General features: G+C 32.9%; 3 protein-coding genes across 4 annotated transcripts; 2 read left to right on the top strand and 1 right to left on the bottom strand.

Moving 5' to 3' along the window:
• Positions 1-15,585: 15,585 nt before the first annotated feature.
• Positions 15,586-46,037, top strand: LOC124359113 (ras GTPase-activating protein-binding protein 1). 2 transcript variants are annotated; one of them, XM_046811568.1, is made up of 12 exons: positions 15,586-15,807; positions 24,252-24,416; positions 28,463-28,646; positions 29,199-29,315; positions 29,571-29,672; positions 30,946-31,113; positions 31,420-31,552; positions 34,767-34,879; positions 38,722-38,893; positions 39,524-39,651; positions 42,041-42,187; positions 45,054-46,037. In XM_046811568.1, the coding sequence occupies exons 2-12, from the start codon at positions 24,319-24,321 to the stop codon at positions 45,267-45,269; spliced, it is 1,578 nt and encodes a 525-aa protein (XP_046667524.1). In that variant the 5' UTR covers positions 15,586-15,807; positions 24,252-24,318; the 3' UTR covers positions 45,270-46,037. The 2 variants fall into 2 exon arrangements, with proteins under 2 accessions (XP_046667524.1, XP_046667523.1); XM_046811567.1 differs by having other exon boundaries at positions 15,587-15,807; positions 30,943-31,113.
• A 21,320-nt stretch (positions 46,038-67,357) lies between these two features.
• Positions 67,358-104,380, top strand: LOC124359112 (SPARC-like). Its single transcript, XM_046811566.1, has 8 exons — positions 67,358-67,485; positions 84,634-84,724; positions 89,489-89,696; positions 95,017-95,132; positions 96,432-96,578; positions 101,433-101,635; positions 102,554-102,701; positions 104,095-104,380. Exons 2-8 carry the CDS (start codon positions 84,647-84,649, stop codon positions 104,146-104,148), a joined length of 954 nt encoding a protein of 317 aa, XP_046667522.1. The 5' UTR covers positions 67,358-67,485; positions 84,634-84,646; the 3' UTR covers positions 104,149-104,380.
• A 12,870-nt stretch (positions 104,381-117,250) lies between these two features.
• On the bottom strand, positions 117,251-139,245 carry LOC124359111 (zinc transporter ZIP13 homolog). The gene is made up of 4 exons (XM_046811565.1): positions 138,980-139,245; positions 133,732-133,860; positions 123,674-123,821; positions 117,251-121,330 (listed from the first exon to the last, which is right to left on the bottom strand). The coding sequence occupies exons 1-4, from the start codon at positions 139,220-139,222 to the stop codon at positions 121,152-121,154; spliced, it is 699 nt and encodes a 232-aa protein (XP_046667521.1). The 5' UTR covers positions 139,223-139,245; the 3' UTR covers positions 117,251-121,151.
• Positions 139,246-144,179: the final 4,934 nt, after the last annotated feature.

Raw genomic sequence — 144,179 nt, 5'->3', positions numbered from 1 at the left:
AAAATAATAATATGCTCTTGTGGAAAAATATTGCTGAAATTATGGACATGAATAAACAGAAAGATTCCTTTCCTATTGTCTGGATGGCAAAATTAATATTGAGACAAATGATATAAATAATGTAGCTAACACTAACACATTAAATGAATACTATTCAGGGTAGGTGCCAACTTGGCCAGTGCTGTGCCTCCTGTGACTGAATTAGTTATGAATGACAGGACTACCAGGCGGATTCTTACTTCCAGCTGGAGCTGATATCCGAGGATCTCCTTGCTTGTGTTGTGCAAAACCTTAGGGGCGGGTCTGCTCCAGGAGAAGATGGAATCCCGGCTACTCTAATCAAATTAAATTAAAAATGCATTATAGCTTCCACTTCTACACCATAGTTTATCACAGGGAATTTTCTTAGCATCTTTTAAAATTGGTAAAGTAATCCCAATCTTTAAAGGAAGGCCCAAAAAATCGATGTGTTAGCTTCAGGCCAATAACTTAACTAGTGTTTTATCTAAATTATTGGAGAAGTGTGTTAGAATTCAACTTGAAAAATATTTAAACATCAATAATAATATTCTCGTACAAAATCAATTCGGCTTCAGAAAAGATGAGAATTTGACTAACGATTTATATTTGCTAACCAAAGTGTTCATGACACGATTAGTCGTAAAAAAACACCATTATTGATTTTTATAGATTTAGATAAAGCTCTTGATACAGTTGATAGACAATTATTACTTCAAAAATTAAAATATATTGGAATACAACGGAACTCTTGGAGATGGTTCAAAAGTTATTTGTCCCATCGGTATAAAGTAGTTTCTGTTTTGGCCATACAAGCTTTCCTCAAAAAATTGAGTATGGGGTTTTGCACTACTAGTCCTACACTGATAACATTTTCAAAATAGTTATTCTTATGCAAGTACTCTTGGATCCTTGCTGTTCTTAATTTTTATTAACAATCTAGGAAGATGGACTTTGTGTAAAGGACAGATATTTCTTTTTGCGGACGATACCGCTTTGTTGTTTGAGGGTAAAAGCTGGGAGGAAGTGAGGGATGTGGCTGAGTGCAGTCTACTTAAGTGTCAAGCACTGGTTTGATCAATGTCGGCTCATTTAATATAGCCAAAACTAAATGTATGCCAATCTATACGAGCTGACGGCGATCCTTTTGTTTTTAAGCTAAGGTTGCATACATGTGGTGGCCAGGATGGATGCGTTTTTTGTGATATTGATAGGGTGAGTGAGTATAAATACTTGGGTTTAGTTTTTGATAATCTTCAGTATGGAGTAGCTGTTTTAAAAATAACCTTGCTCCCTTAGGAGTCATCCAAAAATCTATTATAAAAGTAGCTCTGAAGTGAAATCTTATTTATCCAACAAATTTATTATTTGAAGAATTTAAAGTTTTTAACGTCTCGCAATTATATATTCGAACATTAGTTTTGTACATTTTTCAACATCGAGATTCAATTTTCACTCATAGTAACCATTAAGTCTTCAAATTTTATTCCTGACATAAGTTATATTCCTTTCAAATTTTAGATTTTTTAATAACTAAATTTACTCAGGTATTCCATGCTCTGGCCTTGTAGTTTATTTTAGAAGTTAGATCTTTTTTTCATTAATACTTCATTCTAATACTAATTCATTCACTTAAATTGATTTAAGATTTTTGAGTGTTATTGGTAGTGCAGACTGATGTGGTGTGTGCTACTTTATAGCCATGCCTTGTATAGTTCCGAACAACAAATGACAGGCATAATCAGCAATGTCCCCTCTACCACAAACCACCTGCCTTATTGTAGAATACCCAACATTAATTATGATGAACTAGTTTCCCCACACACAGGCTGATTGCCATGTGGGGATAATTTCCTATAAAGATATTTTTTTATGTATTTTATTTACTCTACATAAATTTTGGAAATCAATCAATTGGTATAGACACAAGATTGAGAATGATTCATGCAAGTGAGGAAAGCAGTGGCAGCAATAGTCTGAGCAGTACAATAGTTAGTGGTTGGTAATTCTTGTCTGGAACACTGCTGATTTGACGTTCATAACATTGTAGCTGACAAATATGTGATCCTCCAGATAAGCCATGCTGTGTAGTTATTCGTTTGCCTACACTACTAGTCCTGCACTGATAAAATTTTCAAAATAGTTATTCTTATGCAAGTCAATAATTATATCCAATAAAAATGCACATCACTTTCTTAGGTACGTTGGTATAACATTCTTGCAAGTCCATTAAAAATTCTGCAATATTACTGTCAAAAGTCCTATATAATTGTTGAAGATTGAATTGTTTGTTGCTGTATGTTTAGTATTTGGTTTATAAAAAATAGTTCCTCTAAATTTATTTGTCTAGAAGTAAATTACAGACACATTTTCATCGGTTTTTGCCGTTTAAGAGTGATATGGCTGTGAATAATCTTCAAATGGTCTTCTCAGCCATCTTTAAAATGCTTAAACTATTCAAAAATGCATGCCTGTGATAAACGCTCACTGCCTTACTCTTCTTTCAGTTAGTCATAATTTTCAAAGTTTAAAGTGAAATAATTTACATTAATTCGTTGCTCTTATACTAACCATTTTATCCGGCAAAAAAACCCACACTAGTGCCAACATAGACTCTGACTAAATGGCATTTACAGAAGGGGCATAATGAGGTTCACACTAAACAGCTATTGATTAATGGCGGTTGACACCTTGATCCATAACAGCATCATAACTATTATTTTATAGCCATGCCTTGTAGTTCCGAACAACAATTGACAGGCATATTCAGCAATGTCCCCTCTACTACAAACCACCTGTTCTTTATTGTGGGTTCTTTACCCTTCATTAATTAGAAAATGCCTCATTTTTACAGATTATATAAAATTAAAATTTTTATCTGGTTATTAATACTGTAAAACCCATAACTTGAGTGAAATTTTGAAATGTGATTGTAATAATAAACTTCATAGTACATTGCATTGAATTTGATATTTAATGTACATAAAAAACCATTATATTATTTAAAATATGTGACATTTAGTGAGATATATTATTAGTATTGCACTACTGGGAAAGTTGGCCATGCAAACACCTTTAATTAATGTCAAAGCAAAAAAGTATTTTATTACCTTAGTATGATTAACTGTTGACAGGCTGTATACATTTTATTACAAAATTAATTGTCCCCAAAACCACTTGATAATATTGCTATTCTTAACTAGAACATTTATGAAATATAGTTAAATATATGATTAAATACAAATAAAATTGACCATTTATGTATTTTGTGGCAACAGGATGTAGTACAATTGTACACATGTTTGAAATGTATAACTGTTTAATAAAAAAACCAAGTTTTTATAAGATATTATACTACATAAGAGTTGGAACATAAATGTACATTTTAGTATGTTACTTTAGCTTAACTAAAAAAGAATCTGAATAAGGAGCATATATAAATATACATTTTACCTTAGTGGTAATCTATATATACAGGGTGTTCACTAAAGGTGTCACAAACTTCTGTGGGTGATCATTTTCTTGTTTAGCCACTAGCCGCCAAGTTGTTATTTTTATAAAGAAACCTTTAAAACTAGTTAAGCTAATGAAACCAAATTTGGCACATAGGTTTGAATAGATAAGGGGGAAATTAAGAACGTAATTGTGTTATTTTCTTTTATATTTACAAATGAGTGTTGAAAATTTTAAAAATCAAAACAAAACCAGTATAGTTGTGTGTACCAACCATTACAGAGCAGTTTCATTACAATTCCATATTTGTAACTGTTATTTTTATTTAACAAAATCCGTCAATGCATAACTTTTGTCTTTTGCTAGGCATATTAAATCAGTTTTAAAAAGTTTACCCAAGGTATCAAATATTTAAAAAAATTACAGCAAATCCAATAGTACGTTTTTTAATGTAATCCAATTACAGCAAAAAACAACTGATACCTTTCAACTGTGACATGTTTGATACTCCTGGCTTGTGCAAGCATATCTTTAAATTGATCGTGCTCACTTTGTGTTGATGGATTTTGTTGAAAAAAGTACCACTGGATTTATAATAAAATTGCTCGAATAGTTTGTGTGTAGTAAATATTTTATAACTATACTGGTTATTTGACGTTTAAATAGACATTTTGTGAATATTACAGAAGACAATACAATTATTTGTTTACATTTTTCACTTATCTATTCAAAAATATATGCCAAACTTAGTTTCGTTAGCTTGACTATTTTTAGAGATATTAATTTTTTTAAATACAAAGTAGCTGATAAATTACACATTTATCGACCAATGTTTATAGGACAGTTTTTGCTTGGAGTGATGAATACTATCACCTACAGAAGTTTTGTGATGCAATTTTTTGAACATCATGTATATATATATATATATATATATATATATATATATATATATATTTTAATAAGTATAATAAAAATAACTAATTATATCTGCATTTTTTGTTATAAAATTTTAACACTTTTTGTAAAACAAGATTTCTATGGTAAATTTAAAACAAGCAAAATGGGGAATACATTTCTAATGCTATAATGTAATGTAGCATGTATATATATATATATATATATATATATATATATATATATATATATATATATATATATAAACAAAAGAATAACATTTGCAATAGCCTGTATATCTAATGACGGCAGTCTTGGCAGTCAAACTTGTCCAGGTCATCCATTTCCAACAGTCAGCATCATCACCCTCCTCACCCTCCAGATCAACATCTTGCCATTAAAGTAGCAAGCAAAGTGTATTCTCTTCTCACAGACCAATCTGAGTGCGCGTCCAAATAGCGCCTTGTTGAAGCTCATCAGATGTTCCTTGATATACACTCGGCTCAACTGAAGAGATGTCCCTGGCGTCGAGATCCTCTTAGTCTGGCAGCCGCCAGCTGATTCCTTGATGCTTCACGAAAAAAACTGAGGGATAACAGGTGGATGCACATGTTTCTTGAGGAAGAGTGGCAGGCGGTGTGCTATGGAGGTATCCTCCTTGAATGGAACCTGGATGGCGGTAGAGGCCTAATGCTGACAGTTGTAGATGTTCCTGCTGTGCTTCACAGGTAACCCCATGATCTCTAGGTTGGCAGCTTGTGAGTACTTGTTAGCATCACATTACTAATTAGGTCTTTTTCATGCTATACATGTAGTAAAGGAGTTGAGTAAACCAAATTAAAAATTGTACACACATATTCTATAAAAAGAATGAAATAGTGTCAAATTACTATCAGAATAAATTAAAACTACAGACGCTGTATTTTAGATGAGTTTAGCTCTTATTACACCATCTGAAATCTTACAAACTTGACTCCTGGAATGTAGTATTAAAAGAATATAAAACATGTTTCCGAGGAAGACTCCTAATCATCTCTGCATTGTTCAACATCAGCAATATGTAGAGCATATACAATGTCTGTCTGGTTTACTCAGTAGCCATCCAGTGTAATCTAAATCAACATAATAAAAAATCAACATTTGTATAGAGGCAACCCTTCCCACTATAGGTTATGTAAAGTTGTTCCAGTCGGGGTTGGATTTACATATATATGCCCTGGCTATAGTTCAGGGTGGCAGTAAACCTTTCAGTAGTTTGGTACAGCTTCCATTGTATTTGTATCCAATTATAAATTCATTGTATTGTATTTGTATCCAAGTTTCATGTATTTAAATTAAATTTTCAAAGCTGGATGTTGAAGGATGCAGCACAGTTAAATTTATTTCATTTAAACCTTGGTTTTACAACGTAATTAATGAAAGGCAATTAATCTTGTCTACATATAAATAAAACAATACAACGGAGTATCGAAGGGCCCAACAAGACGTAAGGAAGTCTAATGTAACACAGTAACCTCGTTACATACAGAGACGTAGCTAGAAAACAACGAGGGTGGATTAAACATCCGGGAGGTTAAAAAGAGCCCAAATCGCAAAATTTAGAAATTTGTTTACAAGTGAGTTCTCAAGCTAATTCTACTTTTTTTATTTTCTTAGTCTCAAATTTGATTGTAAGCATTCATGCATGCAAACATTTAATCTTATAAAAATATTCGAGACTTGTGTTCTTTTCATAGTAGTTAAATAATGATCTTTAGAGTCTCCAAAATACAAAACCTACCATTAAGTTAAGTTTTTTAATCGATCTTTTGTATTAAAATGTAAACCAATAAAATTGTTTTGTAACATTATATTTGGTTCATTGCATTTTCAAACTGCCTTAATCAAATAAATATAATTTGTAGGTTACATTACTATTAGTTAGAAATTATTCGATAATTGCCATGATCAGGTCAGCATTATAATAATCGTGTACGCCAGACGACACATGACACGTATCAGGCTTGGTTGAAGTTGCATGCACAAATTGAAGTCTATAGCTTATTTTTCATTCCCGATATATCCAACAAACAGACAGAGAAATTTATTGCTATAAGTTAAAACTTGATCTTAATAATTTGAGGTTATTAAAATAGTAATACTTCAATATTAATATAATAAATAAATATTGAAACTTTAGTAATAAACTTAATTATAAACATTAATGTAGTATACGCTCTATATAATCTCTATGTTTTGCAGATATATTCGGATTTAAAACGACTCATTAATTCGTAATAGATAATAGAAATCAGAACCGTTCCGAATTGAGGTCGCTATCAGCCTCATGTTCAGGGTTCGTCTGAACTACTTGCTTCTGACCAGTCGAATTTTCGGGATTTATCGGTATTGCTCGGCTCTCCGCAGTGTACGATTACCACATCCAGGTGTCCCATGAGGAGCTCGTGTGTGACGTGACGTCGCCGCACTCTTCCATTCCAGCCTTGCTATCACTCTGCATGTGCATGGCGTTCGCTATATCGAATCATCTGACTGATTCGGCTTAGTCGGTCTCGTTCACTGATGCGATATGGTCAGTGCAGAGTTACTGAGCCTGCCCGCTAGAGCGTGTTATACCGGTTATCGTGTTAATAGAACAATATTAATATTAACGAATGACCGGGTGAACAAATGGATCCGTTTGCAAAAAAGTGAACGAATAGAGGAAGAAACATCGTATCGTATAGTGAATGTATAGATATAGATATATAATACATAATAGATAAACAATACATGTATTGTTTCAGGGATCTAGTAAATGTAAATATATCTATTAAAACTTCAAAAAAATGTATTGTAAGTTATCAGATACATTGGTAAATGTTTTAAATGTTAATATTTCTGGACCGTGGACTTGGTTGATTGATATGCCTTTGATTTATCATAAGTAAGGTTGTTATCTTACAAATATTTTAAAGAAATTACTAAAAATTAAACTTACAAATAGCTTGTTTGAAAATAATTTATTTTTATAAATAAATACATATTGTAGACATCTAACCGATTGAGTTCCCACTACTTTTCATAATACCCAGGTTTCCTACTCCCTCTGTCGAGTTATACGATTACGGTTTTATTCTTAATCAGTTAGCAGTGAACGAAAGGAACGACTGAACGATTTTGTGGACCTAATGTAATCTAACGCTTAGAATCTATAGTGTTAGTTAGTTCCATATGATAAGCTATTTTTTATGGATAAGGGCCTTAAATGAACTGAATTCTAATATTATGAGTGTTAACAATTCTTAAAATTAATATATCTGATACTGGAAAAAATATCAAATTTGTTCAGTTGGCAGAAAAAGTGAACGAATTGTTCGAGGTGAACGGGTCTTTTGAAACACTCTGATCTGGATCACTTGTTTACCTGGCTGACCCGTTCTAATTGAACAGGTGAAGATCGAACGACACATCTCTACTGGCCACTCCTATTGCGTGGCTAACCTCACAACAAAATGAATACTCCCTGTGTAGTCTAAGACTACCTGAGTCTGTTCAATTAATATTTTACGCTTAGATTGAGGCACTTGTATAGGCCTACACACAAAAATAAAATATAGTTATAGGACAGGTAAGTAGCTGCAGTGTAAACAAAAATGTGCGAACGAGACACGATCCACACAGCTCATAAACATAAACAAGAAGATGTTGGTCCCACTCCCCACACACCTCCCTCCAAACCAGGGCTTAGGGGGACCCTCCTACGCGGTGCTGCTCAGATATTTGCTTCTGCGCAGGTTTCTTTGCGAGCAGTTTATCTATAACATCCATTGGAGCAGAACATCACATTAATTTCATTACATCTTGTCTTGTTGCTTATATTGAACTTGCTTTGCAATATAAGCAAAGTTTGCTGCTGAAAACAGTAATTAGCTACCATACATGGAATATCGAAAAGCGTTTTTTATAAGTTATAATAAAAGTTGTGATCTGCATGATCCATAATAGTAAAGTAAAGATGTCTTATTTTACCAGGCGAAGATAGGGCTAAGAAGCCCTCTCTAACACTTAACCTGGGGACCATCGGCTTAAAGGTGACTTCCGAACCACCACAAAAATGCTTAGTTAGTCGAAGCATTATTAAAATTATATATTATGATTCTGCCTTTGAATTGGCATGGTAGGGGTCAGCCGAATTTAAACATGTAATATTCCGTCTGCCTAAAACGGGACGCTCATCAACTTTGTTCTTAAGCTGGTGTCAAAATCGACGAGTAAGAAATCGTTAGCGTCGGTGCATTGCATTTGCTGTCTGCATGATGTGATGAAGTTTTGATCTGCATAACTTCAGCCCAATATCTGTCCATTTATTCTTATTCGTATATTTCTTACAGCTGACATTGTAACAGAGCTGGACGTTGCTCAATTTCCACAATAAACTTATATGTATTGGTTGCAATATTTTGTGAATAAACTACAATTAAAAAGGTGTTTTACCTCGTAGTTCAATCCAAAATTGCGTTGTGCGCCAACGTTCTGCTAGAATTCGGCTTGTATACAGTCAAATACAGAGAATTTCATGTCGGCGAATTTACGCGTCACTTAGCGTGAATTCCGCCTCTCAGTTTGTTAATGCACATGTTGGCATAGAGATTTTTTATCGTATAGTATAAACCGTAAGGTAATAGAGGTCCTTATAGCCAAGCTGATTAGCCTGCCGTTGACTTTCGTTCGCGGTCTTTCTATCCGTATAGTATTTATATTTATTGGCCTTATAACCGAGCACGTAAGTGAGGGTGTCAGTTTCTTTAGACCAAGTTTTTATCAAACCATGTCAACGTTTAGTTCCAACGCTAATATCTTACATTCGATCAAAAACGCTTGACACAAGGGGATTTAAACAAAATGCTTTACTATTTAAGGAGGCATTTAGATGAAGGATTCAACTTCTTTCCTGTTGCCTTTATGGGAGAAAATACAACACTAAACATTTTGGTAGATCCAGGAAAATTTTGTGAACGAAGTCAAGCAATTAATACTTGAGGTTTAAAGTTACGTAACACTGCGTCGAGCCCCCCCCCCCTCGTAACGGTGCGTAAAGTAGCCGAAAACCGCCCTTTCTCATGTGGCGTTACGTAATTTATGGACACACAAACACATAAAGAGTGTGTGTGTGCGTGTTTTATTATCCCATTCGTTAATTTTTACAGGTTATTGTTTTCCTAATACTAACTACTGATAATACTACAATTTATTGATGATCTTCGTCATATTATTTAATTTAAAAGTTTTTTCATATTACATGGCATAACACATAATGTACTTCACTCTTACTAACTGAAAAATTCGAGGCGACAAAAATCTCAGGCCTATTTGGTCCGTGGATTAATGGCTCTATCCCAAATTGCAATTTTATAGCTATAGTTAATTACAACTGCATCTGGTCAATAGTAATTTCTTGAATATTTTCTGTACCTTAACGACCGCCAATGACATTCGTCTCCACATTATTAATAATATGATTAATTCCCTCTGTTGTTGCAGTTTTGATTTTACTGATGTTATCGACATATATTAATTCATATCTTCAACCAGGACGAGGCTCATATGCATTATCAAACTCGTACTTTGGCGAAAAAAATTATGTTTCAATTTACATAGGTAACTTATTCCGTTTAACATCCCACTTCATTTTAACCTAATAATGTATAACTAAACTTTTTGGGGTGTATCGCGATCAGGACTACAAGGATTTCAGAGGTAACAGATATGTATTTTTATCTTCCCTGAGGTGGCCGGTTCCCACATTAAAACATGGCAGTAACTAGATTTTCCAAGTTCTTTTCTTCTTCTTTAATTTTTAAAACCCTGACCTATCTGCAAATCTTATATGTTTTTTGCAGTCTGGTACACCTATAAACACACTATACTTTGAATAAAATAGCATTGTATGTGCTCATTACCAACGTAAAAACACAGAAAAATATAATTCAAACGTGTTGGCGTGTGACGGGTTTCTTCTAAATCGAGGCATTACTCTAAGGTCTGTAAGTCAAGACTAAAGAAAAGCAACATTAAAACTTCAATGCTTTTACAACTAGTTGAAATGTTGTTGTTGCTATTACACCAGCTTCTCATTCATGATTAAAATACGCTGCCGTTAAAGTAACCATTGACAAATACGAAGCGGAGGCATTAATAGATACTGGCAGCTCCATAAAGTTTTTTAAGCGATTCGTTTCTCAGAGTAACATCAGAGTTTTCCCAGGATCTGGTACGGTTTCAACGGTATCTTCTTCACTTAGTTCTCAAATTGATGGTTATACTGTATTGTAAATGTAAAACTCTTTGAGCATTCAGACACAAAACTTGCAGTATTAAAATATTTTTTTGCTGATGTAATTTTTTTGTTCTCTTAGGACAAGAAGCTTATATAAATTGCACTTATTCCTGTAAGAACCTTTGCGCTGCTTCCGGAGTGACAGGATATTCAGGATGAGTAAGGTTAGGGAGTAGGGGCCGCCTCCTATCGAGATCCATGTGGAAAATTTAGGGCACTATTTCAAAGTCATGTCTCCCCGGAAGAAGGGAAGGCCAGCTCTGAACCAGCCTCTCCAGTCAAAGTTTCAGAGGGTGGCACAGCCTTGTTGAGGCTAGCAAGAACCTCTGAGGTTAGGGAACGAACTCCACCATGTCCAACAGTCATCTCCCACAGTAGACAGACCTATCGAATTGCCCATGAACCCCAGAATCTCGACATTTGCGGTTGTGAGTGACACATCGGTTTTTGCTGTGCTCAGTAATGGTTCAACTGGAAGGTATAAACCAGCCAGAAGTGATCCCTGCTGGGTAGTGCTGATGTCATAGTGGGTCATGATTTACTGAAACATCATTCCCAAAGTCAACTAAAATTTGATGGAAGCAAATATCCACTTATTTTCAGTTCTCTACCTCATGCTCGAGTTGAACCTCCTGCTTTATTCAGCAACCTAACTTAAAATGAACTACCGATTGCTACTAATTCTCGTAGACATTCAGTAAATGATAACACATTTATTCGGAAAAGTTACACATTAAGTTGAAAAATTATTAACACATGAAGTAAATAAGAAATTCGATCACTATGCCAAGCTCAAACTCTTGTTACTAGTATTGCAAATCATAAAAGACGACTGATGATACACTATTCTCAAACTATCAACCGCTTTACTCTCTTAGATGCTTATCCTCTACCTAGCATAGAGGATATCGTGTCTCAAGACGAAATATTCTGTTTTGAGTACCCTCGATTTATCTAATACTTATCATACAATTCCCATACGAGATGATTAAAAGAAATACACTCCTTTTGTAGCTGGTGGTTGACTTTATCAATTTACCAGAATTCCATGTGGTGTAACAAATTTGTATATTTGGGTGACATTACAATGTGTTACAAAGATCAACATGAACATGATATTAACCTAAACAAGTTCCTTGCGGCTCACAATAAATTTGGACTCACCATAAAATAAATAATAAGAAAAGCACCTATTTTCTCCAGCCAATAAAACTATTAGGCTATGAGATAAATAACAGAACAATTAGACCTGATCACTACAAACTTAAACCAGTACAAAATCTACAACTGCCTACAGATGCTGCTTCGTTACGAATAAAATTGTCGCATTGTTCTAAATGAATATCGCACTATTCAGACAAAGTTCGAAGTTTAATACAAACGAAAACATTTCCAGTTTTATCTCATGCTGCCTTGGACTTCGAAAACTTGAAACAAGAAATAATTAATTCAGCTATTTCTGCTATAGATGAAAGTATTTTGTTTGATGTTCAATCAAATGCATATGAGAATTCCATTGCTGCTAGCTTCTCACATAATGGACGTCCAGTAGCATTTTCTCAAGGACTTTGAGGTGAACTCTGCAGTAGAAAAAGAAGCTTACGCTTAAGCTTTGAAAAACTGGTGACACTCTGATTCGTCGTCACTTGCGACTCATCACTGATCAGAAAGCTGTATCATTCGTGTTTCACAATATGCACACTATAAAATAAAAAATGAGAATATATTTAGACGACGCTTAGAGCTTGCTTGTTATAAATACGACATTGTTTACAGACCTGATTAACAAAATGAGATAGCTGACACACTGTCCAGAGTTTGCGGACCAACTTGGCAACAACAAACTTTTTCACTCCATGCTCTACTTTGTCTTCCTGGGATTACTAGGATGACCTACTGGGTAAGAAATCGAAATATGCCTTATTCTTTGGAGGAAATAAAGAAGATGACTATTAAATGTCCCATCTAAGCAGAAATAACCCTCGATTTTATAGACTCCAAGAAACAGTCTTAATAAAATCAACTACTCCACTTGTAAGGTCTGAATGTAGATTTTATTTTTGCCAACAAAATCCGAAAATAAATATTTACATACTGATGAATTCTCGCGTGTTCCTTTGCTTATCCATGCCTCGACATAACGTCAAGCACAGTAAGAAAAGTTATGTTACCTGTTTTATTTATTTGGACTACCCTGTTATATTCATATTGACAGAGCTCTTATTTAATTTCAAAAGATATTAAAAACTTAACTCCAAAGGCATAGCGACAAGTAGAGCTACACCATATACTCCTCAAAGGTAGTGGCCAAATAGAACATAACAACGGCATAATTTGGAAGGCTATTGTATTGTTGCTAAAAAGTCGCAATTTAAGAATACACTAATGAAATTATGTCTTAAATGATTCCTTACATTCTATTAGGTCTTTAATTTGCACTGCTACAAATGTGACACCGCATGAACGAATGCTTAGTCATTCCAGTAAAGCTTCAAACTGCCAATATTTATTAATCTGGCTACTTTATTCTGAAAAAGTGTTCTTGCACAGAAATTTAATTACAGAGCAAGTACGATCCGCTAGGTCGAATTAATAATGTAAATCCCAATTATGCAACTATCCGTCACGAAGATGAGAAAACAGTTATCCAGAAACAGCTACCTCCGAAAGAAGACATTGCCGCTGTACTCTCAAAAGATAACACAGATCAATCTGTTTTGGTAGTGGACCAACCGAATAGTAATATGTCTGAAGAATCATAAATATCAAATCGAGATATATCTTTGATGGATTTGACAAGTAGTTCTCCGCTAGATGTAATAATCTTGTACCACATACTCATTCATATAAACCAAATAATCCATACGCTGTGCTACAAAACATTGATTCCCCTCAACCAATTAAACAAATTCATAACTTTGATTACCCGCCTACGAACTACAAGAAATATACACCTTTTAACCCTTTGGGTGCCAAGGGCCGATATTATCGGCTCACTATATTTAACCAAAGCGTGCCGAGAGCCGATATTTTCGGCCCATTACGTTTAACCGAAGTGTGCCCGCGGGCCGATATTTTCGGCTTTGAGATTATATTATTTTTTTAAATCATATAGTAAGCGAATCTTCATAACAGATATATCAAACGAAAGGGGAAGAGTTACTTAACAAATTGATGTATAATTTGTTATAGTATAAGGTCCAGGACAGTATGTGTCAAGTGCACCCGGGGTTGCCACCTTGACTGTCTCCCCCGCCACGAGTGTAAATAGACTGAACGTTTATGTAACAATGTATATATTTTATATAGAGACATTTCTTTGCATAGTTTTTTATAGACTTAGTAACATTTTTCAATAGGCCTATGCTATAGACTATAGGCACTAAAAAATAGTGAGTGATTGAAGATTGGACTTTTTCTGCCTTTCAATAACTGAGGGTGAGTAAAAGCAAATAATATAAAAAAATAGGCTATTTGTCATGCTTTTATTTTTTGTGAGCATGCATTAGGGTCCTAACCAATGTTTTTCAACCATCTCAATGCTAGTTTAATAAATATAGTTTTGTTTAGAAAAGTCCTTACAATAACATGCCCTTACATTACATTGTCAATATTTTAGCATTTTAGTCCAAATGTAAAGTTTTATTAAAAATCTTATAACACTTTTATTTCTCAATATTTCTTTCTAAAATTTTCTATATTGGTTCATAATTATACATACTAATGTAAAATGTAACATATGTTTACCTGGGGTATTTCATTACAGATATTTTGATGTGCCTGTGAATAATGTCTGATTAATCTTGAAATTACTATACATTGGGTCACAGCTTTACAGTCAGGACATCCAATTATAATATAACCAATAATTTGGGAATAATTCATTCTATTACTCTCTGGAAGAAGAATCAAGTATGCACACTTCGAAAACGCTCCTACCACAAGTCCCTATACTCATATATATATTCATAATATGTTTTCAACGTTTCAACACACTTGCAGGTCATTTGAACTCTTTATACCCATTATACTCATCTTATGTCACTATCGAGATACGCTTATAATAACCCCTAAAATTGTTCAAAAAATTGTTGCGCCTATCATGTGGTTCCTTTATATGGCTACATCAGACAGTGGTCTTGATGTTCTAGTTTTTCAGTTAATGTCCTTGGTGAGTTACAAACATGCTCCAGTTTAGTCTGCACGATTTAATTTACGATATTAATAACAACACAGTTGATCGTTACTCATGACTAGCCCATGCAAACATTCCCTGCACAACGATATACTCACAGCGCACATATTCATTATATTGTCTTACCGTCAGTTATAATTGACCAACGCATTGAAATATTTATTGCTATTCTTATTTAAAATTGTATTAAAGTTGGTAATTTAGTTGTATAATTTTCCATTTCCCTGTATGTTCAACGGTTAGTTACGTGTTACTGTAGTTGCTATTATTCTGATATTCCAATAATTATAATAGTATTACAATTTTCATTGAAAAGTGTTTGCTGTTACACGGCTAAGCAATACATGGGAGGCAAAATAAAATTGATTCGCCCCTAGAAAAGAAGAAAGTGTGAATCGATAAGCTTCTTGATTACGGAATTTAATATTGTTAATTTATGTAAAAATTTATTAGGCCCCGTGCTAGTAAGTAGGCTACTATTTTGTTTATTATAATTACAATTAAAGAACTATTATTCTTTCATAAAGTTACATTGAAGTAATATATTGCTTTATATACAACCTTTAACGATAGTTATGTTTCAAAGGTGTTATTTTGGTGGCATTGTACGGAAATGGTTCACAAAATTTAGAACATGGACTCACTCTCTAACCCATGACCGACTTAGGAATTGGAGTTTCCGTTCCTAGTTGCGCAGATGGGTGCGCAAATTTTTACATTTTCATCAGATGATCTGTGTGCTTCTGTTCTGTGCTGCTTGCTGTTGTCTGGACTCTTGCTATAGTTGCCATAGCTGTACCAGTTTTGAATTCTTGTACGGGTTATACTCTTTGTGATCGTTCTTAATTAAAGGTTACTGAAATTACAACTTAATATCGTGAGAGAATACTAGTTATACTCGTTTTAAGTGCTGCTGTTTCTCCTCAGGGTAAGTGTTTGAAACGAATTTACTAACACGTTGTGTTCTCCATCCCTAACAACCCCAAGGGATATATGGCTCTCGTAATTACAGTAGCCGAATTGTGAATAAAATCAACAAATTCCACACTTTTGTGCGAAAGTAGTGATTTATATTCGTAATATTAGATTAGAATTATTCCTAAAAAATAAAATTGTGAAATTAACACTACAAATGAGTAACTCGCCGGGTGTAATGTCATAGAAATACTCCTTGGGGTGTTCCATTCAAGCAAGGGTGTACTGGTTAGCCTACCTCAGATTATTTCACACAACAATTTCAATGCAATGTAATAATCTTGCTTACATTTTAGCATGAATTTAGTTATTTTAAACATAATGGTTAGCCCTCAAAGTTAACAAAAAATTACTCAGCCTATCATTAATTTATTGTTGCTTTACAATCTGGATCTACAATGGATAGGATTGACCTGCTGCTGTCATAATTAACTAGGTAGACTGGTTTTGAATATGATTACAAGAATTTTCAACTCTTAAGTAAACATTTCAATATAAAACTAGACATTTTGAAATGTGTGTAGCACAATTGAGTAGCTCATTCCTATCTAGCCTAAATTAATATAGTCCATACCCTAAGTTAATTTGTGCTGTTTGCGGTAAATTATTAATATTAATTTTATATAAATGTTACCAAATGTGAGCAGTCTCTATCTTGTCTTCAGTTGTTTTTAGATAGATCTTGAGTAAGATTTGTTTATTTAACTCAGTTAAGTTATTTTTGTACTATAGTTTTTAGATTGATTGATAAGAGATTTCGGTATTTATTTACAATACCGTGACCATGAAAAATGGACTTTTTTTCATGGGTTGGGCATTTATAGCCAAGTGTTATTATCACAGGTGCATATAAACTGGGGGGAAAGTATATCATTGTATTATATTGATGCCTTTCGGGCATTATTGCATTAAAGATGGAAAATAACCGACAAAATTTTGTCGAACAACACTTGAAGGGTTAAGGATCAGGGGCATCACGTGATCTGGGATTCGACTTTTGCAAGCTCGAGTTAATTTTTTTTCTAAAAGAGCAAGCAGTGCGCAGCACTGCGCAGCGGGCAGGCATCGTTGACAGGATTAACGTCATCATTTCAGTAAAATTGCCAGAGGTACTGTCAAAAAACAGAGTTTTCAGAGGATTTCAAAAAATCGTAACTCCTTTGATTTTCGTTGCCGACGAATTTTTTCTTCACTATTGTTTTCAGGAAAAATTGTAGTTTTCAGGAAAAAAAAATGAACATACCTTTCCATGGTCACGATTTTGTAAATTGATACCGAGATTTCAAATCTAATGTGTTGATACATGTCATATTAACATTTGTAGGATAGGTTCTGACAGGAGTATTTAATTTGACTTACACTTGATTTACAGGGTTTAGGCTAAGTGTTTTATCCTTACAACCATTTTATGGGTTTGCTGTTTATGGCATTTTCTGACGAATCTTTAGATGTCAGAAAACATATATCCTTATTTATCCACCATTTGAATTTTGGAATAGCAGGGTATATTTTAATGTATTCTTATTTATTATTATTTTTAGAAATTAGAAACAAAAATTTATAATAGACTAGGTATGTAGTCTACATAAATAACATTTGTCATATTGCAGTGTTTTAGGCTGCAGTATAATAAATATAAAACACTCGAGTGATTGATAATCTGGAATCATCAATTAGAATTATTTAAATACTATCAGAAATGTTCATCCTGTAATTAATAAACTACGGTGCTCAAAGTTAGTATGGGTAGACTTTAATAAGCGACCTACACTTGTTATTAGATTGCTATTATCGGATGGTTCGATTATTTTATGTGCAGGATAATTCGATATTACAATTTATTTAACTTAGCATATGATTTCAACTTATTAGTTATATTAATTTTAATGTAAATTAACAACAAGAAGTATAACTAATATTTTGAGACTTTGAAAATGGCGATGAATATGAGGAAAATGTGCAAGAATTTCTCACAAGTAACGAGATTTGTTTAAGTAGCTTTGACATGTGGGTTTGGCTTCTGGTAACACTTAGGGAGAATTCTTTCCTCCATTTCACAAAAGCGGTTACCTATTGATATCAAGCTGGGCAAGTTATAAATATTGTATAAGGTTTCTTTGATCTGTAAGTCTAAGCCATAGTTGTTTTGTTGTTTTGTAATGTGTATGTAAAATTTATGCATTTAAAATTGTAATTCTTCTTCTTACAGTAATTTATTTTAACTCTTATTGTGTACGATTTTAACATACATCGAAGTTGTATAATATATCGAATTGTTTGATAATAGCAATTGAATAATGAGTGTAGGCTGCTCATTAAAGTCTTCCCGTTAGTATGAACAAAGTTGTATTATTTTCTATAATCAAAAATACATATATTTATTTGACATTTAAAAATATAGCTTCACTGTAATACAATCTTAAAAGGGTACTTTGGAAATTATACCGACCACACCCAAACATGAATCGTTATTTGACATTTTGCTTCTACTGATTACTAGATTAGCGTGGAACTATATTTCGTCAATATAAAACAAGAATTGTCTTATCGCAAACCCCCTCCCCATCCTCAGACAGAGGTCAAAGTCGAGCGGTCTAGTTGATAACGTGATTGCAGAGTCTCGCCGCCCGGTCAGCTGGTGCGTCGCTTTGTTGTACTTCCGTGTTTTAACCCTACATTTCTCCAAACACAAAAATTCAACAAAAACAAACATTACAAAACAAAAACTAAACTCTTTATTGAAAAAAAAAACACTCAAAACTAGTTTTTATTCTTGATCACACTCCGCCACCCAAAATGTGAGTGCCTCCGGCCAGCACCTTCCGCGCTGATGTTAACAAAAGAAAAACATCCCTCGAGATAGTCCCTATCAATAAAATATCAAATTCTAGAGGGGCTGATCAGAAATATAAATTAAATTGTAATGGAAAGGCAATTATGTACCGTGCAAAAAACTTAAATAATCATGTAATGCCACGCGCGGCCTGCTGTAATCGGGATGGATTCTCGAGAAAGATAAGATAACAGCGACAACAATACCTGGAAATGCTTGTAATTAAATAGTTGTTTTTTCGTTCTATCATGTTTGTTTCTATAAATTTATATTTTTGTGTTCTTCATACTGGTGTGGTCTGTATAATCCCAAAATACCCCTAAAAAGTCTATAATGTAATGCAGTTTGAAATTAGCGTTTCAAAGTAATTGACACTAAACCATGGTATTTGAGTAATGGCTGCTAGAGACTGGAAATACACTTGTTTTTCAATACCTATTACAGAATATTGTGTTGAGTTATTAAGTTCTTGTAACTTGTTACTGTGATAGCTTGTTAGTTTACAAAAAGGCTGCAGTATAATAAGCGGCCACTAATACAATCATATTATGACTATTGAATGATTCAAATCATTGATATTCATGACCATCCAAAGGCCTGAAAGCAAAATTTCTGACCAAATAATGTAATAGATATTTCAAAGAACAATATGGTTTTGTTAGTTTTCAAGGTTAGAAATTAATGTGGAAATAGCCTATTAATATAATTTACAAATTGAAGTATAATATAATTAACATAACTTCAACAAAACAATAACATTTACTTACCTTAAATGCATTTTCAAGGATAAACATTATTGTTTATGATACAAAGTGGACACATATGTCACTGTTCTTCTCCAAATTAGTCAATTACGCATGATTTTAATTTTAAATTTATTTCCAAACATGATTTTACTTTGCATTAGTTTTGAGTGATAATGTCGAACTGAATTAGGTGTTTTGCTTTTAAAATCTTATTATAGTGAAGCTATACTTTTATATGTAAAATAAATGTAAATGTTTCAGAATTCATAAAATAACTAAACTTTATTTAAACGAAGTTTGGGCAGCTTAGTACTTACGATTACTTTAGACAATCTGAAGGTATCCCTGCAGGTACACATTCATTAATTTAAAAGTCATAGTTTGTTTGATTTCAACTAAAATAGTACATGATTTTTCATCATATTCACGATACCAAATTTAAATGTTCAAAAAAAGTCTTCTCAAGATCATTTTTAGATTTGTGTTTGTCCTTAGTTTTCTTGCAGTGAAATAATACTTGACCTTTAATAATAGTTTTCATCTCGTCAATACAAACAGGACAATTCGGATTTAAAGGAGCCAGGTCATTATCTAGTAACAATTTAAAACATTGCTCAGTGTTCATAAAAAAATTTTGAGCCAATATCTGTATATTCACCAACATTGTTCTTTTCGTCACTAGCTTTCTCCTACAAAAACGAAATAACAGTAGTTGGTAATGACGTTACTAGCAACAGCTGGTAATGACGCCACTAGTCTTGATAAAGAAAGCTGGCAATGATTAATTATGAATATCTATAGGTCAAAATGTCATATTCGATAGTATCGATATTTGAAGTTGATAAACATAATCTGATTGTGTTGGTGGCTGCTTATTATATTGTAGCTTACAAAAATTTAACTAACCACAATGTAACATAAAGTGATAAACTAATAACTTTATAGGAAGTGGTTAATACCAGTTTGACTGTACTAGACAATTATGGGTACTACTACAAAATCCTTAACTATTATTTGTTATTAGGCTATACATACGTACGCCTAATATTATAAATATATAAAGTTAAAGATAACCTTAAGAAGCACTCACGTGATCTGAGTTTGAATTTGGGTACTATATTGATGAATGGTCTTATTTCATAAGTGTGGGTCTTTTCTGATGTCAGTTCACGTAAGATTTAGGACATGATCTAAGATCGGGAAAGTACTGATCGGAAATGATCTGCCTATCAGTGCTGACTTCGGTGGTGCCTTTGGCAGTGTTAGTACGCGATATGAGTAGTTTTTAGTGCTGACTTCGGTGGTGCCTTTAGCAGTGTTAGTACGCGATATGAGTAGTTTTAGATTAGGTTGACATAAATATGTTATTAGTAATATCAAAATTAAAGAGTTAACCTGTACAAGTGTTCTCGTGATCTAAGTTTGAATTTGGGTACTATCTTGAACGTTTTTTTTTTTTTTTGTCAGAAGTAGTGCCAAGGCGCCACCGAAGCACGCACTAATGGGCACAGGCATTTCCAATGGGTACTTTCCAGACTTCAGATTAAGTTCCAGATCTTCCAGCTTTTCTGACATAGATCACATTGAACATTTGAATTTTGGAAAATTGAGCGCCTGTTGGGTTCTCACGCTGTTTACTGAGACCCAATGAATGAAAAGAATGGCTTCTGCTCTTGCTTTTCTCACATAATCCCCGAGTCTAAACGTTAGTCAAGGTCAAGGCAAAGCAGACAATTTCAACCCTCAAGGTTATGGTGACCATGTTTTGGGATAGACATGAAAAATTGTGAGTTGACTTTACAGGGATATGAATAAAGCTGCCTACTGCGCTACCTTGACTAAACTTCGATGTGCAATGTAGAATAAGCGACATGGCCTTTTGTCGCCTGGAGTATTGTTGCAAGACAATACCAGACCCCATACTGCGAAAAAAAAACTCAAACTCCAATCAAGAAATTTGGATGGGAACAGATGAACCACCCACTGTATAGTCAGTCCTTAGTCAGATTTTATTTTGGAAAATCCCTCGTATTAGAAGCTATGTATTTTAGGACACCACTCTATAAGTGTGAATTATCTCTAGGATCACTTAAGGAAATGCTAATAAGACATTGGCACTATTGTTCTATTTTGTTAGGCAGGCCTACACAACAAAATGCAATATTGATACTGTTATCTCTGTTTATTCTTGATGTGTCATTGAGTTAGTGACTGATTATATTTACCAACATGCAATGTTGTCTTTTGTTTTCTCTTAGCTTATTTCATGTAGTAAATGCTTTATCTAGTATCTAGTAAACACTGATGGTGAACTAACTAAACATTGGCTTGCTTATTATATCTTTGGACTGAACCACAATAAATACAATGTTGTGAGAACACATTTGAAGTTTGAAAGTTTCTTGCTTGAAGAAAAAACAAAATAATATTAATCTCTAAATTTTTATACAGTTACAGTGTATGTAAATAATAGGACTCAAATCTAATTCAGCTATCCATTTGTTTTATTTTGTTGTATTATTTGTTTTCTATCACCTAGCATTATGCCATTGTAATATTAACCTTCTTGATGTGTAACTGTAATTATTATATAATTTATATAGGTTCTTGACTTGTAAAACACTATTATATATAGTGTAAAACACTGATTATGTTTTAATTGTTTTAATGTCAGATCGGATCCAAAAGCTGGTGCCATGGATAAAAAAATTTTCATAGTGACTATGTAGAGAAGTTGCTCCTTGGATGAGCGAGTACCTGCTTGATAGCTGGAACTAATTCGTTGCACCCTCCTGTTTTTGATAGGTTTTAATATTTTAGTCTATCTTTTTTATTTATTTGTATTAATTATCTGTTGGCATATTTTATAGGTTTGTTATAAGTGCAGATTAATATACAAAATGTATTTTAGCTTTAGTTAGGATAGTTTATATTTTTGTGTTTGACGATGCACCTGTATTGTGTACCTTGTACCCATATAATAAGTAATGTGCAAATAAAGAATGACTAATGAATAAGTGAATAAATGTTCATAATTTAGTTTGTGATACAATTTAAGTTCATACATAAAGTTTTCCGTGATCCTTTTTTAAAACTATTCTTACTTTAAAAAGTTAGCCTTGTAAAAATGCCTACAAGATTATAGAAGATGCCTCCTCGTCATTCTTTATTAATATATATTATAAATCATGTACATTAGTTTTAATAAATATTCAATCACTAATAATACTTGCTATGCCGGGACTCTGACCCGGATGAGTCACTTGCTGGATAAAGTATGCTTCCTTTAGACCACAAAGTCCTTTTTACAATTCAATTATTATGTATTGGACTGTTTCTGTTACATGTGTGTTTAAATAACCTAACTAACAAAAACCAAATTCCTGTCAAACAACTTTTAACATTCATGAATGAATAACAAAAAGTACATGTTTCACCGGGATTCGAACCCAGATATACTTGTTGCTGGGTGAGCATGCTACTACCATTATACCTGAGAGCCCTTACTTTTTATGATTCAATCATTTTGTATTGTTTCTGTCACAATTGAAATTATATAAGCTAAAACTCTTAACACTTTGTACCCTGAGCCCGAGTATAAGTCGGGCCGCGTCGGCAGCGCCTGCTACTGGCGCCTGAGTATAGCTCGGGTCGTGTTATTTAATTCTATTATTTAGCTCAGTCATCTTATTTTTGGATTAAAACATTTTGATTATGTTCATTGGTTGTCTAAGTTCGTATTTGTTGGTTTTGAGATCCCTGGGTCACGTTTTAGTAATGAAATACGTATATTTTTCGTCTTACTACTAGCGAGTCTAGACAGCTGATCGTAGGCGCCGCGACTGATCGTCTGTACTGTCAGTTTGCTTTGTAGTGTTTCAAGTTGTGTGTTTTCGTGAGTCTTAGTGATGTCTTACTAAGTTTTCTACAAATCTTGCTGACAAATACTGAAGCAGATATTATTATAATGTATTCTAAATGTGAATTTAACTGTTTGTAAATAATCAGAACTTTTAAGTTTCTTACTGAATGAAGTAAAGGCAAATTCAAGCAATGTAAGGTTATCCGTGTGTTTTGTTTCGTATTTACACTCGCTTTGTTCTTTCTTCTCGACTTTCCGTTGATTTTTTTTTATATTCTTTACATATTATTTTCTAGTTTAAATAATATGGGCGATGAAATCAAAAGTGATGCAATTCGCGATCTTTTGTTTGACTCCAAGTCGGAAAGTGACGATGATTTTGATACACACCTGGGACCAAATATTGATTTTATGAACGATATAAACGAAAATATGTGAGATCCTGTATTTGATTCAGGCCATTGTGCTTTAAAAATTACCACACTAAGGCGAACTACCTGAACTAACAAGCTATGTAGCAAAAACTTTTTTTGTATTTTTTACATAACATTCAATATTATGTAATAATTTTATTTTGAAAATAAAACTATATATTTGTATACATTAAAAAAAGTATGTATCTCTATCTTTAAAAAGATATATAGTATGAGTTTATAACATAATTACTGTAATAACAGAATTTTTTAAAAGCATCATAAAACCCCCAGGGAGCCACGACGAAACATGTATTAAGGGCCCAGGGTACAAAGTGTTAACTTTGTGTTTATTGTTACTAAATTATGAACTTCACATCACTCACACATGTATACCAACATACATGATAATATTTTCAAACAAATTTCTTTTTTCTCTGTACATAAAACTTGCATGTACATAAAACCAATATGTATTTTTATTTCAGAATAAATAATATATTACTAGTAAAACTTATTCATGTCATAATTAATTTGTTACAGTTATCACTTTTTAATGAAACACTAAATTGGTGGGACAAAGTTGAAGAGGCGTTTCCTAGAGGCTGAAATGGTCATGGATGTTACTCCAACCCCCCAGTGTGTGGGAAGAGAGTTTGTGCGACAGTATTACACGTTGCTCAACAAGGCGCCCACTCATGTGCACAGGTTAGTGTTTCATGTCCACCCAGTGTTTTAAGAGTTTTTATAATAGTATTATGTGGTGTTCAGGAAGGTGTCAATTTATGTGCAACTTGCTCAGTTTGGTGGTTTGTCTTCTGATAAACAGGTTTCGGCTGTGATAAACTAACAAAACCACCATTCAATGAATGGATTGGCAGACAGGGCACTATTGAATGGCCTCCAAGATCTCCAGATATTACGCCCATGGACTTTTTCAGTCTGGGGTTTTCTCAAAAATGAGGTTTATTCTGTCAAGATTCGTGACGTTGATCATTTGAAGGAACGTATAGAATCAGAATTTGAAAACCTACAGTCCCTGAACATTTGCGAATGGATTTGTAATTCAATGTTGAAAAGATGCAATGTTTGTATAGAACAACCACTTTGTTGCGTTTTGTATGGAAGCCACTTTGAGCACCTATTGTAGGTTAGATACTCTTTAAAATAATTAATAATAATTACATTAATAATACTGTACTTTGTACAAAATAAAGTATTTGTACTTTTCTGGTAACTTTGTATTTTCATTTCTGACAACTGACTTATGGGCCACCCTGTATTTATTGGTTTCCCAGTTGTGTGCTCTAAGGCACCCTTTTAGTGCCAGAGATAAAATCAAATCTATGTTAACCCTAGAAGTGTGGAACCAGCATGTTTTATGTCAGTTGTAATTTATGTGTGTTGTGCGGAACCAGCATATTGTATGTCGGTTCAGTTTTTAATTAAAAATAATTATTTATCTTCAAACAATCACCATGTTTTTGGTATCATTGAAATTGTGAGATTCCACTCTACAATTTCTATATAAACTTTTATTTTCTAACTTCAATATTACGGTCGTGGTGAAATGTTTTCTGAAGAAGTCATCATTTGAGTTGAATTTCACGGGTGGCCGGGTCAAAGAAATACGTCATTTTAAACCAATCACAGCAAGTTACGTATTGCCTGCAAACAGTGCTGCCATATGTCAATAGACGCGGAATGAAATATTCTTTCTTCCAGTACAAACAGAAAGTCATTAGAACGAATAGTTGATTTACTATGAATATTCTAAAAAGGGACAATTCTAAAGTTGTAAACCAGCATATTTTATGCTGGTTAGTATAATAACATTCACACAGTTATTTATTGTCAATAAAGAAAATAAAAAAAACGGTGTAAAGTGAAAGAAACTATCTACCGGTACAATCTTTCAACGGTAAATTTAGTTCAGTAGGTTTCCGGCAGTGCGTAACGAAAGAGATGAATCACGGCATCGCATCAAGACCAACCCAACCCATCCCTGTCGGCCATTGTTGACCATTTTATTTCACCACGAGCTTATTTTTTTTACCGATTTTCATAATTTAGATCTCTATTTTTTCAGGTTGAAATACTCAACTGCATAAATGCATATGAAATGACAACAACATTATAAAACAATGTTATTTTGAACTATAATATCTATTGTTTATATATTGTCAAAAATTTTATAATGCAAGGTTTTACAATATTTGACGCACAACAATTATTTTTTTACTCAATTTCAAAAATTATTGAGTATATTTCTTTCAAACATTATGTGCTAACATAATATAACAAGTAAAAAAATTTAAAAAAGGTTTTCATATTTTTTTTACATTGCAAACCAGATTATTTTTTATGAGTAAATTCTTCAACGTGCGACTGTTAACAAAAAATGTCATAACTCAGTTCCTTCTCAAAGTATTTGAACATATCTTATATTTTATTTTAGCTAAACAAACATACGTACCAAGGGTATATTCAAAAATTACATAAACATAAAGTATAAGTGAACATTTTTAGCTTGTTTCTGAATTTTGTTACAAAATATTTTCATTTTTCAAAACATTTTTTGTTTGTAAGCTTATAATAAAATAATAGTTTATATTTTTGTTGTTTACTTTTAGTGTTTTCAAATAGCATGTATAATTTAAAATAGAAAACTGTGTTTCATATAAATATATAGTCACATTTGGAGGTAACAAAAATGAAAAGCCCAAACCCTTGTACATTTTTGTAAATTTTCGCGTGAGTAAAAAACAAATGGCAAAATTACAATTTTTGTTTAATAGAAATTTTTAATATATTTCCTAATTTGGCATAGAATTCTCTACATTTTATACATTTAACATTTTGACCTTACTGTAATATTTCAATACCTTACAGAGGTCCAAACTTGAAATTTTCATATCAAAATTTTTGCAATTTCTCATTATTTTCATGAAAATATATACTAAACCAAAGAATATCAAAAGATTTATTCCTATTTCAAATAGTAAAACTTCTGAGAAGAAAAACGATATATAACAATATATGTTTTCTTGATATTAAGTATTTTTTACGATTTTTTTAAAAAACCCTTGCAACACGTCAAAAATGGACTGACGTTTTATCTTTGGTAACATGGACACACTTCTAGGGTTAAAAAGGGCCAAATTATTTTTTGTGTGACTATGCGAAAAGTGTCAGAGTGTTTTGGATGAAAATCCAAGGGTTTAGTTAAAAATGTACATAAGATATATTTTTAATCATAAAAACTCTTTTTTACTTCTTTTTAAAAGTAAATGGTTTTTTTACGTATCAGAAACTATTTAACATTTAAACTTTTATATAATTTTTAAAATTAAAAAAATCACCATAAACAGCAACATTTCCACAGAAACAAAATAAAAATCAAGTTAGAGGTGAATAATAACTATTATAACAAAATTTTATTTTGAAATTTTAATACTTTCATGATAAAGTAAATTTTAAAACATCCCACAATCATGTGTAATAATTTAAATTGTACCTTAAAAAAATTGTTATAAATAGTTAATTGCTAGAGATTATTTTTACTAAAATACAAGATTTCAGAAAAAAAATCACTTAAAATTTTTTTTATCACTAAAAGCTCTTTTTAAATTTGTTTGAAAGGTAAATGAATTGTACACCAGAAAATATATAAAAATAAGATGTTTATATAATAAAAAAAATAAAAATCACTTTAGACAGTGACTTTTCTACAGAAACAAAATAAAAATCCAGTTTTATTTATTTTAAAATTGTAATACTTTTATAATAAAGAGCATTTAAAAACACCCTAAAATTATGTGTAATAACCTATTAATGTACAATAAACACAATTATTATAATTATTCAAGCGCTAGAGGTTTGTTTTGCTGAAAAGCTCAGGGTTTTGAAAAATATTCAGTTAAAGTTTATTTTTTTTACCATAAAAAGCTTTTTTTAAAATTCTTTTAGAAACTTTAATGTTTTAATCATAAAAGCCATTTAAAACAATGCAAAATCATGTGTAATGTAACAATAATTACTAAAACGAAACTCAAAACAAACATAACTTTATTCAGAAAACTTTCAAACGAGCTCTACAACACTGTCATCATGGACACTCGGAAGTGACTGTCATTACTTTTTTTTAATTAATTTTAATATCTAATATAACTTAGAAACATTGTAAATTAATAAAAACGCTCCTTTACTAGTCACGACACTGTGATCGCGATCCAACTGAGAAAGTGTTGTATTTTAGTTAGTTGTTTATGGCACCTAGCAGTATTAAAAAGTAGAAACAATAGTTGAAATGATTAGTTAAGTTAATGTATTGGCCTTTGGTATGATAGTTAAGTTAATGTATTGGCCTTTGGTATGATATCAGCCAGTATGGGATAAGTTATAGAGGTACTACAAATAAATAGAAATCGTCTCGTTCCGAGACTCCGGCACTCTTCGCGTAGGAACGTATCGTCTCGGAGCGAGACTCTGCACTTAACCGTGTTTTTACATCGTCTCGTAGCGAGATCCCTAGCAGTCAAAAAGAAAAGGACAAATTATAACCTAATTTAAACCTACTTATATTGCATAATAAGTAATAAATAGGGACAGAGTGGTCTGCGATTAATACCAAAGTACCAACATTTTAATATTTCTAAAATGTATGAAAATTTGACAGATTAATGAGCATATTTTCTTATCCAAATATAAATATATTCCAAAATTTTGGTATTTGAAAATAATTATTGTTTCAGATTTTACAACAACAACTCATCATTTGTTCATGGGGGTTTGGAAGCTTTCAATCGAGAGGGGAAACCTGCAGTTGGCCAAAAGCAGATTCATCAGTGTATCCAACAACTCAATTTCCGAGACTGTCATGCCAAGATCACCCAGGTGGACTCGCAGGCCACTCTTGGCAATGGGGTTGTAGTCCAGGTTTGTAAATATTTTAATGTAAATCAACTTGTAACTGATATTCATGGCTATGAGACAAGAAATAGGCAACATTTTGTCACAAAAAGATGTGTCTACGCTAGCCCTCATAAAAGCTTTGTACATCAATGTGTTCAGCTATTCTATGTATTACCTAAAGTGAAGTCATATGCATGCCTCCTTTGACAAATTTAAAACAAATTATGGTTGCTGAGAAATGCTTGTATATTGTCAGTGTGTACTGTGATATATAGACAAATTTTTAGCCTAATCATGTGACATCACTCTTGTATATTTTATAAATTTTAAGTTAATTTTACACCTTGCTTTATAATGTATAATTTTATATTAGGCCTAGGCCTATACAATAACAACCACTGTTTAGACAATGCCATGCAATGTATTGTAAAATAACAATAAACTCTTTATTAATAAATTGATTTTCAAAATAGTTTATGTAAATCCATGTTGAAATCCACATCATCCATCTTGGCAATATGATAAGTAGTTTGGCTGTCACATAAGTTCTGGATTTAACTGATGGGCTTGTTCAAGGTTACTGGAGAATTGAGTAATGGAGGACAACCCATGCGTCGCTTCACCCAAACCTTTGTTTTGGGTGCACAATCGCCCAAACAATATTATGTACACAACGACATCTTCCGCTACCAGGTAGGTGACTGCAGAGTATTAGTAATCTATGAATACTGTAAGTAAAGCACTCCTGATAACTAAATTTTAAAATGAAGCCATTAAATTTAACTAAAGGTTGGAAGATATTTCTAGGAAGTTTTAAAAAGTCAAGTCTTACACACTCCTAATCTAAAATTAGTATATAGGTAGGTTATTTTAATTATTTAAATTAATCTAATAATATAACTTTATTTCTAATGAATATAAGAGTCAGGCGGGTTTTATTGTTCACAGGATTTGGTGTTTGGGGACGAAGAGGCAGACGCAGAGTCCCACCATTACGAGGCAGATGATGAAGAGTCGGAGCATCCGCCTCAACCAGAGATCTTGCAAGTGGTAAATATAACTTACTTTGTCTGACATCAGTTCCATATTCTTTACATTTTAACCAAACAAAGCCTTATTATAAGGTTTATTTTAAAATAATAAAAATCTAACTTTATAGTAATTAGCAACAGAGCTCTTCATTTATGCATTATAAAAGATTTATATTATTAAAATGTCATGGTTATTGCTCACTTTTAAAAAGAATTTATCTGGATCTGTGGGTTATCAGGATCTGTTTTACAGATTAGGACTCCTAATTTGGATTTTCTATTATCGGACTCCTAGTTATTGCTAAATACTGAAAAATCAAAAATGTTGTGCCCTTAAATTTGAAGTAAATACTTTTGAAAGTAATCCATTTCTTTTAGTGAATGAATGTTAAATTTTCTTTTACTGGCAATAGCTAACTTTTAGTTTAAAAGTTAATCTGTAAAAGTAAGCACTTTCCAGCTAAAATTTTAAGGGGTATTGTTATGTGAAAATCGTTAATTTTGTTTGTCTCTAAATGTACATCAAATAAGTGTGTATTAATTATCAGTTTTTTCTTGTACCTTAAAAATTAAAAGTAAAGTACTTATGTTTTATATGAGGTTTAATATAACAGATATTTCTTTAAACTATTAAAATACTATTACAAAAGCATACTACATTGTGTACCATTGCTCTATGTTAGCATTTGTGCTACATTTGCGCAGAAGTGTAATGCATTTATATGCATTTAAATTTAAGTTTTGTATTATTAAGTTTTAAATATGTAAACTTCCTACTACACAAGTTAGAATCCTCAAAATAATTGTGGGTTGACTGTTGTTCAAAACTATTAAAAGCTCTGAGTGCATGACAATTTTTTACAAAGTTAATAGAACAATATTATATATTGGTGGGAAACTAAGCTCAACTTTTACAAGATAGGGTAGGAAATCAGAATAGAAGAGAGTATTTGTTGCTTTGTATAATAGGCATAATGTTTACATTTGATTGTTTTTTAGAATAAAATTAGAAAAAAAAAAACTCCTTATATCTGGAATGATGAAGGTGGTGTATTTAAGTAATTGTAATTGTATTATTAATATTTTATTTTAATCATTATTTGTATTTGAATTTTATAATAAATTATTCAATACAGTACAATAATTTTATTCTATGGATGTTTAACAATATTATTTAAAAGCAAAATGTTTAAAATTATTTACTGTACGCAGTTTATGACTGCATATAAAATTTGGTGTTATTGGATGTATTTAAATAATATATAAAGAGACTTGTTGTAAATGTTCAGCAGGCAGTAGAGCAGCAAGCTCAGTTCTACGTGAGTGCTCCTCAAATACCAGCTGTGAACGGGACTCCCCATGTAGAGGAGCCTCAGGTTCCTGCCCAGCCTCTGCCACAGGCCCCGCCACCTCCTGCCCCCACCACCCCTACTTTCGATATCATCTCTCAACCGCATGTGGTCAGTGTTCACTGTTATCTGTTACAAAGTATTTAATATGTTCATTCCCAGGTGGCAGTTGAACAACATAGAGTTATAAACATCGTACAAAGGTATTAGCAATACTGAATATAATTTTCTGCAAAACAAACTTAAAAATGGTTTTTTAATCTAAGTAACACGTAGTTATATATATATTGATCATAGCAACCATTCATTAGGCGCAAGAGCATTTTACTGATGGCAGAGAATAAGTAGGTTTACTATGTTTTAAGAAGACTATGACAGACAACAGCATGTTTCTCTAATGTATGATTATATTGACAGGCCTGTGGATATCAGAGTGAGGAATGTGAGCCAGAGCCAGAGGAGGAATTTGTGTCCGAGGAGGTGCCAGAGGACAAACCGGTTGATGACTACAACACAGTTACGGAGCAGGATCAGCCAGCTACAGATAATAGTATGTTTAAATTGTGGAATTACATCTAAAATTTAAATCACTGTTGGCCAAAATAATTTATTTTAGGTGATCACCAATCTACCTCTTAAGAGGATGGTCTGCAATGATTCAACAAAAAACTCGTACATTATGATGTACACACACACACAATGTGTATTTGGTAAAATATTTTCATAAAACTTTTTATATTAAATTAGATATTATTTAGATTCTTAATAAAGTGTAAAAGTTGGCAATAAAACTAGATAATTAAGGAAAATGTGTTTTATAAAACAAAGGTATTAATTTTCCAATGGGTACATGATAAAATTATCAAGACTTATCCTTACAGTGATTAGATAACCTCCTAGTCATTTTTGACATTTTTTATTATGTGGTTGGTCTTGTGTGTCAGATATTTTTTAGCATTAACAATTAAAAATAACAATTTATTAATAACATTTTATTTCAGTCTTGGAAAGAAAATTTTTTCTACGACTTTACAAAAATGGCCGAAAACATGTTAATACAAATTTTCAAAAGTCAGTATCTGAAAAGGATTTAAATTTAAAAATAAGTGAAAAGTTTATAAAATGTTCTTTATTAATAAGAATATTCCATGACAAAATCATGGCTGAGGACTCAACTACATTTTGAGTTCCAGACCTGTGAATTTCAGTAAAAATGCTACCTTTTTTTATTACACTTGTGAAATGCTAAATTTGAAACTATAGGCTTTAAAATGATCAACTGACAAACTTGATGCTTTTAAATCACGAAATTAACAATACACTTTTAATTACTTCTTTTTAATAATAATGGACAGTACTAATAGTACCGATGGTACATTTCTTGATCTTAACCTACCCATACGTGTTATGTATTACACTGGCATAAGTGTACTCACATTAATGTTTTTCTCTATATTAATGTGTTAAACTTTACTTATAACTACTTGCCAGCTCTAATTTTGATTAAGGAATTGAACAAACATGATAATTCATTACATAGTTTATCAGTTATGTTGTTTGTTCTTCCAGACATTGTTGTGAGTTCCAATAGTCATTTTTCGTACTGCTTTCTTTACAGGTACCTAAGCAGTATACATTTTTTACAGTTGAAAAACAGTTTTTGGTCCAGAAGGATGAAAGAAATGCACAGGAAAATGCTGCATTATTATCTTTTCAAACCACCACTTCTCATCATATATACAGGCAACAAAGTCATTATTTTGTGAAAGATGACACATTTTTAAATAACATTGAAGTCTGATAATCATAAAAGCTTGAGCCTTTGGAAATAACAAAATACCTTATTTGATTGTTATGTGAGGGAACATACAAGGAGTGATCAAAAGAAATGTTGCATATCGATGCAGTTGACAGCGTATTCTTTTGACTCAACAGTAGCACAGCTGTTGTTTCAGATCTCCCATAACGTCAGTGAATCAAAAATGTTAAGTGAAACAAAGTTAACCTCGAAAGGTTAGTTTTGTGGATTTTGGCTATTCATTTTATCTTGTTTAATGAAAATGAATGCGAAAGAAGAGCAACATGTTTGTGTGAAGTTATTTGTGAAACTGAATAAAACGTTTTCTGAAACAAGATGCTTTTGGTGAAGAATGTTTAAGCCGATCATGTTGTCATCAGTGGTACAAGAGGTTTAAAGATGGCTGAACATCCACAGAAGATGATGCTCGTTCCAGATGTCCTTCAAAATCAATCAAGTTTATTGTTCAAGCGTTCAGGTTTCTTAGGAACTTCTTGAAATGGTAAATGATGATAAGAGCTTCTTGAAACATGTCATGAGTTGCTTGTGTTGCTAAATTAATACCAATGAAAACTTTGTATTTCACCCTACACTGTGAATGTAAAGTTTTCTGCAAAATCACCGATCACTAAACAGTAGTTATCCTCCAAGTTTTCTTTAGTTTCCTTGAAATGTTAAGCTTGAACTTTTGATATAACATTTCTGTATTATCAACAAGAGAATGCAGAAACTCCTGACTGGACATTACTTGTGTTATGACTTGAGCTCTAATGGGTTTGCACCCACTGCTGGAAAACTACTTCATCAGGCATAGTGTCAATTTCATTTTGTAAGACATCAAGCAGGGTATCTGGTCCAGGACATTCTGAATAGGTGTGAAGCATACATGTTTCATTTTCAATATCACATACCATGAAAGCTGTGGGGTCTTTATAATTTGTATTAAGTTTTGCTCTTCTATCTATCCTAAGCTTTGTGTTTTGGTGATGTTTGCAAACACATACACTATGTGTTACTAATGAATCCGGAAGAACGCACAACTTTGGTCCTAAAGCGCAATACATAGAGCGGACAATTTTGTGATCTGGATATTTCTGTTTAAATGAGCTAAAGAGTTTGTTGAGTGAGAACCTTTTCTGTTTCTGCACCTTGACATTGTCAATTATAGTTAAAACGCATTCCTTTTTACCAAGGCATAAGTGTATATTTTCATCATTATTGTAAAACTTAACATAGTTAATAATAGCTTCACTTATTTTGTTGCACTGTCTTTTTGAAAGATGTGTTAAGATACCCTGATCATTTACCAGTTGCCTAGCTTAACCTTACCGAACACACCAGAATGCTCAAATATATTTTTAAGTCATTATAGAGATTCTTCAAAATTTCTTTTTGACTATTGTGCTTGTAATTTCATCAGTTTTTTTTTTGCTAAGCTGATAGTTGTTGTTTTGTATTAATCTTTGTTATTTTACATAAAGGAGAAAATTCCAAAGTTTCAAAAATGGATGCCACTTGATGCAACATTCTTCTCACTCACTAATTCAAAAGGGCCAGGAAGAAATTCAGAATCATTCTCACCATTATTTGTATAATCTTTGGGAAGTTTTTCTTCAAATACTTTTGATGCTCAAGTTGGACATTGAGCCTGTCCAGTAATTCGTTTAATATCCTCATTTTTACTCTTGAAAAGGTGTTCAATTAGTAATTTACGCAAGTAATTTTTAATTGGCCTTTTATGATGAACAAATTTTGTCATAATGAATAGTCTCAATAAATGATATGTATAATTAGTACATACATTCTTGAAGTTCTTGTCTTATTGGAAATTATATATTACTTTAAACAAACTCTCCAATAATATCGGACTCATTGAGTACGAAAGGCCTCACAATAATAAAAACTTAATATTATTGGAGAGTTTGTTTAAAATAAATAATTAGTACATGTTATTGTTTTGTTGCAGTTTTATCTAATGAGCCCAAAACTTACGCTTCCACTCTGGTCAAGTCTACTGGCGGCGGATCATCAAACTTCAATACCAGTCCGAATGCACCTTCCAAGTCTCCACCTTCACCAGTAATTATTATTTGTTTTGTCTGTCTAAGATGTTATCCCTAGAACTTGTTACGGAATTTCTCATATTGGCACAGTGTTTTAAACATATTTGTAGAGGTTTAAAAAAACATTTTATTTTACCCTGAACCAGTGCTCTAAATTTAATTCTAGAAGTGGTTGATTGTACCTAGTCGATCCATTCTCACTCACATGTGGTAGTCGATCTGATATGCGCTTGTTACATTTGTATAGTGCACACGTCAACACAATCAACTTGATTCGTATACCACTGCATTGAGGTAGAGTAGCTGATTTGTCTTATCACATGACAATGACAACTTGAAACATATTTGCTAAAAAGTGTGCAACCAGTTCGCCGTTTTATGACGTTGTCTTTTACGTTTGGTGATATAGCCTGTTACTTGACCAAGGCCATAACACTGGCTTAACATGAAGACAGTATTTGATTATTACTAGTTTATTATTAGTATTATTAGTGTTTTATAAGTTCCTTATACATTTATACAAAATTTTTATAAGTAAATTCGTGACGTGATATTGAAAAATCTGTGATTAGTGAATTAGTGTAAATCAATTCCATTGTGCAGTGTTGTGTAAATTTAGTTAACTATAAAATGAAAAATACTTTTTCGTTCGTAATTTAGTTTTATTATTCATAGCTAGATTTAATTTTTTTATATCTTACCCAAACACGAGCAATAATTACTTTGATCGGTCTTCTAATAGCAGAGTCAGGCTCTGATGATCCTGTGACTGACTAGAACGATTCTGGGCAGGAAGCATCTAATAGGAGGTCGAAGGACCTATCAAAAAGTCTGACGGATGCTAAGCTTGGTACATGGGACTAGGTACTACAGGAAGGTTCAGGTCCTTGTTGGCTACAAAGAGAAACCTAGGTATCCTGTCTACCTGATTTCTTCTGTTAGTCATGCTGAAAAAAAGTTATTATTAGACTTTGAAAATCTCCAGTGAAGAAACCTGTCATCATCCTTACCTATAATAATAAGTTTATGGTGTGAGGGGGATTTGACTGTAAAGATAAGTCCTTGTATCACTGTCCTGCACAAGCCCAATCAGGAGAAATGGTCAAAAGGAAAGAGTCACTTTTGGGTCATCAATAGGTTCAGAACATTACAGCATATAACACATATAGCAGCTTCTAGATCAGATACAGCATTGTGTGTTAATATTGTATAGTGTGTAAAATAAGACTCAGTGAAAGTGCAACCTCTTTGTTTCTGCAATTTGACAACACTGGACTCATGAAATTAAATCTCTCTGTGGTTGTATGGGCCAGCATAAACACCGGGCCGGCAGGCTCTATTGTGATGTCAAGAACGATAGCTGAGAATCTGAACTGTGCTAGTTTGCAAAGCATTGTGGGGACCCGCAATCGCGTTCTCTTACTTATCTAGTTCCACATTTATTGCTCAATATATGTACAAACTGTATATAATTTTGATCTACATTATTGAGAGAATAAAGTGATACCAATTATGTACAATTATTACCAATCAACTAATTAGTAATGACAAAAACAGAGTTAGTTTATTAAATACATTTATTTTCATATGTTGTGTTGCTGACATTTTTTAGTTTGTTTCTTATCTTTTTTAAACTATGTAATATGTCTTTAACACTCAGTATAATTTTTTATCAGTATGTTGCAAAACTAGACACTAACTTTTTTAATGAAATCAAATGAGATATTTCACACTGAAAACATGTAGTTAATTGTTAATTGCAGCAGCGCAATGAACAAAATGATCTTCGCAAAATACTTAATTTTTATTACGTTCAAAATTGGCCTGATGAATAGAATAGAATAGATCTAACTTATATTTGCCTTAAATCATTATTTATTGGAAATCTTCATACTGACTTTAGTTTTGTTCCATCATAATTAACCCTTTGAGTGCCACGGGTATTTTCCGAAGGCATATGCATAAAGTGCCACGCTGTTTTTCGCATATTTGTAAGCTTTTGGGGAAAAAGCGGTTGTAAAATAACTATCCAAACAGATTTCTATCATTTTGTTGTTGTTTTTTTTCTTATTAAATGCAGAATGTGATACATATCGTTACAAATAAAATTTGATTTATAGAAATATAAAAATTTCAGTATTTATAAAAAAAGTTTTTTACTTTTGTATAAAAAGTTAAGTTTCGACATAATTTGTGTGTATACGGTATTTTTAAGATTTTTTTTTCTTTATACCATGATAAAGGCCATATGATTCTAAATAAAACCCATGTGTAATATCTTATTCTAGAACTTTAAAAACATGGCATTATATGTATTAACAAAATGCTGCCCGGTACGACATTTTATAAACTGTACTTAATTTGTCAGAGTTTAGAAATTACTTAGTAATGATGTAGTTTTCCCAATAAATTTAATAAAACATTAATATAACACAAATAAATATGATTAGTAAATTTAGAAACAAATACTTGCTAACATATTTACATAAAACTTTACATTTACTAAACAATAACCCTAATAATATTTACACTGAAAATTCACGTTTTTCGCTTGAACACAACTCAAATCATACATTAGTTTTGTAAAGAAATACAGTAAAATATTCATAAGTTAATATTTTATTTTGTATTTACTCAAATGCTTGGTTATCGGCACATAAACAACAAGAAATGCCGTTACGCAACACGGTACTCGTCCGCTACGTCGCGTGACTAGAAGACAGAATCATCGTACAGGTACTTATCACAGCCCATTATTTTTGGACGAGTTTTCCTTATCAGAGATCAAAATAAACTTCGTTATACGTTCCTTCTTCCATAATGAATCTTAAAATACTCGATGAGTCATACTTCCTATCTCCAATTGTCTCCAAATAGACACACGAATGACCTGACATTTTCGAATAATGAAACGTTGTTCTTATAGTTTTTGATTTAATTGATTGTCGTAATAACTTGTAAATTCCAAAATAGGTTAAATAAAGTCAGTTGTTTTTAATACTGTAATTTATTTTGTCCCCGATAAGGAAAACTCGTCCAAAAATAGTGGCTTCTTGATAAGTACCCAAACAACATACGTTTCACAGATAAAATAGTAGAGAAACAACATAAAACTCGTATTTATTGATAGTTTGGATCCTATTGAATACAGCCGTCTGATTATTTGGCCAAAATAATCTTGTACTATATAAAATATTATCGAAATACGAAACGTCAAAATTGGCGACGCTGGCACTTTTTGCACTTTTCGTACCGTCAAAATTAGCGACGCTGTGGCACTCAAAGGGTTAAAAATGCAGCCTGGAATACAACACTTTTGCGGAATATTTGTATTTACTTATCAGTACGGCACTGTAAAATAATATAATTGCTTCCATGTTACACAAATAATTGCCATTAGTTTACTCATTCAGTCACTAATGAAACAACTTACTGTACTATCAAAGCAAGTGGACAGTTGTGTTGTTATTTGTGAATACAAGCAAGCGCAGTGCAGATGCCTGTGTGACGAAGTTAGTCACCGTTCGTGACGTAGCAGTGGTGGTGTGGAAACAGTTTGCCAGCCAGGAGTTAACACAAGCCCCGGGTTGACAAAGCACCAAGTGGTGTGAAATAACATATTAAATTTATCTGCGTTTTTATTTTAATGTTTTATGTTACTAAGAAGAAGAATAATCGTCTCATCTGGTAAAGGTTTGGTATGACAACTTCCTACCCTATCAAAATGCTCATGTTAAAACCTGAGATAGTTCATTTTTTGTTAGTTATATATTCTACTAACTTAGTTATTTTTGTGCAGCCGCCATCAGTTCATTTTTTGTTAGTTATATGTTCTACTAACTTAGTTATTTTTTGCAGCCGCCATCCATGACAAGGCTAGAGAATCGCAACAACGAGATAAATACAACAGGAGGACGGGGTGGCATTAGATCACAGCGGGGCATTCCCAACATGAGAGGCATGGGACGGGGGGGAGACATGAACCGGCCTCCTATGTCCAGGCCGCCTGTCGAGGATAACAGGGACTATGGTGAGTACAGTCAGTGATAACAGTTGTGTCATTTCAATTTTCACTTTTTGTGTAATTGAAGCATATGTATTTCACACAATATTATTAATTACAAAGTGGAATAGTTTTTCTAATGATGATCAGTTTTACAAAAGTGATCGCTCGACTATGTAGTACTAGAGCATGCAATAGCATAGCATATTATTGCAAGGTTTCAACATTTACTACTGGCACCCCACTTGGTGTAAAATAGCTGTTTAATTTATAAAACAGTAAAGGATGATATAAATATATTGAATTTCAAGAAAAATTAATTTAAATCATCATCTAATTAAATACCTTATAGAAAGAAAATCTTAGCCTATTGTCTATTTTCATATTGTATTCCTGAAAGGCTATGAATGCAATTTACATTAAAGTTTTAAAGGAAAATTAATTAAATTAACAAATTAACACTGTTTAATTTAATTTTTATGACTTAAATACAGTATATAATGTAAATTAGCAACAACAGTTCATTCCATAAACTCCACTTTTAACTTAAAAAAAAAGGTTTATATACTATATGATATTTGTGCACTACCTAGTAGGTTGTGTTCAAACAGATAAAGTTATTAAATTAGAATGTGATTATATTGGACATTATTACAGGATACAGAGACGACCAAGGGCTCGATGGAGAACGCAGGAGACCCATCAACACCCAGGCTCAGTACCCTGATGATCATCAGCTGTTTCTTGGCAACCTTCCCCTCAACGCCTCCGAAAATGATCTCAGGGTACTAAAATTGATCAATATTTCTTTGTTTGTATTTAACTTGTGAATATATTAATTTAATATTTTAGTATTATGATAAAAAATGTACAGTAACTTTTTAAATTCTTATATTGAACCAGCGTGTTTATTATCTATTTTTTATATGAACCATCTAAGTCTGTCTTATTTTTTATGAAGAATTATTCAGTTGTTTTTATAGTTCGCAAACTGACAACTACTTGACACTTAACTATACACAAAACTGTAAATAAATTATTCAATTGAAAACATGCTTACACCTGAGGAATATACATATGTGTTGAATACGTTTCTTACATATACACAGAATTTGAAAAACTAGAGCGAATAAATTCTGAAAGGTGAGCCAATACATTGCTGCATTAACTACACAAGCAATAAAACTGCTCTTATAGTCAACGAAAAAATAAAGGGTCTTTAGTTTTTGCAGAATCATGAGAACCTCATAAATCTAGTTCTGTCATTTCCTTAATGATATTTATGTATTGACTGTAATCATTTCAGTTTAAAAACGCCTATTTAGAAACAGCTGTAACATTAGGAGATAATTGTGAGCTCTTCATATAGTTTTTGTGGATTTATGCATTCATGTGATTATAGTTTAAATGTGATTCATAGACAGGAATATTTTATAGCAAGAGAAAAATTATTTCTTTGAGGGAGAGTAGTTGTTTATTTTTTTTAACTACTTTGATTAATCAACTGTTTAAACTAAAAATGTCGGATTAGGATAATTAATTATCAAAATAAAGTTTAATTTAACAGTATCTGCAGAAGTATAAACATATTTCAAGGGTCTTACAAGACTTAGAAAACTACATTTAAACTGTAGGAAAGTCTAAATATCTAAAATTATAAATCAAATACTAACTCCAACTTTTATATAATTTTTATGATTTAACTTGGGACAGTTTTACCTATTAAGGAAGTGTTTATTGAGACCTCTGCAGGGTCAGTAGCAGTAATTCAATTGGGTAAAATGTAAGACTGGTTAATAGCTTCTAAAACAAAATCCATAAAAAATAGAGCAACAAGTTTTTTTACCACTGTCTTATAGTCAAATCTTAATTTCATATACTAAATACTATATTATTTGTAATAAAATTATTAATTTTTCAAATTGATTAGTATTGTAAATATTAATATAAATTTTTAAAATTTCTGAAACATCCTAATTATTGTTTTATTTTTCATTCTAACTAAATCTAATATATTTGATCAAAAAATGACAATTTTTTACATAAATAACAATTTTCATGCATATATCTTAAATAATTTTAAAAATAAAGTAAAGGAAAATATTAATGGTTGTATGATTTCACTGGACGGGAAATATTAACATCTTCCACACTTCCATCACTATTATTGACATCAGAATTGCATTTGTAATTATGTCTAATAACAAAGCACCAACAGAATACCACATTTTTTACAACCATTCTGATATCAATATATCACAACTAAACAAAAACAAGCATCTCACCTAACCTTGCATTTAGCTGACCAATGGAAACAATGACAAAATGTTCCAACAAACAGGTGTTCAATTCAGTGCTTCCATTAACGAAACAAAGTGAAATGTATCATCTTATTAGTAAAGAAACCAGTATAGACCATATCAACGATACCTAGCAGATATATTCAGAGAACTGAACAGCCCATAACAATAAAGAATGGCTAAACATAATTGGCCAGGATACAATTTACGTGCATTTAGAATTTTTTTAAATCTAATTTTTGTCAATGTTTTAGTTTTATTTTCTGTTTCTTGGAAGAAGAAATAGTAATATATGTTTTAAAAAAACTCTGTTGTGGCGGCCGCGTTACACAACTAGGTGAGCAGTATGCTTAGCCATGTAAGATATGTTTTACCCATTTGCCGCATTGTGCATCGTAAGATTTTAGTGTGTTCTCTTCATTGATTTAATATGCTTTTTATTGCCACCAGATATTAAAATTGTTATAAGTTAAAAATTAATTAATCTATTTTTTTAAATTTGCTAAGCAGTTAGGGATTTACACAACTGGAACAACTTGTTGACGGACATGCAGTAATTCTTGTGTCCTCCCAAATTAACTAAAAGATTGGTGGTTGGGAATTTCAATATCTTGGTTATTATTTCCTAATAAAAAGTATAAAATAAGTAATAGAATGCTTTGTTTTAATTAAACAATATTATATTGAGCGTCAGAGTTAACATTGATTGTAACATGTTTAATACACTGAAAATTGATCACAGGCTAGTCCTGGGTTAAAAGAATGGTACATTTCTTGATCTATACATTTATTAATACAGAAGATCTATATAGTTTCGTATATTTGATCAGTTAACAATAGACTATGTTAAGAATAATTTTCACTGTCTGTGTAGGAGGTTTTCAAGGAATTTGGCAACATCGTGGACTTGAGGATAATGAGCAAATCCAACGTGAAGGGTCAGAACGGCAACAAGGTTCCCAATTATGGCTTCATCATCTTTGACAGTGTGCAGACAGTCCAGCATGTTCTCAACTCTAGGGTACATAAATATTATTATGACATTTTTATAGTTTGTAGGATAAATTGAATACCAAAAATCCTTAGCTTTGTAATTTGTAAGTTAAATGTATGTGTGCTTCAAGCTGAAATACGGCACACCAAAAGGTCCTCACTGGATGGTAACAGTAAAGCAAAACATCTTTTTGTACTGCTAATCTGGAGTATTAAATAAGGAAATGTAGCTTCTAAAATGTTAACTTATTGTGCATAACATTTTCTTTCATCATCGAGACTTGCCCGTTTAGAAATGAAGCTCTATGTAAAATTCAAAGTCTATATAGGTCAGGTTGTTTTGAGATATGCAGACAAACAGAGAAAATATTGTTTTTAGTCTCTCAAGTGATAGGCTTGCTCAAGTTACGCTCAGGCAAAAATGATGAATAAAAATGCTTCAAGCCAAAAGTTAATATTTTTGCAGAGAAAAAATATATTTCTTCTCTAGTACTTCAAGCACTACTGTTTCAAAACCATTATTAAAGTTTAAAATGTCTGAAAGTCATTCTAACATGGCCAGTTTCAATGAACATGTTGCATCTGTAGAAGTGATATGAACTCTTCTAGTTGTTAATGGAAAAACATCACTGTATTCTTGTCATTAACAATCTGCTAAATTAAACATTAATCAGACTCTTATGGGAAAGCCTCCTTGGGGTGTAAATCTACAGAGTATCCACAAGGTACATTTCTGGGCAGTGCATCCGCTTTATCATTTACTGGATTGTTTTATTGAAAGGCATAAGTCTTAAATCAAGATAGAACATTTCTGAATGTTGGTATTTACAGGTTGCATATAGTTAAGAGGGCTAAAGGTATGTTGTAAATATGAATTTGAAGCAAATACATGAAAGACTCACCATAGAAACTTACATTTAAGTGTCTCAATGCTACTAATGAATTGTTGATTATCTGTTAACCCTTTGCACTCGAGAGTAAACTTTTTGGTCACTACCAAAAACTCGGGCCTCTATTGAACAAGTACTGGCGAAAACCTCGGAGCCCTTTTTATCAATTTTGTAAAGGTTTTGTTAAAAAGTTGTAACTTTTTTATTTTAGCAAATAGAGTTATAATTTTGGTTTTGTTCTATTTCTCATAAAATCCTATATTGTAAAAAAATATATATTTGTAATTACCTTATTTTTAATACCTTTTTTCACTTATAAAAAAAGATATTTTTGCAAAAATTTTTATAAAAGTTAACTTTTAGCTGTTATAACTGAAAAAAAATTGCATTGGCATTATATAAACTATTATTATTTCTAGATTCCTTACATAATTGTAAACGTACACATACAATTTCATAAACTTACCTCTATAAACAAATATGTTGTAGGCCACCAGTATGAAGAACACAAAAATATAAATTTATAGAAACAAACATGATAGAACGAAAAAAACAACTCTTTAATTAGAAAATTACAAACTTATACAACGATTATCAATGGGGTCAGATACCGTTATATGCCCCCAACGCTTAAACCTTTTTCAATGAACTTAGAACGTTATAAAACGATGTAGTTGAGTAACAGAACTAACATTCCATCAATCAACAAGCATTTCCAGGTATTGTGATCGATATTGTTGTCGCTGTTATCTTATCTTTCTCGAGAATCCCGAATACGGCAGGCCGCACGGCATCACATGATTATTTAAGTTTTTTGCACGGTACATAATTGCCTTTCCATTACAATTCAATTTATATTTCTGATCAGCCCCTCTAGAATTTGATATTTTACTGATAGGTACTATCTCAAGGGATGTTTTTCTTTCGTTGACATCAGCGCGCTGTTAGCCGGAGGCACTCGCATTTTGGGTGGCGGAGTGTGATCAAGAATAAAAACAACAAGTTTTGTGTGTTTTTTTCAATAAAGAGTTTAGTTTTTGTTGAATTTTTGATTTTTGTGTTTGGAGAAATGTAGGGGTAAAACACGGAAGTACAACAAAGCGACGCACCAGCTGAACGGGCGGCGAGACTCTGCAATCACGTTATCTACTAGACCGCTCGACTTTTACCTCTGTCTGATGATGGGGAGGGGTTTGCGATAAGACAATTCCTGTTTTATATTGACAAAATATTGTTCTACGCTAATCTAGTAATCAGTAGAAGCAAAATGTTAAATAACGATTAATGTCTGGGTGTGATCGGTACAATCCCAAAGTACCGTAATACCTCCATCACTTTCACTTTTGGCATTGTCAGATGATTCCGAATCTGATGTGTTACAGACAAAAATATCACTCAGATAGTCAACATAACCTTATTGACTGAAATAACTTATCAGACTAAACAAAACAATGAAGAGATCAGCTGTTGAAGTTGGGATCAAATCAGCTGACGAAAAAAGGTGAAGTTGACAAACCTCTACAACACAATGTAAAACTGCAAAATCACCGCCATAGAGTGATTTACTACGTTTTTACATCCAACAACTATCCAGCTTGCGTATATCGCAAATTTACCGCATTTGGATAATTTATAAAGCCAGTATAAAGGATTTACCAAACGTCCGACATTTTGGACGTCCGAGGTTTTGGCCAAAACAACGATGTCCGATATTTCGGACATCGGGGAGTGCAAAGGGTTAATACCAATGACTTATAATTTACATTGAATGTGAATTCTGTACCAAATTTTAAAATTTGGGATAGAGGAGGCTGGGTGTTTCTTTATACATTATAATAGAAAGTAGCAAGTTAATATTTCCAGAATAATTTTTAATTTAATACACATGCAACACATTTTTATTGTAATGTAAGTTTAAAAAAAACATGTGAGTCAGGAAAAATCATTACAAAATTCACATTTTTTTAGTTTAATTAAGACTAATATGTTATGTGCATGTTATAGCCAATCTTCTTCCCTGGCGACATGGCAGTTAAACTCAATGTGGAGGAGAAGAAGACGAAGCCCAGGACGGACAGTGGGGGCCGTGGCGGTGCCAGGTCTGCTCCCATGGGTATGCGGGGCTCTCTGTCTCGTGGAGGTCAGCGTGGAGGCTTCGCTCGAGGTGGTGGTGGTTTACGGCCGGGAGCAGGATTCTCGCAGCGTGGTGCTCCCCGCTAACCCACATCATCCTTCATCTTCAGCTTAGTTTTGAAAATTTCTAAAGAATTTTCATTCAGTGCACGGCGGAAGAGCATCGTTCGTCAGAGTGTATTGACCTCGCTAGAGTTACCTTTTTACTAACGTTGATCCGTAAGACACCACGTTTTATCACTGTGTTTCTTTTTCTATTGTTTTACAATTATGTGTTGGAACTGTGAAATAATCACTAAGTGAGTCGTTTTGGCAGTGTAGGCGCTTCAACTCTGGACATGTACAGTGAACGATCAGCTGTGCCGATATCAACTATGGTTTGTTAGTTATTTAAAAATAACTTAAAGTATACTTTAGTACCTGGCTGACAGTCTTCTGAGTGATCCGTGGGTTTCGTTCTGAGCTCAAATATCTGTACTTGAGACTCTTAACTTGTTCAGTTTTTATGTGCCAAAGAAGAAACCTCAAGATGAAAAAGATCCATCGCTGTTCATTTTGCTGATGAATAGTTATCGGAAACATCAGTATATACAGTTTAACATGTAAAGACAATTAATTAATTATTGCGAACACGTTAAGCAAACTTTGGTTAATCTGTGATTGGTTTGTATATTTGTAACTTAATGGTGCAGCCGAAAATCATGTGTAGATTGTTAGTGTCAAACGTCTATTTTCTTTCCTTTTTTTTATTCTCTTTAGTTTTCTATATCAGTTTATATTATTATATTGTTTTCATCACTAGAATTTTCCTGTTGTATTTGTATTAACGAAAAAAATACACTTCGATTGAATGTGTGTGTCTATTTTTCTTTGTTACATCAACATATACTAATATATCATTTGTTAATATAGTTACACTACTTGAACTTGAGTAAGAAAGAATTCTGAATACAGTTGAGAGTATAACAAAAATGTTGAAAAATTTCTCTATAAAGAATGTTTTTGAATCTGTTCATTACCAGGATTGAAAGTTTTGCATAAGAATGATGAAATTTATTAACCATTGGGCATTTGTCCTATTACATAAACCTTGTCAATAATAAAATTACAGTTAAATAAATTTGAAATATATATTTCTCAGTAATAGTATCATATAAAAGCTGAAAAGCACTGTGTTCTGTTATAATCCTTAAATGATTAAAACGTTTAATGTTACTTGAACTTTTGGCAATTGAGATATCAATACAATACATCGATACAATCACTAAACTCATGTTCAAATCTATGTTCAAGGGAGACAAAAATGCATTGTTGTATGTATGTGGTTGCTTGTAAAAAACATTCTTACCTGCTTTAATATTGGTCCTTGGAACAAGAGACAACAAAAGAATGTTTTAAAATGTCATACCATCAATTATTGGTTGATTAAATTACAATAAGAACCACCAGAGTGCAGTTGGCGGTGGCCAATAGAATAGACAGGCCCGCACGACGTTGCCATACAACTGCCGCCTGGCATGTCATGGCTCGCTGTGGCTGTCAGACCGTTGTCTCAGTTGTACTGTACAAACTTCAAACTAACATTAACACTGAACATAATAATCTAATAAGTATAAAAATAAGGGCTCTACAAAAACTTATTAAACATTCTACAACAGTTTGCTTTATTATATTTTAATTGCTTTTATAGTTTTTAAAATACTGGTTTCTACCGTTACGATACAACAGTATTTTCAGATTAGACTATGAAGGTATATATTATAAACATTTGAAAATGACTGTGAAACATTGTATTTTTAAAACTTTATGCTGTGTCACTTAAATTGTACACTAAATATGTTCCTTGATTGTAAGAAACAATTCAAAATTATAATAACATTTTTAAATAATCATATTTTTCACTGAGTAGTTATTATGATTGTAAAACAAAATACGTTAAAGAGCATAAATGGCATTAATAGTCTTGCCTTTACACTTTTAAATATTTATTCGGTCTCGGGAGGCAATGCCGTAGGAAAAACCTCTGAATCTTTTTACTTTCTGCTTTACTGCTACTCATGTCAGAATTGTCTGCTAATGGTCTACAATATTTGTGCGGACATATTCCTTTTCAAAATCAGCTTGCTGCAAGCTGAAATCTGGATTGCTAATTTTTCTGTAGTTACTTTGTGTAGAAAAGTTTCTCAACGTTGTTTATTTTAAATGTCAAGTGCTACCTCTCTTTACTTGAGCCTATACCAGTTCAATGGGATTGTTCTAGCAGTGATAAGGAGGGAGCCTGGCAAATGTATTTCCATTTTCATTGATTAAAACGTTGAATTCATAAGTTTTGAGTTGAGTTTTATAAGTGAGAATCCTTTATTTTGCTTCCAAAACGCATGGTAATTTTTCAAACCATTTACTAAGAGTCGGTGTTCATTTCAAAGTGTGTTTTTTATTAACCCATTTTACATTGAGGTAAGATACGGGCCTACAATCACCAGGCTCTCTAAGCTATTGCATAGTTTTCAAAAGCTTTAAACGAGTCGCTACAATATTATTTCAGTCCAATAAAAACTTTCTACAATCATTAGTTTTCTTGTACCTAAAACCAACATACCTTAATAAATCATATGTGTTAAAGTTGGTGATCCATCGTAATCAAGTTTTTGTTTGAGATCCTGTGTGATTCTTTTTGATGCAGGAAATTATCCTCTGTGGTAGTATGAAAGAAGTGTCATCTTGTTACTTTTTGATTTCCGACCTCTTTGTTTTCCTGGCGTTTAAAACTTGATTTCTAATGTGAAGGTCCATCTTCTTCGGACAGCGTAGCTTCTTTATTTATTTTATTAATTTACTTACACTGCAGTTTTCCATTTTGTTTAGTTTCTTGGAAGTTTTTTTTTTAAGTTTTCAACATTGTAGATAATACGTCTTTCTCCACTATGTTGTGCTTTTCGACTACCGATCTAACGTCCGGATGGCTGTGCACTTGAACAAACATTATCAGACTCCATTTTATCCAAATAAAAAAATCACAATATCAAGTATATTACAATTTATTTACACTTCACACAAAATAATCGGTAAACTTATAATGGCTTCCAATACATTTAATAAACATGAAAACTCTCATTTATAGTAAAATACAGCATAAAATAATATACGCATACCAGAAATCAATAAAATACAGTAACATTCTACTGCTACCGGCTTAACGACAATGGGCACTGACGTCAGGGTTTAAACTTCATCGGATGTTATAGAAAATGATTACTTTTGAATTGTAGAAGAAAGTGCATTTATATCATTAAAATACTTAAGCTCCTTGATATTCTCAACTGTTGCCAGTTTAAATATTTAAATCACCCAGGTGTGAAAATAATTTTAGATAATAAATTAAGACCATTCATAACCAGGTACGAAATATGCTACCAAATGCTTGTGAATTTATGAGAACTAAAGTTTGTAACAAAACCGGTACGACAATAATTCCCGCCGTTATTTACTTACGTTAAGTACATTTTTGAAAATGAAAGTAGATCTCAGACGTGCTTGATAACTTTCTTACCAAATTGAATATTCATTGAACATATGATTCAACTTGGTAAACATGTAATGCCATATTATAAATCATAAGATACTTATATTATCTATTAAATACGGGAAATTAATGTAAGTACTCAGGCAGCTTGCGGTTGCAACGGGGAAAACAAGTTTTGGAATGCTTCTCAGTCCTCATTGGCTGCTTCAAGGTTGGGCCAAATAGGCTCTTCCCTCAACTACACTCACTGGTGGTTTCTTGTACAGGTAATTTATTTTGTGCATCAGGGATAGAAGATTCCTTATTTTGAACAAAAGTAAAAAGAAAAGTTATCAATTAACTGAATTTTAAAAGTTTTGGTTCATCAGGTCTGCAATTTATACCTGGATAATTATTATTATAAGCGTTAATTTACTAAATCTGACAAGAAATCCTATTCAATATTGCCTGATGTTCTTCATTAGTGTGTAAAAAGAAATGAAATGCCTACCAGTCTTCATGAAACAAATTTTCTACAATGAAAAGTAATAATGAAGGATGGGTAGTTTCCGATAATCGATACATCAATACTTAGCAATATCGACAATTCTTGATACCTGCCTCATGTCACTAGTTTCTGATACCAATATTTTCAAATTATTTTACCAAATAAAAACAAACAGAAGCCCCTTTAAATACATTTGATTAAAAGACTAAGTGATGTGTTGAAGCTTGGATATCATATTTACCTTATCCTCAGAAAAGCATGTGGACTAATTGCTTCTCTCAAAAAGTAGCTGAAATAATTAATCATGGAAATTGCTCAATAAAGAATAAAATAATCCATGAAGATAGTTTATCTTGCTCTTTCCACTTGAACGTTGCTGCTTTGGTTGTATCTTGGGAATTTTTTATTTTAATACATCTTTATGATAGTATGCTGTAGTTATGCCAAAGCTGTTTTTTAACCTTAATTGAAAAAAGGTAGTTTTTCAGCTGTGAAGATACATTGTTGCACATTTTTGTTTGTTTTTATAAACCATGTGCTGTGTAAAAATGTTCTTAGATCTCAGAATAATCAATGTATTATTCCTCAACTCAACACGTTTACAACATGTATCCCATCAGGTACATGCAATTTTTCACAACTACTTACGTGTATCCAGTCAGGTACACACCGGGTTTCTTTAAGTCTGTCATGCGCCTGATGAGGTACATGTTGCTATGTATTTCCTTATTGCGTTTTTATTGTTTGCCTGTCTTGGTGGTTTGTACATTTTATCCCAGGCTTAAATAAATACCTGAAACTATTATAAACCATGTTGGACGCTCGATTGCTTAGTTTTAAAGTAAATTAATTTTTTAGATACACCTTGGGGTACACGGGGAAACATTGAAAAATATGTTTAAATAATTTTTTTACAAAAGTGGGAAACCTAATACTGTTCTTGTTATACTTGGGTGTTTGACATAAAAAACCAATTGTTTTTTTGCCAATATTATTGAAAAATTTGACAGCAAGAAATATCCAGAAATAAGCCGTCGTCGTGAACGTGGTGAAAATAATTTTCGTACCAATTTGTGCAGTTTTTATGACCCTGAAGATGTTTATGAAATTAAATATTTTTGAATAAGTTGGATCAAGTATTTTTGTGTTGTTTTCTCAGTAAGTTGTGCTCAATATAATGCTTCACCGGAATATCTAACGAAAACGTGTTAGTTCAAATAATTTCATAACAATATTTTATTTAAAACCATGCATGTTTGCTAGGAATAAAAAGAGATTAGCAATTCAGGAAATGTTTATATTTTAAGACCAAAATCTTGTTTTCTGTCTTCTAGTAATGTGTTACAAAAATAGCAGTATATATGTCTTCACCTGAAAAAAATAAGGCATATATTTGTATTATGGTGGCTGTATACCATAATTGGGTGGTTTGGACAACTATCCTGGCTGTACTGGTATGTGGCGTAACTCGGTTCAACCTTTTAGGGAGTTCAATGTTAGAACTCTGAATCTTTTTGTTTGATATATGCATGTTGCACAATATTCTGCACACCTTACATGTGTCAACAAAAAACCAATTAAGCTGTAAAACTTCAAAAAACAAATTTATTATTTAAAAAATTAAACTTTCACTACTCTGTAAAACCGATCCAGATAAATGAAGTTCTGTACTATTGAATAATCTAATTGTCTAATTAAAAAAGTTATGTATTACTTATTAACAAGGTAATGGAAACGGAATAATTTTTATATAAATTTTCGTAAGACTAACAAATTGGAAATTAGAAAGCATATTTTATATGTTGCAAAATTATATTCTTTAAAACTGTAACATGCTATATTCTATACAACATTTCTGAACTCTATTTTGAGAGTTAGAGAAATTTTTAAAGGTGTTAATGTTACAAAAACTACATTTACAATAGCATATATTTTTTTCTTTTTAATGTTCATGCTATTACATGGTAATATATCATAGCATAACAATAGCCATTTTGTCACTACTCATGATTATTTTTCTTTATAATCTGTTCTAATGTTCATGACAGAGTGATGAGTGGACATTTTCTTACCAATTTTTGTAGAAGTACGTTTCTTTTAACCTATCACTCATTCACTGCCTTGGATAGACAAGATAATGTATTGAGCACTCGCTAATTGATAATTTATTGACGGCAGTTTTATTTAATTTATTAAAAGTCGTTTTGGAAAGACCAAACAAATTTTAAAAGTTTATTTTATTTTTTTTAATGGCTGATTATCTGACACCGTTGGTTTCAATCAACCTCAGCCGGCTGACTAGTCAGACATTAGCTTTCTTTGAGTTTTAAAAATGTACTATTAAATTAAAATTATTTTAAAAGTATTAAAATTAAACAAAAGAACATGTACTATATATATATATATAAAAGTGTGTATTAACACAAGAAAAAATAACACGAATAAACGTATAAGACTATATTTTTGGACATTTTATAACCAGTTATTTAATGAATTGTCTTCAATGTTATATTTTGGTAATAATCAAGCCGTGTCATATTTTGTGAAACTGTATTTTATTTTTGAATTTACTGCAGAAACACTTGTTTCTGCAGTACAATCTATGGTCTGAGTAAACAAACACTGTACTGGTTGACGTTCTTTCTGCTTTGTTATTAAAGTGGTGTAGTTTGAATTTTACAAACATGGCAGAGCCTTCTAATGAGAACTTTGACTACAAAGAAGTTAGACTAGATATTGATTTGGGGATGGATGAAATAATGGGAGAGGAGCTTGTTGATAGGGAAATAGGTAATGAGAAGTTAGATAATGGTTGATGTACAGGACCTAGATATGTTAAAGGAGATGGAAAAGAAAAGGTTGGTCAGGGAGATAGGCCTAGGCTAGAGAATATAGTTAGGATGGTAGTAGGAAGAGGTTTAGGTAGGAAAAGGAATAGGTTTGACAGCAGTTCAAAATGAAGTAGACCTAAGGAATCGTGGGAATGAAAAAATGAGGACAATGTCCCACAAAATATCCTATGATTTACATTGATGAGTCTAATTTAAATCCTAGAAAGCTAGGGATAAATCTGACTCCACTTGAATGTTCTTCAGGACTCCTAAATGAAGGTTTCTTTCATATGGTACTGACTGAAACCATCAATGAGGTGCAATGCGTATGCGTTACAGGTTACTTTTACAATACAGATACTCTACACGTTTACCGCCATTCCTGGTGCAAAGTACTCGACTCGTTTAGCAGTAACAGTAACTGGAACATTTTAGGATTACCGTACTCTAACTTATGATTTTACATAAGTACAAGTACATTTTGCACTCGGTTACTGAAAGTACAGAGTAGAGGGAGAAGGCACAAGAAATAGTAAGAACTATCCTCACTTTCATAGTTGCTGCGTGATGGCAAAAAATTTCGTTTTGTAATTAATTGAATTATATGAGCAATGTAGTGTATTTCGTAAATTAAAATACTTACAAAGTTTGAATTTATATATTTGATTCCAATTGATTTAAAAGTTCCAATATAAATGTTATTTTTAGTCTAAAATAAACTAATAAGGGATTGATTTCTGAAATCAAATGCTCTTAGGGAGGACCAAACCCTTTCCCCCTCCCCCCTTGTCGGTGCGCTCCTATTGGAGCAAGTAAGAAAGCCCTTTGTTCTAATGTATTGGAGCACAAGATAATTAGCAGAGACGGAAATATCAGAATTAATTACCTACACTAGATTCAAACAAGTGTTCCGATACATACACTTCTCAGATGATTTGCTCACAAATCTTATTGACAAACTCAGAAAACAAGGAAGACCTGTGTTGTCTTATTCGGAACCAAAATTTATGCTTACATAAAATATGGATAGAAATGAGGCCACTAATGAAAGTCTTGTAAAATTAAGAGCCATACTTTACTATATTTTGGAAGAGTTTTACCAAATCCTTGTGCTTTTTGCTTGTATACTTGGAATTGTCAGGAGAATACTAATATTGCGTTTTACATAAATCTACGTTAAATAGAAAAAATAAGATGAATTAATTAAATAAAATTTTCTACGTAAATAATAGTTTCTATAAAACGTAAAGAAAATATTAAACGTAATAATAGCTAGGTTTAAATCACAAATTAAGACCAAAGCCAAAACAGGAATTATATTAAAATTTTGCTCGTTAATTTCTACATATAAAACTGTTTACTAACAATAACTTCCATGTTATATCAATAACAACGAGAAAAATACTGGTTTTGGGCACTTGTCAACCAAACTACAACTTTGGACATTCATAACTTGGAAACTTATGATTTGATAATGATTAAATGTTTATACAATATATATGCAAGAGTACTGTAATTGGGTATGTAGTGTTTTAGAATCTTAGAATAGTATGTGAATAAAGTTGTTATCAAAATACCATCTTGACTGGGTGATCCTCAAAATTTAGTGTTCGTCACGCCATGGAGCACTTAGTCATTGAACATCTAATTTTGTAAACCACTAATAATAAAAAATAAGTTAAAATAGATAATTTCCAATAAGACAAGAGCTTCAAGAATGTAAGTTAAAATTTTTAACACAGATTAAATTTAGCACGTTTTGTTAATTTACTGCAACTGGCAACTGCTTGTTTTAACATGCAAATCGTCACACTGCCCAGGTCGGTGTTACCTCGCAGTAAAAACGAATGACAACAAACTATTGCAGTCCAGAACTGCTCAGAGTTTGGCAACATATACTTACTACTGTGACAACTGATCATATCTGGAGTACTCCATAGATACTTACTTTTTTGTACTTAGGTACTCGCCATCCTAAGAGTACAAGTCATTGCAAACTGAACGTATGTGGTACAGGTTACTTTTACAATACAGATACTCTACAAGTTTACCACCCTTCCTGGTGCAAAGTACTCGACTTGTTTAGCAGTAACAGTAACTGGAACATTTTAGGAGTACTCTAACTTATGATTTTACATAAGTACAAGTACATTTTGCACTTGGTTACTGAAAGTACAGAGTAGAGGGAGAAGGCACAAGAAATAGTAAAAACTATTCTCACTTTCATAGTTGCTGCGTGATGGCAAAACATTTCGTTTTGTAATTAATTGAATTATATGAGCAGTGTAGTGTATTTCGTAAATTAAAATACTTACAAAGTTTGAATTTATATATTTGATTCTAACTGATTTCAAAGTTCCAACATAAATGTTATTTTTGGTCTAAAATAAACTAATATGGGATTGATTTCTGAAATCAAATGCTCTTAGGGGGGACCAAACCCTTTCCCCCTCCCCCTCCGTCGGTGCGCTCCTGCCAACATCTGATTTTACATTGTCTATCACAGTATTTGTACCTGGATGAAGCAGCTTTCACATATGATAAACTAAAGTGATATTCTGAAGTATCCATAAACAGTAAAAAACTGAGTAAGGTAAAAATTTTACCTGACCGTGGATACGGTTGACTTACAGTCCAATGTATCTGACAAGTCATCCAAGTTCATCGACCATACATGTTGCCATGCCAACTACGTTGATAGGCTAAAATTGAACCAGTAAGAGCTAAATTTGTGGCTTCCATCTTGGTCATCGCTTTCTGGAAAGCAAAGACGTTTGCACTTCTGCGCCAGCAAATCAATTGGGATGACTCCTGATTATGGATGGCTGCCTTTGATATTATTGTGTAGTACGCACTTGCAATGCAAAGTGCTCTCTGGCATTGCACCACAAACACGTGAACCCAGCACACACACACTCATTGCATTTGCCCAAGGATTTTATTGCCTTTGACAATTTTACATTGAATAGGCAGAGTCAACTCAGTTTTATAATTGACACACACTTAATTGATTTTAAACATTGAAAAAAAGTCAGTAGTTATTACAGTAGAATGAGAATTTGTGTTTAGAGGAGGGACTGAGAATAATCTCTTAAAAACTACTCTAATCCATTTAACCTGACAGAGTAGCTTAACCTTCAGCCCCTTTCTTTAGGGGAGGGGAACTTTAACCCTCTCTAGTGATGCTAAATATCAACCTATTTGATATCTATAATTGCATTAAATTTGAACTTGCATTAAGTGGAACCATGCACTCCAGTTCCATTGCAGCTCTTGAAGTTCCATTGCATGGGTTGTCTCTCCTTCACTTGTTGGTAAATGTCAAGGTAGCCCCTGGCTGTTGAACTTGCATCAAAAATGTTTGGCTGAAGTCAGAAGGAAAAAAAGTATGATGACGAATCATGGAAACCTGAGACAAGTGATGCACTAAAAGATTCATACATGCTATTGGAGCAAGTAAGAAAGCCCTTTGTTCTAATGTATTGGAGCACAAGATAATTAGCAGAGACGGAAATATCAGAATTAATTACCTACACTAGATTCAAACAAGTGTTCCGATACATACACTTCTCAGATGATTTGCTCACAAATCTTATTGACAAACTCAGAAAACAAGGAAGACCTGTGTTGTCTTATTCGGAACCAAAATTTATGCTTACATAAAATATGGATAGAAATGAGGCCACTAATGAAAGTCTTGTAAAATTAAGAGCCATACTTTACTATATTTTGGAAGAGTTTTACCAAATCCTTGTGCTTTTTGCTTGTATACTTGGAATTGTCAGGAGAATACTAATATTGCGTTTTACATAAATCTACGTTAAATAGAAAAAATAAGATGAATTAATTAAATAAAATTTTCTACGTAAATAATAGTTTCTATAAAACGTAAAGAAAATATTAAACGTAATAATAGCTAGGTTTAAATCACAAATTAAGACCAAAGCCAAAACAGGAATTATATTAAAATTTTGCTCGTTAATATCTACATATAAAACTGTTTACTAACAATAACTTCCATGTTATATCAATAACAACGAGAAAAGTACTGATTTTGGGCACTTGTCAACCAAACTACAACTTTGGACATTCATAACTTGGAAACTTATGATTTGATAATGATTAAATGTTTATACAATATATATGCAAGAGTACTGTAATTGGGTATGTAGTGTTTTAGAATCTTAGAATAGTACGTGAATAAAGTTGTTATCAAAATACCATCTTGACTGGGTGATCCTCAAAATTTAGTGTTCGTCACGCCATGGAGCACTTAGTCATTGAACATCTAATTTTGTAAACCGCTAATAATAAATAAGTTAAAATAAGTCATAATAAGTTACAATTTTTAACACAGATTAAATTTAGCACATTTTGTTAATTTACTGCAATTGGCAACTGCTTGTTTTAACATGCAAATCGTCACACTGCCCAGGTCGGTGTTACCTCGCAGTAAAAACGAATGACAACAAACTATTGCAGTCCAGAACTGCTCAGAGTTTGGCAACATATACTTACTACTGTGACAACTGATCATATCTGGAGTACTCCATAGATACTTACTTTTTTGTACTTAGGTACTCGCCATCCTAAGAGTACAAGTCATTGCAAACTGAACGTATGTGGTACAGGTTACTTTTACAATACAGATACTCTACACGTTTACCGCCATTCCTGGTGCAAAGTACTCGACTCGTTTAGCAGTAACAGTAACTGGAACATTTTAGGAGTACCGTACTCTAACTTATGATTTTACATAAGTACAAGTACATTTTGCACTCGGTTACTGAAAGTACAGAGTAGAGGGAGAAGGCACAAGAAATAGTAAGAACTATCCTCACTTTCATAGTTGCTGCGTGATGGCAAAAAATTTCGTTTTGTAATTAATTGAATTATATGAGCAATGTAGTGTATTTCGTAAATTAAAATACTTACAAAGTTTGAATTTATATATTTGATTCTAATTGATTTAAAAGTTCCAATATAAATGTTATTTTTAGTCTAAAATAAACTAATAAGGGATTGATTTCTGAAATCAAATGCTCTTAGGGAGGACCAAACCCTTTCCCCCTCCCCCCTTGTTGGTGCGCTCCTGCCAACATCTGATTTTACATTGTCTATCACAGTATTTGTACCTGGATGAAGCAGCTTTCACATATGATAACTAAAGTGATATTCTGAAGTATCCATAACCAGTCAAAAACTGAGTAAGGTAAAAATTTTACCTGACCGTGGATACGGTTGACTTACAGTCCAATGTATCTGACAAGTCATCCAAGTTCATCGACCATACATGTTGCCATGCCAACTACGTTGATAGGCTAACATTGAACCAGTAAGAGCTAAATTTGTGGCTTCCATCTTGGTCATCTCTTTCTGGAAAGCAAAGACGTTTGCACTTCTGCACCAGCAAATCAATTGGGATGACTCCTGATTATGGATGGCTGCCTTTGATATTATTGTGTAGTACGCACTTGCAATGCAAAGTGCTCTCTGGCATTGCACCACAAACACGTGAACCCAGCACACACACACACTCATTGCATTTGCCCAAGGATTTTATTGCCTTTGACAATTTTACATTGAATAGGCAGAGTCAACTCAGTTTTCTAATTGACACACACTATATTGATTTTAAACATTGAAAAAAGTCAATAGTTATTACAACAGAATGAGAATTTGTGTTTAGAGGAGGGACTGAGAATAATCTCTTAAAAACCACTCTAATCCATTTAACCTGACAGAGTAGCTTAACCTTCAGCCTCTTTTTTAGGGGAGGGGAACTTTAACCCTCTCTAGTGATGCTAAATATCAACCTATTTGATATCTATAATTGCATTAAATTTGAACTTGCATTAAGTGGAACCATGCACTCCAGTTCCATTGCAGCTCTTGAAGTTCCATTGCATGGGTTGTCTCTCCTTCACTTGTTGGTGAATGTCAAGGTAGCCCCTGGCTGTAAGACTGTTTCAAAGGATAAAACCAAGGAAACAAAAATTACAATAATTTACATACGTTATCTTGCTTGGGTATGTGAAAAATGTTTTAAATCAGTCATCCCAGTTGGTTAAGGTTAGCAAAAACTAATATTGAGTTCTAGACCCAGAACTTTTTTAAGGGCTTGGTTTGTCAATAGTTGTCAAATACTATCACAGAATGGGCGGCTATAAAAACTTACTTCTAGCTGGTTTATACCTACCAGTTGAACCCACACTGGGCATAGCAAAAACCGATGTGTCACTTAAATCTGGACAACCTTATGGATGTCCAGAAGTGGCACATCACTAACCGCAAATGTCGAGTTCAAGGGTGGTCCAAGTGTAGTTCGATAGGTCTAGTTTACTGTGGGAGACGGCTGTTGTATTTGGTGGAGTTCATTCCCTAAGGGATAAAGGTTCTTCCTAGCCTAGACACACCGGTGTACCACCCCCTGCCTGCTTTGACTGAAGAGACTGGTTCAGAGCTGGCTTCCCCTTTCGAGTGGACATGACTTTAGATTAGTGCCCTAAATTCTCCCTCATGGATCTCGACAGGAGGCGGCCATCTCCCCTTATCCATCCACAATATCCTGTAACTCTCGAAGCAGCGCAAAGGTCCTTATAGGACTAGGTGCATCTAAACTTCTTGTTCTAAGAGAAAACAAAGTTTGAGGTTAACATACTAAAAACATTGGGACCTTTAGCTCCCATGGACTCTTTTGGATTTATTAAAAGCCTCAAGATAACCTGGAATGTCTGTATTATAGGGATATGTCATACAACACCTGGGAGGATTGTGAGTCAGTTGATATTGATCAAATCTTTTTAAATAATTTCCTCATCTCCAACACATTTCCTCAAAAGCTTCTTCCCTTCTTGGTTTTGTCCTCTGCTCTACTAAAGAACTCAGATCTCCCCATACCCTTGTTATTCTTTATAAAACCATAGTTCGTCCTTTGCTGGAGTACTTTTGTTTTGTTTGGTCACCTTATCAAGCCTTTCACATTGAAATGCTCAACAGAGTGCAAGTCCGCTTCATCAGAACTCTGGGAACAAGGCTTGGGTATGAATACATGGAGACCCCAATCCACACCATTGAGGAACTGTTCAACATCCAACCACTCTTTATGCTGCGGCCTGCGGGCTTATCAAGACCTCAACTTTCTGCGAGGGCTGGTCAACGGCGATATAGACTGTCCTGATCTGCTGGGAGCTGTGACTTTCACTGTGCCGAGAGGGACTCGCTCGAAGTCAGTTTTCAGTAGGCGTTTCCAGCCAACTAATTATACTCAAAACCACGGCATATCTAGACTCCTGAGGACTGGCGAAGCGGCTTCTTCTTCTGTCAATTTCTTCGGGAATTCTTCTTTCAGGACGGATGCTATTGGTTTCCTGAGAGACTGGAAGTGATGTGTGGTGCATGAGCTACGTAGTATCTGTTTTACAATTAATTCCTATATGTTAAAATACCTTGATATTGTTTTGTTTGTATACTTATTATCTATTGTTGGTTTCATTCGGATCTACTTGTAATACTGTATTTGTAAAATTGGTGTTGTACCGTTGAAATAAATAAATAATGTTTGATTTTGTTTATGGCGTTATTCATGTAACTAGTAACCATCAACATCATTGATCTTCAAATTTTTCTGGAAGTGGTGAGATATAACAACATGATGTCTGCTGAATAATTAATTAGTGATGCAGTAAATCTCTGCAGATTCAACTTCTCTTATTTGAAAACTTGGTGAATTCAAGTTTCAGCTTTGACACATAACTTAGTCATGATGTTGAAATAAAAAAATACTAATCAATACCATTGCAAGAAACCAATTTTTGTAACAGAATTTGTCTTATATCTAAAATGGTACCTAGTGTTATTTTATGCTATGACTGTTTGATTGAAATAAATTATTAAACTCGTTAACAGTTCACTTGTGAAATATTAATTTTTATGAATAGGATCGAGACTGAACACAACTAAATCATTAAATGATCTGTAATATGATACTAAAGAGGAATCAGACTTCTCACTGAGTTTCTTTCTTCAGGGTATTTGATGTTTTAAGTATTTATTTATTACAGATTGAAGACAAACAAAATATTGTGACTTTATAGACGTATTTTAAGCACATCTATTGATTTTATTTGTTATTTTGTAATAAAATACTTTGAATGTAGTGGCACCAGGATGGAGTAAAAAGTGTAATAATACTGAGAATTGTTGATACTAAAAGCATTTTAAGTATTCAGTGTCGGAATCGACCCATGCCTAATACATTTTTACTCTTATGTTGTGTTTGGACTCATTTTATAGAGATAAAAATGATTTCAACTCTTAAAAAACGAATAAAAATAGTTTATGTATGCCATGGTATTGGTTGATAACTCATGATAGCCAAGTAGTAGGGTTGGGACAAACAGCTACTGAGTTAGTGAGAGCAGTGATTAAAAGTCTATGATTTGTCAGGGGCCATGGTTCTACAGAGTATAATTCATAACATCCTGTAATCCTGTCTGTATTGGATGCGAGGATCCAACAGCATCTCACCATCTCTCTACCTTGAAAATTGAAATTAATCAGTTGTGAAAGAATTATCACCTCCTGCTGCCAAAACTAAATTGTAAAGCTTGATAACAGTCTGAAGAAGCCTATTAAGTTGTATTGGAATGAAATAACAAAAATACTTTAAATTCAAGCTCGAAGGATGTCCCAGTGTGAGTGTCTAGTGTGTCAAAGTAAAATGGTTTTTATTAAGTAAAGCAGAAAACGGCTTCATAAAAAACAAAGTTAAAATGGAAAATATCTTAGTCAGAATGGACAACTTTATACAAGCCATTGCCTAAAACTGAAGAAAAGTTGCTTAAAAAAAGTTAAAACCATTGTGCATGGAGTGAATCAATTTTCTCTGTTCTTTATGACTAAGACCTTAATATTCACCTTAATAGATCACAAGCCACTTGTGTCTTTACATTTTATTGAAAGATAGAAATAACTGCTGTAATGACAGTAAGATTACTGAGATTAATTATTTAGCCTTAGATATAGTATATCTGTGTAGCAGCTGATTAAAGTTATTTCAGATGAGTTGACAGCATTTCAGTAAAGTTGGATCTCACCAAGCTGTACCAAGACCGAAGGAGACGGTTTACAAAGACAATGGATTAAAAGAAACATAGTTCTTTAACACGTATATTGCATTTTAATGAAAATGTGTTTGAATGGAATATAATACTACAAATTGAACATACAGTATAGAGAAAATAATTGAGGGCAAAAGTTCTGAAAAAGTAATTGTTGGCAAAAAAATAAATATATTTATTCATTAAAAGGATTTTGAACACATTTCTACAGTCCTTTCAGTGTAAGAATGCAATCATAGAAGACACATAACTTACTCAGTCCAAGTGATTTCAGTTCGAGTAGCTGAGGAATCCAACTTGTCTTGTCAACACTGTTGAATACGCCTGTTATAATATGGCATTGTTGTTCCTTCACAGCTGATCTAAATCAACTTTTGTCTCGTTATCAAGATGTTCAAAACCAACATCTGAGAATAATCTCTTAAAAAACACTCTAATCCATTTAACCTGACAGAGAAGCTTTACGTTCAGTCTCTTTCTTTAGGGGAGGGGAAACTAAAATACTTATTGTTATTGCATCTCTTAGTCACATCTCTTAGTCACTTAAATCAACATCTTCGTCTTGGATTTGTTGTTCATCACATTTATCTCTATTTTTTTGTAAGCATTTACTAAAGCTAGATAGAGCCACATATAAGGTTAAATTGTGTATTTAAAAATTAAGGTGTGCTCTGATAAATTCTAAAATAAATAACCTGAAAACTACAGTCTGATCTTTTTACTACAGCCGCACCCCATCTATTGAACATGAGGTTGCCTACCATTACGCATGCATCATAGGGCGCAAGTATTGGGACAAAAGCTAAAGATAGTGTATTGAGTTCAAAACCTGACAGAATGTCTACTCGGTCATGTTGCACAAAATATGACGAGTGCACCTGCGGTCAGCTTTGTTATAAAAAAATCGTCCGAATGGGACTCGTGAAGAGTGTGCCGAGGTGTGTCCATAGTCAGCTACTATTGATGAGGGTGAATGAAGGTGTTTCTGCAGGGAAGAACAGTAGGATCTTCCTGACACTAAAAAGCACCTGATCATACTTATACAACTCACAGCTGTGCCCATACTGTGCTATTGTTATTTTGCTATTTGTTCTGAGCATTAAATTGTTCTTGAGAACAATAAAATTATTAATAACTTACTATTATTATATTACTATACTACTAATATTGCTAGTAAATCAGCTGTATCATTTGTGTTGTAACAAATTGAAAAGTTTGTCGAAATATTTAATTACTTTTAACATTGCCGCTAATCCCAAAAACTCAAAACTGAATGGAAATGATATATCAACAGTACCATAAGTCCTCATGCAGTTATCAAAATCAAGGGTGGTACCCTTCTTAATAAAAGCAATTATGATATAATATGATGGAGCCCTATGATATTGTTCAAACGTAAGTGAACATATTGATGAGTTTGCCTTATTGCCCCAAGCAAGAAATTATATACATACTCGTATGTAGGTCTCGGGAACCTAATTTGGTCAAAAAGTGTCTACTTCTGACTGCTTTAATTCAATTTCTCTCTATTTGGTGCAACAGTTGAATATTCCTTGTTGAACTGCTCAAGAAAAAAAACATATTTAAGTCTCTGTAACATACTTCGGTCTAAAAGTGTCAACTTCAGGCTTTTGTAATCTACTTTCAGTCTAATATATTTCCAGTGCTCTGGTTGAGTTTGCACTGGTGTCTCGGAAAATGTATATACATACGTAAGTCTATATGTGTCTGACAATGGTCAAATACATCTGCTTTTGGTATGAGGGGAGAAATCCTTACTAAGTTATCAAAATATTCGTTTATAACAGGACTTGCATGATAGAAGTATTGTGTTACTGACTGTAGGCTGGGAAAGAATGGTTCGTTGAGGTCTAGTGTTCATTCCTGTCTTTCTCCGCCACTGTAAAATTGCCATATCACAATATAAAGGAAACCAACCAGTTTCTAGTACCTTATGGCCAAACATTCATAGCTTTGTACATTAACGTAGGTTTTATACCAATACCTACCAATACCTAATAAAAAGTATTTCCAATCAAATTATTTAAATTCGTCACTGGTGCAATCTGGGATAAGGTAGATAATAACTTTGTCTAAACTAATGTTACAGCCTTTTTGACAAACTTCAGATGAAAGTGTTAAACTGTTTAGTGTGAGTTAAATTTGAATGATTATTCCATAAATAATTATCATTATTTTCTCGAATTCAAAAATACCCCTAATCCTTTTCCAACATTTCTTATTATACAACTTAGTAAAATATTCTCTTCATCGGACGTAAACGAATATTTAAAAAAGAATTACCCGAATTGGTCCGGACGTTAGTGAGATTAGCGCTTAGTAAGTCTTATTACATAAAGGCAAGTTCCACAAGCAGTCTTACTGTATGTATAAATTCTCTTTTCATTAACTCTTTAATTCAATGGCGACAATAGTACGTACATAAAACACTGGACAATGTATTATTTTTATTTATATACCTCAATTTAAAATTAAATTGCAAATGACACAACGTTTAATCCAAAAGTCTGTGATCAATTCAACAATTTTTTACAATTTAAGGACGCATGTCGATTTTTTTTTTCAAATAAATCATGCAGTTACCCGATTAAACTTTGAACCTTGTTTCAGTAGCATTTAACTATCACCATTTTATTAACAAAGGGGAATACGAAACTTATATGCTTGCTGGAAGTTGTGACGCCATCGCTGCAGTCAGTAGTCTGTTTAAATCAGCTGATCTCATCATTGGGGTCAACAAACAGCTGACCGTCCTGTCCATTTGCCATTAGGATTGATTTAACACTATTGCCGATTAGACGTTAGTTTATTTCTAAATATTTCAGACCGATATTAAAATAAATCATCCCAGTTGACCTAGAACATCATATACAGTTACCGTTTTGTGTATTTAATGCGAAATGTGAAAAAGCCCGATACAACAAACTTATTTTCCTTTACATGAATCAAATGATCATTTACTATTTTCGACCTATAGATTAATTCTCTTAAGAGAAAATTAAGCTTTATGGAACTCTACAATAACATTCCCAGTCAGAGGTCGTGAGACCAAATGTTACGCATTTCTCACTCTCAGATAGATGATATCAACCAATTTAGTGCGTGGTCAGAAAAATCTACTATCAGCAACTTACTAACACGTTGTTTGTGTTGTATGATGGAACAAATCGAAAAATGTTATTACGTTTTGCTTACGACCTCAGACTTGTTTTTCGGACAGTTTATACAGGTGCCCGGGCCTTCAGGAAGCCCGAGGCGGGCACATACAGAGTGTTCACTTGAAAACTTTAAACTCTTATTAAAAGATGTATAGCCCAAGTATCAAAATTCTGTAAACGGAAGTGTATAGTACTAATTGGGGGAACAAAAAACAATATTTTCAAAACGGGGGTGGTCACTCCCATTACCCCCCGAACCCAAAGTCAAAATTTTGAAATGAAAACTAATACCTTGTGACACCTAAAATTGAAGCCCATAAAAAATCTGTACTTTGGTTCAAACAAAATTGAAATCTGCCAAGCCGTTTGGTGTCAGTAGCCAATAATGTAATTTCTTACAAACAATGATTAGTCTACAAACTACTGTACTTCTGCTAATAACAACAAAATTACTCACTTAATACTGTCGTAAATCCTTTGTAAACTTCAAATAAATTTTTCAAATTCTTGCCTAAACTTTCTAAAAGTTTCTCTGGTTAAGCGTCTGCACTCAGCAGTGATCCTGTTTTTCAAGTCTTGGACACCAGTGGGATGTGTTTAAAAAACTACCGATTTCAAGTGACCCCACAAAAAAGGTCTAACGGTGTTAAGTCTGGAGACCTTGTCGGTTACTCAACTGATCCTCTTCTACCGATCCAGTGATCCAGGTAGTGTGCATCTAGACATATGTTTTATTGGTGGTGGAATATGATGGGGCCCTGCCGAAACTGAGTACGGCCCTGCTTACAGTCCATTGCAAGTCTAACATGTATCATTCACTTTGAGGTTAAGTTTTCTACAAGTGGGCCAACAAGCGTAGTAGTTTAAATAAATTAAATTATTGTCAACTTGAGATGGTTTGAATTTCAGAGTCACTTTAAATTTTTATATAATGACGTTTATTTTACTTTCGTAGTCAACTTTAACTTGACGACTAGTATTACTTTCTATCCCAACCCTACTTATTTATCTTTCCTCGAGAAATTTCACTTTTCAAAAATGAGGTTGATATTTCTAAACCATGTTCATAAACATTTTGTGCTTTCCAAGGTCTACCGTATCACAGTTTTCTCACTTTTTTACAGACAATAAAGTATTCTTCCAAGGTACTTATGGCTTTCTCAAGAATCCCTGTTGCAAACTGCCAAAGGGCATGAAGAAAATAGAAAATGTAAAGGCAACCTCTTCTATGATGTGACTATCAGTGTCCAAACCATAAAAAGCACAAAGAGCCAGTGGCGTACCCAGGATTTGAATTTAGAGGCCCAAACACATAAAACCATATTTAATCTATAATGGGAGTGTATATTCATACACTCACTGTACATTAATTAACCAAGCAAGCAATTAAAAAGCGATTAAAATCATGTTTAATTTAATTATTATGTATTTCGAACGTGTATTTAGGACAAAACGAAAACTGTTCTAAACGTATAATTGAATAATATGGAGTTGGAATCATGACTCGCAAATCGTCGCGCAAGCCCAACTGCACACACAGATCGCTCGAACCGATCATAACAGGTACAGATGGAATAAACACGCAAATCTACCACTCCTAAATAAATATTTGTTTATGTTGGTATTTTAAAACAAAAAATCATGAAAAGCGCAATTTAAAGTTTTTAGTAGGTTCTAAACATTAGCAAAGTCCATTTTTAGAAGGTTTTATAATTTTTCTCCTACTGCCTTCGCCGAATACGAAGGTTCAAGACATTATTTTTGACACGAATCCTTCACAACGTAGTCGGACAGGGCCGCTTCTAGGGATGGTGGCGCCCGGGGCAAGCGCAACCTCGCCCCCATCAACATAAACATCTTATAAAACGAATGATAACGTAATCATTTCTACATGTAGTCATATTATAAAAGTATAATACTTAATAAGGGGCATATTTTTATCGCAGTTGCATATTATAATTTTAAGTAAACGTAGGTTGTATTATCACGCTTCCTGCTTCAATCAAAACCTCAGCGCCCCCTCCTTGAGCTTACAACCACGATGCTCGGGGCAGCAAGGGCAAGCCCCGGGCGCTCTCCCTGGTCAAACGGCCCTGAGTCAGAACCTTGCAAAATGATCAAGAATTTCGTTTACGTGGCGACAAATCTGGATCATTTTATTTTTGAATGCATCCGATAAAACTGACGCCACCATAATTAAATACTTTTTTGCGTTGTATCCTTGATGGAAGTGGTACGGTTTTAGTGTAAAAGACATTTTTATTACTTGCACAAAATAAATTTAATTTCAAAAGCGCTTTTGCCGGTTAGGGTACATTGAACTTACACTCACACGGAATTGGTAGGGTTTATTTAAATTTATTTTGTGGAAATAACAAAAATATCTTTTACTTACAAAAAAATTTAAAATCTTTGACTATCATTTGCGTAAAGCGACAAATCTGGGACCTTTTTTATGCGAATCCAACAAACCAGTAGACTATATAAAACAACCAACTTTACCGGTATCTGAGAGCGACAGTATCCGGACACGTCGCTGTCTTTCCATTTCCCTCTAGCTTGTAGATGATGTGGGCAGAATGTTTATCGACTAATCAGAGAACGATACTGTTGCTGAAATATTAAGAGACGTACTAGAAACCGTTTCAGCTGAGACGAAGAAATAATTATTTACAAAGTGTTAAAAATGAAATTGGATTACTCACACGCCAGCGTCCACTTCTGTGTGGACACCTGCAGTTTGTGAAAATACAGCTTCCTGGCATTACTTATCATCATGCCATTTGTGATTAGCCTATTTGTTCTAATTGGCATAAAAAAGCACTTGCACTCTTCTTTAATTTTATATTTATTATTATTATTTGGTGGACAAACATATTTAAACCGCTGTTTAGGCTCAGTCCTGGAATTTAGAGGCTCAAGCCCGAATCTGAGAATAACAAATGGATTATATACAGGTGAATGAACTTCAGAATGGGACCAAAACTCAGAAATGGTGCGGCAGACGCGGCACGGCGCGGCGGCGTGTTTGTTGGGAGAAAAGACGGGAAGTGAGAGTGGGGGAGGCCAAACAATCGCTAGGCTCTGTTCTCCTCACACAGACTCCTTCACTCTAGGCTACCAGCTCCAGTCTCTCTCCAGGCGCGGGGCTGTCAGCTGAGGTGAGTAGTACAACGTCTATGTGTGTGTGTGTGTGTGTGTGTGTGTGTGTGTGTGTGTGGTACGCGTGCGTGTGGGTGTGGCACTCCTCTGTTCTTTTGTTCATCTGGATCTGCCCCGACTGCCTTTACACTACTGAGATTCATTTAATTAAAATTCACTTTTCAGAAATGAGCCGCAACCTTCTCATCGTATACCAATTGCACGTCAATTATCGAGTGGTTCATTTTAACCGCGGTATGTGAAGATGTGCTAGCGCACCAGCCGTACGTCGATCCTAGTCTTTTTTGACTAGGCCGCTTTAAAAAACGCGTTTGTGCGCTGTATCGAAAGTTCATTGTAAAGCAATAATCATAATTTATGTTGTAATTGTTAAACAAATTATCAACTAATTCATCTATAATGTAGTAAAACGCAAATTGTGTCATCTTGCCTGTAAAGCTTTGGCTGCATAGCCTACAATTTTCAAGTCTTGTATGATGTCGAAACTAAGTCTAAGATCAGTAGTTTAGTGGTAATATATTTATTTATCACATTTTATATCGTCTTTACATTTGTTAAGTTAAATGTGTTACGATACAGGCTCTCTCCTTATGAGTGGAAACTTTTTTATTGATAGCCTACTGACGTAAATAAAACTGACCTGACTTCAAATTGATAAAACGTCTATCGTCGAAAAATTCTGCAAAATAAAACCCAAAACTAAGAAACTACGTTGGAACTAGAGCGAGTTTAGTAAATACTAGCGGTAATATTATTTTTGAAAAGGTTACTGTCAAAATTCATAATTTTAATTAATTAATAATATAACTCACAAATGCGTGGCTTGTGTTTATATTTTGAGTTGACATTTTAAGGATTGTAAACTCGTATAATCACAGAATGTCTTAAAAGTGAAGGATCATCCATAGGAAGTATGCTTCGTTTAGAAACTACAGTAGACATTCTTTGGAATTAATGTCTCCAGGACTACAATTTGTAATGATAACTAAAATTATATTTTAGAGTTTCTAAACATATTTATCAACATAGTCTTCATACGACAATAAAAAATAGTGGTCGAATGATAATTTTAAACACTGCGATCAAAATAGTCAATTACGTGTTTGTAGACGGGAGTCCTAGGTGTCAAAGGAGGCAACTCAAACAAGGGTTCCTTTACTGAAAGGGATATTTGCTTTTTGTTCAGGAGTATTACATGACAAATTCAAAAGCAGAATTTAGTTTAATAAAAAGCATTAAAAAATATATTACAAAAGGAGTTTTATTAATAAAGTAATATTATGCATTCAGAACCCTTATCCATCATACTTATTTTTGAAGATATACGTTTGTGGAATACTTGTAAGATCTCACTAGCCTAGTGTATATTTTGAGTTTTTGATAAACTTTATGTAATGCAATTAATGAATATTTCAGTTTTTAATTATGCTAAAACTCTAAATTAACCTAATTTGATTCTGATTAGCCCATAATTAATTTTTGTTTTTAATTTTATATGTGATCAATTTATATAGTTTAAAAGTCTATCGAATAATGTATTTTTTGTTAGAAAATCTTTGTCATTTAATAGTACATTAGGATGAAATAGGTCAAAAAAGTGTCAAAATTATTCCTAATGTACTATTAAATGACAAACATTTAGACACCAAGGTAGTTAAAAAGATCTGACAATTCACTTTTAATTATTTATTTACTTCATTTACCTTAACCTACAAGTACGGTACCTGATGATGAATTCATTGAATTCGAAATGTACACTGTACAATAAAAATATATAAAAAATATTAAAAGGTTTATTATTTGTGTATTATGTTTTCTTATCGCTATTCTTGCCATATTGAGACTTATGCCCAGATTAAACATGCAAACTATTCACGTGCCTCCCCCTCAGAAGAACCCATAAAAAGTGTCCATTTGATGCATTGTTAAGAGCTCTTTGCGGTGAAATATGTTTATGGCTGTTTTTATTCGTATTAATTATTATTTAATTGTTATACCAGTGAATTTGAATTAAAATGCTATTAGAACACTTTTTACAAGTTTTATGAAACTGTACAGGTTTTGAGTAATTTAAATTTAAACATTTTAAAGGGCCGTCATTTTTAAACAGAATATAGGGAAAAAAGTCGTAACTCTTGTAGGTTAGGGATGCTTGAAATACAAAATTTGAATTAAATCTGCTAAGCCGTTGTAGATTATAAATTATTTAATGAAAAAGGAGAAAAATGCATAACTGGTGAAAGGAGCATTTTACGATATAACTTTATAAAACAAATATTTTTTATTGTTCGTCATACAAAAATGTTAAGGAACATTTGAGAAATGAAGAGACCCTAAGTGTAAAATCCTACAAAGCAGATAACGTGTTACATGTATAAATTTGGTACATTGTTCCCAGGCCAGATTGCGAGGTTTGGTTGGTGTGGTGGTATATGTCTGTCTATAAGTGAACCTGAAGTGTTACTTATCATTTATAGTGTACCCACGTCATCACAATTGAAGGAGTGAATGCAACACAGTGGATTGCTTTTGTAGTTAATCATTTGCTGCATAACAATGAATTATTGAATATAAATAGGCAGTATGGGTTGTTATATTTAAAATAACAGTGCAGTATTTTTATTTTAGTAGAAATCATTGTGGTGCCGTTATTCAATAAGGATGTGAATTATTCCAAGCACATTACCTTTTTTCACTTAGACATGAATTTGATAAACCTCTCAATGTACTCAGTTCCAAAAGGACTTTGGTATTGCTGATGGATATTCAGGATGGGTAAGGTTGGGGGAGGGGCCCTCCATTAGAAATTCCACGAGGAGGGATGGCGGACGCTATACCTCAGTTATGTCACCTCGGAAGAAAGGGAGGCCAGCTCTGTCCAGCCTCTCCAGTCAGAGCGGGCAGGGAATAGCACTCCCTCACGTCCAGGCTAATAACAGCCTATTGCCCACAGTAGACTGCCCTATTGTTGCACGCTTCCATCTAGGTATAATAAATGGGCACATCTGTTTTTTCTGTACTTAGTGCAGGTTCAACTGGAAAGTTTGTTAACCATATTATATAATCCATCTACAAGTCAACCCTCCTGGGGAGTACAGCACATCTTAGTCTCCTAGTCATACAACACGCAATTCAGTTTGAAATAGGCATTGCTTATAGATTATTTTGTATTATCGAGTCATATTACATTAATACTATTATTACAAAGTGTTTATAAATGTAACATCAACGTTATAGTTGTACAATATGATTGGCTTACTTGTTAAACACAAAAATATTCAATGGTCTATTGTTTATTATTTAATTTATATTATTGTTGTTTTATTCCACATTAAAATATTATAAAGAAGGTAGGAGTACGCCATACCACGTGTAGCGTAACAGGCTTTGCTGGAGTTCAATGCAACATTTCAAGTATGTAGCTCAAGTCATTATTGACAAATAGAACGATGGAAATATTTTACATCTCCTGACACACAACAGAGAAATTGTGTCAGCTTATACGGAATGATTTACGCTCAGCTAAATTCCATGGTTGGCCATGCACAATCATATAACTCATTGGCGTAGACTATATAAAGGAATGAAGTTCCATGAAAAATTTCAAATTAACAGATGACATCTTTCTCGAGACATCCAGCCATATAATACATTCACATTTTTGATCGCCAAATTCTGTTTCAAGTCAGTGTTTAAACAATAAAAGTCTGTACACCAAGTCACTATAAAATGATGCTTGTATTAGATAGTAAGACTAAATGTGTCACTCAAATCAGCCTTACTTATTATATCTTGTGAGGGTACTGAGTTTCTTTACCAATCGATTTATTCTCGGATTTTATAGTTATCATGATTACCCATAAAACGCTCAGTACAATCCCATGGAGTGACAAGGATCATGATCATGTACTCAGTGTTCGTCGTTTAGAAATGAAGCTTCATGCACAATTTCAATAGCTCAGTTCGTTTTTGAGATATCATAAGGGCAGACAAACAGAAACAAATATTTTTCTACTCCTTTGAACAGCCCTCGCTAACGCTCAGACACTGAATGAATTTTATGACCACAGTTGCATTATAATTAGGTAAGGGCAGATCAATGGCAGTCTCATCTATCTTGTTATTCTCATTAGCTACAATTGTCTTACAACTTGTATTGTCTATTTTTAAAACAAAAATGGGGCTTAAATATAAAATTTTAGTTTTTATCACGAAAAACTCAATTTTAGATGTAATTTTTTTATATTGCAGATGACATCCCTGCCTTTATTGTACCTTGTGGTTATATCAGATAGACCAGTAGAGATTACAGAGATCACCCCCTTAATAATATTCTGAATACGTTTTTATAATTAATTACGATAAATTAACAGTAATTTGTTTTACTCATTGATAAAACATAAGTATGTTTTTTCTTGTAAATATTCCCACACAATGAATAAAATAAAAACTAATATTTTGTCTGAGTTAAAAATGTAATTGGTTTTTGTCCAAATATGGTCATTCTCTAGATGTTGATGTTTTTCATCATTCATAAATATAACATGTGTTATATGTATCCTATCCGTCACACTGTGTAGACAATACACAATACATTAATTTCTTATGATTACTTACAGTTTAAAATGTTGCAGTATTTAACAAATAGTTAAATTTATGAAATACAGTCTATATGTATTGAATGACACGACAAAAATATCAAGAAATACGGTTTTCTCATTCGTTAATTATTAGTTATTTACAAGATACCCTAAATGATTCGAACCGATTCATTAATCAAAACCTAATTTTAAATTTAATCCTGATAAAAAAGTGTGGGTTCTATTCAACGGCAGGTCCAAAGGTTGGAGGTTATCTTGGAGTCTGTCACGTGACTGCCGCAGCTCAACCGACTGTGTTATTTAGGCCACGAATATAGCAATTATTGTCTTAACGCGAAATTACTATAACGTTAGATATTTATCAGTTTCTCTTTGTTGTTGCCTTTAATTGCAGGGAAAACTCGTTTCAAGAACTGCAGAGCATATGTGTCAAGAATTTAATTAAGTTCTGTTTCCCAGTGTTTTGCATATTAAAACTCAGCATATTTAGCGATTTGAAGTATTTTTACGACTAAAATAGTATAAGTGATTGCATAACAAAATACAGAGAAGGTATAGAGGAAGTCTATTTTATTCTATTGAATAATCCAAATCAAAGAGAGCAACGGAACAATATATGTTTCGTATTCATATTTATCTTTATTTCAATCATTTCCTTTTCTATTATATGGTATATATTTTATACATTCTACGAGCATGAAGACGGGTTTTACCAAAATATAGTGCCAGTTGGTTTACGGAAAAGTTTTTTGTACAGTTATTTACAAATAATATATTTTTATTTATTAATATTTTACTGCGACTGTAAAGTGAAAAAAACTCGTCTCATGTGTATTTTGCTCACAGACTCCGTGCTGGTGAAAAATGTAAAAACGTAAAAAGAAATGCTGATGGTGTTCTTCACTGCTTTTTTTATTTTATAAATGCGCTACAGGTAAAAATACGTCTGGAAGGATAGTTATCACGCCTCGCCTAACCCAGGGAACGGATTCACATGAGAACCAGGGATAATGGAGGATTTAAATTTGAGATTGGAAAATAATACGCTAGTAAGACGGGATATAGCAGTATTTTTAATCACACGTATTATACGTTTGTTAGTATGTATCATATGTAACAGAGCACACAATGCTGTAGTAAATGTGTTAGCGTTATTAGTCTATATCCACTTACGTAATGCAATTTTAGGCAGGCCTTCGAAAGAACAGTGTTAAAAGACAAGCTGTGAATGTCATATTTAGTGACTTTATTGACAAACTTTTGCGAGATCCCTCGTTTTCTTATATATTTTAATTTATTTAAACTAACAATATTACTTTATGAGTTTTGTGTTACGCGTAAAGTGTTTTCTTTCTTAACGAAGCACGTTGGCAAATCTATTGACTGGCCAAGCTTAATAATAGGTATCTGGTTATTAAACAAATATCGTTCCAAGGAATGAAGAGAGGAGTATAATGAGAAAAATAAAGAAGCCGAATGAACTGGAGCACGTAATACGAGTGTTAATGATCAAAGAGGTCGGAGTTGGTATGGTAGTATGAGATTTGTAGATACATATACTGAAAGGCAGCTAAAATTGTGATTTAGGACAGGAATGTCTACATGAGGACAATGGGGTCTTTTCTAATATTATGTCCCCGCATAAACTCGTCTTATCTTATCAGTGATAAACGCGCGCCGCTTGATCTGGGCTTGGACTTTGCAAGCTCGAGTTAATTCTTTTTCTTAAAGAGCAAGCAGCGCGAAGCGCTGCGCAGCGGGCAAGCATCGCGTGATCTAACCCATTCTGAAAATTTTGTTGATCCTACAACAGGAGCACACACACAGAGAATCGAATCGCTCTGGGCGTCGGCAAGACGGCGTAATAGGAACGAATGCGGTACAAGTCGCAACTTGCTAGACTCATACTTGTGTGAGTTTCTGTGGAAACATCGCCACCAAAACACAGATTTGTTCGAACAAATCCTGGAGGACATTAAAGCGTTCTGCCCACCAGAATAGTATATTATTTTAAACATCTTTCATTACTAATTTGTGTTTTTTCGTACAAATTAATAAACTCGTTTTTCAATTGTTTTTGCAAATTATTGTCAAAAACCTAGCTTAACCTAACCTCAATTACCTTTAGAAATTACATTTGTAGCTCTAGTAACGTAATCTAACTTATAGAAATTAAAATAGAGAATGCGGAGACATACTAGAAAAGACCCGGACAATGATCACTGGGTAGAAATCAGAATGGCTATGAGTACAGCCGGCTCTTAATTTCGAGTTCAACGTATTGGATTATTTTCACATTCAACCCGTGTTCTTGATTTTTCAAACGTTAAAACTGTATTACTAGAGAGAAAATTGGAAGAGACTTTATTCAAAATTGGAATATTTATTACCTGTTTCACATGTCAATTTGTTTAACACAATTAAATGTTAACAGATAGATACGTTATCACAATATAATGCCAATATAGATTTTAAGTGAGTTGAATATACTTACAAACTTGTAGCCAACTTTTAGCATTTATGGCAGTATAGAATCAGTATGGCAGTTGACGATAATTTCAAAGGAAACTGTTAGCGGGTGATCGTGATGTTGGATTATACGGACTTGGTGCAAAATATTTTCTCGTCTACAGTTCGCTGTCATCCATCTTTGTCTTCCCAATATAAACATAATTAGTTTATATTTTATTAAATCTTGTCCCTTTCTAAGCGCCATCTCGCAATTTCGTAAACATTTGGAGGTACCGTTCTAGCTCCAAAATGAGAAGAGATTTTATCGATGAAACATATGCATCAGAATTTTTCTGAAAATGGTAAAAACTTTTGCAATAAAGACTTAAACGATATTCTTCCTAAACATTTTTGCTGATTTCGAGAAATTACCGTTGCCTTTGTTATAGAAAGTTGTCAATGAAATCACAGTAAAATTGTTCATACATTTTTTATATTTGAAATGAATGATCAAAGCAGCAAAGTGGGATAACTACCTACAATACCTAGCTTGAGCGTGGGCGAGGTACTGTAGGCGGTTTATGGGTTGATGGGGGGGGGGGGGGGTGCTGAGGCTGCACCTAGTTCCTCGCCTCGCCTGTTCTGTACGTGATGTCAGCTGTATTTTTGTCGAGAACACTTGCTGCTGATAAGCGAACTGTGACTGTACACTGTACAGGCTTGCGTACTTCCTCTATGTCTGTGTAGGAAGTGTGCTTTTACTACTCTCGTTTATGTAGTCTATGTAGGAGCTAAACCTATATAGTATATTCTAAAGAAAACAATGAGATAAATAATGTACCAAATATTGTTACAACTATACAATACTGAGATATGACTATCGAACTAATGTTAATTTGTAGCGAAATTTACCAGTTTCACTTTGTATTATGTCAGTGCCACAAAATGCCAGAAAGGTGTTGTATGTATTCTCCGAACAGAATAAACATGGCGGCGCATTATGTACGTTATCAAACTAAATAAATCAAAATTTGCTATCAGAAGTAAAAAAATTAATAAAAAAGATCAATGGTAGAATTAAAGATGAATCAACGACGTTGGAAGATTTGGCACGTGATCTGAGGTAGGGAAAGTACTGATCAGAAATGGTCGGAAGGACCCGGTGGCGCCTTCTCAGTGCTTATGGTAAAAGAAGAAAACATCCCTCGAGATAATACCCAAATTCAAGCCCAGGTTACGTGAGCGCTCGTAAAGGTGTGTTCGGAATTTAATGTCCTTCTGGGGATCTACAATCAAGGGTATTATACAAAAGTACCAAACAAACATAGTAATCATATTGGGTAGAAATTTATTAATGTATGTACTGTTGATAACAACAACTTGATTAACAAATTTGAGTAATAACATGATTATAAATAAATTAAAAACTGATATTCAATGTAGTACAAGTAGCAAAGCCTGTGTTGTGTGATAAATCGTGTAGAGTTAAAGGCTAGTGCAGTGCAGATCTCGTCTGTAATTGGCACAAGCAGTAGGCGATCAGCTGAGATGGAAGCGGATGTCCTGCGATATCAGAGGATGGCGAGTGGGCCTACTGATAGCAACAGCTGCACGCGCCGCAGCCGTCTATCTTGTAGCCCGAATACGTTGCGAATTTACGTGGTATCACAACAAAGCGCCAAAATCGTAAAATTATGAAACAACTTTCCTCTCAGTTACAGTAGGTCGGGCTAATAAGAAATAAACAAATACATCGTCTGTCTGTGCGCCCACATGGCTTTTAGACCCCATTTTTGAGAACGGATTGGGATCCTTTATAATAATCATTCAGGCCATCAGGACACTATCATAAAATTGCAATCCATCCCAGTAACATCGGCTAGTTTTTTTCTAATTGGACTGACTCTTTTGAAATTATAGACTGCTTAAAATATTAACTCGTAAAAATGTAGATATTTCGAAAGAAATTTAGCTAGTAATGGTAAAAAATCACTTTTCAAGTCAAAGTCTGAATTTCAGTTTTAAATTATAATTTAAATCTATGGAAAGGTCAATAGATACCATATATGCACACAGTGCATATAGCTCATTTGATGCTTTTACGACAATATTTTCCGTAGTAAAAAATAACTTGCAAAACAAAAGACGCGTACAGATAGGTAAAACTGATTGTAGATTAGTTGTATAATTTTTAACGGCATATTAGTTTAGTTACTTTTACTACAGTTTTTAACTCGCAAAAATGTACGTCAAATAGAAATATGGGTATAAATGTTTAAAATTAACCTGATGGGGCAACAATACCTGTGGTTTTCTCTCATCAAAATAATGAAAAAGAAGAACATTCATTTAATAAACAGATATTGCATTTTCTGTCTTATTTTTCTTATGTGTTGAATTAATTAAGCATTTTCTGTTTGTTTATTATTAGCCTATTTTACATTATCCTCTTCGGAATTAAATTCTCTAAAAGTTTTGGTTCAAAAGTTTGCATGTTGATCATCCATTCAATGAAGTTAATGTACTTAAAATCTAAACAAAGCACGTTTTTGAGACAGAATTTTGCATATTTATAAATCAGAAATGGGTGGTCTTACAGGTCTGGGGCGTATTTTATTAAATTTTTCAGTTCTATCTACATAGAATCTAATAAATTTAACAACTATCTTTACGCTATAAAACATCAGTTTCGCTTTATTTCTGTCCTCTCCTAAAAAATCGGGCGAAATCTTTCGCTAGCACTATCTCGCTAACAAACCGTTTCCGGACATGAGCCGTGAGCCTTTTTCTTTATTTTGATGAGAGAAAACCATCTAAGAAGTTTGTCGGCTTACTTGTGGGACAACAGTATAGGAGATCTCACCTCGGTATGTATTAAGCAGCATCTCTATATATATAATGTAGCAGTATTATACTGTGGATTAAACAGTTTTCACTCATTATCAAAACTGACATATTATGTCTGTAGTGTATTCCAGCTATTATGACTAAAGACAATTAATACGAGGTGGTAGTTAGGACATAGGTAGATAAGGTGTTCTATACCTATTATGTTCCAGTAGCATAATATGGGTTTAACTGTTGTCATTCACTATTGTAATGTATACTTTGTGACATTGCTTATGGCAAATAGGCGAAAGTGTGTGCTAGTTGTTTCTTAGTACTCATTTAATTTTAAAATCTTATTATTAAATAACTGACGTTTGATCTATGAAAAATTTAAATTCAAGTAGGTCTGTCACAAAAATAATACTGCAAGAACCATTACAAATCAAACAAGAATTTCATTTTACACAAATTCAGTTATATTTTAGTCATAAATATAAACTTAAAGATAAAAAAAATACAATAACAAGGCCATAATGAATAAAAATTGAGAACTGGTGGACTCCGAAAAAGGTCTCTTTAAGAAAACAATAAACCCCTGCGGTGATGTTAGGCGATGTTTCATGAAATAAATTAATGTCCGTTTTCTTTTAACCCTCCAACTGTTGTTTATCAAAATTTTGATGAACACAACCCATTGATGATTGTTGTTCATCAAAATTTTGATGAACAAACATTCCCTTCCATAATCACTCATTACAGTATATTCCGGCAACGTATCGATTCGATTCATGCACCATTGGATTCGGAAAAAAAGCCTAAGGAATACTATAGTTTTATTCCTCTGCACTATTCGAGTAGATAATATGGACTCATTATCATATCACCATCAACATTTCAGTTGACAGTGCTTGGTAGGAGCAGTTGTGCTCCTATAATATAAATTTATTGCTATGGTTGAGATTTCACCCGGCCTCTTCGTCTATTTCTGAGCCAACCGCATCACGCCACCAATTAGGTCCAATAACTGTACAGTCTAGTCTGGCATCGCCGCTCTTCACTCAGCCAACTTGAGATATGATACACTTTCATTGCTCTCTGTTTTTCTCGCTCCCATTAGTCATCGTTTCAGTGGGCACTTGAGCAGCCGCCTCTCCTCGCCGCCATCTGCATACCGGGCGACCTTCAGGCTTTTGCTCGTATCGGCACCACTGAAGGCTCAATGAACTAAACCCGAAGCCGACATTGAATTTTTTTATAGTGTAGGTCTCTAACAAGGAGGTTTATAATGGCAGGGGAAAGGGCTTCTTCCGAAATATAACAAAATGAAGATCTTCTCAAGACTTCTTAACTATGCTCAGTGTTGAGTTTCCTAAAAATCCAAAACGGGCTCAATCTGTCTTTGCCATGCATTTGCATTTTTTTCTTTTTTCTTAACAATATTTTATTTATTTACAATCTGTTCAATTTGAGAAGAACAATAAGTAAATATTGTATACAGAAACAACATTGACAATTGAAATTGAGTTAGATGTTAACCGCTGTTAATACTAACATAATTAATTCAAGAACCTAAAAGCTAGATCCAGGATGGCAGTTCGGTGGAGTTTGTACACATTTTAAGAATTATCAAGTAGATTTACCGCAAATTGGTTTGGATGATCTAATCTTGAAAGATAAATGCGCCTGAATTTGGTAATTTCTTCTTTGACTGTTGGGATGTTGAAATCTTGATGTAGCGTTTTATTGGATACATACCATGGCGCTTTTACAATTTTGATTGATACCGTTGTAGTATCTATGCATTTGCAACGTGATTCTAAAAGTAGCTTAAGCTAATGAACGTAATGTCAAGGCTTGAGAATCCAGATGTCAGCGTTGTTGGTTGTTTTTTGTCGACTGGGTGTGAAAATCATCATTGAGATGGCAGTGGCATTGCTGACGCAATCGTGCTGTCACCGCTCCGCCTGGAAGAAAAGCACTGCCACAGCCATCTTATCCATGTCGATGACCTAACCCCAGATGGTGGCATTTCTTCTTATGCACATTCTTGATTGTACTGTACACTTCTTAGAAATTAATGGGACCTTGATAAACACTGTTGTCAGCCATTGCTCGCATACTTATGATAGTCACTGCTGTGAATGTAATGCACTTCTAATTCAGTATTACAATATCTTTTTTAATTTGTTCCACGAATTTCTGATTATAGTAAATAATTAATTCATAACAAGAGTTACTATATTGATAATACTAATACGAAATTACTTTGAACTTCATTAGTAGACTTGTGTATGTTGAGAATGGAAGATCTCTTGCAAAAATTGAATAGTAGGAACATGGACGTTCCATTCTCATTTTTACAGCGTTTGGATAGCTCCAGCCTTATTATATTATAGACATACCTCAGTTAAAATGACAGTTTGTGAGCGTACCTTTACAAAAGCCTCCATAAATAGTAAATAAATGTTCTTGGTGATACTCCAATTCATATACTAGAACCAGTTGAGCAATTTGAGGCTGAGACTTGGTTACAGCATTATATATTTCCACTGCCTTTATAAATATCATGGGCAGTACTAGAAATATCTGATATGTCTGATAGATGATCGGTCTAAAATGGCAATTACTTATGTGGACTTGTCAATCAACCAGTACAATCAGACCAACACAAGTGGTTCAGATCTCTGGACACTTCTATTTTAGACTAGTGATGGGAGAATTGAATAGTATTCGAATACAACCCGGGTATTCACATATTAATATACCTCAAAATGAATTTGAATACTTTTGAAATCAATACAATGTCTCTGGAAGAATCGATTTCAAACCTACAGTATTCATTCGTTTGGACTAATAGTATTCAAATAAAATATTCAAGAGCTGTATTCGTATTCAAACACATATACATATATAGGAGATTCATAATTTCGAATAAGTAATTAAACATTTTCAAACTTGACAAAACGTACAATTGTACAAATATTCAATTAATAAATACATTTGTAAACAATAAAGAAAAAAAAAGAATGTTTATTCCATGTTGTTGTGTACAAACAAAATATGATTGAGGTTTTTAGCTTCAGTCTATTTCTGTGATCATTGGTGACAAAACCGGTAGTAGAAAAAATCTTTCAGGCAGGACTGAAGTAGCAAGTAAACATTTTTTTACGATTCTTTTAAGCATTTGTTTCTCCTATCGCTCTATTCTAGACATCTGTGGATACTGGTTACAGTATTATTAAGATGATGCAATTGATATTCATTGGGTTTTTTAGTAACAATCCTGTAAAATAACTTCTATGAAGTCAGAGAAAATAGAAAACCACTTTTCGGTTACTCCATGAGAAATTATAGATGTTAAAGTAAAACATTTCAGTAATTTAATAACCGGGCTTATGTAACAGTGGTTGGAGGTTAAAAATGTGTATTTTGTATAGTATACACAAGAGTTACAAATCCAGGGATTTACACATGTTTTTTTAAACACATATAGACCTACCTAGCATCCACAGTGATTATTGATTTATGACATAAGAAAATTCTACTTCTTTTAAGTAAATGTAAGTTAAGAAAATTACTTGTTTTTTTTTTCTAAATAAAACACAACTTATAGAAATCAATTTTATTTGAAGTACGGTATATGTAAACATGTTATCCTCCAGTCTCTTCTTTTGTATACACAGTGTAAAATGTTCATATCATTATCTTAACCTTCATTTTTCTGTGGGACTGGTTAAGATGTCTGTAAATACTACTTTATGCCTACAACTCTTCATGGAATAATCAACATATTTTTCTGTTTTCCGATTAAAACAAATATACAAGTACAGTGGAGTCCCGCTAATCCGAACACGTGTAATCCGAACGTCGGTTAATCCGAACAGGTCCAGGAGGAATTATTTATAACGATAATGAACAGTTATAGGAACTAATTACATAAAAAATGAAAATGGGTGCATCATTTCGTACATAAACAAAGAAAACTTTAATTAAATAGACATACAGTATTTTATTAAGACAAATTGTGTACGGTACAGTACATAAATAATGAAGTTAAATACAGTACCAAATTGAAACTTATAGGTTAAGTATGAGTTAAATTACTGTATTAAGAAGTGAAATCAAACAAAAATTGGACGTACAGTACTGATATTAATATTGAGTACTATATTAATTGTCAAAAGACATAAATTCAGTTATTGTCTTCTGTCGCATTAAAGAGACTCTATTGGATGACGCGTAGTTTCGTACAACTATTGAACGCGTGGACCCGTACAATATCCAGTAAGCTCACATTGCTTAACAATAGAACTCTCACACTAAATACGGTAAATGTGCTTAGTATTCGCAAACACGTTGTTTTGTCAAGAAATACAATGCAACAGTCAGAAAACATGTTTTAATAAACAATGTTGATAATTCTATAACAAAATAGACCCATTCTCAAGTTTAAAACCGTATTTTTCTGTAATTCTGGCTAATCCGAACAATCACATAATCCGAATAGGGCTCGGTCCCAATTAGGTCGGATTAACGGGACTCTACTGTATATCTTAAGGGGGGTCTGTTCGCCTATCTCCGTAATGTTAATTATATGTAATTTTTATAGAGTTGTGTTGAACCTACACTGAAATGTTTTATTTTATTTTATTAATCATGTAATACTCTAGTCACTGACACAAGGATTTTTGTTTATTTTGTATTTTAACTTTTCTACAAAGTTTTTAAAAAACTTGTGTTAAATTTCAAGTTTTTAATTCAGAAATTTAATTTTTATAAGCCCAAAAATTAAAATTTTACAAAATCCTTGTGTTAGTGACTATTAAATACTAAAACAAACACACAGTGAAAATTTCATAAAGATATCTTTAACAGGTCCTGAGAAAACTTACATCAAAGTTAGAAAATACAAATTTTGGGAAAACGCGATTGAAAAAATCGTTGTACTAACCTACAGTGAACTTGGTAACATCAGTAGCTGCCAGTGCTGTAGGCTGGTTTGTCTGCTTCATCCTGCTCAAATTGGTCCTCTAACTTTCTTTTCTTCAATGCCTTAGCCTTCCTGATTTTCTTCTCAAGCTCATTTGCAGCTAATTCGGCTTTCTTGAGTCGCTTATTCTCAAGGCTTTTCATTGCAGCAACCAAATTTTTACCAGGAGAAAGTTTAAGCTCATCCATTATTTGTACTCTACTTATCAGGCCATTATTAAATGTGCTTATAGCTAAATAAGTCCCATATTTTAGCACTGGTAGGCTAACAAAAACCCTTTTTGGTATTACAGACCAAATCACATTGTTCAATGATTCGTTTGGGTTTTGTGTTTTGCCCTTCACACATTTTTGCAAAAGCTCAGGATCAGCCAAATCCCTAAATATTGGCTTGATAGTAAGCATAACAGCTTTTGGCAAATGAACATAACATAACAATAAGGAAACAAGAATAGTAGTAGTATGTATGAATATGATTAAAGCGGTGGGCCACCAGCGGGGCTGCCTCTTTCACCATAAATTGGTTGCAATGCTTTCGAAAAACTTTCTTTTCAATAACTTCTAATAAAGATAGAAAGAAAATAAGCACATCTTTGAAAAGGTGAGGTTCTGAAGAATATAAAACTAAAAAAAAACCAAAAAACTCAAAAAAATGAAATTTTTGGTACGGACCCCCCTTAAAGCACTGTGACTAAATGATTTTCTAAAGTCAAAACCCGATTGCAACATTTTGGAGTAATGAACCTTTTCAATGGATCAGTCAATCACAGATGTAAAAAGGGCATCCACACTCATTTTAAACACCATTTATCTCATATTCACTCATGACTATGACCTATTTTTTAAAAACCAACAATATTTTTTCCATTAAATGGTTACTGGATGTACTTATATAATGTACAAACATATACAACGTGTTTGAAAAGTCTGGGTACGGCTTATTATTTTACAAACCATAGCAGATAACATCTATAAACTTTGCACAGTGTCATATGGCTATGTAAACTATTTTTCCTTGCTATTACCATAACAAGCCAAACATGCGCTGCCATTTCTGACTGGATCGTCGTATTCTGATGCGGTAGGCGGCGTTTCACTCTACTAACCAATGGTTTCACTGATTATTATTTATAAAAAGTAACAAAAATATTTAATTCAAAATTAAGTGGTAAGTTGACTATTTCACCAACAAAGAACATTAATAGAACTTAACTATTGATATTAGTTTTGACAAATTCATTTTAGTTTTATTTATTGTGTTATAAATAATTTATGAAATAATTTGCTAATTAAAAAAAGTCAGTGAAAACACATCGGTTAGTAGAGTGAAACACCGCCTACCACATCAGAATACGACGATCCAGTCAGAAATGGCAGCGCATAATGTACTTCACAATGTGTACCTAAAACAACCCGCCATTTCTGATTGGATTAACCTTTTGAGATGCGGTTTGTGGCATTCAACTCTACTAAGTGAGCTCTTTCAAATGAGGTATCACTCGACCCATGCTTTAATTTAAGATTTCCATGTTTTCCTCTGTGGGCCGTCCCCCCATGGTTGGCTTGTCATGGTAATAGCAAGGAAAAATAGTTTACATAGCCATATGACACTGTGCAAAGTTTATAGTTGTTATCTGCTATGGTTTGTAAAATATTAAGCCGTACCCAGACTTTTCAAACACCTTGTATGTGTGTACAAACTTTTACAAAGTTAACTTAATTTTTATTTTATGACTTTTAAGATGTTGTAAAAGTAATTTTGAAATATATTAAAGTGTTTAATAATCTGATTTAACATGTTTGTAATGTATAATATTATGTCATGACATTTTTTTCTTTTAAATTCAAATATTACTTGAATATTACAGTCAGTCCCTTCTAACACTAATTTCATCCAAATACTCTCATAGGTAAACTCTCATTTTACTTACCTTTTTCATTTTTTTAAAGGTTAATGTAAACTTGGTTTTGTTTTATTTTTACTGTATTTATTTTTGCTACAATTTTGTTTGGTTTCAAATTAAAACTAACTATTTTATGGTGCCTTGGTCTCACACACAGACTTGTACCCATGTGGGAATAGTTCTCAAATAATAAAACAAGTAATACAAGTTTATTTGACACAATATATTTTAAAGAACAGAAAAATATTTATTTAATTTCATTGTATTATTTAAACAAGAAAGAATAATTTTTAATGTAACTTTTGTAAATTTTATTGAGAATTGATTTGATTTATTAGAAATAATTATCTACAGTTAAAAATACTTGTTTCAGGTTAGCTGACAAGATGAGGGCTTCTTGTCTTGCAGTATGTCTTCTAGTCTTAGTTTTAGTTGTTGGTGATTCGTTTGGGGAGCACAAATTCGTAAGTAAACAAAACAAATTACAGTGTTTTATATGTGTGTGTGTGTGTGTGTTTATTCTTATGAGTGAAGAACTTCCTACAAAAAATTGATTCAAGGTCTCACACAACTGTTATGAAATTAGGTCAAAACTACAATGCGTTCCGATTAAAAATGTTATACGAATTATGAATACAATATTTACAAGGAAAATCTTGTGTCCTCTGGGATCTTACCAGATGCCTTCCTACTTTCTTGCTTGCACCTCCAGCTTGTTATTAACACTGGCTGGTTTATCAACAGTCAAATTTTCAAGAATGTTTTAACATTACTTACACTAATTAATTTTGCATATTATGGACATATCTCAGGATATAGTTTCTAGAAGTAGTTTGTTTTGCTGGGACATTAATGTATGATTTTTTATATATGTTATGAAATCTCCCCAAAAGAAGCAACCTTCATCTTAGTAAATCTATTTTTCACAATCTCTTATATTTTCGTATGTTGGTTTGTCGTTATTTTGTTATATAAACTTATTATAGTTTGTGAATTTTCCTGCTAAAATAATTGTTAGAATATTGTTGATTTATATAAAGCTTAAAAAATTCTGAAACATGAAAGAGACAAAGACATATTATCATGAAACACATTAAGTGTGGGTTACAAATTATGTACCGGTATTGAATATTATAATAACATGATTTAAATTTGTAAAATTTGCACATTCGGTATGTCGGTTTTCAAACCTCACTATACAATTAGCAATCAAACCAAATACATTTCAAGTAAACTATGTTTTTACTATTATAAAATATTTGTAATGTCAATAGTGCATATTTTCTCTAAAATTTTTTACACTCACTTGTAATACAGAAGATGAGAGCCAATTCTCACTTTATAGGCTCACAACCTAGTTTTTCATGAAATTGATAGAGAAATCTTCTCCAAGAGACAAATTGATCATCAGTCTCGCAGTTTTGGTGGGTTTGAAATAAGAGTATGTCCAATAGAGTTAAAAATATCAAACTATAATTTTATTCACAGTTAATTTTTATACGTAGCTTGATACCTACTCTTAAAACCAAGTGCCAGACACTTAAATAAAATTTCTTTCGCTTTCAATAGACAACATATAGATACCAAAAGCTGCCATTTTCAATAAAATGTCGGTTTTTATGTAGTTAGTTGAAACTGTGTTAAATTTTATTTATGTGCCTGATGGTTGTGTGTTACACTATAAAAAATTATCTGTAAAAAATAAGCAGTTTTTAATCTCTGATGCATCAAACTTATCACGTACAATTAATTTAGGGATTATCTTTTTTTCAATTATGAAAAGCTTATTTGCATCAACTGAATTGCCCAAAAATTTGATACAATATATAAAATAGGAATATACTTACATATGCTGTTAGCATTGTTATTATATCTACTTTTAAAGACAGAAAACGTATATCATATAATATGCTTTACTAGCTTATTTGATAATGAATGAACATGGTGTCTCCAGGTGAGACTCCAGTCAATGTAACCTCCTTATAAAGTTGTACTGTAGATTGTGTTATTTTGAATATTGCATTAAGGAATGAGAAGCTAGGTATAGGGCTATTGCTATAATTAGGGTGAAAAATGACTGTCTGAGATTTTCCAATGCTTAGTAAAAGACTGTTGAACCAATTATTAATTTGTAAGAAATCCTGAGAAATAATTGTGAGTTTATCATGATTAGTAATGAGAGCAGTAGTATCATTAGCTTATATAGTTGTATAGAGTTTTTTATGTTTGTCAATAAATCATTGATGTAAAAAAAAAAGAAAAAAAAAGTGGTCAGTGGTCACAAGGTACAACCATGGGATAGTCCTAAACTAATTGTTCCATATTTCTTAGATGGGATCCAACTCTCAAGAGTCACATTTTGTCTGATATCAATAAGATATGATTCTAATTATCTCAAAGACTATAACGCTGCAATAGTTTAATTCATATTTGTTGTTATTAGTATATGTTGGACACACTTGTATGTCTTTGAAAGGTCACAGAACACACTAGCAGTGAATTATGACTCATCAAAAATGTTTGCCACTCTAGAGACCATCTCATGAGGGTGTCTCTTCCTTTTCTAAATCCAAATTGCAAAGGATGTTAACATTCAAACTCCTTAAGATGACTGGAATATTTTTTGAGAACCACAGCTCCCAACACTTTATAGCACAAAGAATAGTTAACAAGTTGGTTTGCAACATCTTTAAAACATTTTGGTTTTACTTGTATTTAAGAGTTTGTTGTAAAATACCAGTTTTAAAGGAAGAATCAATTCAATGAGGTAAAGGCTTCTTAAAAAAACTGGAACATTCTCTCAGAAGAAATACAGGTATTTCATCCCAGCCCAAAAATTTTGATGTTTCAGCTGCTTTAGTGTCTCAAAAAACATTTACGTCAATCACAATACTAAAAGTCGTTATTAGGCCTTATCTGCTTTTGAAGAAAGAAAATTGTGCAATATCAAAAGACAGTATATTTTTACTAGATACGTCCAGGAAAAGAGGTTAAATGCAACAGGAGTAACTTTTATTACTATTTAATTGATGATTTATTTGTTGCAGTTATGGCCCATAAATTTGTTCACTCTGTAGAATGCTTTAAAAAAAAAAATACTGGTGTATGTAATATGAAAAGTACTGGTGATGAATTGTTATCATCAAGGTTAATATTTAAAATGTCAGAAGAATTGTCTCCTGTACTTCTTAATCTATTTAATAAAAGTATTAGTTCAGGATGCTTTCCGGATGTGCTTAAGATTGCTACAGTAATACCTATATTTAAAAAAGGAGACAGGCTTTTTCGTAGAAAATTATCGTCCAATTTCTTTACTTCCAGTTTTGTCAAAAATTATTAGAAAAATTAGTTAAAGTTAGACTCATAAAGTTTTTTAGAAATAAATAAATTTTTTTCTAAAGTTCAATTTGGTTTTAGAGAGGGACTCAGTACAGAGCTGGCTTTGCAGCATTTTTTGAAAGATATATATAATTGGTTTGAATAATATTTCTTGTAACAAAGTGGCTGGTTTTATTTTTAGATTGTAAGTAAAAGCCTTTGATACCGTTAATCATGGGTTGCTGCTAAATAAATTGGAATCTGCTGGTATTCGAGGTGTCCCTTTGAATTGGTTTAAGACATACCTAACTGGTCGACAGCAATTCGTCAAAATAAACAGTAGCACCAGCTGCTTGGAAAGTCTACATTTTGGAGTCCCCCAGGGATCAGTTCTTGGGCCTATTTTGTTTTTAATCTTTGTTAATGACTTTTACTCTGGAAATTTCAATGGTAAGGTGACAGCATTTGCTGATGACACAGCATTTTCCTATAGTGCGTCAACAGTTGATGAATTATATTCAAGGATGCAGGATGACCTAAATAAAAATATCTATATGGTTTGCTTGTAATAAATTATCCTTGAATGTATCAAAAACATTATATATGATTTTTTTCTTTGTCCCAATCCGGCAACTTTGGCACAGCCTTAAGAATACATTCAATAAATTGCAGCAAGGATCTGTGTGTGATTGTGGCGTAATTAATAAATGTAGTCAGATTAAGTATCTGGGTTTGACTCTAGATGAAAAACTTATCGTGGAAACCTCATATAGGTTCTCTGAAAAAGTCTCTACGGTCATCACTTAGGGCATTTTTTCATTTGAAATCAGTTTTGTCCTCCCTCAGTTATGAGACTGGCTTATTTTTCATTGATTAATTCTAGGCTGGAGTATGGATTGTCATTATGGGGTAGTTCATATGTTTCAAATTTATCTAGTCTAAATAGTCCTTCAGAAAAAAATTTATAAGATTGATATGTAATTCTAATATATTAGAGAACATTCGTTTCCGCTTTTTGTTAGAAATTTTATTTTTACCATTAAGATATTTATATGTTTTTAAAGTTTTTAGTAATTTTTTTCATACTAAGTGGTAAACAGTGGGACCTGTTTATTGACAACTCTGGTTATTCTACTAGACTCAGTAATCAACAGTATTTGCGATTGCCTAAACCAAACTGTTCTTTGTTTCAAAAATGTTTTGTGTTTTTAAGTTATAAGTTTTTTAAATTTTAATTCCAAGTGAAATTAAAATTAATAGATTCTATATTTATTTTAAAAAGAGGCTGAAGGTTTGGTTATTGAGTAGAAGTGTTAAAGATATTGAAAATTTATATTTAGTTGTTCAGTAAAAATATTTTTGTGTTCTTATTTTATAAATTGTAAATGTATGTTTTTATATTGAAGGTGAGTTGGATTTCTCTAATTAATGTGTGTTAATTTGATGGTTAAGAGTAATTTTAGTTTGTTTATTATTATTTGTTGTATTTTCATATTGTTATTATAGAACTTAAATTAAATTAAGAAGCTGATGATGGCTCCCACCCAAGTGCAAGATTATTTTCTTTTTGGGTTGGTATATTATTTCTCTGTAATCTGTATATATGTTGTATACTGTATTTACATGTATTTAAAAAAAGAGAAAAAATAAACGCATTTATTATTATTATTATTATTATTTAACAACAAAAACTGTTTCAGTTGTATTTTGAATGGTTTGTAATTGGTTTATAATTTGATATATTCTGGAAGTTTATTGTATTGTCCCAGGTTTTTATCAAGGTCTTAAAGTCTTGAATCTTGAGTAAGAAGGTGAGTGTACAATGACGAGTGAAGTGATAGGAAGCTTAATTGAATGCATCATTACATTTAGCAATGTTTTGTATGTTAATCATCAAGTTAATGTTGCAGCGTAAACATAAGAAATACCGACCTCGCCACCACAAGGTGGCAAACCCTCAACCGGTTGTGGAGTACCCAGACCGTCCTCACCCTCACCCTCATCTGGAGGAGATGGTGGAGCCTGCTCCGCTCAATGAGTGGCAAGAGATAAACCATGAAGCTGTTTACAACCCTGAACCAGAGTCTGACATCAAGAACAATTATGTGCCTATTGTTGGTTAGTTCACACTGTGTTGATACATGAAAATTTATAAAGTATACTATTTACTTTTTACTATTCTTAATGTATTTACTAGATGAAGCAATATTGTAAAGTAAGTACTATGCAACAATTAAAAAAATAAACTTAATATCTAAATTTTAAAAGTTACTGAATAATTGTTGTAATTTTTTGAGCTATTCATTACAACATTTAAAATAATAATGACAATCCTAGTCTAAATAGTTTCTGAATGAAACATTTATATAGTATATTTTTTTACCATAAAGAAATTTCTGAGGACATAATTGTGAAATAGATGAAAGTTTTACGGCTCCATTTTATGTTCTCCAAAACAGTTAATGTCTGTAACAATTAATATGTACACACAGTTATTTAAATTTCAATTTGCATATATTAAATGCATTAATTTGTGTAGATGGATTTATTTGATAGGGTGAAAAATTGATTATAAGGATGATGTACTACATGAGTAAGGATTACTGTATTACTCAATTATTGTATTATGTAGTGTTATGACGATTCTATGATCTACACATGTGCAATCAACTCCAACACAATAGAATAATTTAATCATTGTATACTTATGAAATCAATGTAGAGGCAATCATTTTCTTTAGGGTAGCACAGTAAGCATACCAAAAACTCATGTTTCATTAATCAAGTATTACCTACTTAGTAATGTTGCTTTACCAGGTTGTATACCATTTAACCCTTTCAGGGCCTGGAGCAAATATGAGATGTTGCAAAATTCGTTCACATCTCATATCCCCTTGTGACTAGTCAAAAGTGCCAGGCTAAAATTGGCGATTTTGCAGTGTCATAGATTAAAATTTACAAGTTTTCATAAAAATTAGAGAATGACCTAAACGTTGCACCAAATTACTCGTATAGATAAAATGTACTATCAACAACAACAAAAATAGATGTAGTTTTAAGTAATTTAAAATTTAAAAAAATGTTTTAATAGATTATATTTAAAAAATGTATTTTTTAATTTTGTTTTTGCAAATAACTAAAAAGGAAAAAATAATTTTACTGTGGGAAGCTACTTTATTATATTATACATTTAGAAAGGAACAACCATACAAAATGTTGTGTTATTTCTCTCATAAATACATTTTTTATGACACATTTTGTATATTCCGTCCTGGGTATGACGTTAAACTGCCCACACCCACCTAACCATTTCCTTAATTCCTACCCAATCCCCCTCCAGGGTCTATTAGTACCCGCTCTGTTCGAGCCGTTCCAGTGCATGGCTCGCTGGGAGTGCTTAAGCCGGCACTAGGTGCCCTATCTGGTGTCGGTGAGAGCTGGATGTGAGCTTGTCTCTGCCGAGGCGTAAGTCATGTACTGGTTCAGAAGCCAGCCACTTCGATGTTCTTGGTCAGGAAGTGTGTATTGAGCAGGAGTGTCGGAGCTCCTGCTTGCAAACGTGCGAGCCCAGGCCGTGCGAGTATACCCAGCCTGGTTAAACGAGTCAACACCGGGCCCCGGGGGATCTGGGGTAGATTAACCTGGGCTCCCCACGGGACCCAGTTTTATCGAGGGCGTGCCCGTTCCCGGTGTATCTCGGCCTGCACCCTTACACACGATGCGCTGGTTAAAATACTTATGGAAACTGAAACCACCACCCCAAAAACTAGGGCGAAGCGTAGTAACTAGAGATCAAAGTGATCTAGAGAAGAAACGGCAGTTGTCTGACTCAGAATGTGAGCTAGATCAAAAACAAGCAAAGAAAAAATGGAAAAAGAACAAACCGACGATGAGATAAATATTCCTACTCCCTTATTTCTTGTGCTAAGTCATAAGGAAGATGGAAAGACTTTGACTAAGGTGAGCCGTTCCTTATCCACAAATCTTTAGTAGCCTGTGGAGGGCAACCTAAATCTATAAGGAAGCTGAGGAATGGAACTATCCTGTTGGAGGCTGCAAATTGCATCCAATCCAAGAAAGTTCCTTAAAATGACGAGTTTTTTTGACCAGGTAGCGATTACTGTCCAGCCTCATGCCTCTCTGAACTCTTTCCAAGGGAATCGTTTTCTGTCGAGACCTTATGGACTGCAGTGAAGAGGAAATAAAGGTTGAGCTGCAGTGCGAGATGGTGACTGATGTGGTCAGGATTGTTCGGGACCGAAAACGGGGTAAAAGGTTCCTACCCCGGGTCTTATTTTAAACTTTGCAAAACCCCATCCGCCAAGAAACCATCAAAGCCGGTTATATGTCTTTGTCTGTGCGGCCGTACTTTAAAAACCCCCAGCGGTGTTTCCGCTGTCAGAGGTTTCGGGCACTCCAGTAAAAGTGTGTTTCGAACCCGGAGACATGTTCCCGCTGTGGTGATGAAGGACACCAAAAGGAGGGGTGCAAAAATGAGACGCGATGCATCAATTGCAAGGGAAAACATCCGGCATACTCAAGAGAGTGTAACATCTTTAAAGAAGAAAAAGAAATATTAAAAATTATGGACTATCGAAAAGCTTTCATTTAACGAGGCGCGGTAAAGAGTACAGGAGGAGGGTCGCCCCAACTCCAAAAAAAAGGAGTTTCCTACTCTGAAGCTGTATCTGTCCCTGTTCAGACTGCACAGTGTTCCTCATGTACAGTCTTGGAGGGTATGGTGCGTGCATTGACTGAGCAGGTGGCTGCTCTGGTTCAGCACCTCGCCGCAGGTGCTGGGGAACAGTCTGTGGTCTTGCCCAGTAAATCTCCCCGAGACGTTCAGACCTCTTCTAAACCTAATGCACAGTCTTATGTTAAACCTTCACCAGGAGGTCTTACGTATAGAGATAAAGTTCAGCAAAATTTGAAACCTGCCTTAAGTTTAGAAGAGAGAAAGAAATTGTCAGAAAAAGCTTAAGAAGAATATTCAAACTAAAGTCGATAACAGGTCAAAAAGTACCTGTTAGGAACCCTAACACGTCATCATCTAAGTCATCTCAACTGTCCATCAATGATGATGACACGACTGAGGATCCTTTGGAGCTCCGGACGAAGTTCCAAACGTTACGTGGAACTTTCCGCCCTGTTACAAAACAAAGAAAAAAAATCACTATGTAGTAAAGAAGTAAAATATTGCATGCATTATAATAATAAAATAAAAACATGCTTATTCAATGGATAAAACGCTGATAAACAAAATATAGTATTGTGTTAAGTTTATCTATTCCGATTATTAATTGTTGTTAATATTTATTAATTTTTATTATTTAATTTTTATTTATGACAGCTGCCAAATTAGCCCTTTACAGCTACCTTGGTAGCAGTAAAATTTGTTAAGTTTTACAGTTTATTTAATTAATGTTATGTACCTTGTCCTTATTTATGTTCTATTTATATTTTTAGCTCCTATATGGATTATAGACCCTCTCTACAGTCTTTCCCTTGTTACATGTATTGTTATCTAGTTATAAGGTTATTTAAAATTATTTACTCACCTACTTGCCTTGATTCCTATTTATATTTTTTATTATAGAATGTAATCTATGTTTGCCTAATTGACACCAACCAAATACGAGTAGGTGCCAATTTTTCTCTTGAGGGCGATGATAACCGCTGCGTTTTTCGCCCCTTATAAAAAAAAAAAAAAAAAAAAAAAAAAAAAAAACATTTTGTATAAATACGCATAATTGTACTTCGCAAGATTTTATAAGTGTTAAAGCAACTGACTCTTACATTGGAAGAAACTTAAAATAAATATTCACATTATGGATGTACCGGTAAACAGATGATTGTAGGATCCATAAACAGTTTCAATACAGTTAAAAAACACTATTTACCAAGAAATATTTACCAATTTTATTTAAAATTTATTTATACTTTTTCTATCTACAAATGTGCTATTTACAATTTCACTCCTGTGAGATCACAAATTGTCAGTCATTGTAACTACTACACACAATAGCTAAGCACGCAACAACTAAAACTACTAATATTTAGAACCACAAAATAAAATAATGAAGAAGAATCCAGTATACAATAATACGATTACACTAAAACTAAAGCATAAAGAATTAACAATGAAAGATCGAGTCAGCTGATAATGTCACGTGACAATTACAAAATAAAAATGCATAGACCTCCAAAATAAAAATTATATTCATATTAATTATCTAAAAATATACTAGGAATAAAAAAATATAAAACTTTAATGATTAGATGTCGTATTTATTTAAGAAAACGACGAATATCAATGAGGCAATATATTGCCGCCTGGCGCTTATCACATATGTCACCGACAGCAATATTTTGCCGCCTGGCACTTTTCAGACACGATCTATGGCGGCAATATACTGCTGCCTGGGCCGGAAAGGGTTAAAGCTAACTTAGTATTTATACAGTCCTAAATTATATACATATATTTTAAACTATAGCAAAGAAGAATACATGGATACATGATACCACTGGTGGTTGTTTTAAGCCTATTGATGTTCAATACAACCACCATAAATAGTTTATAATGATATAATTTTTATAATCATAGGCTATACCAATTCATTCTGTTAGACCAGAAAAGTTTATTAGGCAGTGTTCAACTATGTGTGCACTGGTGTTGCCCAGTAAATTCGTATTATATCAATCATATTCATATTATTAATCAATTGATTTAAAATTACACTTATTTTAACCAAACAAGCAAATTATTCATTACATATTATGGTGAAATCATTCACAAATAACTCTTGTCTAGATTGTTTTTATTTAGTAAATTTAAAGTCATATAATGTATAGTTTCCAGTAACTCATAAATATAGTTTAAATACTTGTCTTACATTATCATTGGCAGAGATTTCTTTTGGTGGTCATGTAAAAGCTGTATCACAATATCATTTTGGCTGCAGAGATTTTCATCTGGTATGAATGGTGTATTTCTTATGCATAATTTTCACTGTATGATGGAATTTAAACTTGTCACAAATCCTTATAATTATTATTCTTGTGTTCCATTAACCACTACTTTTTGGATCTATTGAACATTCTAATTCTTCAGTAGATTATCACAATTTTTCCCCAATAACATATCAAAACTACTTAAACAAAAGACAACTGAATGTCAGCTAGGTTGATCACGTATAAAATTAGAGGGCTACATTAAGTTATACTCTAATAAAGTTACTTGATGAGTTATTAGCTGGTTTAATTTATCAAAAAGTCAATGAAGGTTTCTAAATTCTTGTATACATTTTTAGATACTATGTATATTCAATGGAAAACTATTTAATCTGTTAGATTTTTGAGACGGCTTTCCTTAATTCAAGAACACTAATCAGAAAAATTAAATTATAATAATCAAATTTGCAACTGATATTGTTGACAGACCCATGTCTCCACAAACACTGTGGTGCTGGAAGGGTTTGTGTGCTGAATGATGACGGAGAAGCTGAATGTCCTTGCATCCCTTCTTGTCCCTTGGAGAGCGACCCTCGCAGGAAGGTAAAGTTCATTATTATTTACTTATTTTGTCAATTTATTGATTATGTTAGGAACATGCAAAGCCACCTGTTTATTTACCATTGTCGATCTTACAATTTTAAAATTTTGTTGTCAAATGCATGATGCAATGTCCTAATAAAATGCATTTTGTTGGACATTGTATCAATAACTAAAATCTCTCTTGGCTATAACCACTGGAGTTTTGTAGGTATGGATGACATTGTGTTAAACTATAATTTATGAACACCTCCCATTAAAAAAATTCTGTTTTTATTTTCTAAAAACCCAATAGAACAACATTTTGTATGTTAGTATCTATGTGTGATATAAATTAACACTATATTTACTGGATAAAGTGGCCCGAAATATAGGATCAATAGTGTAATATCTTTCAATCTTGGTTAATCCACAGAAAATACACATTATCAAAAAAGACAATGTTCTGTGAAATGTTCTACTCTTTCTAGTTCAAGTAGTTTCATCTAGATTAATCAGAGTGCAGCACAATTGGGAAGCTAATAAAAATGACTACCAGCTATCAGGCTTCTTCACCCAACAAGCTGTATCAACAACCTCTTGGATGTTGGATCGGTTGGCATGACACGGCAGCTAAAGTGTTAAATGTTTATGAACATCATAAACTTACATTAGTGTAAAATTCTCTTTTGAAAAAGTATTTAATTTTTATTGCATAAAATGCAGTAGAGAAACCATTGAATTTGAAATGATTTTTGGGTTTACTTATCAGTGCTTTCTGCTAGTATATTAATGGTAAAATATAATGTTTAGTTTGTTAGAGAAAAAAGTTATGCGTTATTTCCAAATTTGTCTTATTTGCCAACATTTCACACTTACAAAGGAATTGTTTATAGTGGCAAATTAGTGCTGAATAATAAAATAGTCAGTCCAATAAAACTAAAATTCATCAATTTATTTGTCATTCATCAGTTTCATAATAAATAAGGGTTTGGATTTCAGCCAAGCAATCTGGACTGCTGATCTGTAACAAAAATCAGAGTTAAAATAAATTTACTTGAACTTTTTGCCATTTAAGTTGTGCAGAAGACTGCAGCGACATTGGTCATCCCAAAGTAAAGCTTAAGTACGCTACTTTTAGTTATAACATTTTTATGGTCTTCTTTTTTTAAACATTTAAAACTAATTTAACTCATAATAAATTCAATAATTGAATTAGAAAGTAATGTTATTTATAAATAATCTCATTAAGTAATGACAGTTTACAAGCTTAACACGTTCATATTGAAGTTGACGTAATAAGCAGTGATGATGTCTATGCAGGTGTGCACAAACCACAACGAGACCTGGGGTTCAGACTGCGAGGTCTACCAGATGCAGTGCTATTGTGACGAGGAAAATGAGAAGTGTACCAAGGAGGAGTATGACCACATCCAAATAGACTACTACGGCCAATGCCGAGATATGCCAGTGAGTTCATTGTTAACTTCTCCTCTAGTTTGTGACAACTATTTCTGTAAGGGCTGAGGATAGATTTAACGAATGTATGAGTCTCATGATTTGTACTTAATTATTGCAACACAATTCTCATATTAATGTAAGTATTTTAAATTTACTTGAAACTATCAATTCTACCAAGCATTAAAAATTATTTAACAGAAGTATTTGAAAAAAGTGTATAATCAAGAAAGATAAAACATTGACATTTTTGCTGTTTGTCAAAAAGAATGCAGTTTAAAAAAAACTTTTACCTGTTTGGATGTCAAAAGCTGATGGAAACAGTACAGAGAAATTTAATAAGTAATTTGTAGTTTTATATTTACGTCTACTATAGTATTGGGAGTAATGTGCCTCTTCATTGGTATGATTCAAGATTCATGATTCAAAACCAGAGCCCTGGGGAACCCCTGCAGTAACATTAAGATAACCAGACTCAGTATTATTAACTTTAACCATCTGCTTCCTATTAAAAAGGTAATTTTTATATTTATGTAACTCCTTGCCCCTTATACCAGAATATAATTTTTTTACCAACATACTGTGGTTAACATTGTTAAAAGCCTTGCTTAGATCTATTAAACTACTTCCTATTACTAACTTATCTTTAAAACACTTTTAAAATTACATCAACTACAGTTTCAACAGCCATTCCAGAAGAAAGTTTAGGTCTAAACTCAAATTGAAAATTATACAACATTTTCTATCTACAAAGTAATCAAATAACTGAGTTAGCATACAAGATTCAACAATTTTACTAAAAATTGGCACAATCGCAGTAGAAAGGTAGTTTTCGAGTTAGCTCATGTCTACTTTTTTTAAATAGGGGTAACCTTAGCTGAATTCAGACAGTTTGGAAAGTTACCCTACTCTAGATTCAAGATTCAAGGTTTTTATTGTCGTTAGGCAATCCATAGAAATGCAATTGACAAAGTCATAGCTAATTATCTACAATGATCATAGCATTTAAACCTTAAAAAAAATACATATTAGGCACATATTTATCATGTAGGTCAATTGAATAAATATGACAGTCAATAAATAAACTAAACTAAGTACATAAATTATTTACTAAAGTTAATGTAGGGTTTAAAAGTTGAATCTACACACAGTTAAAAATACCATAAATAAATGAATAAATAATTTAAAATCTTAGGCTACTAATATCACAGTTCAAAAAATCATTCACTGAATAAAAAACATTTTGTTTAAACCACCTTTCTGTTATTTTTTTAAAACTTTGCAGGGGTACAGTCCATGCCTTTTCAGGTAATTTGTTAAAAAATTTAAGTTTCATTTTAATGTGACTTCTATTGGTTTTCTCTAATTTTATTTGAGGCAATTCTAAAAAATAATTTGATCTAGTTGGATATCTATGTACTTCCTGCCGTACTTTAAACAACTCAAGACTCTCTTTAACACCAATTAAACAGCAATATATATATATAAATTATAAAGGGTCATTACTTCTAGTTCTTTAAAAATTTCTACACACGACGCCCTAGGTTCAACATTTTTTATTATCCTAAGGGCTTTTTTTTGCCATACAAAAACTTTTTCGGAATTACAAGAGTTACCCCATAGGGTTATGCCATAACGCAAATGAGATTGAAAAAATGCATAGTAGGCCATAATTAGCATATTTCTTGATACACAGTTTTTTAACCTTCTCAAAAGATAGGTTACCCTTGCCAGTTTTTTACACAGTTCTTCAATGTGATAATCCCAGCTTAACCTACTATCTAGATACATTCCCAAAAGCTTTACAGGCTTAATGTCTTTATATATTGTGTGATTCAAAGAGAAAATTATGTTTTCAGTTTTGCTGTTGTTTACCATAAGTTTATTAGCCTCAAACCAATCTAATGCCCTTTTAACTGCCTGGTTTTCTAACTTAACAAGTTCATCAAGACTTTGATCAAAATTTAAGAGAGTGGTATCGTCAGCGTACAATATTGTTGTACACGGTGTATTAAAAGCTAAGTCATTGATGGCAATAACGAAGAGTAAAGGTCCTAACACTGAACCTTGCGGGACACCCACTTTTATTTCTCTAAAATTAGATTTGTCTTGCCCTTGTACAACCATCTGCTCTCTATAACTAAGGAATGATTTGAAAAGATTTAGTTCATTATTCTTAATACCATAACAAAACAATTTTTTCACTATTAATTCATGAGAAATACAGTCAAAGGCCTTTGACAAATCTATCAGTGTTGCAGACGTCAGAAACTTCCTTTCAAAATTTAAAAGAATTTTTTCCACTACTCTTTCTACAGCTTTTACAGTACTACGTCCAGAGATGAATCCAAATTGTTGATCGCAGAACAAATTATTTTGTACAAAGAAAAGATTTAGTTGCATTTTTATACACCCTTCTAAAATTTTACTAAATATTGGTATCAAGGAAATTGGGCGATAACTTGATGGATTAAGTTTATCTCCTTTTTTATAAATGGGTGTAACTTTACTTATCTTAAAAGCTTTTGGATATTTACCTTGTTCCAGAATCATATTAAAAATAAAGGTGAGAGGTCTTAAAATTATGTCTATGATGTCCTTTACCACTTTGTTAGATATCCCGTAATAGTCCTCGCTCCTTGATGAGCTCAGGTTTGATACCAATTTTAAAATGTCACTATCTACAATTTCTTTCCAACTAAAGATCTCTATTGCCCTATTAGAATTCAAGACATAATTATTTGTAAGTTCTATTGCATTGTTTTCCAATACACCAGTGTTTAAACCACTACCTATGTCTAGATTACTTACTAAATTAACAAAATAGTCATTAAATGTATCACATTGAATGCCTGCTGCCTGATCATATTTATTGTTATTGCCAGGGTTAGTTTCTGCTTTTATTACATTCCAGGCTGCTTTACATTTATTTGTGGCATTTTGTATATAGTTTTCATTTGACTTTATTTTTTCTTGCTTAATTTTGGACCTGTACTCTTTTAAAGCTCCTAAATATTCCTTCTTATGGTAATTTTCATTAAGTGTACCCTTGCTACTTTTGAACCTATCATAAAGGCCAACCACAAACTCTCTAAATTTTCTTAACTCTGATGTAAACCATTTATGGTGTGGGATTTTCAAAGCGTTAGTTTTAATCTGCTTCACTTTACAAAACTCATTGAGAGAGTTTGTCACATTAGCAATAAAGTAATCACAGGCTTGATCAACCTCTGAAAAATTGCCAATATGTGACCAGTCTACAGCTTTTAAATTTTCCCTAAGATTTAAAGTGGCATTATATGAAAGGTTTCTAACATATTTTACTTCCTTATTACCATTTATTTAATTTTGGGTTAAAACAACCAAACTTTGCCAAAATCCCTGCGTGATCCGATAAGTGAGGTTCTACAACTATACAGTCAACATGTTCTCTAGATACATTTGTGGCAACTAGCATTAAGTTAGTTAAAAGTTCTATGATCCCAGCAATTATTTTTTAAACTATATAATTAGACATCCTATATATCTTCTCCCTGATAATTACTAAGTTTACCAACTATACTCATGATCCCACCAGCAACAATTATAAACCATTTAAATTTCAGAGGTAATTATTCTGAAAGAGTGTAATTTTTCAACAGATCCATGAAATTAATATCAAGTACAGAGATATTTGAGCTATTATTTCTTAGTACGCTAACAAAATAATTGTTTAACCTATCAGGAGAGAGTGGTACTTTTTGAAGATTGTTAGAGCAATTTACAACAAAATCTTATTTTGTTATATTTCATGCCATTTTACATTTGTTTTGAACATTAATTATGAGAGAATTGTTTGCAGCTATTTTCGCTTCACTGAAGTAAGGCTTTCCTGTAACATTTTTAAAATTTCTTAATTCTATCTTTATCCGTTGGATTAAAACTTAACTTCCATTTATCATACAAAATCAGTAAATACCTTCTCTTTGCTTTCAACTCAGGTGTAAACCACTTAAAAAGTATTTATGCTTAGATATATTTTTGCTGTTATTGATTTTAACCCTGGGATAGAGGTGGTTAAACAATGGCAACAGAGTACCTATCCAAAAAAGACTGAACACTACGTCAACATCATCCAGCTCATACAGTTTAGTCCAGTCAACATTATTTAAAAGATTTTCTTTAAGGATTGATAATCTTTCATTAGACACTAACCTTTTACTTAATGTTTGCTCGATATCTTTTTTTCCAACTCTTTTGCCAAACTAAACGTAACTAGAACACTGGCATGGTCTGATTAAATCCTGATCAATTAATGTAGATATAAATGATTCGTTATTAATTTTTGTATAGACATTATCATGGCAGAAAGAATTTCTTGTTGGTTGATGATTTACCCAATATAGCCTAAATTTATTGATTGTACATGAAACGTTAGATGGTGACAGGCCGATTCACATGTGGTCAACAGCAACGCCAACTCTTATATTGTTAATAAATGTTTCATCACTTGTGGGTGGGACATCACTATCAACACTCTTTGAATCCAGTATAGTGTAATTATCCAATATTATTTTCTAATCTTTATTCCTTAGTTTAAGACCTTTGCAGACCTCACCTGAGAAGAGACTTTGCCTTGTAGATATTGTGTGGCAGAAATAACGTGTGGTAGTAGCAAGTTCTGTGTGTTAATTTGTATATATTACTATCCAGTTTAATATTTTGCTTCATTTTCATGACTTTAAATACATAAAGCTATACTTATGTATAATCCAAATGAGTTATTACTACTTTCGTTATTACTATCAGAGTTTATTAAATATAATAAAGTTAATACTAATGTGTATCTGTTGTTTATATATCATCTAAGTTCATCCATATGTACAGGTTTGCCAGGAGGAGGAGATGACAGACTTCCCACGAAGGATGCGTGATTGGCTGTTCAACATCATGCGAGATCTGGCTGACCGACAGGAATTGTCCCCTCACTACCTGAAGCTGGAAAGGGAGGCGGAGACCAATCTGACCCGACGATGGAGCAATGCTGCCGTGTGGAAGTGGTGTGACTTAGACGGCCATCCTCATGACAGGTTAGATGACAATCATTACTTTAAGGTCTGTGAAGGTTTTGTATATCTTGAAAATCTCATATTGAGCCAATTCATTACGTGATATTATTTTAAGTATTTCATGCTATCTATTCTACTCACCTTCCATCTGACATAAATGTTCCTAGACCTATTTTTTATTTAACTTTACATTGGAGAAACTAAATTACAGATCATAACTTCATAGGTTAATTTCTTGATTTATATTTGTGTATTTGAAACCACTCATGTAAAGAGAGCTATGAAAATATGGACTCAAACCCTAAACTCCTGTTTGGTCGTCGGAAGTAAAATTTTTACTATAATTTATAGTAAATAAACAATTATATTTCACTCAAAAACTTCCTTTCATGAATATCACCAAACAGTTATAAAATCTATACAATCTTTACTAAAAACAGTTATTTTAATGCTGCAAAAATTGTGTAATACATTAAAAAATAATACTCATAGTCAATCTTGTGTGTCTTCTGTACATGTTTTCTTACTTGAAACTAAATGTGTTTCTTTTAGTTTTTAACGTGCATATAGTATGCATAAAATCAGATACACCGTGCATATTCACAAAAAAATTTAGTTTTTTTGGACAAAACTTCTATGCCAAATTCCAGCTGAATCAATATTAAAGTTTTGTAATAATAAATAGATCCAGGAAGGAATAAAAGTCATGGATGCAAATAAGTATAGGTATTTTGTATTAGTTGTCATTGTCATTTTGTTTACTGACATTAAGAAAAGAGGGTGAATAAAGTAGTAGCAACAATGTATGGAAATTTAACGTTAACAGCATGTTTCTATTAAATCAATATTCTCAGAAGGATAAATTAAATCTCATGAACAACAAATTAGATGTTTTATGAGCATTTTTGCTAAAGTTTAACTTGTTTGATATGTTACTAGGAGTGTGTCAAGACATGAGCTGTTCCCTATCAGAGCACCTTTGATGTCTCTGGAGCACTGTATTGCTCCATTCCTCGACTCCTGCGATGTGGATGATGATCACCGCATCACTCTCACTGAGTGGGCCAAGTGCCTTGGGTTAGAAGAGGTAATACTGACAATAATAAGTGGTTGTCATGTAGATTTACACACAAACTCTTTAGTGTTTCCATTTAAAAATTGGAAACCACTCTTCAAAGATGATTTTGGGTGATGGAAACATTGGAAATATTACTGCTACAATGGTACAAAACACTCACAATTAGGTCTACACTAACACTTGCAATGATTTATTACCTTTTATAGTTTTGTCAACAGCAAATTGGAAATGCTGTAATCTCATATTGGATTGTAATGGTAAAATAATGCTATAGAAGGATATTTTTGCTTTCACTTTATCATTGTCAGCAAAGGACTTTTTAAACATCACCAAGGTCTTGGTTATTACTAAAATTTTCTACTATAGAATCAAAATAAACTGTCTTCTACTGATAATATTCTTTTCGATTTTCTCACTAATTTGTCAATTAACTATGACAAATGAGCAGATCTCCCATAACCTAGAATGTTTTTCTGTCATTTGGAAAATCACACCTCTACATTTTGCGAACTCATTGAGTTTTTATCATATGCATGTTACATATCAGTCAATATGCAAGGATTTCAGCCAAATTACAGGAACTTCCACTGTGGTAAACGCATCAGCAATTACAGTATATATGCTTATTGATAAAAGCCATCATGGCCATATATTTTGTGCAACTAAGCTCTGTTGAGATATCTCCACTCTTATTTCTCCATTGCACATCATAGTCGACTATGAGATATTAAGCTCTGGCTATCAAAAATGTTGTATCTTTATTTTCCAAGTATAATCCCTAAGTACTTTTATATGTCAAAACATCTCCAATCACTAGTCCACCACCATTAGATGTTACAAAAACATTGAAATTTCAAATTTATTGTACTTGTACTTTTTGTTCTGAATAAGAAAAGTCTTCAACCAGCAGAATATTACGCTTTAAACATTAAAATCTTAATTTTTAACTCACTGGAGCTTTATCAGAAGAATGAAATAGTGCTGTGTAATGTTAAAGTAAGTACTATGATTTGGCGACTATGGACATAGACTTGGAGTCTATGATTACTATGATTAATTTTCATGGAGTCTTTGGGTTTACTTTTCAAAGATTTCTTGCTCTTTAAACTTACATGTGTTTTAAAATTTCATAGGTTCTCTACAAATGAAAAGTATTCAATGATTATTTTGTGAGTTCTGATGAGGAATAAATAATATGAGTGATTGAAGTTATTTCATACCTTGTGGGATAGATTTGCCGAGCATACATATAGTTGTAGTATATAGAGAAGATCTTACTTAAGTATTTACAAAAATCAAATTCATGGTTCATTAATTTCATAATAATCATCTGAAATTGATACATTTAGTCATTTAAATGCAAAGCAAACTAGTTTCAAAACATAACATTTTCTGTTTTCAGGATGATTTAGAGGACCGTTGCGAGGAGGTTAGAGGAGAGGAAGAAGAGGAATAAATCTTGCTATGTAATAAATAAACAATTGACAAGACAGTACTATTGTACCATCATCACTGACAATAATGTTATTAATAAGTGTTTAAGTATGTTTGGTGACTATTTGTATAGTCATACTTGTTAGTTTACTAGTATACAAAGTGCTGTAACACTGCCAACTATTAGTATTAAGACTATTGTAATAATTGTAATGTACGTTAATCATTTTAATAAAGTTCTGCTTTATTCATAAGTTTTCTTTTTATTTGCCCTCTCTATACAGTCACACAGAAATTGGCTTTGGAAAAAAATGTGCCTCATCAATATTTTTTAATCTTTAAACAAGGTACCGTACTTCAAGTTTTTGTGTAGAACTGTAATCTCCAAAATAAAAAATGTCAAATTAAATGTGAGTACATATATATATATATATGTATATATATATGTACATGTATACATATATATATAGTCCCGGCGGAGCAAGTACTTTTTGCGATACAATGTTTATTGAAATAAATTAAATTCGGCTATTGCCATTTATACAAATTTAATGAATATATATATATATTTATATTTTTTTTTAATTTTACTTTTAAATTCTTTACATTTTATACACTTTTTGTACCTTTTTGAAACCGACATAAAAGTCGAAATATTATGTTAGTCTTTCTTCTATTGTTTATATATATATATACAGTAATATTTACATGTTATTATGTCTGGAAACACCCAAATATATCCTTTAATAATTTAAATATAAATTTGAAACCTCTTACAATCGTGATAGAGATTGGGCATCTACTTTTTGGAACAATGTTTTGTTATGTCACACCAACGGGGGGACGTCCTGCCGAGGGTATCGTGAATATTCTTAATGGAAGCCTATACCTTGTGATACATAATGTTAAAGGTAATAGCTTACTGAATTGAATGCCACAAACCGCATCTCAAAGGAATTATTCTATCAGAAAATAGAGCATTTTTAGTATTGAAAATTTACTGATGTTCAACAATGTAATTTTAACATGGTTCTTGCCACAAAAATGTGTTACACTAAATTTTTTAGCATTTTTTAAATGTTCAATTAAAATAAAATAAAACAAATTTATTTTTAAGCTGGTTTCATTAGTACAAATTTACCAGTTTTATATTACAATGAATAAAACTTATGAGTCACTTTCTCTGATTACTTACGAATCTGTACTTGGTGTTTTTCCAGTCAGCAGGAAGGTTTTAAAGAGACAAAGGTCACTAACCTATGAGAAACATTATTGTGTTATTAATCATCTGGTCTACAGGTTTCAGTTTGTTGAGCATGGAGCTTTCACTAGACAGGTCTAAGCTTGGGAATTACAAACAAATGGACAAAGGTCATATCATTCCTGTCGAGTTAATCAGTGTCTCTGAAGCATTGCTGTCAACAAGTTTATCTAATTACAGTAGTTCAGTTTTTATTTGGCATTTTAATGGAATTGTCTGAAAGAGAACGAATTACTCTGTTGATGATGCGAGGATATGGCGATCGTCAAAGAATCTTATCGGGAAGTTTGTAATTTGTTTACTGACACTTTCCCAGAAAGGAATCCCATTAGTGTTTCAACAATATCAAAAAACTATTGAGCGTTTTGAAATGACAGGGAGTGTACGTAATCGGCACAAAGTCGGGTAGGGATACAATCTGCAACAGATGAAGAACATGCACTAGATGTTTTGCAAACATTTTATTGAAGACCCACATACATCGCTCAGAAAAGCTGCACAGCAACATGATATGCACCCTATGTCTGTGAGTAAGATTTTTGAAAATTAATAAATACAAACCATTTAAAGTTCATTTAGTCCAACAGTTAAGGTTAAGTGAGGATGATTACGACAGAAGAGTTGAGTTTTGTGAACCTGTGATGCGCAAAATGTGATGACAATAGAGATTTTCTGACCAACATACTATTTTCTGATGAGGCAACTTTTTCCTAAAATGGCAATGTTAACAGGCACCAATTGCCGTTACTGGGCTAGTGAAAACCCACATGGATTACTGAGTCCCATTCACAGCAACCACAAAAACTGATTATGGTGTGGAATTTTAGGTAACAAAATTGTGTGGACCCTTTTTCATCAATGGAAATTTAAATGCCGAACTTTACTACAATATGCTTCCAAAATGAAATAATCCCAGCTATTCAAATTGCATCAGGAGAATACTTTGATAAATGTATGGTTTCAGCAGGATGGTGCTCCACCCCATTATGGGAGACAGGTAAGAGAGTATTTGGATTTAAGGTTTTCCTCATAAATGGATTGGCCGAAGAGGAGAAATCGAATGGCCTCCAAGATCTCCGGATTTGTCACCAATCGATTATTTCCTATGGGGTCATTTAAAATCCAATGTTTATAGAAAGAAAGCCTCATAATTTGGAAGACCTAAGAAACAGGATTATAGAGGAGATTGGCTTTGATAACTGAAGAAATGGTTAGGCAACTCTGTCGAATCATTTTACACAAGATTGGCTCATTGTCAAACCGTAGAAGGAACACAGTTCGAAACAATTGCTTTGACACCAAATGCAGGTAAAACGTTTGTTGTAAGACTTTTCTAACAGCATACATTATTTTTTATTTGTAATTAGAAAATCAATAACATAAGTATTTCCATAATTGTACTGTAAGAAAAACTGGCAAATTTGTGCTAATAGAACCAGCTTAAAATGAAATTTTTGTTTGATTTAATTGAACATTTAAAAAAATGCTAAAAAAATTAGTGTAACACATTTTGTGGCAAGAACCATGTTAAAAATTACATTGTTGAACATCAGTAAATTTTTCAATACTAAAAATGCTCTATTTTTCTGATAGAATAATTCCTTTGAGATGCGGTTTGTGGCATTCAATTCAGTAAGCTATTACCTTTAAAAATTATGTATCACAAGGTATAGGCTTCCATTAAGAATATTCACGATACCCTCGCAGGACGTCCCCCGTTGGTGTGACATAACAAAACATTGTTCCAAAAAGTAGATGCCCAATCTCTATCACGATTGTAAGAGGTTTCAAATTTATATTTAAATTATTAAAGGATATATTTGGGTGTTTTTCCAGACATAATATACACCCTGTATATATATATATATATATATACAGGGTGATTCATGAAGTTCTCCCCCCACTTCTACAGCACATTGTACTAGTAAAAATAATGAAAAAAATGTTATATAAGACATAGCCCGAAAACGCTTCGTTAGCGAGTTACAGCTAGCGAAAGATTTCGCCTGAATTCCTGGGTAAAGAGTAAAATAAAGCCATACTGAACTTTTGGAAAGGTTAATTAAGTAAGAAATATCGTGGATTCTTATGTATTTTTACCTGATAAAGCTAATAAAATAGGTTTCAGAACTGTACCTGTAGTAGTTTTTGAGGGATTCAGGGTTAAATGCAAAAAATTGGGGCACGAAACAATGTTTTTTTTAAGTTTGATGTACAATAACTTTGGTTAAATTGGTAATAAATACATAAAATCAACAAACATTAATTGTAGAGAATTTAATTCTGAGAAAATTGATATAATCAAAGTCTAAAATAAAACAGAAATAAGTACCAAAAAAATCTATTTTATTCAGTATAATACATTACTAGTTTTAAGCAAAATTAATCAGGTTGGGCCAACCGTACGAACTTTTTTATAATAGATGTTCGAAAATGAGCCATCATTATCAATACATTTTGCAGCACGTTTGTGTATTGCTTTTTGTTGCGTTTCTTAATTTTTTCAGGACTTCCCTGTATCTGCACAGCCGAATCCATAATACGGCAATTAATTTCATCACGAGAAATTCACTTTTGTCTTTCATCCATCCCCAGATGCAATAATCCAATGGAGATAGATCTGGTAATCTTGGTGGCCAAGGGTGAGGCCCTCCACGACCAATCCAGTGTTTAGGAAATTGATGATTTAAAGTAAGCAGAAACGGCACGTGAAAAGTGGGGAGGTGCTCCGTCATGCTGGAAGTACAAATTTTGTCTGAGATGTAAAGGAACATTCTCTAACAGCTGCGGCAACTATTCTTGAAGGAAATGCAAATAGAACTCAGCCTTTAGGCGTCCAGGTAATATGGAAAGGTCCAATCAGCCGATTGTGCAAAAGGCCACACCAGACATTGACGCTAAATCGGTGTTGAAAGTTCTGTTCCACTACCTCATGTGGATTTTCTTCTGCCTATGAGTGTTCATTGTGCAAGTTATTGACACCATCCCGAGTGAATTGTGCCTCATCCGTAAACAAAATACGCTTGTAAGTTGATTATTAATATTCAAAAAGTTGCAAAAACTCCAAGCGAAGCGGACCATCCCCTAGCTGTAGATGTTGAACCTTTTGTTTATGAAACGGATAAAATTTGTTTCGATTAAGTGACCTCCACACCGTTGACTGCGAAACTCCTATCCGCCTAGAAATACGTCGTGTACTTACACCTGGACTGCGATGAACAGCATTAATAACAATTATCATCATCAAGTTGGACAGCTCGTTCATAATTGGTTCTAGTACTTGGTAGTGATCCTGTTTCCCGAAGAGTACGAAAAGTTCCTGAAATTGTTTTGGTATCTGGAATCCTCCTATTAGGGTAACGTAGTTCATATTCTTCTACAGCAGCTCTAGCATTACCATTACAGTAACCCAAAATAAAAACCAATATCAGCGTATTCCTCTGATGTAAATAAGTAAGGCATTTTTTCGCTGAATAAACAATCGAATTATAACTCACAGAAAAATTGCATTTAATAACACGATTCACAGAACCCGATCTCCTGCTGTAGCTTGCAAAACACCACTAATACACAGTTCTAACGTAACAGTACAGAATACCATTGTTGATCAGCTGTTATTCGTGCAGTACCAACTTAGAAATTAATAAAAACAAAAAACTGCACTTCGATTGATTAGTAAACAATAACGCAACAAAAGCAATACACAAACGTGCTGCAAAATGTATTGATAATGATGGCCTCATTTTCGAACATCTATTATAAAAAAGTTCGTACGGTTGGCCCAACCTGATTAATTTTGCTTAAAACTAGTAATGTATTATACTGAATAAAATAGATTTTTTTGGTACTTATTTCTGTTTTATTTTAGACTTTGATTATATCAATTTTCTCAGAATTAAATTCTCTACAATTAATGTTTGTTGATTTTATGTATTTATTACCAATTTAACAAAGTTATTGTACATCAAACTTAAAAAAACATTGTTTCGTGCCCCAATTTTTTGCATTTAACCCTGAATCCCTCAAAAACTACTACAGGTACAGTTCTGAAACCTATTTTATTAGCTTTATCAGGTAAAAATATACATAAGAATCCACGATATTTCTTACTTAATTAACCTTTCCAAAAGTTCAGTATGGCTTTATTTTACTCTTTACCCAGGAATTCAGGCGAAATCTTTCGCTAGCTGTAACTCGCTAACGAAGCGTTTTCGGGGCCTATGTTTATATAACATTTTTTCATTATTTTTACTAGTACAATGTGCTGTAGAAGTGGGGGAGAACTTCATGAATCACCCTGTATATATATATATATATATATATATATATATATATATATATATATATATATATATATTTATAAATCTGCCCAGTATTTAGTCCTACTGTTATTAACAGCATATTCTCATGGCTGCTTTAAAGACTGGCAATAAAGTTTGCTGTCTTTTTGTTCTACTGTAAAACTTGCCTGTCTAAATAGGAACAAGAACTATTGTGAGTGGTATCACGATCATTGATGGACAATTGTTCATGATAATTGGACAGCAGTGTCTGTTATATTTATAACTTAGGAAATACAAAGGAAATACTAGATGTATCCATTCGCTTGTATTTTTAGATATATCCATTCGCTTGTATTTTTAATACTCAACATACATTGTTTTCAGGAAAGAATGTCAACAACAAGAAACAAAACATGGTACAAAGATTTAAAATTAGCATATGTCAAATAGTCTTTGGTAATAGCACAACTCAACTTCCATTAAGGAGAATACCAACTCACCAATCTCCTACAAACATTAGTCAAAATTAAATCAAATCATCTTTATTAACTTATTCATTAATAATACTTACAAAATAATTCAATAGATCCTAAAAGCAAACTGTATAACTTACAAAGTAGAATTTGTAAAATGATACTGGTACATTTATACTGTCCTGTAGGAATTCCTCAATTGTGTAAAATATATGGTTAACAAGCCAGGAAATCTGTGCTGTCTTCAGTCCTAATCCTTTCTTGGATCTCAACTCCGGGGGAAGGCAGTTGTGTACTTTCTTCCTCATATATATTGGTTTTTCATACAGTATGAAATTATGTCTCGGTAGGAGACACATTGATGTATTTTTGATGTTGTGGTTATGTATGTTGTAAAATCTTTGTTGCTTTCTCTTGGGCGAGATACAAAACCACCTCTTGGATATAAAGACCAACTACTGTCAAGATTTTAAGCATATTGTAGGCATTGGAATACATCTTTCTAAGGGAGATATTACATATAGTTTACTTAATTACTTATATTCATAAATAATAAGTACAATGATTAACTAACTGATTCCAGTCGATTTTACAAAGGTTTGTTCCAGTAAAGGCCCAAAAGAACAAAGTAGGATGTTATGTTTGAATTGCAGTTCAGATATAAAAGTTACAAATAAATTAAGTGTGGTAATATAGTGTAAGTTTTGGCTTGTCAGAGGGAAAAATTTGTTTTTGACTTCAGCCTCCAAATAAATCGCCTACTAAAATGTTGCTTTGTTGAAAACTCAATATTTTTCAGTAGTGGTTATAAAGGAGAAACAAAAAAATTGAATATATGAAGCAAATGCTGTTAGTCTAATTGCATGTTGAATTAGGACTCATGAATTAAGACTAATAAACTGATAGCAAAGATGTTTAATAAAATCATATTTTTTAATTTGGCAAAAGAAAAGACTTTGTCACTAGGTAAGTGTAAACTTGGCATTCATCAAAAATAAAATAAAATAGTACTGTTTAGCAATTTTTAGGGTATAAAGTCAAATTACAATTCAGAGAGTATTAGTCACCTTAAAAAGAATTGTTTCCATACACAATTAAAAAATAGAAAGAAATACTAAATATCATATTAAATGTAAAGTAATTTGATCTGTTTACATAGATAACTTACAAACTGTTTGAACTGTAATGATCAAAAGAATATAAATTAAGGCTCATGAACACCGACATAGAATATTATTATAGCTAGTTTTCGGGATTATAGAGAAGGTTTAAAGTGGTAGGATAACAATGTTGTATGGTACTACCCGAGCCTGTTGCCCGTAATGTAGTAGAGGGAAATAGCAAGGCACCGAAAGCACTGTCACCTTGTAAGTAATCCGTATTGTTTATATATTAATGAATGAATGTTCATCATGAGCTTTCTATATTAGATTGTGGTTTTGGAACTTGATTACTGACTTCCCCATTAAACGCACATTGATTAATTTTGTAGCTTTTTTTTCATAAAAAGTTTTTTATAGGCATAGGTTGGTTTTGATGTTGGGTTATAACTTGTCCTCCTGTACATCATATGACAATATATTGTACCCAACTTTCATTTGTTCTTAATATTAAAGAATTTTAGAAATACAAGAGAACCAAGAAAAAACTGCTGATTGTTGATAGTAGACATTTCAGGGTTTTGGAGGCTGGAGACCAAGAGAAGTTCTTGATTGACAGCCATGAAGTAATTCAGTAGGTGTTTTTCTGCTATTGTGATAAGTATTATATAGTAAGCAAATAGTAAGGCATTTTAATTTAAAGCTAAAGATTTATTATTTTCTTTCAACCAAGTTTTCTTTATGCCCTCCTTGAAGGCCCAAACATATATTTCAGCTTTGCCATATGATGCTGTAATCAGATGAGTTATTATAATTGACATAAATTGTGGTCCATTGTCAGGGACAAAACCTTTAGGATGCCTACTACAACAAAATTAGGTTTGTGCATTGATCATGTATTCACTTCTGGCTTGAAACATCTGAAGAACAAAAGCAAATTTTGAATAAGTATAATTGCAGGCCAGCTGTATGGGGAATTACCACACCCCACTTCCCCTAACACCTTGCAGCATTGCCATAGCCATATCAGCTGATTCTCAGTCTGAAGCAACGAGACGACATCTAGCTTCATTTTGGTTGTTTACATCCGTTATGTTCTTTAGCATTAGATTATTCAGCATGTTTTTATTATATTGTTATTTTTTGCATACATATCTTTTGTTTCATAATATAAACACTCTGAAGTATTTGCACCTCCCAAGGAAACTGCACCAAGACCTTTGCAGATTAGTAAAAAAAATCTGCTGAATTTCAACTAGTCTCATCTAGGAGGAAGAAGATGCAAAATAACCAAGCCCAAAGACAAGTTGGTCTTAACCAAAACAAGCCTAGGCCTAGGTCTACTGCAATTATTGGTACCAAATCGACTGCTGACATCCCCACAGTAAGTAGAAATAAATGGCTTTTTATTTCTAGGCTTTCAACTAAAGTAGATGAAAACAGACTCTCAAATTACGTGAAATGTGACATAGGATCTAAAGTGGTTATTGAAGGGTGGATGTCTAAATATAACACCTACAAATCCTATAAAATTGGGTTGCTAGAGCACAAAGTTAAAGATGCTCTAAATTCAGAGCATTGGCCTGAAGGAGCTCTGGTAAGAATGTTCCGCCCCCCTCGTAACCCTCAAAGCCAACAGGAGGCTAAGACCAACTCTGCGGATATAGATTTTTTAGAAAAAGTTGTGTTCTCTTTAAATCCAATATAAACAACAGTGTGAGATCTGTGTCTCCTATAACTGAGTTTAAATTTAATTCTGACTCAGAATGTAGGGCTAATCGGAAAATCTCATTTGGCAATGTGCAATGCCTAACAAACAAGGTGCTGGAAATTGAAGCTTTGATGACCACTGAGATGTTCTCAGTCCATTGTTTTGTAGAACACTGGCTAAATCATTACAACAGTACCCTGTATAATTTTAAGGGATTTAAATTAGCCTCGATTTAATGCAGGCGTCACTCGATTCATGGTGGTGCTGCTGTGTTTGTCTGTGATGCAATAAAATACTGTGTGGTTGATGTTGAGAGGTTCTATATAGAACTGAACTTTGAAGCCTGTGCTGGTAGACTATTTTATCCTAAAACAATCGTAATAATACAGGCCAAGTGGAAGTAACAGTAAAATTTTCTTTGATCAATTGGAGGCTCTACTGGAATATCTGACTAAATTAAATTGTGACCTTTTAATTTGTGCAGATTTTAACATCGAGCTCTGCGGAAATTCAAAGGAAACTACTGTGCTGCATAACATTCTTTGCTCTGCTGGTTTGTATTCCACGAACTATGAACCTACCAGAGGCCTAGCATGTATTGATAATATTGCTACCAATTTTACTCCCTCATCTTACCTGACTGAGGTTTTGGATTGGCCTATTTCTGATCATAAGTTCATGATTATTGAACTTCTTGCATATTCAAATCTGTGTACCAATGATGTACAAAATCAAAAGATTTTGCCTATTAAACACCGCCCATTCCCACTAGGTGCTCTTGCAGATTTCAAACGCTGCTTGGATACACTCGATTGGGTAAGCATGCTATCTGATGTGGACTCAGAAACTTCATATAATAGGTTCCATCAAACTTTTGTCTACTGGTTGGACATTCATTTGCCAGAAAAGAAAATTAAGCCTTCAAAAAAACCGGCTACAAGAGCTAAGTGGTATACACCTGAACTGGACAATCTTAAAAACATAGTGATGTGCTTGTTTCGTCGTTCCCAAACAACTGGCCTGGAGAGTGATATAAACTCCTATAAAATTGCTAAGAAACTACAAAATTGCCCTGTGTCAAGCTAAGAAGAAATTTAACAAGAACTTTATTGCAACTGCTAGCAATAAATGTAAAGCAGCATGGCAGGTCATCAAAATGGGGTCCGGTGCCTCATCTGCTACACACACAGCCCCTGATGCAGACAGCCTCAATAAGTTCTTCACTGCCAGTGTCGAAGAGGTGAGGAGAAGTATCCAGCCAACAAACACTTCTGCTCACAGTCAGCCCTAGTGATATTGTGAGTGTAGTGGCCAGGCTCAAGTCAACCAAAAGTTGTGACATCTACAGTATGTCCGCTGTACTTATAAAAAGTGTCATACATGAAATTGCCATTCCCTTATCCATATGTATAAATAATTGTCTCTTGGAAAGCAATTTCCCAGCCAAACTTAAAAGTATCAAAGGTTGTTCCAATATTTAAGAAGGGTAACAGCAATGAATGTGACAGCTATAAACCGATCTCCCTGGTCTCTGTCTTCTCCAAAATTTTTGAAGTAGTTATAAAAAGTCAGGTGAGTACTTTCTTTGAACAAAGCAATATTTTTAGAACTAGCCAGTTTGGTTTCAGGCCGGGGAGGTCCACGATCGATGCAGTTGATAAGCTTATATCCTTCATCCATTCTAACCTTGTAGTGGGATTATCCACTGGTGCCGTCTTGTGTGACCTATCAAAAGCCTTTGACTGTGTCGATCAGGACATACTCCTGAAAAAACTAGAATTGTATGGTGTGATTGACCGTCAACAAGCTCTTTTCAAGTCATACCTCAGTGAAAGGTACCAAACAGTTTGTTCAAATGGAAAGTTTTCTGAATATTCTGAGGTTAAGTACGGGGTACCACAGAGGTCGGTGCTGGGCCCATTTCTATTCATAGTTATGGTAAACGACTTGGTTTCTTGTGTAAGCTCGAAATCTATAATGTTTGCTGATGATGCAACTTTTGCCACATCACGCTTATCAATCGCTTCCTTGCAGACAGAGACTGATTGATAGTTTACTTATACAGGCGAATAACTGGCACAGAGCCAACATGTTTCTGATGAATGTAGAGAAAAAAAAAATTATTTTTCTTTTAGTAACCATGGAAATAATGACAGTAGCCAAACGGTGAAGCTTTTGTGAATTATACTTGATCCAAAGCTATCCTGGAATCCTCATGTTGACTATGTGTGTAAATGGTTGCATAGAGCTATTTACCTTCTAAGACACCTTAAACAATGCATACCAAATGATAGCTTAAGAATGGTTTATTTTGCATCTTTTCATAGCACGATAGCTTATGGTTTGCTCTTTTGGGGCAACTCCAGTGGCGTAAACAGTGTTTTGATCACGCAAAAGAAGGCCATGAGAATTTTAGATGGGAATGATCCCAGAGCTCACTGCAGACCTATATTTGTAAAATTAAAAATATTAACAGTGGTAAATCTTAACATACTTTTTGCTTTGTTGCATTTTAAGAAAAATTTTAGCAGCTTCACGCTTAACAAGCATGTACATAATTATATAACTAGAAATAGAGATTTAATTAATAGACCATACACGAGATTGAGTAAGATCTTGTTTTCCTATGAGTTTGTTGGTATATCGCTTTTTAACAAAAAAAAGCGACATTTAAGTGCTCAGAATGTCAGTGTAAATCGATTTTTAAGTCATGCATGACTGGCTTATTGAAAGACCTTTTTACAAACTCAATGAATTTTACAGTTCTGACACTAGCATGTTAATGTTTGAGGAGTTATAAGTTACATGTGTATTTTAATTTTTACCTAAACTGTAGCTTATTTTTGATTATTTTTTGCCTATGTTACCATTTTAAAAGTATCATATTTCCATGTTACGTCGCATGTTAAGTTAAAATAATGTCTTGCACTGGGTTGCATGTTTTGTTTTTTTTACATTATTACTATTCTACTTAACTTTTAAACTTAATATTTATTTAAAAAAACACTTTTTAACTTATTAACTATTGGTTTTAGCTATCGCTTTGATTTAACAGTATTATGCCCGTGATTTAACTACGAGTTTACTGCATGATTGATTACCATTGTTTACATGTAATGTATATATATTTGAATGTAATTCTTGATCTGTTTTAACTTGCAAATTGTAATAATTGCATCATATTGTGACGAGATCCATTGCATGTAAATGTTTAAACAACCATCCTCCCTCTGCAAAACAATATATATCTCTGCTAGTTCGTGAAGGATAAGCTAACATACCAAAATAAACAATTACTAACATTTTTTTGTGGTAATCAGGTTAGTGAAGAACTATGTACACAATAAAAACAATTCATTTAGTACCTAGGCCTAATTCTTAAAATTTAGATGTCCTTTTCAAATTTCTTTTATATATATAATTTTCAACTTATAGTGTAAAATAAATTACATAATTTTCTAAAGCATTTTTTCCTGTTTTGAATACTGTACTTCTATGGGTAGACATAGGTTCTATAGTAATAATGTGATTTCCACAGTATAAGTGTTATAAATCATTTGTAAAATGAAGGTTAAGTGATGAGATATTTGTTACATAGAGGGTTAAGTTCAGCTTTAAGAACCCCTTTGTAGTGAATATTGGTCACATTTAACTTAACACAACAAACCTTGTTATCGAGAATTTCCTGATATACGGGAATTTTTTTCCCTTGAGATACGTTATATTGAGGCTCTACTGTACTCTGCAATGAGAATATGTATGAAGCTACAGAATTCACATACAACACCATCTGTTGGATCAGGCCTACTATACTACTGCTAACTACTATAAATATTATTAGGTTTTTTTCTGAATTTTAACTGAATCAGTGTTCTTATTAGTTTACTCCTATGTTAATTTTGCAAATACGAATTTCTGTTTAGTTAATATATTGCTATATATGTTATCATGGCATGTTTCATGTGTTTAATTAAGCATGGCTAAAAAATATTTTAATTGATTTTATAAAGAATAAATAAATAAACCAAACTGCCAAATTTATTATTTAATTAATTTTATTTAACAAATTTTCAGTTTCAATTTACATTTTTTTTTTTAGATATTCTGCAATTGTAATAGAAGACATTAAAAAAAAACAAGATGATATTAAAAGAGTCTTTTCCCCATGATATACGAGATGATTGGTTTAGGCTCCAACTCAAATTCTGGACACACCATTGTTTAACTGAAAATGAAATTTTATAGTACAAAAATTAAAAATTGGAGAAATCAGAATGGAATAAAAATTAAAAGAAATAGTAATCAAAATAAAGATTTAATAGGCTAAGTCAAATTGAAACATCAATATTGAAAAATAGGTTAAAATTAATTAAAAATACATTTACGTTTTATTCACAATAGTTTATTTATACATTACAAACTTCAAATATTACAAAAATAGCTGTACATACTAATATCAATGAATATAATAAATCTCATATCACAATTGGCTTAGCCTATTGCCAGTGCTAGTGCACTAGAGAAAAGCTAACAATCATTTCAGTTCCTCCTCAGTTTCATACAAAAATGTTACTATAATATTAAACATTTTAAAAATGTATTTATTTATATTTATTTTACTCACATTAAAAAATTAAATAAATTAAAAACAGGAAATTATTAAAGTAAAAAAATTCAAATTATCAATTAATTTACAAGTACTATGTTTTAACAACAAGGAAAATTTATAGTAAAAAGTTAAGAGTTCATAGTGAAACCTTTTAACCCTTTCTGTGCTAGATATTGTTTGTCCTGTGTATCGCACAAGATATGTTTTGTGTACACACAACAGATTTGGCAATAAAATCCAAGTTTGGCATTTTAAAAGTGCTTATCGTGAAAATACCCTTACAACTAGAAAAACAATCAGTAGCTAAAAACAAATTTTTTTAAATAGTTAGTTAACATCACTGTCTCTTGTATTTCGTTTGGATTTTGATGGTTTTAGAATTTCAATTAATTATAGACGCCTATTTTTGAATGAAAGAATGTATTATTTTGAACAAGTTTCAGAATTAATTTAAATTTATTAATAATTTTCTTGTAAATGCCTGGGAAAACATATGTTGGCACAGAAAGGGTTGATGAAACTATATAATCTAGCCATTACTAGAAACATGTTTTCCACAATGAATAATAATTTGCATTTAACAAAAATCTCATGAATATACGAAATTGATAAATATAGCAATATTCTTTTGAATTTAAGTAACACCAAATATAAAATGAAATTTAATTTATAACTTTTGTTTTGCAATACCATTTTACATTTAGATTTTTAAATATTTGTTTACAACAAGTGGTGAAAAGTATTTAAAACAACATTCTTAGTTTAAAAAAACTGATTTGAAATATCACACTCCTAGAATGTAATCATAAAGTTCATATCAGTGAAAGTAAACTTACTCTAGCACTTTAAACTATGACTTATTTTGATTAAACAAATGATAAATTAACATTATGTACATAACTAAAGCTACTTATTGGCTGATTATAAGAATAGAAATAAATACAATCACATTATTTTACTCAACTATCCATTCTACTCGTTCAATTAAAACGCTTCGTCATGATATAAACATTCACTTGACAACATCTGCAAAAAAACATGGTCATTTACCTAAACTGTGATATAAAAATACACACATAAATATTTATTACTGGCCATTAAGACAAAATATTGTATTTTGTAGCACCTTTTTAAAAAAGGATTTTATAATCTGCCAAGTAGGATGTCAGTGAATTACAATACATAAATTAATAAAAGGTATTAAAATAAAGTATAACAATAAATAACTCCTTCTTACCCTGGGTCCCGTATTATCAGTTACAGACTAATAAATCCGCTCGCATCGTGCTGGTACAAACATTATTTGTGCAAAATGAGATGAAAATCACTCTTATTAACGATCAAAAGTCATCTTAAGCTAGAACTTGTCAAAAACGCAAACAACTAAAATACCATGTGTAGAAGAAAACCTAGGCTAAAACTATTATAATAATAAGAAAATGGCATATAATATAAACTGATGTGACTTACTTTTAGGATAAGTAGCACCTTAGTTGAGCTACTGAGAATGCTATTTGTTCAGTCTACAATGTACGTACAATATCTACAATGAATATACACTAAGATACATGGTAACGTGAGACAGGCCAGAGACAACATTCTTACATTTGTGGGAACAATATTGTGTTTTGTACATACTGTGTTTTTATAAACTCGTTTCTTATACATTCAAAATCACAATAATTGTTAGTAACATTTTAATTTCAAAATGTAATCCAACTCTTTCAACAAGTTGCAATGGTATATAGCGGCATGTTACATCAGTCATTATTATACTCAATATTTAAAAAAGACCTACTTTGATATGCAGCAAGGCAATAAATTAATTCCATTTTTGTTTTAGTTGTTAAGTTAAATGAGCCATTAGTTTTAGAAAAATAATATCTACATTATTTATGTATGTGTTGATTGTAGTAAGCTAATAATAATTGCATGTAGGGTTCAAATTTAATTTTTCTTATTTTTGCACAAATAAAAAAGAAATATTTGTGGAATATTTAATTTAATAATGGCAGGAGTTTACTTTGTAACTCTGCAAAGTAATTTACTAATTCACTATAACCCCTTTATGGTTGTAATAAGATTCAGTGAATTTGATGTGATATTTGCATATCATGGCAAGTAAGGTAATGGTGAGATTCATAATGGGCTTAACATCGCTGTTGGGGCAATACACATTAAATCCTGGTGTTTTGCCTAAACAGCATTCAGATAAGACAAATTAAAAATAACAACAATAAGTATAATGGTAACATATTTAAAATATTGTATTTTTTGAATACTCAGAATTGAAATACCTCATTAAACATCTAAGACATGAACTTCTATACAGTAGTTATGTTTAACAGCTAAATTAAGAGATCTGCTTTTGGAATGTCAACACAAATTGAATCATAAGAGGGCAATAGAGTACATGACAAAAAGTAAATATCATTTACACAATGAAACGTTTCTCATTACGCAGAGTTAATTAGTACTCTTAAGGCAAGTTTGATCAAGGGTCTTATATTTTATTCTGTTGGAAAATTGAATGTGAGAAAACTGATTCTGTTGTGAAATCTATTTCCTTTTATAATCTGTTTTAAATTTTAGAGCTAAATGCCATTAATGTACTTGCATTATGAAATTCCATTCATACCTAAGGTGAATAATATTAAAATTTGAATTTATAATAATCAATTGATATTTGTAAAGTTAAATCCATGCTATGCATTTGGGCGGTTTGAATCTGTACTCACAAAATATTTGGACCAATGACAAATTGTTTTTATGCCACCTATTACTCTTAACCTTAACTCATCACCTCTTTACAGTAAAATTTATCGTAACCACTCATAAAACATGCATATGCTTGAAAATTTGCTTGGAATTCTTTAAAAAATACAACATACATGCAAAGATAAATAACCAACTTTATGCATATTACTTAAACATTGCTTCAGGACATAAAATTAAAGACTGGTGGAATTTTACATTAGATTTTAAATATATAGTGTATTTAATGTATTAAATACCTACTGTAGTAAATAGTTCCATTTATTTACAATTACTTTTAATATCCAAATTAACTGCAACAACATTGTGCATAATCATGTAGTCATCCATTGTAGAAGGAGATCAGTTGAACCAACTTACCTCAACAGACTAGAAAGAATTAACATATTAGACGATCATGAGTACCTTTCACTTTGCATTTAGACAATTTAATCAAATGGTATTTGTTTAACTTGTAATAACATTGTAATAATAAATTACAACCATTCACTGTGACAATAATAAATAATTATGGTTGAAATTAATTATTATAAGTAATGCTTTTGCTGATCATTATTTATAGAAAATACAACAGGAGTTAAAACGGTGCAAATTAGTCTGAAAAAATTGAGGTGAAGGTTAGGTCTCTGAGTTAATTCTCTTCTTCCTCACTGTTTAGAAAATCAAAACCTATTATTATATAGGTAATTCAAATATGATTTAAAAACTAAATCAAACAGGACAGAAAAATATTGAATTAAAATCTGATGTTAAACATTGTAGACCAAGTGCAAGTGCAGAATTAGGCCAGCTCACGCACACAAGAGGTGAGGACTAGCCCTCACATATCGAGGTGAGCACTGCCATGAGCACAATACCACACACCAGTGACAGCAGCTGTTTGATGGACTCCCTAGGATTCTCCTCTTGTAGCAGTTCTGGCAGCACCGTCACCAGGGAGATGTGGAGGAACCCACCGGCAGTAAATGGTAGGATCCAGGATGTCTTGGCCTCTACAACAACAGGAAAATAAATAATAATTAACAAATAAAAATGATATAAAGAGCACTAACTTGAAGTTTCAATTGATTTAGTGTTTTCGCACCAAATAAAAATTGTGACCAACAATTGATAAACAACACTGATCACACTGTAACAAAAATCAGTATGTGGGAAGTATATAGCTAGACATATATATTAAAATGTGTTAAATTATAATATCATCAGACAGCCGATATACAATAGGAATGAAAGAAATAGGTACCGCTCAACATGCAAGTGGAAAGGGTTAATATATTGTTCTATTATATACATTATTGGATATTTATCAATGGTTTTTTGTTCTTTTCTTAAAGTTTGTTATTGACGATCAACCCATTGTGGATCACTGACGAGCTGGGCTTGTCACGCAGCGGCTGGGCCTAACAGCACAATGACGAGCTCAGGTCACAAAAGCGGTCTGCTTTTAAGTATCCCTCCAAATAGTTTTATTAATGTCTGATAGATCGGGCGATGTCTTCATTTGTCAACTAAGAGTGTTTAACAACGGTCTACGTTTAGAGTTTTCAAAAATTTTATAAATATCCTACAGATCGCAGTTGTATGTCGAAGTTGAAAAATCATTCATATGAGTTTACTCTCTGCTTTTTAGCGCTTCTGATTGGGTGTTTTCCTCAGTTGTTTTTATAATACTTTTGAGGTTAGTGACACAGAACTAAACGACGCAGATGTACATGTTGGCGGGTTTAGTCTAGACAATGACCCGGATGTTGTAATCGCTTCGCCCGAGCCGCTTTATTTAGACTATGATTCAGACATCATCCCTTGCCACCCCGGAACCTTGATCGCGTGTTATCGTTCCTACATCACGGATACCCCAGCAGGCCCATGTTCCATCTGAACGAATACATTCACAGCTGAATTTTCTAGTATACAATAGCGAGTGATACGATGTGGCGCAACATTGTTGTTCGTGCGGCCGCTAACCGTAAATTAATTCGTGCCCGCGCGCCAAAACAATAAGATCCGCAATGGGTTAATGGCTTGAGGGGATAATAGGAGGTCGAACATTTGCCATCGTTATATGTTACAAAATGTATAACACAACGTTTCGAGGATTGAAATCTACTGCTTTCCTCAGGTGTAATAAACTTAATACATAACTATGTACTTAAAAAACCTACAACGTGCAGCAACGGACTGTCACTAAATGGTTTTATTATATTACAACTAATACAAGTGTCCAAATAGTAACACTATTATATTATACTTATTTGAAACCATGAATTGTAAATAATGAACTAAAACAGTAGTTTTCTGTGTATTTAAAGAACAAAGGTAAGAAAGAAGTGGCTTGAAGATTGGACTGGAGATGTAAACTTGGACAAAAGACATCCAAAGATAACAGAAATTTTCTCACAGAGAAACACAATATTGACCTTGCCGGCTGTTAATTAAGTGTGTAGGTAGACTGTATTCCAGATTTATCCATTAGTAAAAAATTACAATACTTTGTTTATGTTTAGTTTTTATTTAATTGGTTATGTACACCAAATTGTTCATTCTATACTTATGAGTGTACTCGTTGGGAATATATTGTTCCAAGTAATTTTTGAAGATTTTTATGCATTAAATTGAGACATCTATTTTTTAATAACATTGGCTCTGCCATTTTTTACCAACACATAAATAAAATTGGATATTATTTTATTACATGTATTTATATTTTAATGAGGAAAAATATACACATAGGTATAACAAGAAATATTTCAACGTATCCAGACTGTGATAACGTAAAAATTTTAAAGCTGTGATAAACATGAAATTAAGTTAGGTCTACGAGTTACCAGATGCAAAAAGTATATTCAAGAGTTTGTATGAAAAATATGTTTTATGATAATGATTCCTCCATACATAATTAGGAGGAAATAATTGGCTGGCTAAGCCAAACTTAGGCTGTCTATTTTTATAGAAATGGAGATTATTACTCCGATGGCAATCAATGGTTTTGATACAGATAATGAAGACAAAGTATATAATACAAACATACGACAAAATGAGTGCACTATCCATGAAGAAAAAAAGTAGGTTTTATCCCTGTCACTTAAGAGGAGTGGGAGTGCCGTCTCTTCCAGCCCAATGGTGTCACTCAGACCTATGCTTGACCCTTTGGCTCTAACACTGAGACAAAGAGAATATCCCCTTGGCATTGATCAAGGTGTATCGCTGTGTTATCTTTACCCGGATCATCTTTACAATTGAGGAGTATCACACACCTGGACATTCATTCTGTAGCAAAGATCAGATTTTTTTTGGATTCGACAGTGATATTTTCTAACTTCAAAATGTATACACACCCATAATAGTGCCAGCCCCACTGCAAGTGACAGCAGTAAGAGCCCCGACCAGCCCTGCTGTGCCCGTCAGTAGCTGAGCCCGGGCTGCGTCCCACCGCGAAAATCCAGCCCTCAACAGTATGGCAAAGTCCCCGATCTCATGAGGCACCTGTAACACAGCAAACAAGTGCATTTTTATAACTAAGCCGTTTTGAGATTCTTTGTTTTATATCAAAATCTGGTTATTCACTAGATATAGGTGTATAGGACACCTAGTTGTATGTTTGGAATTCTTCAACACTTGATTTGGCACAAACATATGAGTAAACATAATAGCACTCAGATCGTGTACAAAGATAAATAAATTTAATTAAAAAAGAAATTCAGATCTGAAAAATAAATATAAACATAAAGAATAGCATTGTGTTTTTTTTAATAAATGAAAGAACAGATTACGAAATATAATATTTAATAACTTTTATTTGTCATAATGGGGTGGGGTAGAATAACCACAGTGAATAAAAAGCTATAATAAATACAAGTCCGATTACAGTTTTAATGAGAAACAATTTGAAATATTCAATCTTTCCTTTGGTTCATGTGGCAAGGTGTGACGTAAAAATAACACAATAAGTAGACTAATACCACAAATGAAGAGAATTTATTCAATTTTTACTCTTGAAAAAGCCCACTGTACAATAACATAGTCTAGCGTACAAGGTAGATTTTTTATATATGTTCACGTATACAGTAATTTGAATGTTACATAAATACTAACAAAGAAAAATGAATTTACATTATCGAGCAATCGCCTTTACAAAAAATAACTGGTTTGATAAACAAGTTGATAAATTTGTTTATAGATTTATATAATAGTCTTTTTTAGTAACACAACAAACATTGCACATATCTGCCAAAAACTGAAAAAAATATTTTCAAATGAACAAATGATTACATATTTTAGCATTGGATAACATTATCTTCTCATATAATATTACATTTAATCAAAGCATGTACTTGTTAAAGAGAAAGTAAAAAGAAGTATGTGCATACACTGCGCATAACCTTGAATTTTACTAATCAATGTTGTTATCTGACAGTTAAATAGTTAAGGTGACCAGACGTCAAGCTTTCGGCGGAACAGTCCCAATTTAGTAGCCATGTCCCAGTGTCCTCACAATTCCTGTTGGGACAGCCGAATGTCCCGTTTTATTATATTGATTCAAATTTTAATATGAAAATACTCATTGATTTATTATATGGCTAAGATAATTTAAAAAAAATGTGTAATAAGAATAATCTCTTAACTGAATATAATATGATGTATAAAACATATTGCATAAAGAAAAAGACATATGTCAGCGTTTTTAAATTTTTAAAGAAACTAATAGTGACTCAGATATGAGATTTGTAATGCAGAATTCAGTGTCTCACAGGGGAAAATCAGACTTAAACAAACACACTGTTAGTGATAGACTTAAAAAGACTGATGGCAGCTTTATCCACAAACTCATTAAACAAGTTTTTCATAAACACTTAGCTAAGAAACTGATTTGAATTAGCAGCAGTCAAAGGGGCCCTCGACTTTCATACAATGAACTACAATCAAAGCTTTTGCTCAACTGATTGTACCTCAAAGTTGATTCAAAAGAAGTTTGACCTAAAATTATCTTGTGGGCATACAAACTCTGAGGCGATAAATAGTTAATGTGTTGGTGCTGCACTTGGATGAACTGAAAGTACACCTTGAGAAAGCAAAGCATGTATCAGTTTACATTAATGCTTTAAATTACAAAGCCTTAAAAAACTCTTTTTATTTTGGTGTGTTATTTTGATTTACTTGAAGGAGCTAAAGACAAGCTTAAGGAAATATAATACATTTACCGATAAAATAGGTGAGTTTTGTTCTGACAACACCAACACAAACTTTGGTGGTGCAGCTCAAAGAAGACAAAACAATGTCTTTTCTAAAGAGAAACAAGTTACCAATAATAACATCACTAGCATTGGTTGTGCAGTGAAAATAATTAGCAATACCCTTCAAACAGTTGCAGATGGACTTCTAATTGATGTTAATTGATGTTGGAACAGTAATTGTATAAATTGTACTTGTATTTTTACATCTACACAGTGCATGTGGAAGAGTTTTGTGAGGAAGCTAGTATTGTGCACCAGCAAAACTAGGTGGTTAGCGTAGATGCAAGCAGCTGAGAGAATTCTGAACCTGTTTGGGCCCATGAAATAAAATTTATTTGCTAATGTAAAGTCCAAAATCACTCGGAGATTTTTTTGAAACCCCGACAAATGAGCTTCGATTGTATTTTGTACACAACCAAGCAGCCATCTTCCATCAGGCTATTTTACAAGTTGAGGGCCAACACATAAATGCTGTTGAAATAGCCGTTGTTCTCTCTTATTTGATGAAGTACAAAGAAATGAAAAAAATTCCTTTCATGCCTTTTTTTATGGTCAGCAATGAAAAAACTTGAAGCCAATTTTCAGTCAAGTTTTATGACTTACACTCCTGCATTGGATTTTATATAATTATATATTTATATAATACCTGCATTGAGTATTTCAGGCAATGGGCCTGCCATTTCGAAGAGCTTGAAGAACTTTGTTGGCTCTATCTGAAGGAAGTTCCAGTTTAATAAAATGTGATTTCAGGTAAAAATGTCTTAACTCTATACTAATATAAAGTACTTATACTTTTTTTTACAAAACTATAAGTTGCTGGGTTTAAGCTATTAAATAAGTTGAATTGGGAAATTAAAATGAGGCTTTTTTACAATGGGTTGAGCTGCTAATGAATAAATTTACCAATAGAAGTTCTATTTCTGTTGATGACAATGTGCCGTTAACGAGTTAAACTGCTTAAAAAAATTATATGACTGAAGAAAAAATCTGCCTGGTACCAATACACCAGTGGAGAGAGTTTTCACTCTCATGAACAAGTTTTGGATTGCAAATAAATCACAGTTAAAATTGAAAACAATGAAATGCATAAAGTTGAAAGCTGAAATATAACGTAAATTTAAGCTGTGCTTAATTTTATGATAACATCAAAGTAAATTCAAAGTTAGTCAAAAGCTATCCACTGCTCTGACAAGTATCGGTAAATTTTTACATTATTTTCTCTACGAAAGGTGTTCAATTGTACACTTTATTTTTTTCACACACATCTCTTGTATTTTATATAACTAATAAATTGGTATTCTATTCTATGTGAGTTTGATTACAAATGCTGTTTTACAATATTAAGTAGTTTTCAGACCAAAGCTCAATATTATTTTATTTAACTTTATATTTTAAAACTAGAATAATGGTTACTATAAGAGTACAAAGAAACTCTTAAAGCAAAGTAATAAATAGCAAAGAGGTATAAAAAGCTGTAAAATTACTCTAAAAAGGCAAAAAACTCATAACGTGACATAATTTATCAAACTTTCCGGCGCCCCATTTTTATGTTTCAAATAGTCACCTTATTAATAATGCAATCATGTTTACTTCACTGTAAATATTATCATATGACTGCCTTGTGTCAACATATTGTAATCTAGTTTGTTTCCTTTAAAGTTTACATCCAGACAGTCCATTTCAAAGTTCAGCTAAATTTTTTGTGATGAAATTTGGTAAGCAGTTTTGAGTACTCTATGTAAGAGTAACGCAGAATGAATGGGGGGGGGGGGGGACTCACTACCAACAGTCAACTCACTGAGCATTTATTGAGGAAGTGGAATCGGCAAAGACAACTGAACTATAACAGGTTATCATAACAGATAATTGTGTCCAAACAATTAAGAGGTTAAGTTTTAAAATATTTGAAGTACTTACAGAGATGGGAATATCTCCAAAATAAAATCTCAACTAATTTGTTTAGTATCTACCTAGTATTTAAATTCATAAAAGGGAAAACTTTTGTTTAATTTGTCGTGAGTATTTTTAAATTACTCAGTTATTTGGTTAGGTAAGTTTTCTTACGTTAATAATTATTTGTAAAAAGTTGTGATTTTTTCTAATTTACAATATGTTATTATGCTAAGGTAGTTTATTTTTTTTAATTTAAATAAACTTGATTTATTTTTGCATCAATTAAATCTATAAAACAAAGTTTGTTTATTGTGTGACTTTTGGAATGATTTTTGCTTATATATGAGAAGAAAATAAAAATTATCACCTCATTTAAGAGAACAGTTAAATAGTACATTTAATATTAAATAACAATTACATTATACAAAAGGAGCAAAGAAACAATCCAATGTACATTTTCCAGTTTCCTCTTATAGGAGGCAGCCAAAAATAAATCAAAACATAGCAATCCATTAGTAATAAATACTGTTCATCACCAAAAAAGCAATGAACAATCATAAAATTACGCTAAAATAATTGTTACAAATGAAAATATTATTTATCGTATTTAAAATTATCAGAAAATATATGCGTTTTATAGAAAAAATGTGTTGACCAGCACATTTAAAAATGGCAGTTGAATTTGGAAATTCTAAAATCATATTTTGAATAATCACTAAAAATAGGTGAAATCCCCCATTTAAGTTTTTCTGTAATTTTATTTGTTTTTGAGATACCAATGGTGGTAACACATATAATAGAGACTCTGTATAGAAAAATTAAGCCTTTAAAAGTCAATAAAATACGTATATAATTCTAACTATTCAAATAAGGCTTTGATTATATTTCAATCTATGAGAAGATATTGTATCAAATACCAAATTCTGTTGCTGCTTGAAACAGTAGTTGTACACTATCTAGCAGAAAATGAAGGAAACAGCAATTATAAATATATTACATAAAACTATTAAACACATGTTATACTGAGTAAACTCTGACAATAATACCAAAGTACTCAACATTCTATTTTTAACTCATAAAAATGAAACAATTACTATAAGATATAATTAGATTGAAACTCCAACAAAAATTTAGTATATAGTAACACTACTTTGGCTTTAAACAAACAAAACTAGGTTTAACAGAAATGGAAATGGTTCCATACAGATGGAAATTGTATTCTCTAAAAAGTTAAAAAATAAAGTTCCAGTAGTTTTTGTTTTAAAAATTCTTATTTTAATTTTTTAAACAATTAGAACTAATAATCAAGAAACAAAGTATGTAAAATTTGTATCAGACAAAGCTACATAAACCTTTAAACCAATATTATTTTTTATTAATACAGTAGAGTCCCGATAGTTCGAGTCTCGATAGTCCGAGGTTCCGTTAAATCCGAGCCAACACATCAGGGTTGCTACAGGAGTCCAATAATGAGATTCCCTGACTTTTCCCTGATTTCCAGACCAAATTTTTCATTTTTCCCTGACTTTTTTCGACGCAATCCCCAGGGTTTTTGGCAATTAACGGGTGGAAAAAAGCGGTGTTGAGGCTAACAGGGTGGCAAATATAAAAAAGCAAAAAATAAAGTGAACACAGTTTAATACGTACAAAAAGATTGACTTAAATGATCTTTTACAACACAGAAGTAAAATATGCGCCGCGTCGTCTGCAGGCTTGGACTCGGTGCAGCGGCAGTAAGTTTATTTGTGTAAAGGGATTTTATATTTTTCGCTGACCAACGTCGAAATTCCCTGACTTTTCCCTGACTTGAGACCGGATTCCCTGACTTTTCCCTGACTTCCAGTCCTGGTTTTTTTCCCCTGACTTTTCCCTGACTTCCCTGATTTCCCTGACCTGTAGCATTCCTGCACATGTAAAAAAATAAAATATGATATTAACATATTTGTATAACACACTCGAGCGCATGTCTGTAAACTGAGTGCTAGGCTACTTGGAGAAGCCGGCAGCCTGACTCATCAGTGCCACTTCATTTGCACCGCCCCACCCCCACCCTATTGTCAAGGCCACGGAACATCGCGCCCCGTATTGTCTAAAAATAAATCAGTCCGTTGCTCATCACGTTCGACTGCGGTACGGTTGTTCTAGATTACAATCGCAGTGCGCTTACCCGTCTGTTATTTACAACGTACAGTACTTGTCTAAATATTAAGTTTTAGTAAAAAAGTATTTTCTGAAGTGTTTATGTGTTCATTGTACAGTGAACTATGAGTTCAAAAAGTAAAAGAAAGTTTGTACCGATAAAAACAAAACTAGAAGCTCTTAAAAGACTTGATAAAGGTGAAACGTTAGAAAAATTAGCTGCCGAGTACGGAGTTGGTGAAGTGACAGTTGGTGACTGGCGAAGGAATCGCGATAAAATTTTAAAGTTTGCATCAGAAAAGTGCTCGGAAAAGTGTACTAATGAGCGGAAGTCTATGAAGAAAGCAGAGTATGAAAAAACTAGCGAGGCCCTATTGTTATGGTTTTGTCAACAAAGAAACAAAGGTTGTCCTATTTCCGGACCTATTTTACAGGAAAATGCATTGTACTTTCGCAATGAAATCAATGAAGGTGAGGAAGATTTTACGGCAAGTGTAGGATGGCTTGACCGTTGGAAAAAACGTTATGGCGTGAGGCAGTTAGAAATTTGTGGGGAGAAACCTTCGGCGGATTCCGAGGCAGTTGTTCAGTTCTTTGAAAAGTTAAAAAATCTTATTAAAAGTGAAAATTTAACACCTGATCAGATTTACAACTGTGATGAAACTGGTTTGAATTTTAAAACTTTGCCATCAAAACTCTAGCTTCACGCGAGGAAAAAGCTGCTCTGGGTCACAAAAAAAGCAAAGAGAGACTGACTGTGCTAGCTGCTTCAAACGCGCCGGGAAGCCATAAATTAAAACTAACTGTCATTGGCAAGTCTGCTAAGCCTCGTGCGTTTAAAAACATGTCTATTTCATGTCTACGCACGATGTTTTTGCCACAGAACGTGACCAGCCTCATTCAGCCTATGGACCAAGGCTTGAAACTTTGAAAAAAAAGTACAGACGCCGTTTGTTGCAATCAATGTTTCAAAAAATTGAAGGAGAGGCAACCATAAAAGATTTCCTGAAAAAAGTCACAATCAAGGATGTGATTTATTGGATTGCTGAAGCTTGGAGCGAAATTAAACCAGAAACAATCCAGAAATCATGGAAGAAAATCGGAGTGTGTAAAATTGAAAATGATGATGAAGATGACGATCTACCGTTAATAAATTTAATAAACAGACTTCCTGGTTGCAATGGGACAAATCAAACTGATATTGGAGAGTGGATGAGTAGGGACGAACAGTTAGAGACAACAGACGACACCATAGTTGAGATGGTCACAGACATGACAGCTGACGGGAGTGAGGAAGAAGAAAGTGTGCAGGAGACAGACCTGGCAATGACTCACAGCGACGGCTACGCGGCACTGAATGCGGCCCTGCGCTACATAAAGCAGCAAGCAGAGGCGATAGCGGCAGACACGTTATTGCTTCGGCGGTGGAGAGACATAGCTGCCCGCAAACGCTGCAGTGTGGTGAAACAAAAAACTCTAGAAAGTTTTTTTAAGTAAACATTGCATCTTTGGACCTCTGTAAGTAATTTCTTAATGCTGGTATTTGTAATAAAAGCAAATTTCTTTTGTTTGCCTTCAGTTCTAATTATAACCCAATTTTTCTCAAAGTGTTCCGTATAATTCGAGTTCTTCACAATTCGAGGTACATTCTGGTCCTATTCACCTCGGATTACCGGGACTCTACTGTATATCATATTATCCACATTTACCAACATATTTACAATACATTCCTACTCTTTAATCTACTTCAGTTTATGAAAGACCATATCAATGATTTATAATAACAAAACACGTGACACATGTAAATAAAAAAATGAACAAAAATCTATCTTTTCATCTCAATGTCAGATTCTTTTGTTACATGGTGTGCACTTGTATAATATGATCCCATCACTTAAGTTTAAAATATAAAAAAAAATAAGCTAATTGAATTCAATCAAATTTCTTTTAGACTAAATAGGAAGATGTTATATAGCAATCACTCCAGTGACTAGCTGAGGAGAAGGTACCAATAATAAACTCAAAGAACGTTACTGACCTATATTCATCAAATAAGATGAGCTTTCCATAATAGGTTTCTCTGTTAGTTTTATGTTGTATATAAGGCTAAAATTTATCAATAACGTAAAATACAAAGATATTTTGATTCTGATAGGCTGCATTACATAATGTTTTCATCAAATATTCTTTCATCAGCTATCTTCTTGACTGGGCCCAAGCAATGCTTTATGCAGATGACACAGCCCTTCTTATTGCAAAAAAAGACTCAATATCCCTCAAACTGGACTCTTTTATAGCTCTAAATATGACAAAACAATATTGCCAACACAATAATCTTGTCCTTAATGAGAACAAAACTCAGCATCTTATATGGAAAGGCCGAAGAACAAATGACTACTATGGTCTACCAGAAATAACTCAAGATAATGAAGCAAAATATCTTGGTATTACAATAGATGACAAGCTATCTTGGAATCCACATATTGACAATCTCTGTAGTAAGCTTAACTCTAGTATTTATGCTCTTAAAAGAGTAAAAAGTTCTTGTAACCATGAAACTACAAGAACAGCTTACTTCTCTCTAGTTGAATCCCATCTTAGGTATGGATTACTAGCATGGGGCAACTCCTTAGCAAGAAACAGGGACCGTGTTCTAGTTCTACAAAAAAAAAAAGCTATCCGAATACTAGCAGGACTGGCTTCTCTCGAGTCATGCCGTCAAGCTTTTGGAGAACTTAAAATCTTGACAGTGGTCTCACTCTACATCTGCGAGGCCATCTGCTACACAATAGCTCAGAAACCTGAACACCTAGGTAACAATCACAACTATAACACTAGGAACGCCTATGACTATGCCCTACCTACACATCACCTGACCCTGTTTGAAAAGAAACCTACCTACATGGGAAGCAAATTTTTCAACCAACTTCCGGAAGAACTGAAGAGAAATAGAGAAGACAAGAACTTCAAGAGATCACTCAAGACCTGGCTGCTACAGAAATCATTTTATACTCTAGAGGAATTTTTCAATGCTTGACCTTTCTGAATACATAAAATATCCAATGTAATTTAACTACTTTATCTCATTGACTCTGTATCTTTTTGTAACCTTTTGATTGTATAATGTTTAATTAATTAAGTGTATGATTTTTTTTGACGCCAAAACTGTACTCAATGTATATGTTAATAAAGAATTTTTGACTTTTGACTTTTGATCAAGTGAGATAATGTCTTAATGTTACCTAAATTTGATTGCAGTAATTTGACCAAATGGAGACAATGTAGAGGTGTCTTGGAACTGTTGCGCTAAACTGAACTGGCCTATCAACAATCTAAGCTTATACATCTTGAATTATCTTTATAAACCACACATTCCAGAATCAAGAACATAAGTTAATATTCAAATTAAGTTAAAAACAATCCTAATATTGCCTAGATTTTAAAATACCTAAGTTAAAAAAATAAATTACTGCTGAGGCTAATATTAAAATAAGTTTTAACATGTTCAACTTATTCAACTTGTTTAAAAAACCTGTAATTGGTTTTTTACGTTAAACGTCTAATTATAAAGAGACAAATATGTAGACTTTGCAATTTTTACAAAAAAATTATTTCAATGATTTAAACCTGTAATTGGTTTTTTACGTTAAACGTCTAATTTTAAAGAAACAAATATGTAGACTTTGCAATTTTTACAAAAAAATTATTTCAATGATTTTTCTATCTTTTTCCATGAACCGAAAGGGGTGCTTAAAACCAAATTATTTAGTTTAAAAACTAAGCAATCGTGACTGACAGGGTACACGATAGTATAAGTTATTTATAGGGATCAAATTTAACAAACCATCATGACAGGCAAACAATAAAAATGTAATAAGCAAATGCATAGCAACGTGTACCCCATTGGGCGCACAACGCACTTTATGGAAGCTTAGTGTGTACCCGATGGCATTTGTGTAAGATCACGTGTACCTAATGGGGTACACATCATCGTGAATGTGTTAATATTATGTTTATATGGTATTAAAATAATTTAATTCAATACAAAACATATTTTATTGATTATTAATTATTTTGATTAATTTCTTATAACGAAGACTTTAAACAGCAACAAGAAACTCATAGCCTACCTCATGAACAAGGATGGCGAAGGTGGTGAGGGCTCCAACTCGGGGTGACAACAGGAAACTGCCACCCACTGCCAGTCCGTGAGTGAAGTTGTCTATGCTGTTGGCCATCAGGTTCAGGTAACCAGCAACCTGTACACGCAGAATTCAACTCTTATACTGTACATTTCAGTTAACATGGACATACGTTTATATCTTGTAAAATATAACATACTATAAGGGTCATTCAAAAGTAAGTTGCTTTAACCCTTTGGCTGCCATGCTATATTTGTATTTTATGTTTAAAGTCTGTCAGGCAGTTTAAGTTACCTGTATCTGAAGACTGCCAAGCCAAACTACCATATGCCTACCTGTACTGCCAGGCTTAAAATGAGCATTTCGCATAGGTAAAACAAAAACGATAATAACTTTCTTTTTTAACTAGCTAGGATCATGATTTTTGTTTTGTTTTGAACGTAATGAAATTTATTATAACTCATATAACTTTTAAAACCACTTCAAATTAATTAAACTATTTAAATAAATAAATAAATTAATTAAATTTAAAAAATGTTCAAAAAAGATTTTTTTGTATTGCAAAACGCCTTATAAATACTATAATGGGAGAAAATAAATGTTTGTTTTATGTTTACAATGTCATTGAGAGTCAATGTTCAAAAAATTACAAAAAAATATTGGAAAATAAAGGTATAATGATTATAACACTGAATCACCCACCGCGGCAACGCAAATTTTTTCATATTTTCATAATTTTATCAATGTGGTTCCAAATACTTGCTTGAATTGGTAAACATTACTAGTCTTACACTAAATTCTCTTTTTGATGTTGTTATTGGAAGAAAATTAAACTAATAAATAGGTTGTATAGTTACAAAGAGCCTTTAAAGTTAGTTGGATACAGAAGATTGAAGAGAAACAATGGCAATAAAAATTGCTTTTTCCGAGTAAAAACACTATGAACTATGAAACTACAAATTATTTTACATGATATTAGGTTGATATTGTTGATATGATATTGTTGTCAACGGCATCGGCAGCCGGCAGGTTCGCGACAGACCAACAGCCACACAATTACGTCGTTCTTCTACATGGCGTACTATATAAAGTAAGATTTTCGTAATAACTGATATTTTATGAAATAAAAACACTCTTTAGCTATTATTTTTATGTTATAAGAATTACATTGGTGGTTAAATAGCTGCGCTATAAGCCAAAAGGAAGAGGCCGATAAATTCAGCCGCTGGCAGTTTTCAAATAGTTTTACTCGGCCAAAAATATCGGCCGCTGGCAGTTTTCAACTAGTCTTAACCGGCCGAAAACATCGGCCGCTGGCAGTTTTCAGCTAGTCTTACCCGGCCGAAAATATCGGCCGCTGGCAGCCAAAGGGTTAATAAATATAAAAATTACGCACAAATTTTACAGCTTTTTTATAATGTACTTTTTAAAGAACAACTCTGAAACTACTTTTCAACATAAATAATATTTACATGTGAGCACATATCATAACAAGGTAAAAGCTGTTTCAACACGTATTGAATACAATTCTGCCGTCTATGCAAGTAACCAATCGTGGTGGTTTCCCTGGTGATGAGACTTAGTCCACTCTTTTGATTGGCTTTTTTGTTTGACATAGATAAGAGAAACCCACATTACAAATATGTATCATGATATTGAATAAGAAACTTTAGAGCTGGTTCCATATTCTTTTTTTTTAATTCAACAGCCAAGAGTTTGGGTACTCGTAAAGCACTTTTTTATACCTATGGAAAATGCTTTGAAAGATCTGTGATTGTGAAATTTAGATTTTGAACTCTGCTCTAATGATGTTGGCCACTTCGCTTTTCAACGTGAAAATTAGTTTGTTCTACATGAAAACATTGGCATAATTTTCAACTGTATTATAGCTTACAATGTAGTCTGCTTGCCTAGAAAACACTTAACAATAAATTTCTACTGGTTGCATTTTATTTAAAAAAAAATGATGCTATGTACATACTTCACAGTTGGTGGGATAGTTGATTGTGGCAGCCATTTTAGCACTAGTTTAGAATGCTTAGAATAGCATAGCGGCCTTCGCTATGACACTGCCAGACGCTACTCTACGTATGCTACCCAGCGCCACTCATATCGTGCTGCTACCCTCATCTGCTCGGTGATCAGATGTCTCAGCAACTTACTTTCTAAACGACCCTCATACCTTTACCTTAAGTAGTAATTATTACGTTTCAAACACAAAATAATTGTATTTAATTAATCACACACAAAATACTCAGAAATACATTATGTAGGCTACTTTAGCCCTAATCCTTACCATGTGGCTAATAGGGTTATATCGTCGTTCAAAACACAAAGTAGCAAGACTGCCATGATCTAAAAATGATTATATTTTCCAAGACTTGACATAAAACCATCTGAAGAAAGTTAACCATATTATTTACTGTCTCTTTATAAATAAAAATAAAAATATAAACACAAATGTAAACTCCATAACTACAACTGCTGCTGATGAAGAGTTTAATTTTGGTTAGCATAATGTTTTTACCCTTCATGAAAAATTATGTTTTGCCACTTACTTCATGTTTGGAGTGACAATATATAACTAATAAACAATGTTATCAAATTTGGGGATAAATACAGCATGGCTTGTTTTTTATATAATCAACAGTACATATTAATGATGTCTATTTAAATTCATTTATATAGGAAGTTGGCAAATATAAATATTTTTATACCAGTGCAAGTTTTAAATCATTGAATAACTCATTTCAAGTGGGTTAAAAATAAAAAAGTTAAGTCAAGGGAGCAAATCAGTTTGAAAAAAGCTTACTCAGATTTAATATTTTGGTTAATTCTGCATCTCAATACTTTTCGATAATCACAATGACACATGTACTGTTTTCTCTCCCCCCTTAAATAAGTACCATTTTATTTATAAAAAAGAGATAAACTTTTTGTAACAATTTCATTTTCATATGAGAGCTCACACTTTTATTTGCTATTCTATATATTTCAAAGTCAAAGTCAAAGTCAAAATTTCTTTATTGCCATAATAACATAAGTACGTGCATTGGCTTGCGTCAAAGTAAATATAACTAAAAACTACTAGCAATCTATGTATGGTACTCTATCTACCTTTAATATACTCTTCTATAGAATAAAAACAATTTTCAATTAGAAATGACTTGAGCTTTCTTTTAAAATAGTTTAGATCCAAGTTAGATTTAAGGTGATCAGGGAGAGCGTTAAACAATGATATGGCACTGTAATAGGTGTGATGCTTAAAGAAGGAAGTGGTATGATAAGGAATATTCAGTTTTTGTTTGTTTCGCAGGTTATATCCAGATTGAGGAACAAGAGATTGAAAAATACCATGGTTCTGCTTAAAAAACATCAAAGTGTAAAACATGTAAACACAAGGAAATGTCAGAACTTCAAGCTTTTTAAAAACAGATTTACAAGACTCTCTTTGACGAATGCCAGAAACAATTCGCATTGCCCTCTTCTGCAAGACAAAGATACAATGCGTATTGCATCTCTTGGAACCCCAGATGGTTACCGCATAAGAAAGGAAAGGAAAAATAAGTGCATAATATGTTGTAAGTAGAACATCAGTGTTTACAAAATGAGAAAGCCTACGCAGCACAAATATTCCAGAACTTATCCTCTGCGCCACGTCGCTTATATGACAGGAAAAAACTTAAATTTCTGTCAATAGATAAGCCCAAAAACTTAACGCTTTGTTCAGAAAAGACTTCTACATCATCAACCCAAACACTAAGGTCATCATTATGCTTTCTTGTGATAGCAAATTCAAGTAATGTGGTTTTATTAATGTTGATAACTAATCCATTTTCTTGGAACCATTGGACTATCCGGTTAGATTCTACAAAGGTTTTGACCTCCATGATTTCACGACATTGACTCTCTATCACAATTGATGTGTCGTCCGCAAACAAGCACAAATGGGCATCTGAGATACATCTTCTAAGATCATTAATATATAAAATAAACAAAAGAGGACCCAGAATGGAACCCTGGGGTACACCCGCCTTAACAGTTTGCACATCAGAATGCCAATGCTTTAAAGTGTTTCCATCCACAAAAGGCAATTCTACAACTTGTCGAAGTTCTTTCAAGAAAGAAGAAAACCACTGCTTTGCGACACCACGTATACCAATGCTCTCAAGCTTCTTTAGTAGATGCTCATGAGGAACCATGTCGAATGCCTTTCGCAAATTGAAAAATACACCAGAAGCAAACGCCTCTATCCAGAGCCTTGATGACTTTATCAATGAAAGTAAACATAGCATTGACAGTTGACCCCCCTTTGACAAATCCAAACTGGTTGCTGAACAAAATGTTATTTTGAATCAGAAAAGACCATAATCTACTTAAAGCTGCCTTTCCAATCAATATTAAAGTATTTATCATAATATATAAAAGAAACAACTTTTGTTATATTGTTGTGATAGAAATATATTGTTGCAGCTGATTTAACAGTGACTGGAACACAATGGTTTGACACTATAGTCATAATGGAGGAGACCTACAAGACGCTTATTCAGGTGCAAAAACATATGGTAGTCATTGGGTGTTATATTGGGGCTGTATGGAAGAATATCAAAATGTTTACAGACAAATGTTGCAATGAGATCTTGAGTCCATTTTGCTACATGTGGGACGTCCTTTTTTTGATAGTTTAAATGTTCAATAAAAATATTATAGAGAATACTTTTCAAAGATGAGGAAACTCCTCTGATAACAAATAAATAATGAAACGTTATTTAATTTTAACTTTATCTTTCACTTTGTACGCCAAATCTTCAGTAAACATAGGAACATCCACTCAAATTCTCATCCTGAGCATTCTTTTGGCCATCTATTAAAGCTCTTACCCATTTGTATGCTATTTCATTACTCAATGTTTTGTCTGTGTACTTTTGTCACAATATTTTAAGGTGAATTTCAACTATTTTCACACCTTCAGTGGAAATAAGTAACACATATTTTACAGTCGGCAAGATTCTTAACTGATAAAGGCATCATAAATACACATACACAGATTTTAATATGATCGTTTTTTGGTCTAATGGCATCTTTAATTTGCCTACATAGTTGTAAGTATACACTGTGCTAATACTGGACACCGACTGCAGCACATCAGCGACAGAATTTCAAAATGGCACTTATTTAAAACACACCTTACACAAATTGATAGAAGCTGATGGGACATAATTTTACTAGTACCTACCTGCTGGTGTGAAGGCCTAACAGTGATGAGAGGATCTGAGGCTCTCTTGCCCTTGGAGATGCAGCCCTTGTCCTCACAGTTGTTGTTGTGTTGACATCCACTGTCAACATCACTGTCCCTGTTGTCTGGTTCCATCTCTGCGTACGGATTGGGAGCCGAGAACACCTTCTCTACGATGATAAACAGCAACAGTCCCACCAGAACCCATATTCCACAGAACATGGAGGGATTACCTGTATACATCCGGTTCTCATCACATCATACATTGAAGTTTGTTACTGGCAATTATAGAAAGAAATTAAAAAATCTAATATAACATTAATTCTGCACATTATAATGTAACATTACTTGATGAATGTGTTACACTGGTGTTTTGTAGCCTAACGATGATTTAGAAAATTGTTTAAACAAATCGAGACGTCAGAACCAGAGGGTTCCATCTGCAATTTTTTGATTTTTTTCATTTTATTGTATTAATGTGTACATTAAGCCTTTTTGTACTAATATATAACACACAATCTTTGTGTAATTATGAACAGTTTAATATTTTTACAAGCAGGGAAATTTTAGTTCCATCTGCATAAGTTGGCAAACTTGAGAACCAGACAGTTCTATCTGCATCAGCTGGGAATAGTATTGTTTCACTGCTGGTAAGGTTATGTTGGTCGTGTTAATGTGTTAAAAGTAATTTCATTGTGTGTTTGTAAACATATTAAAATGGATGGTGATATCATAAATAAATGGATTGATGACAGTTTAAATGATAGTTTGTCAATAGAAAACATCAATAGTGATGATGAATATATACCTTCACCTGACGACAGTAACAGCGAAGAGGATTGTAATCTTTCACCAAAACCCAAAACGACGAAGACTTTGTAAAAGGTATGAATATATATATTTGTTTATTTTAGATTTGTTTTAGATTATATCTGTGGTCATTTTAATATCAAATATAGGTAGCTTTGCAGTAATTGACTATTTTTGACGGATTTTATAGTCAACCCTTGCAAAATCGCTTTAAAAATCTATGACATTCGGGCGCATTTCAACTGCCAGTTAGTGGGTTAACTGTTTATATTTTAACAATGATTTGACGGTTATAAACAAAAGTTAGTCATCATAAAATATTCATGTTACTTAACTTGAAGTTTTAAAAACCATGGCTAGGCCTAGTATGTCTCCATCTTGCAGAGAATAACTAAAAACTACTGTAAACTTATTATGTAAACATGATGTTTTTATGCTTTGGGCCTTTTAAAAAAGCTTTATCGTTGACTTTTGGCTTTATGTTCTAACATCGTTTGTTTATTTTCAGGTTGTTTGATGCAGACGACACGGATAAAACTTCCAGTGAAGCCCAAACGAACAATACCGATCCAGCTTCTGGAAAATGAAGGAAGCTATAGTTCTGTTTGTGATGTTAGCCCAACAGTGAACCAAAGTGGAAAAATAAATCGATCTCTAGTTCCTTACAGTGAAACAGAATCAGAAAAAGACTCCACTTCTGATGAACTAACGCCGATGAAGGAAAAGAAAAAAACTAGAAAAAGACAGCGGAATCCGAAGAATTGGAAGAAAAATGTTAGGAAGGAGAGGCGACAAACGGGTAGATCATACACCAGCTCATGTGGTTAAGATTGTTCCTCAAAAGAACCTTCAACACTTAGACTGCAAATGTAAATTTAAATGTAGTAATAAAGTAAGCAAAGATGAGCGTGAAGCTGTTATGCTGAGCTATTATAAAATAGACCAAAATGAAAAATATCAATTTCATACTAAGAAATACAGAGTGCAAAATGTCAGTAAGAACAAAGGTGAAAAATAATCCCCAGAAAAAGAATTCCTTTTCATATTTTTTTACATATAAACAACACGAAAGATTAGAGTTTTGTAAACAGTTTTTTTCTCCAAACTATTTTAGTGAGTCAGAAGACCATTTACAATGTTCACAATAATAAGGACAAATCAAGTGAAGTACCGAAATCGACGAAAGAGGAAAAAAAACTAAAGACAGGACGCAAAAAGCTGATAAAGATATTCTTAGGAAACATATTGAATCTTTTGCAAAAGTCGAGTCCCATTACTGCAGGGCAAAAACAGCAAAAGAATATCTTAGCCCTGACTTAAATATCAGTAGAATGTTTGACATGTACCTTGAACATTGCAAGGAACTTAAGGTGAAACCTCTATCCATATCAATGTATAGATCTATTTTCAATAATGAATATAATTTGGATTTTTTGCTACCCAAGTCCGACAGATGTGACTTGTGCGAAGAATACTCTATGTCCCTAAAAGAAAATCGAATGACAGAAGAGCTTGCTGCCAAATATGATGATCATATGTTCAATAAAACATTTTATGAGAAATGAAAGAAAAAAAAGACCGAGAGAGTAATGAAGTCGTTGTATGTTTTGACTTACAAAATGTTATAGCGCTACCTAGGGCTAACGTAAGCTGTTTTTTTTTACAAAAGAAAGTTGAACGTATACAACTAACTGCACATTGCTCAAAAAGACAAAAAAGGCTATTGCGCATTTTGGCATGAAGCGCTTTGTGGTCGTTCTGGGAATGAAATTGCCAGTGCAGTGGTAAAAATAATGGAAAAAATAAGTTCACAGCGTTTCCAGATGTTAAAGATTATATTTTGTGGAGTGACAGTTGTGTTCCCCAAAACAGAAACTCTGTCATTTCATATGCCATTTCTTTATTTTATGGCAAAAAATAAACACATTGAACGAGTAACAATGAAATATTCTACTCCAGGCCATTCATGCATACAGGAAGTAGATTAATGTGCATTCCAACATTGAAAAAGGCACTCAAAGTAACTGAGGTTTGGTCCCCTGTTTCTCTTTTAAGAGTAATCATCGCATCTAATAAAAGTCACCTTATTCAGTAATCCAAATGTTGACAAATGACTTCTTCGACTTCCAAGCACAAAGCAAGAACCTTGCGTATCAAGATTGCCCTTATACTAAAGTGTGCCAACCTTCAATTTTGCCAATCTAATTTACTATCAGTAAAGTTTTAAAACCAGCCATGATCCTTTGGAACCTTGGAACTGCATTAACTTGGTGAAAAAAAAATAAGTCGAACAGATCTACAGGACGAGCAACAACTACTCTGCCGAGAATTCTCTGGGGAGCAAACGTAGTGCGAGACAGGAAGAAATTACCTTCAGACAAGATTAAAGACATAAAATCTATGATGAAATGGATGCCTACAGTTGATGTAGACTATTTAAATACAGTTTTTTGAATTAAGGACCTTTTGGACTTTAAATATTGATTTGTACTCAGGGACAAAAGGTTCCATCTGCACGTTTTTGTTTTGTTTAAAAAATGCCTAAAAAATTGTATTTTACTAATATTTCAATAAACTGGGGTTTTTGTAAACACTAACAAACTGTTGATTATTTATAACCTAGAATTTCTTTCAGTACAATATAAAGTTGCCCTGCAGAAGGTCTTAAACTTTTAAAACGCTCTACTGTAAAATTTGTTAAAATGCAGATAGAACCCTCTGGTTCTGACGTCTCGAAATGACCAATCATGCAAAAAATTATTTATGTAGTCTTATTTCGATTGAATTATTACATCTACCAAATATAAAATTTTTCTATCAGGTAAACTTATATAAAGCTTTTGTTTAGAATTTTTCACTCTCCGTGATTATGCAAAAAAAAGTACTTTAGAAGTACCTAATCATTCAAAGTCTCATTTTACTATATCAATTATAATACCAAATATACAATAAACAATCTCACATCTTTATTCACAAAAAATTGTGACAAAAGAAAAAACACAATTATGTATAAGGAAACCGATAATAATGCTTAATAGAATAGAATTGAGCAAATTCACATTCTTATGTTACTTACCTATGAAAGTTACACAAAGATATAATGGTGAAATTGAATAGTCTACAAGAAGGAATTGGGTTAGAAGAAAGATACCTTTTTATATTAAATAATTCAAACCATATGTAATTAAACCGCGATGCAGCGTTTAACAGGGTTAACTAATCTTGTTTCCAGATTGAATAATCATACTAATACAGTTGACTTACTTTATTTCATTATGTTTCAAGTACATTTTTGAAGTTATCTGTATCATTAACAGACATGTAATAATCTTTATAAACCTCCCGACATCCATAAATATGTTGGTGCAACAAAGACAAAATATATATAACACAGTGGATTGTCAAATCCTAAATAGAGTCAAAGTAAACATGTAAATAAATACTCAATATCATTAGTTGTATAATTAATATCAACATTAGCAAAATAATACACACGGCTAGCTTAGTTTGCAATCATGACCATGAATGGCAAAACAGGCTCAACGGCAGCAAAGATAACATCCAACGGAAGATTCGGTGAGCAAAACCCAGCTGGATGACAAGTGTAGTGTACCATGAGCTGAGTGAATGGGTTGACAGGAGCAACGACCAGACAAGAGCAGAGATAACAGCCAACAGATGATTGGGTGAGCAAGTCCCAATTGGATGACAACTACAGTGTGCCATGAGCTGAGTGAATTGGTTGACAGGAGCAACGACCAGACAAGAGCAGAGATAACAGCCAACAGATAAATGGTGAGTAAGTCCCAATTGGATGACAACTACAGTGTGCCATGAGCTGAGTGAATGGGTTGACAGGAGAAACAACCAGACTAGAGCAGAGATAACAGCCAACAGATGAATGGGTGAGCAAGTCCCAATTGGCTGACAACTACAGTGTGCCATGAGCTGAGTGAATGGGTTGACAGGAGAAACAACCAGACTACAGCAGAGATAACAGCCAACAGATGGATGGGTGAGCAAGTCCCAATTGGCTGACAACTACAGTGTGCCATGAGCTGAGTGAATGGGTTGACAGGAGAAACAACCAGACTACAGCAGAGATAACAGCCAACAGATGAATGGGTGAGCAAGTCCCAATTGGCTGACAACTACAGTGTGCCATGAGCTGAGTGAATGGGTTGACAGGAGAAACAACCAGACTAGAGCAGAGATAACAGCCAACAGATGAATGGGTGAGCAAGTCCCAATTGGCCGACAACTACAGTGTGCCATGAGCTGAGTGAATGGGTTGACAGGAGAAACAACCAGACTAGAGCAGAGATAACAGCCAACAGATGAATGGGTGAGCAAGTCCCAATTGGCTGACAACTACAGTGTGCCATGAGCT

Source organism: Homalodisca vitripennis, chromosome 4, assembly GCF_021130785.1.
Source record: "Homalodisca vitripennis isolate AUS2020 chromosome 4, UT_GWSS_2.1, whole genome shotgun sequence".
In the NCBI taxonomy this organism is placed as follows: Eukaryota; Metazoa; Arthropoda; class Insecta; order Hemiptera; family Cicadellidae; genus Homalodisca; species Homalodisca vitripennis.
The sequence above is the reverse complement of the archived record's forward strand: the minus strand, read 5'-3'. Positions and strand labels throughout refer to the sequence as shown.

Excerpts from the sequence above, each read along its gene's own strand:
- LOC124359113 (XM_046811567.1), top strand. The coding sequence starts at position 24,319 with ATGGTCATGGATGTTACTCCAACCCCCCAGTGTGTGGGAAGAGAGTTT. Across the intron at positions 29,316-29,570 it reads ACGACATCTTCCGCTACCAG|GATTTGGTGTTTGGGGACGA; the intron begins GTAGGTGACTGC and ends TATTGTTCACAG. Across the intron at positions 31,553-34,766 it reads TCAGCCAGCTACAGATAATA|TTTTATCTAATGAGCCCAAA; the intron begins GTATGTTTAAAT and ends GTTTTGTTGCAG.
- LOC124359112 (XM_046811566.1), top strand. The coding sequence starts at position 84,647 with ATGAGGGCTTCTTGTCTTGCAGTATGTCTTCTAGTCTTAGTTTTAGTT. Across the intron at positions 89,697-95,016 it reads CAATTATGTGCCTATTGTTG|ACCCATGTCTCCACAAACAC; the intron begins GTTAGTTCACAC and ends TATTGTTGACAG. Across the intron at positions 96,579-101,432 it reads GCCAATGCCGAGATATGCCA|GTTTGCCAGGAGGAGGAGAT; the intron begins GTGAGTTCATTG and ends CCATATGTACAG.
- LOC124359111 (XM_046811565.1), bottom strand. The coding sequence starts at position 139,222 with ATGTATACAGGTAATCCCTCCATGTTCTGTGGAATATGGGTTCTGGTG. Across the intron at positions 123,822-133,731 it reads TCGCCATCCTTGTTCATGAG|GTGCCTCATGAGATCGGGGA; the intron begins GTAGGCTATGAG and ends GCTGTGTTACAG. Across the intron at positions 121,331-123,673 it reads TGGGGCTGGCACTATTATGG|AGGCCAAGACATCCTGGATC; the intron begins GTGTGTATACAT and ends CTGTTGTTGTAG.